Source organism: Carcharhinus amblyrhynchos, chromosome 10, assembly GCF_965287045.1.
Source record: "Carcharhinus amblyrhynchos chromosome 10, sCarAmb.v2.hapA, whole genome shotgun sequence".
NCBI lineage: Eukaryota > Metazoa > Chordata > Chondrichthyes > Carcharhiniformes > Carcharhinidae > Carcharhinus > Carcharhinus amblyrhynchos.
The window spans coordinates 101,015,253-101,159,431 of NC_137333.1; the positions used below are offsets into that span (position 1 = coordinate 101,015,253).

At 45.3% G+C, this 144,179-nt stretch overlaps 2 protein-coding genes across 3 annotated transcripts; one reads left to right on the top strand and one right to left on the bottom strand.

The window, feature by feature from the left end:
- Positions 1–4,880: 4,880 nt before the first annotated feature.
- On the bottom strand, positions 4,881–41,091 carry pudp (pseudouridine 5'-phosphatase). Its single transcript, XM_080197670.1, has 4 exons — positions 41,010–41,091; positions 34,216–34,434; positions 32,202–32,431; positions 4,881–5,690 (listed from the first exon to the last, which is right to left on the bottom strand). Exons 1-4 carry the CDS (start codon positions 41,080–41,082, stop codon positions 5,514–5,516), a joined length of 699 nt encoding a protein of 232 aa, XP_080053796.1. The 5' UTR covers positions 41,083–41,091; the 3' UTR covers positions 4,881–5,513.
- Positions 40,823–120,952, top strand: sts (steroid sulfatase (microsomal), isozyme S). Of its 2 annotated transcripts, none has more exons than XM_080197668.1 (10): positions 40,823–40,925; positions 45,285–45,434; positions 55,370–55,491; positions 59,021–59,143; positions 63,418–63,841; positions 75,690–75,826; positions 98,612–98,749; positions 108,765–108,924; positions 112,699–112,820; positions 120,374–120,952. In XM_080197668.1, the coding sequence occupies exons 1-10, from the start codon at positions 40,873–40,875 to the stop codon at positions 120,757–120,759; spliced, it is 1,815 nt and encodes a 604-aa protein (XP_080053794.1). In that variant the 5' UTR covers positions 40,823–40,872; the 3' UTR covers positions 120,760–120,952. The 2 variants fall into 2 exon arrangements, with proteins under 2 accessions (XP_080053794.1, XP_080053795.1); XM_080197669.1 differs by lacking the exon at positions 40,823–40,925 and adding an exon at positions 41,154–41,257.
- Positions 120,953–144,179: the final 23,227 nt, after the last annotated feature.

Genomic DNA, 144,179 nt, shown 5'->3' on the forward strand with positions numbered 1-144,179 from the left:
CTCCCAGGCTGACTGGTGATCGAGCTGGCCAACTAACAAGAGACTGGCAGTTTGGGGGCCACTGAGCATGTGCATGCCTGCGGATTTCAGCCTCTCCATTGTGAACAGGCCCAGCCCCCCAAAGTCTAACGATATTCACACTGTGGGGCTTCTGCATTGCACAGAAAATGGGATATTCTAGCCTGAACTCCCACTGACGAAAACAGCCTGAATTACTCCAATTTTCCTGCGAATTCAACACTTAGAATTTTTGGGGACAATCGCCCCCACTGTATTTTTTGTTTCTAAAAGTTAGGAATTTATTTTCGTGACCAGATAAGATCATAGACTGGCACAGAAATAGGCTGTTCAGCCCATCATATTTCTACTGGCTCTTTCCAAGAGCAACACATTTGCTTCCACCTCACTCTTCCCTCATATCCCTCTCTACTTTTTTCTCCTTCAAGGATTTATCCAATTCCCTTTTGAAAGCATCTACTATTGAAATTACATCCATCACTCTATCATGCAGTGCATTCCAAATCGAAACCACTTGTAAAATATAAAGAAGTTTTTCCTCATGTCGTCTCTGATTCTTTTGGCCATCATTAAATCATACGGGAGGAGGGGGGCATTTAAGTTAACTTTTTTTTAAATTAGTGTCATAAGTAGGCTTACATTAACACTGCAATCAAGTTACTGTGAAAATCTAGTTGCCACACTCCAGTGCCTGTTCGGGTACACTGAAGGAGAATTTAGCACAGCCAATGCACCCAACCAGCAAGTCTTTCGGACTGTGGGAGGAAACCGGAGCACCTGGAGGAAACCAATGCAGACACGGGAACAGTATGCAGACTCTGCAGCAGTGACCCCAAGCTGGAACCGAACTCTGGCCCCTGGCACTGAGGCAACTGTGCCGACCACTATGCCACCCGACTGGAACATACTGTTAACACCGCTGCTGGAACTATAAACTTCAGCAAAGGTTTTTAAAAGTGGCAAGTAAGCGCATAAAGGGCCAATATCTGCATTCCTATCCACACGATGGGAATTCTGGCACTTTGTAGGAGCCCGGGAACATCACAAAGTCGGCTTCCAGGTTCACAGTCAGGAAATAAAAGCTGGCATTGCAACAAAGGGCGATGCAGGTTGACATGAACAGAACTGTGGAGGGTCACCCCCTGTAAGAGAATTTGATCCGAAACTTGTATTAAAATGTGTGTGATGAAGTAGATTCAAAATGGGAGATGGGATGAGACCAGTATGATTAATCAGCTCAATGTATGTTACTTAATGTAATTAGTATAGTAGTCAGACCAGCATGACTAGATGAAGTGTAACCAATATAATCAATGCATGTGACCCAACGAAGTTAGTATAGTAATCACTCATTAATGAATGTAAACAGTAGCCACTCGGGAGGACAATGGACACTGCCCAGTTGTCCAACTTGATATGTGACAGTAGCAAAAAAGAGAGAATAAAGTAAGCATGTTTTTCTTCACTATTCGGCCTGAGTTAGCTAAACCACGATTATTATGTAAGCAGAATTGTCTAGATAAGGGCAAAGGTCATAACTACCATGGTTTCAAGAAGCAAAGAGATGTAACAATGAATGACCAATCTCAAGCAAGACAGATAAAGGATCAACCCAGAAACAATGGTGGCTAAACAAGGTTGAATCTTGAAAGTAAGATAAGAATCTTGAGATATGGAGCTGTAATGTGCATAAAAAGACTGTAAGCAGATGGTTCATTGGATTGTTCCGGACATCCCGGCTTTATTGTCTTGTGCTGGAAAATAAAGTCTACTGCTTGGAGGACTAAGACTCAGACTCTCTGCTCCAATCGGCTAAAATCAGTTGTTGTCCTGGGGAACCACGACACCTCCCCCACCACCACCACCACCACCTCCCCCACCCCCCCGAAAGAGTCATGGCACGGACTAAATTCATTTCTTCTGTGCACAATGCGCCAAATTACTGTCTGCTGAATAAATTCACAAAGTGTTTCTAACACTGACTGCCTGATTCATCCCGTCTTCATTTTATTAGCGTAAATGGTATTTCTGCTCCTGTGCCCTTAAATGAGATATATTCCAGAGCTCCTTGAAAGCTAGACAACAGTTCCATTTGAAGGGGTGAATTAAGGTCTGCTGCCACATGAATGTTATTCCTTTCAGCTGCAAAGCCAATAAATTGGATTCTTATCCTACGTGGAATTTGGTTATGAAGGCATTTTGTGATCATTACTAACGAGCAAAAATCCATCAATAATTATAACTTCCCCAGGCAATGATAGGATAGGGCAATAAGCAAACATTAACAGAAAATGAGTAAAAATAGCCATCACACAGAGATTTATTCTCAATAAAAGGCCAACTTTGCAAACAATAAAGTTACTGGAACATCAAAATCGAAAACTTAGAAAACGGAAAGACAGTCCCAGCGCATCGATAAAAGACAAACATGGTCATTTTAACAATATAATCCAAGTTATAAATATAAATACAGGATGGTAGGATTTAAATGTTGACGTGCATGCAGCTCTTCTTTGTTTGAATACTTGTGCCCACATGGTGAGGGTATTTGTGCTATCATCACAAACTTTCCACTTCGAGCCCACCCATCACCGGGTTCAGTGCAGTTGGAGACATGCAGAGCAAAGCTCTGTCTATCCATCGCCAACAAGATGCCCAAATATCCCTAACATGACAATTACACATCCTCAGAATTAGTGAAAATATATTTTCTCGCAGTTATAGTCATCTATTCATAATATCTTGATTGTTGGAGAATGAGTGATATGTTCAATATAGCAGCACTGGGCAAAGAATTGGTTACTGGACCCTTTTCTGTTGGGAGTCTGAATGAAAGTGTGCAGGGCCTGAGTCATGTTTCAGTGCAAACCTGTCCATTTTCAGGAACAGGACCAAACAAGAATTTCACTACAGTTATATAAAACCACAGTCCATCTCACATCATCTACAGGAGTGTAGAACATGCTTTGAGGTAATTTTTTTGCCCCACCCAGCGTGACGTGAGTTGACTGCATGGGGTGGACCAGTATCTGTAGTGACGGCAAGATGGACAGAATGGTGGCAGTTGAGATATTCCAGCTGTAAAAATAAATAATCAAATCACAACTTTGCCCAAAGCAGTTTATACAAAGTGCCCCTAGCTGCCCAGCTGTCAAAGTGCAACATAACACGTGGCACAGAGGAAGGATTGGAGGACAGGGTGGGGTGGGAACAAAAATAACTATAAATCTGTTCTCAACAGTTCAGGTACTAAAAAAATCCAATTACAGGATATTAACATTAAAAACACATCTGATTTTGGGATTCAGATACTGTTCAAACTTTGGTGCTGCAGTCATTTAACGGATTTTGGTAATTAAAATTAAAGCTTAAAGTTTTTTTTTAAAGTTTATTATTAGTATCACAAGCGGGCTGACATTAACACCGCAATAAAGTTACTGTGAAAATCCCCTAGTCGCCACAATCCGGCATCTATTCCAAGTACACTGAGGGAGAATCTATCACGGCCAATACACCGAACCAGTATGTCTTTCAGACTGTGGGGGGAAACCGGAGCACCTGGAGGAAACTCATGCAGGCATGGGATGAACGTGCAGACTCCACACGGACAGTGACCCAAGCCAAGAATCGAACCCAGGTCCATGGCGCTGTGAGGCAGTAGTGCTAACCACTAAGCCACTGTGCCATCCATAGTTTCCATACATTACTTTCAGCTGCAGATGAATCCCTTCCTCTCATTTTTTGAGTTGGTCTGTGCTGTGCTGCATATGGTAATGGCTTAGTCTTTGGCCTTTTTTGTTTCAGTCTTATGATGAAATACAGTATCATAAAGAATATTTTTATACTACAATTAAAAATAAGAGCACATTAGCTGACAGGTAATAAGGTGACTCCTTCAATCATAGGGTTTAAGATATGTCGAGAACCGTGGGAGAGCTGTCAAAACAAATGAGAAACCACAAGGGGAGAATTAACTCACTCTTTTTTACTAAAGGATTCGACCAAGAATAGGATAGTCAGCTTGGCACAGTGGAAGGATGGTGAAAGGCACTGCCATGAGATTTTCCTTGCATGGGCAGGATGAATAAAACTAGGCAATGTCAGTGAATGTTACAGTGATTGGCAAATTTGTATTGGCCAATGTGACAAAGCTGAACTCCGCACCTCTCATAACATCCTGGTCCTGAATATTTAAGAGGCCCACCAGGTTGCTAACTGCTTTCCTATTGGTCATCCAGAAGATTGAATCAGAATCTAAGGCACACTATGAAAGGAAGGCAGAATCAGCATGCCATAGATCACTAACCGCTGACTACTCCCAGGTGATCTATCTATTCCCAATAACAAATACAGCTGAAAGTCATCATTCTTCTAGGTCATACCAATAGCGCCAATGTCGCAGTGGGTTTCCCATGATACCGTGAGCGAAATTAGCGGCCCTTAGTTTTGTTTCAACTCAAACTGAAGAAACATCAAAGCAGACCAGCCTATAAAGGTCTGGATGCTAGCGAAGGTGTGGATATGCCGGCGTTGGACTGGGGTAAACACAGTAAAAAGCCTGACAACACCAGGTTTCAGTCCAACCGATTTATTTGATAGTAAACTCACTAGCTTTTGGGTTAGCCCCTTCGTCAGGTGAATGGAGAGTTCTGGCCTCAGACAGAGCATATAAAGCACAGACAGTTTACAGATTACTGATTAGAATGTGAATCTTTACACCGAACCTGCTGTTCAAGTCTTAAAGTGGCTAACAATACAGTAATCTGTAAACTGTCTGTGCTTTATATGTTCTGTCTGAGGCCAGAACTCTCCATTCACCTGACGAAGGGGCTAACCCGAAAGCTAGTGAGTTTACTATCAAATAAATCGGTTGGACTGAAACCTGGTGTTGTCAGACTTTTTGCTAGCGAAGGTGCAAGGTTCAGCTTTTGTCCTATCCTTGGTGGTGTGGGCATTGCTCGAATGGCCCCATTTGATTTGAAACAGTTTGTGCAAATGGAGAAGTTTTAAAAGTTTAAAGTTTTTAAAGTTCAAGTTTATTTATTAGTGTCACAAGTCGGCTTACATTAACACTTCAATGAAGTTGCTATGAAAATCCCTTAGTTGCCACACTTCGGCACTTGTTTTGGTACACTGAGGGAGAATTTAGAACGGCCAATGCACCTAACCAGCATGTCTTTCGGACCGTGGGAGGAAACCGGAGCACCCAGAGGAAACCCATGCAGACACAGGGAGAACGTGCAGACTTCGCGCAAACAGTGACCCAAGCTGGGAGTCGAACCCAGGTCTCTGGTGCTGAGGGGCAGCAGTGCTAATCACTGTGCCACCCCAGAAGTGAAGAAGTGACAGGATTCAGTTAAACAAGAGCTAATGTATTTGTGAGTAGACTTTCTTCATCATATGTTCTGGGCACGGAGCAAATGGACATGAGTTAGAGGGAGAGAGAGAGAGAAAGAAATGAATCCCAGTTTGCGCCGAGAGATGGTCTCGGGCATCTACTCGTACGCAGGCAAACCAAACAATTCTGGTTGGAAATCCTCCATCGACTTAAGTACCAAAGTGGCCGATTTTGTCAGTTCTGGATCAAGCTGCGGATCTGGAATCTGGACGGCCTGCATTCCTGCTGCCAAAGCGGCCAAAACTCCATTTGGGGAATCTTCAAACACAAGGCACTAATGGAGAGAAACAAAGTACATCTTTGAGAAAAAAAAGCAACAAACCATTTCTCTTGCATCCCCCAACCCTTCAGTTTCTCCATGCTCTCATCAAAGTTTTAAGTTTATTTATTAGCGTCGCAAGTAGGGTTACATTAAGATAAATGCAAAATACTATGGATGCTGGAATCTGAAACAAAAACAAAAAATCTCAGCAGGTCTGACAGCATCTATAAGAAATAGAAGAAACCCTACAGTGCAGAAAGAGGCCATTGGGCCCATCGAGTCTGCGCTGACCACAATCCCATCCAGGCCCTACCCCATATCCCTACATATTTATCCGCTAATCCCTCTAACCCACGCATCTCAGGATACTAAGGGGCAATTTTAGCATGGCCTATCAACCTAACCTGCACATCTGTGGAGAGAGAATAGAGCCAATGTTTTGATGACCCTTCGTCAGACTTACATTAACACTGCAATGAAGTTACTATGAAAATCCTCTAGTTGCCACACTCCAGCACCTGTTTGGGTACACTGAGGGAGAATTTAGCATGGCCAAAGCACCTAACAAGCACGTCTTTCAGACTGCAGGAAGAAACCAGAGCACCCAGAAGTAACCCATGCAGACACGGTGAGAATGTGCAGACTCCACATAGACAGTGACCCAAGCCAGGAATTGAACACAGGTCCCTGGCGCTATGAGGCAGCAGTGCTAACCACTTTGCTGCCCTAGACACTAGTCACTGGATTCAGAATGGACACTTGCTGGTAGCCCTCTGGTATTATCCCCGACAGATTACTCTTTATAAGTTAATCCAGGAAGCGAAAGTCAACACGTTATTCAAATGGGAGGAATATCACAACCGAACACACAAAACAGCTTTCAGAAATGGCCAAGCTGTCAAATCTCACCTCCTCTCTCTCTCCCCCCGTCTCTCTTTAGTCTTCAGGCATGTGGTGATGATTGAGGGCCCTGAATCACTGCTCAGGCTAGAATCAGCTCATTCAGCCTAAAGCAAGTGGAAGTTTCTAAAGGGGACAGTTACGACAAAAATCCCACCAAGGCAATTTAATCTACCTTGATTCTGTAAGGTTGAGGAGAGAAATAAACATGGCATGTGGTTTACTGGAATGTGACAAAAAGAAACTGAAATTTGAAGCAAAGCAGGTTCCTCTGGTACTTTTTCAGATATTTTGAAGAGTGCCAGCAAATATCTGACTTTTGAATGGACCTACCTCGAATTAAGTTGATCTTTCTTTACACCCTAGCTATGACAGTAACACTACATTCTGTGCTCTCTCCCTTCCTTCTCTATGAACAGTATACTGTGTCTGTACAGCATGCAAGAAACAATACTTTTCACTGTCTGCTAATACACATGACAATAATAAATCAAATCAATATTCCCTTCCGTCCATCTTTTAAGGAGAAAAGGAACTGATTTGGGCAGATTTGATCAATTAATTAGAAAACTCTAACAATTGCGTTCTGTTTTCTATTTAACTTGCAGTCGTCCTTTTGAAATCTACGTAATGAGATTTGTCTTATAACTTCCTTCCCCTTCCTGGTAACTTTGAAACTTTCTTGTATTCCACTCAGGCTTAACCTCAATGGCTGCAAAGTCCTGCTTTGTGTTGCAAAATGCATCTCAATTATGGGTTTTACATAGGCTAATATTTTGGTGGCAGTAACCTCTCCGTATCAGCCTTTTATCATGCGTTGGACAGTCCATCTCCATTAACGTCTTCAATGCTTCTAACAATATCCACGTCAAGTTAAAAGCAGCCCTTGCCAATTGGCTTTGTTGCTGAGCGTCTCTCCGCTCCACAGCATTAACTCAAAGTCTCTAAAAAGCCCTCAATCTCCCCGCTGAAAGCTCTGGAAGCCACAACTGAGATACGGTCCGACTTTTGTGAGTAAGCTTAAAAGCTACACAAAATAGCATTATCATTCCCTTTCAGAAACCCTTGGTATCGAGACGTTGCATAGAAATGCACTTGACAAGCTTGCACTGAAAGACCTAATTGACTTCAATGATGTCACAGAGCTTGCTGTATGGGAGCGGCCAATTATTACTCCAGTAATCTGCATAATGGAAGGCTTAACTAATTCCCTGAAACTAGCAGCAATTAAAACACTTCATTACCAAAGAAGCCACTCTAATGACCCATAATCATCGCGCTTATTTGTTACAGCAAATATATGCGTCAGGCATCCTGACAACGCTGAAAGACATTAAGCCCCTCGTCAAGCAGGGAGGTGGGCTGCATGACAAATTCGGTGGGAGGGAAGAGGGGGCGATCAGACCTTGCACAGAAAACAGCGCTGAGATCATCGCCGTCACAAGGGGGATCCGGGAAATGGGAGAAAACCTGCTTAAAAGCAGCAGCCAGAAGTTTTCAAATATTTCCTATTGTCGCAGATCAGAAAATGGATGAATGTTTGTGGGCCCCAGCTTAATCTAATAAAGATACGGGAAATAAGATTGTTCATCACTCGCATCCAAGTGTCTGGTAATTCAGATTTCAAAGGACATTTGTGACAAACATTAAACTCTTTCTCCCACTCACGTCAGGCCCATTAATAATCCCATGATGAAGTATTATTAAACTGGCTGTTCAGAATATTGATTGTAGACAATAGAATGCAAGGGCAAACCCCACACTCAGTCTCACAAACCTGAAGGGTATGAAGCACAGTATCAGTTTAATAAAGACCTAGGGCACAAATAGGAGTCGAACTGAAAGACCGTTCAGCCTCCGTTACTACACACAATATTGATTTGATTTATTATTGTCACATGTATTAAGATACAATGAAAAGTATTGCTTCTTGCACACTATACAGACAAAACATACTGTTCATAGAGGAGGAAACAACAGTGTGCAAAATGTAGTGTTACAGTCATAGCTAGGCTGTAGGGAAAGATCAACTCAATGCAAAATAAGTCCATTCAAAAATCTGGCGGTAGCAGGGAAGAAACTGTTCTTGAGTTGGTTGGTACATGGCCTCAGACTTTTGTATCTTTTTCCCGAAAGAAGAAGGTGGAAGAGAGAATGTCCTGGGCACGTGAGGTCCTTATTTATGCTGGATGCTTTGCCGAGGCAGAAGTGTAGACAGAGTCAGAGTTAATGGACCGGAGGCTGTTTGCAAGATTGTTTGGGCTACATTCATGACCTTTTGTAGCTTACAATGTGAGCCTAACACCAGCCCAAAACACAACCTGCCCAGGAGGTCCACAGTGCTAGAGATGTAAGTGATGCTCACAAATATAAAGGGGACTAATTTCAAGATCACATTTCACATCTTCAGAGTTCCGAAGGCCTCTGGTTTTGTCACCGTGCTTTTCGTCCCGTCAGTTTCACAGTGTCTCTCCTGCATGCAGCTTTTTTATGGAAACGGAGACTTAAAGGTGCAACTAATAACCTTAATGTAGCTGTGGCTCAGCTGCTAACCCTGTCACTCCTGAAGCACAAGGTCCAGGTTCAAGTCCCACTTCAACACAAAACCCAAGGCTGATAAGTGCAGTACTGAGGGTGTGCTTTGCTATTGTACATGCTACCTTTTGAATGAGACAATAAATCTAGGCCCCCATTTGTCTACTCTGTTTATAAGTTTAAAGTTTATATATTAGTGTCGCAAGAAGGCTTACATTAACACTGCAATGAAGTTACGTGAAAATCCCCTAGTCGTCACACTCCAGCGCCTGTTTGGGTACACTGAGGGAGATTTTAGCAAGGCCAATGCATCTAACCAGCACGTCTTTCGGACTGTGGGAGGAAACCAGAGCACCCAAATGAAACCCACACCGATGTGGGAAGAACATGCAAACTCCACAAAGACAGAGACCCAAGTGAAGAATCGAACCCAGGTCCCTGGTGCCGTGAAGCAGCAGTACTAACCACTGTGCCATTTTGGTGGATGTAAAAGTTCCCGCGGCGCTATTTCAGAGAACAGGAGAGTTATTGTTGGTGTCCTGGTTAAAATCTTCAACCACAATGACAAGAACACATTATCTGGGAGCTTGATGTTTGTGGGAGCTTGCTGTGTGCAAAACTGCCTACCGCATTTCCACCATTACAACAGTGGTTAGACTACAAAAGAAAAGTGCTTAATTGATTGTAAGTGCTTTGAGATGTATGGCAGCTGTAATAAAGTGCTTTCTAAATGCAAGTCACTTTTCTCGGAGTGATCACTCACAATTGTTCCTTGGTGCTTTGCCCCTTGTTTAAATCTCCCCTTAAGATTCCAGTGTGCCAAGGCTCAGCGAACACTCTGAACCATAAAGAGGGCAGAATGGACACAACAAGCAGCTATTATGGGGAAGGAGCATTCTTTGTGTTCAGTCTAAGACAGAGCCGTGCGGTTCGGAATGACGGGGAAGATTTTCTGCAGTGAATATGCAGGAGTTGTTTGGGGGGGGTGGGCACTTCAGCTTTATTTCCTCACTTGTGTTCCTGTCGGGGATTACAGTATTTCTTTTTCCACACACGTGGGTTGGAGGTGCTCAGTGTGAGCATTCTGCTTCTTCGTTCTGGCACGCTTCCTTGGGGTGGAGTCTGAAAGTGTGTTCTCTGGTTCCTTTTCAGAGAATTGCCCATTTGTGAAATGTGAATAGAGAATAACAAAGGATCCAATGACTCAGCAATGGAGGTTGGGTGGTGGTGTATAGCAGGGAGTGGGAAAGGGCTGAGTAATGGGAAAGGATTAGATAGTGGTGTACGGCAGGATGAGGGAATGAAAGATGAGTGATAGCTACAGAAACCAGGGAAAATTTCTGCTAATAGCTGTCCGCAGAGAGAATAAAAGGGTGTGAATGGCCAAACAGCAGAGAAACTGTAACAGATGAAGATGTTAGGGGAGGTGGTGGCAGGGGGATGGGATTTGCTCTACCTCACCTCATCCCCCTTTATTTTCATTCTATTTTGTTTAATTTTTTTTACTGTTGTCTACCTTCTATTTCTTTACTGTCTTTCTTCATTTTTCTCTCCCCCACAACTCTTTTCCCCTACTTCATTCCCCTTCCCTTGCCTTTTCTCCCCCACTTCCCCTTTTCTATATTATATCTCTGTCCCTCCTACTACCCTAGACCCCACTCTCCTCCTCCCAAACATCTCCATCAGTCACAGTTTACAGTTTCTCTGCCGTTTGGCCCTTTATTCTCTCCGTGGACAGCTATTAGCAGTCTTTTCCCCTGGTTTCTGTGGCTATGACCCATCTTTCATTCCCTCCCCCTGCAGTATAAATATCTCTTTTTTTTATGCCTTCTGACTTTGACAAAGGGTTGTCTGGACTTGAAACATCAGCTCTTCTCTCACCTTACAGAAGCTGCCAGACCTGCTGAGATTTTCTAGCCTTTTCCCTTTTGGTGTATGGAGGGGAAGTAGGTAAGGGTTGGGTGGTGGTGTATGGTTGGCAGGGGGGGAGCGGGGAGTGTAGTTGAGAAAGGCTGCGGGCGTTTTTATGTCTGGTGGCAACTTAGGATCCAAAAGGTTAAATCCTTTTTACGTGGAAAATCGCCATGGTATGCCTAAAAAAGAAAATCCACTCACTAAACTGCACAGGGCCAGTTACTTTCATAGTTCTGGTAAGCTGAAAACCAAAGCAAATTGCTTGTGTGCACTTAACATCTCTCTGATAAAGTGGAACCTTTAATATCCACCGGCACAGAAAGACACCCTAACCCAGGCTGTTTGGCTGATAATTAAAACTGAACCTGTATGCCGAGTCCGATAGATTATAACTGGTCTACTTAAATCCTTAATGTGCAGAGAGGACCCATGTTCATTCATTTGAAAATGATATGCTCTTCAAAAGCTGCTGCCTGCCTGGCTTCATTGCCTGAACCTCTGCCCACTGCCACTCACCTGACCCAAAGATTAAATCCCAAAGCAATATAAAATTAAATCCTACCAGACTCTGAACATCTAGAAAACAACTACTTATTCTGCTCAAAGGCAGTGAAACATTCAATCAAAAAACCCTCAATTGCGTTTTAGCCATTTTATCGAAACTTGACTACATTTCCCTGCACTTGACTCACGTTCCAGCGTAATTCAGTGCACTGATCCCCGATCTCAACGCAGGGAGCTTTACCTTTCATTTAGATAACTCGGTATACTAATACCTCCACAACAGTGAGTTTTCACTCAACCCTTCAGATAATTTGGCACAGTGGTTAGCACTGTTGCCTCACAGTGCCAGGGACACAGGTTCAACTCCCACCTCGGGTCACTGTCTGTGTGGAGTTTGCACGTTCTCCCTGTGTTTGCGTGGAAATGCTCCGGTTTCCACCCACAGTCCAAAGATGTGCAGGCTAGATTGATTGGCCATGCAAAATTGTCTGGGAGATTAGTGGGGTAAATATGTGGGGTTACGGGAATAGGACCTGGGCGGGATTGTGGTCAGTGCAGACTCGATGGGCCAAATGGCCTCTTTCTGCACTGCTCCCTCATCTTTCTGCAACACTTGCATACATCATCCCCATTCTAGACTCTATTGTTTTTCCTGGCCCCCACCTAAGCTATTCTGATGACTGAGCTCTATTGGCGCACAAGTCTTGAGGTGCCAGTGTGATCTCAAATCCATTAAAGGGAAGGGGGTCAGATTGCTCCTGGAAATGATTGGGAGACAATGACCAAAAACTTGACCATTAGTGAAGAATTTTAGCAAGACACTGGAAAAGCAATTGTGCCTACCCTGCAACCAAGAAATCCTCACTAAGGGACACATAATGGTTGCTTTCAATGTGTGGGCGTAGGTGTGAGCGTGTAGGTGTGTGCGTGGACCTTGCATTTTCAGAATAAAATGGCACTCAGGTTCCACTGCAACACAGGGCCTCAGGTGTGGAGGCTGATGGTATGGGTATGCTTTCTAATGAATATTTTGCATATGCATTCACAAAACAGGGGGACAATGCTAACATTTTATTAAAGAAAAATGAAGTATTAGATTAAAATTTTAAAGTTTAATTATTAGTCTCAAAAGGCTGTTTACATAAACACTGTAATGAAGTTACTGTGAAAATCCCCTAGTCGCCACACTCCGGTGCTTGTTCGGGTACATGGAAGGAGGATTTAGCACGGCCAATGCAACTAACCAGTACATCTTTCAGACTGTGGGAAGAAATTAGAGCACCTGGAGAAAACCCACACAGACACATGGAAAACTTGCAGACTCTGCACAGTGACCCAAGCCGTGAATCAAACCCAGATCTCGCACTGTGAGGCATCAGTGCTAACCACTGTGCTGCCCATGGATGTGATAAACATAAGGAGAGAAAAAGTATTAAGGGGATTAGCATCCTTGAAGGTGGATAAATTTCCAGGGTCAGATGAAATGTAATCCCAGGCTGTCAAAAGAAGCCAAAAAGGAAATTGCAGAGGTCAATACTAGGTCATAAATGTAGGGGGACGACCATGAAGGTTGCATACAACACAAAAACTGGCTGCTTGGTTGATATCAGGAAGGATAACTGTATTCTGCAGGAAGACATCAGTGAGAAAGAAAGGCCTAGGGGAAGGAGGATTAGGAAACTCCAGAATGAAGAGCAAACTAACAAAAATAACGGTAATGTGAGGAAAGAATCTATGAAAGTAACTGAAGCACTAAAAAAGATGCAAGACCCCATTGCCATGTATATGTATTGAAACAGCATTCACTTCTGACAACCAAATTAATGCATTTTATGGTCAGAAGACAGATACGTTATGAGAGTGAATAGATACATTCTACAGCTATATTTATTTTTAAATAAGATTACCAGCAATGCACCTGTCACCTTCTGAATTATAATTATTATACACTACGCAAGTTTCAAAAAGATAATAATTCCATGAATTATTTAAATACTGTTGCACTTTCTAAATTTAATCCAGATAAATGCGGCACCATGCTTCTATCTGGTAACATTAAGAAATCCTGAACCGCCAAGTGCAAATAGGAACTGACTAAAACAAATTGTTCCAACTTTTAAGTGGATGAAAATTCATTGAAATAATAAAAAGGGGCTAGTAAAAATGAAGTGTTTAGTGAGAACTGGTTATTTCACTCCCAGATAGAAAAAGGCAGAATACCAATCTGGCACAGGACAACAACTCTGTGAAGTAAGGAGAAAGCAATATTTTAACCGTCATTGTTTTTTGCCTTACAAATTAATTCTAATTCACTTAAGCTATAGTATCGTCGTAAGGATCCAAAGTCTGGGTCAGACTTGGCATTTTCTGCTTCAGAATCACAAGGGGAGTGGACAAGGGTCTGGCAGGTGGAGTACAATGCTGATAAATGTGAGGTTAGCCAATTTGGTAGGAACAATAAAAAGCTGAACTATTATTTAATGGTTAAAACAAATTGCAGCATGCTGCTGTGCAGAGGGACCTGGGTGTTCTTGTGCAAGAATTATAAAATGTTGGTTTGCAGGTAATTAAGGTGGCAAATGGAATTTTGTCCTTCATTGCCAGAGGGATAGAGTTTAAAAACAGGAAGGTTATGTTGCAGCTGTATAAAGGTGTTGGTGAGGCCACATCTGGAGTACTGTGTACAATTTTGATCTCCTTACTTGAGAAAGGGTATACTGGTACTGGGAGGGGTGCAGAGGAGATTTGCTAGGTTGATTCCGGAGTTGAGAGGGTTGGCTTATGAGGAGACACTGAGTAGACTGGGGCTATACTCATTGAAATTCAGAAGAATGAGGGGAAATCTTATAGAAACATACAAGATTATGAAGGGAATAGATAAGATGGAAGCAGGGAAATTGTTTCCATTGGCAGGTGAAACTAGAACCAGGGGGCATGGCCTCAAAATAAGGGGAGCAGATTTAGGAGTGAGTTGAGGAGAAATTTCTTCTCACAAAAGGTTTATGAATCTGTGGAATTCCCTGCCCAGTGAAGCAGTTGAGACTACTTCATTTAATGTTTTTAAGGCAAGGGTAGATATACATTTTTGAAAAGTAAAGAAATTAAGGGTTATGGTGAGCAGGCGGGTAAGTGGAGTTGAGGCCACAAAAAGATCAACCACGTTCTATTGAATGACGGAGCAGGCTCAAGGGGCCAGGTGGCCTACTCCTGCTCCTAGTTCTTACGACCATAACAAATCATCTTCCTGATATAAAGGCAAAACACTGCTGATGCTGGAATCTGAAACAAAAACAGCAAATGCTGAAAAATCTCAGCAGGTCTGACAGCATCTGTGGAGAGAGAATGGAGCCAATGGTTCGAGTCTGGACAACCCTTTGTCAGAGTTCTGACAAAGGGTGATCTGGACTTGAAATGTTGGTTCAAATCATCTCCCTCCCCATCCACCAAATTGGATATTCTGCATTTTCTCCATCAAACATTCACCTTTCCCTTTTGTGTGAACATGATCTTTGAATGTTTTGTTGATGCATTAGGGTAGCAGATCAAAAACCCCAAGGTATATTCTGAAGTTAGACTGGACCCCAACAATTTGCATTAATGTGAGGATAATAATTTTTACTCCAGGTGCAATTTCACTTACAACCGGGAAGCTTTTTATCAAAATAAGCTTTATTTTAACCACACAGTTTAACCAAATAGCTTAACATTTACCAATTGAACAATACTTAAAATGTGACAAAACACAGTTCTTAATTACCAACTTATCCCTACGAGTTCCAATTCAAGCAATATTCTTCTCTTACAGACTTAAAATCCCTCTTCAAAATCTTCAAACCCCCACATTTACATGCTTGTCCTTGTTAACAGTCCTTTTGAACACCTATGGAGAGAGACACCAATCTTTTGACAGCCTCAAACAGCAGCCTCCAGAGAGAGGGAGAGAGAGAGAGAGAGAGGCAGAAGGACACCTCTTGATTCTTTCAGGACCAGCCAGAAAACTGACTGTCTAAAAAAAAACTGCATACCTTCCCTGCAAGCTTATCTCCTCCCATTAACAAATGACTGTCTCTGGTAATCAACCAAATCAAAACCCTACTCTGACACCCGCTTCATATCCTCCTGAGAAAACACAGCCGACCTTTTCTGGAGCCAGACAGCAAGATAATTGGAAGAACACGACACCAGGACAAACTTATTACTCTGTGATTTCACTAGGTTGATTCCGGAGTTGAGAGGGTTGGCTTATGAGGAGAGACTGAGTCAACTGAGGCTATACTCAGTGGAATTCAGAAGAATGAGGGAAGATGTTATAAAAACATATAATCTTATGAAGGGGATAGATAAAAGCTGGGAAGTTGTTTCCACTGGCAGGTGAAACTAGAACTAGGGGCCATGACGTCAAAATAAGGGGAAGCAGATTTAGGACTGAGTAGAGGACGACCTTTTTCACACAAAGGGTTGTGATTCTGTGGAATTCTCTGCCCAGTGCAGTAGTTGAGGCTACCTCATTGAATGTTTTTAAGGCAAGGATAGATAAATTTTTGAACAGTAAAGGAATTAAGGGATATGGTGAGCGGGCGGGTAAGTGGGGCTGAATCCACGAAAAGATCGTCCATGATCTTATTGAATGGCAGAGCAGGCTCGAGGGGCCAATTGGCCTACTCCTGCTCCTAGTTCTTATGTTCTTACATTCTTACATACCTGACAATGAGGAACACCAGATACCATCATGCAAATCACTTGCTGCAGGCCAAACTAAGGGGGAAAGCAAGGCTGATGAGTTTCAAAAAGCTACTAATAAAAATGGCCTGAAGGCTCTACACGAAGGTCTGTGATCAGTTATTGCTCCCAAAACCAACGGTGTGACACCCATTCTCTCAGCAGATGAGAATCAGCTTCTAACACGAGATTCTTTCTGATTTCGTTTGATTTATTATTGTCACATGTATTGGTGTACAGTGAAAAGTATTGTTTCTTGTGCGCTATACAGGCAAAGCATACTGTTCATAGAGAAGTAGACACTGCAGAATGTAGTGCTACAGTCATAGGGAGGGTGTAGGGAAAGATCGACTTAATACGAGATAGGTCCAGTCAAAAGTCTGATGACAGGAAGGAAGCAGCTGTTCTTGAATCGGTTGGTACGTGACCTCAGACTTTTCTACCTTTTTCCCAAAGGAAGAAGGTGGAAGAGGGAAAGTCGGGGGTGCATTGGGTCCTTGATTATGCTGGCTGCTTTGCTGGGGCAGCAGGAAATGTGGACAGAGTCAGTGAATGGGAGGCTGGTGTGTGTGATGGATTGGGCCAAATTCACTACTTTTTGTAGTTCCTTGCAGTCTTGGGTAGAGCAGGAGCCATACCAAGCTGCGATACAAGCAGAAAGAATGCTTTTGATGGTGCATCTGTAAAAATTGGACAGAGTCATAGCTGACATGTCAAATTTCCTTAGTCTTCTAAGAAAGTAGAGGCATTAGTGGGCTTTCTTAATTATAGTGTCGGCATGGGGGGGAGCCAGGATAGGTTGTTGGTGATCTGGACACCTAAAAACCTGAAGCTTTTGACCATTTCTACTTCATCCCCATTGATGCAGATAGGGGTGTGTTCTCCATAAGCTTCCTGAAGTCGATGACAATCTCCTCTGTTTTGTCGACATTGAGAGAGAAATGATTGTCGCCGCACTAGTTCCCAGATTCAACTCCTGTCTACAAGCTCGCGACCATTTTTACTTTGTCCCCGTTGATACAGATAGGGGCGTATTCTCCACTCTGCTTCTCGTCAACAATCTCCTAAACAAACAATCCCTCAAGTACACTGCTGCCATTGAACCACTTCCACAGCGCAACACTCCGGGACAGTTTGTTCTCAATCCTTCTCAAGCTCAAAGGCCATGAAGCTGCTTTCGTTGGCAAGATGCCAGGAGCCAACGATATCCCATCTGAAGTATTGAAGTAAGGGGGTACTCACAGAATTCAGAAACTCACTAATCTTTTCTGCCTAATCTGGCAGCAGGATGATTTCATGACACAAGATGACAAAAATCATTCATTGCCTGACCAAAACAAGCTCAGTGTTTGGCAAAGTCTCGGAACAAAGATCAAAGTCTATCGCGCAAGTTCCTGCATAACTTCTTTGAACACCCTCGTATTGTTATCAAAAAAGCAACTAGCAAATTTCTAACTTTGCTGCCTGAGATTTATTTGTAACATCAGGTCAGCAGGACAAAATCCCCAACACTGAGGCTCTTGTAAATTCCCAGAAATCTTGTCATCAAAAGCATGGTCAACAGAGCTCAGCTTCACTGGGCTGATCATGTGGTTCATAGGAGGGAATCCTGCAAACCAAAGGCAGCTGAGCAGGGGAGGCGGTGGCCTAGTGGTATTGTCCTTAGACTAGTAATCCAGAAACCCATGGTAATCCTCTGGACACCCAGGTTCAAATCCCACCACAGCAGACGATGGAATGGAATTCAACAAAACAAAAATCTGGAATTAAGAATCTACTGATGACCACAAACTATTATTGATTGTCAGAAAAACCCATCTGGTTCACTAATGTCTTTTAGGGGAGGCAATTTGCCGTCCTTACCCAGTCTGGCTTACATGTGACTCCAGACCCACAGCAATATCTTGACTCTTAAATGCCCTCAGGGATGGGCAATAAATGCTGGTCCAGCCAGGGATGCCCACATCTGACAAATGAATTTTTAAAAAACTGCCCTTGTGAAAGTGGTGCTAAAATCCATCTGGTTCAGGTAAACCAACAGCGCCATTAGAGAGGGTGCTCCAGATTTTGACCCAATGACAGTGTAAGAATGGCGAATTTCCAAATCAGGAGAGTGAGTGATTTGGAGGGAAGTGTTCCAAAGCATCTGCTGCCCTTGTCCTTCTAGGTAGTAGAGGTTGCGGCTTTGGAAGGCGCTGTTGAAGAAGGTTTGGTGAGCTCCAGCAGTGCATCTTGCAGTTGGTATACACTGTTCTCACTGCACATTGGTGCTGAAGGGAGTGAAGGCTGAAGGTGGTGGGTGAGGTACCTATCAAGTCGGCTGCTTCTCCCTGAATGGTGTTCAACTTAAGTGCTCTTGGAACTCCACTCATCCAGGCAAGTGGCAAGAACTCCATCATGCTTCTAACCTGTGCCTTGTAGATCCTGAACAGGCTCGGGGTGGGAGTGGGGGTGGGGGCGGGTCAGGATGTCACCTCTGGCATTCAGCTCTTTTGTCCATGTTTGATCCAAGGCTGTAAGAATGACAGGAGTTTGGTAACCCTGGTGGAACCAAAACCTAGCGTCCATGAGCAGGGGCAATCCTAGGCAGAGGTATACTGAAAGGAAAGATTGAAATCCCGGAAATGGATCCTTGATGAAGACATCTGAGAGAAAACATTGTGTGGGAGAAGATTTCTAAGGTGTGTTTTTCAAGAGTGGAGTTTGAAAACCCTTGTATGAAAGTCAGAGTTCCAGTCGGACTAGCTGGCTCATTGAGACAAGCATCTGGAGTGATTTGATGAGAAATCCACAGAAGTTCATATTGGGTGACATCTGCCACTTGGTTTCAGAGTGGGGTGTGTCTGACCACAGTTAGCCTGTTAGTTTACATTGACTGTGTACTTGCTGAGACTATTACAGTACAAGATGTATTTTGTAACTTTTGTTAGTCTTAAAAACCTGTGTACATATATGATGACATTGGTGAGGTGAAGTTGAAATCCTGGAAGTGGATCTTCGACGGAGGCCTCCTGAAGGATTACTGTAATGTAGTTAATCTTTTCATGTTTAATGAATGTTTTATTCCATTGTTAAAGGTTAATTGGCAGTTCCATGTCTCAGTTCATCACGCTTCGGAACAAAAGAATAGAAATTTCAGTCTACTAAGCCAGGGTTCCATTCTGGGGCCTGACTGTCCAGTAGTAACATCAGTTGGCATCATACCACTGAGACAGTTAGCCAGGAATTTGGGCTCAAATCTTGGAAGTTGGACTTGAATACACAACCATCTGCTCAGAAACAAGAGTGCTGTTAACCAAGCCATGGCTGACCATCTGATGCCCCAGCCAATGAAACCACTTTTCTCTTGACCTCCATTGTCTTCCATTTTGCTGGGACTCTTTGGTACAAAGGTTGGTTGAATACTGCCTGATTGTTGAGGGCAGTTTCTATCACCTTTTCTGGCATTCAGCTTACTATATATATATATATTTTATATTTGCACAGAAAACAAAACTGAATTGCAGAATGCACTCCCAAAACAATAATAAAAACCTTGAACTCCAAAGTAATAAAAAATAAATTAACTTACTTAGTCCTCTTGAAGCAGCTATCTGGGCGACTGGCTTTTATTAAGGGTTGTTTTTCAGTTGTACATTATTTCTGGGAGTTGTCACATCTTTCTTGGGACTGTGTTAGTTTTGTTTTGCAAGCTGTTTGTCAGCTTTACTGAGTTACTGGTTTTTGTCGGCTGGCATGTACGCTTTCAATAGTTTGGAAGATCAAGGTGTAATCCAATAGAGGTATTTTAAAATGGTAAAAGGATTCAATAACATAGACACAGAGAAGCTATTTGCTCCGGTAGGACAAGAGTAGACAGTTAGATTGAGGCTATTTAGCAGTGAAATTAAGAAGCACCTTTTCACAGAAAGGGAACTGGAAACCTGAAACACTCCTTCCAAAAGGAGAAATGGATGTCAGGTCAACCAAAATTCTCAAGACTGTTCAATAGATTTTTGATAGAATTATAGATTCCTACAGTGCAGAAGGAGGCCATTTGGCCCATCGAGTCTACACTGACCACAATCCCACCCAGGCCCTATCCCTGTAACCCCATGCATTTACTCTAGTTAGTCCCCCTGACACAAAGTGCAATTTAGCATGGCTAATCCATCTAACCCGCAAACCTTTGGAGCGTGGGAGGAAACCGGAGCACCCGGACAAAACCCACGCAGACAGGGGGTGAACGTGCAGACTCCATACAGACAGTGACCCAAGCCGGGAATTGAACCTGGGTCCTTGGCGCTGTGAGGCAGCAGTGCTAACCACTGTACCACCGTGCTGCCCCTTTTCTTGAAATATTCATCACTAATCCCCAAAAGCCACATGTTGATAGAAAATCAAGAGATTTTTGCTTGAGTAAAGGCAGATAAATGGAGTTGAAATACAGAGCAGCCACGGTCTAACTGAATGATAGAACATGCTCGGGGGGGGGATTGAATGCCCTCCTACTCTTCCTAATGTTCCTATAAAGCCACAAATGAAAGGTGCGAAATGTAACATGCGACCTGTTCAGCATATTTTTGGATTTAAACAAAGCTCATGCACTGCAGCCTCTTACAGCGTCAGGAGAGGTTTAATCTTTCAGTCAGTATACCCCCAGCTCTTTGGAATACTGGTCCAAAATCACCTGACTTCACCACTTGTACCTCTCTATTCTAAAACCGCCTCAAGATTTCAGCTTCCTGGCTTTAGGCCTCTGTTGTTTCTTCAATCCTCCTCCATCCTTGCAATATTCATAGAATCCCTACAGTGCAGAAGGAGGCCATTCAGCCCATCGAGTTTGCACCGACCACAATTCCACCCAGGCCCTATTCCCAGAACCCCACATATTTACCCTGCTAATCCCCTGAAACTAGGATTAATTTAGCATGGCCAATCAATTCTTCCAGATGAAATTGTTGTTTGCCTTGCAAGTAAGTGTCATTTTTAACCACATCTAATTTTTTTTTAGAAGCAATATCCAGCATCATTTTTCACGCTCAGATTAAAGCTCGGCACTCTGAAACAAAAGAGAGAAAGAGATACACAACTGTTTTGTTTTTAATGGTCTGGGCCAAGAAGCAGAACAATAAAGAAGTTGCAGTGTCAACTTCTTGCCACTTGTTGTCATTATTGCACTATCGAATGCTCGACTTCAGGGCAGTGATGCACAACCAACAGTCCAAAGTGCAATCTAAAGTGCACTAGTCTGTCAGGACGTTCAATTATATCAATTATGTTCAATTACTACAGCCTGGTGTGTGCTGCTGTGCCTTGGACAGCAGGGTTTAAGAGGGACTGTAGATAAACACCTCTGACATAACAAGATCACTAAGAGACTCCCAGAGCTGGCATGTAACCTTGGTAAGTGAGAGGGAGAAGGAGAAACAAAGAGGACAAGACAGGAGAGATACAAACAATTAAAAAGCACACATTTCCCATGAGCTCAGTGCAACAATAAGACTACATGCATTTCAGCCAAAATCTCTTAATGCAACATCAATCAATGCAACTCTCTGTGATACTCCTAATTCATTAACAATAATAACTCCCAACAGTTACTATCAATGACGCCTCCGTAACCACCAGTCAGCTGACATCTACAGAGTGTTACTTGTGATGAAAAATCCATCCTTATTCCTTCAGCTGTATAAGGCTTTGGTTAGGCTGCATTTGGGAGTATTGTATACAATTTGGTTTCTTCCCACACTCCAAAGACATGCAGGTTAGGTTGACTGGCCATGCTAAATTGGTGCTAGTGTCTGGGGGATTAGGAAGGCAACTGTGTGGGGTTACAGGAATAGGGCCTGGGTGGGTTGTGGTCAGTGTAAACTCAATGGGCTGAATGGCCTTCTTCACTGTAGGGATTCTATGTATTCTGGTCACCACACTACCGGAAGGATGTTGATGCATTGGAACGGGTGCAGAAGAGATGGAACGGGTGAAGAGATACCGGAAGGATGTTGCCTGGCTTGGAGGATACGGACTATGAAGCAAGGATTGTTTTCATTGGTGCGTCAGAGGCTGAGGAGGAGGTTTACAAGATTATGACAGATTCTTTTTCCCAGGATCAAAGTGTCAATTACTCTGGGGCATAGGTTGAAAATGAGAGGGGGAAAGTTTAAAAGAGATGTAAGGGTAAGTTTTTCACACAGAGGGTGGTGAATGCCTGGAACGTGCTGCTGGGGGAGGCGGTGGAAGCAGATTCTATAAAAATGTTCAAGAGGCATCTGGATAGATACATGAATAGGCGGGGAATAGACAGATATGGACCACATAGAGGCAAGAAAATAATATTAGAGCACAGAGGCATCGGCACAGACTTGGTGGGCCAACGGGCCTGTTCCTGTGCTGTCCTGTTCTTTGTTTTGCCCTAGACTTTTTCCAGTCTTACAGCTCAGAAAGCTCTGTGCAGAAGTAACCCAACTTTAAAAGGACAGAATTTAAGCAGACACAGCGCTAAAATTTAATGCACCTATCCACCACTATGTTGCTTATATCCCAGTACTAACATGGCTTGATATAGCTTTGCTATGTGTTATAAATTGAGCGAGAACATCTAATAAATATATTAGTGTGAGGTTGGTGGGCTGACCTTGTTAATCAGGTTGGAGATCTTGAACCCTTTGATGTCTAATGAAATGCAGCAGCCCTTCAGACTGTTTGGACATCTGTCGTCAGTTCCAACACTGCCGTGGAATATGCCACATTTGCGACCAGTTGCGAATTATATCTGGAGCTGCTAAGCCGGTACTCCACTTTCTCCCCAGGAAGGCAACAAGCCATAGTTCCACAATTTATCTGTGCCTTCGTACATCAGGTTGAAACCAAAGCAGCATGCATTGGTAAGCACTTCCACAAAACAGCAGTATTTCACCTAATATGCATGCACTTCCCAGCAGTGATCACTGGGGCAACAGTAAGGAGTGGGAACCCATGGTTTCCCTATCCTCATTCCCTGGGAACAGTTCATCATTCCGAAACTGAATGAGATTAGCTTGCTCAAGGAATTAAATGTCAGGCCTCCTGATTTGCTTGGCTCAATTATGTGCCTTAATCAACAGGCATGCAGAACTCCTGTTTATGATGCTAATTAGAACATCAGCCATCTATTATATAATTAAGTATAGTCAAATCTAACCCCACCCAGCACTGAGTCATATTTCAGATAATGGCCCGTGATCTCCTGCTTCCCCAGCATTGGATTGTAGCAGACTCACCTCAGGCAAGTTTTAGCTGGAATGGCCTTGATAGAAGGACAAGTGATGACTAGAGCCACACATCGTCCACCTCCCTGTGATACAAGGAACTTGAGTCCAATGCAAGTATATTCCTCACTAAATAAGGATGTGCAGTATTCTAGGGATAGGAGTTTATGCTCCCTAGCCAATGGGTAAGCAGGCAGAGAATCCTTTCCATCACCCTCTTGCCAATCACCAAACCACGCGCAATTTAGCGAGGCCCAGCGTTGTCTGCTGTCTCCCGCTCTAAATGAGATATTTAAATATTGGCCACTAAGGGGCCATGTCCTGCCCAGCCTCAAAATTGATCACCACACCCCACCCTCTGCTGGGCCACATCTCTCTTCCCTGCTGTGAGAACCCTGTACGAACCTGACCCTGGACTCCAGGCCTCAGAATACAGAGACTGCTTGTAGTGCCAGTGCTGGCCAGTGCTGGCGCAGCTGCAACTGAGATCGGCCAATCAGATTGACTGACAACTCCGCCCAACTGAGGCACAAAGTACTGTCACAGAATCACGACAGTGTACAAGGAGTCCGTTCAGCCCATCGAGTCTGCACTGACAACAATCCCACCCAGGCCCTCTCCCCATGACACTATTTATTTATCCTGCCAATCCCCCTCATGTTAAGAAACAATTTAGCATGGCCAACCTAACCCATATATCTTTGGAATGTGGGGATAAACTGGAGCACCTGGAGGAAACCCACACAGACACAGGGAGAATGTGCAGACTCCACACAGAGTGACCCAAGTCAGGAATCTCCCTGGCACTGTGAGACAGCAGTGCCAACCACTGTGCCACCCTAGAGGGTCGTTAATCTTCAGGATCCTCTTCCTTAAAGTTCAGTGGAACCTGGGTCATTAAATATATTCAAGGCTTAATTAGGCTTCTGATCAACAAGAGTGCCTAGGGTTATGGGGAAAGTCAACAAAGTGGAGTTAATGTCACAATCAGATCAGCCGTGATCTTACTGAATGGTAGGATAAGCTTAAGGGCTGAATGGCTTACTCCTGTTCCTATTTCTTGTGATTCCGGGTTGAAATGCATGTATCAATGCTGAAGTAACCTCAAATGATCCTGACTCAACTTTACATTAGGTGAATTTAGCAACCGAGTCTTTCGAGGTGTACGAAATTATGAGAGGCATAGACAGGGTGGATAGTCAGAGGCTTTTTCCCAGGGTGGCGGTGTCGATTACGAGGGGACACAGGTTCAAGGTGAGAGGGAGAAAGTTTAAGAGAGATGTGCAGGGGAGCGATGGGTGTCTGGAATGCGCTGCCAGAGGTAGTGGTGGAAGCAGGCACATTAGCAATGTTTAAGAAACACCTAGATGGGTACATGAATAGGAAGGGAATAGAGGGATACGGACCGAGTAAGGGCAGTTTAGTTCAGGCATCGTGATCGGCAAGGGCTTGGGGGGCTGAAGAGCCCCTTTCTGTGCTGTACTTTTCTTTGTTCTTCGACAGCTGCTCCTAGAAATTCTCTGGTTGTGACTTTATCTCCCCCTGCCTGAAGTAAACTGGTAAGGGGCAAAGCAAAATAAAGGAAATGTCTTCTCCTCATCAGTCCAAGGAGTACCAAAGCAGGACATGCACAGGAAGGCAAGCTTTCCTTTAAAACTGCAATCACTGTATCAATCTCTCCTTCTTAAACCAAACCAGCCTTAGTCTTTACCTAATATTAGAATAGAATCTGGCGACCATTTTTCTTAATGTATGGTGAGAGCTTAGTATTCAAGTTTTATCTGACTTATTGCTCCTGGTATTAGATATTTTATAACTACAGCTTTGGATTTTCTAATAGTTGTAACTTTAGGCCATCAGATTTCAAATTAATTTCATTGTACCTGCATTGGGATGTGGGCCCGAATTTGAGAATTTCCCTCCAGCAGCTTCTAAATTGCACAGACCTGCAAAATATGCTACTTAAACTGTGTTTATTGCACCAGACTTTAATATTTTCTCATTCAGTTCACAAGATTATACATATTGAAAAAGTGTCATCTGTTTTGAATTTCCTGCCTAAACCCTTCTCTCACTTTCTGTCCTCTGTTAAAAAGCCTCCTTGAAGGTCACCACTAACAAAGTTTCTGTCACTCCCTCTCCTTCCCTGAATCAGCATTCCGTTATCTCGCGCCTCTGCAAAGCCGCCTTAGTGCAGTTTCCCTTGCTGCCAATTGCAACTGATTGAGGGAAAATGGATTTCCTCTGTTATCTATTTTCAGCAAAATGTTAAACCTGCCCTTTTAGACCACAAATTTCAAGAAATAATAGCCAGCAGGAATCCTCCGCGTGATGTTTATTGCCAACGTGTCGTGGCCGGAGGAAATTTACTTCGGTTATCTCGCGTCATTGTTTTTTTAGGGCACAATAATAACAAGGGTGGCACAGTGGTTAGCACAGATGCCTCACAGCGTCAGGAACCTGGGTTCGGTTCCCGGATGGGTCAGTCTGTGCAGAGTCTGCACATTCTCCCCATGTCTGCATGAGTTTCCTCCAGGTACTCCAGTTTCCTCCCACAGTCCGAAAGCTGTGCTGGTTAGAGATACGTTGGCCATACTAAGTTCTCCCACCAGTGTACTTGAACAGGCATGGAATGTGGCGGCTGGGAGATTTTCACAGTGACTTCATTGCAGTATCAATGTAAGCCTACATCTGACACTAATAAATACATTTATTTATATAGCCCCTTTACTAAGATGTTCTAAGCTTTTTCAGCATGTGTAACGAGATTGTCTTAAGACCATAAGAACTAGGAGCAGGAGTAAGCCATCTGGCCCCTCGAGCCTGCTCCACCATTCAATAAGATTATGGATGATCATTTCGTGGACTCAGCTCCACTTACCCGCCTGCTCATCACCCTTAATTCCTTTACTGTTCAAAAAATTATCTATCCTTGCCTTAAAAACATTCAATGAGGTAGCCTCAACTGCTTCACTGGGCCGGGAATTCCCCAGATTCACAACCCTTTGTGTGAAGAAGTTCCTCCTCAAGTCACTCCTAAGTCTGCTTCCCCTTATGTTGAGGCTATGCCCCCTTGTTCTAGTTTCACCTGCCAGTGGAAACAACTTCCCTTTCCTTATCTTATCAATTCCTTCATAATCTTATATGTTTCTATAAGATCTCCTCTCATTCTTCTGAATTCCAATGAGTATAGCCTCAGTCTGCTTAGTTTCTCCTCATAAACCAACCCTCTCAACTCCAGAATCAACCTCATGAATCTCCTCTGCACCCCCTCTAGTGCCAGTAAAGCCCTTCTCAAGTAAGGAGCCTTGTCAAGATAAAACTTGGTAGTCATTCTTCATCCTGCAGTATTCAACAAGAATCTACCTGTTTTCTGTCAGAATCTAGAGGAAGCTGAAAGGACTGGGGCTCAACTTGTAATTATTGGCTACAAAGATTGGTCTCAGCATTGCAAGACAGTAAACACATGCTTTGACTGTTCGAACGGCCATCTGAATCAGCACATCAAACCAACTATCAATCACTTGACTTTACTTGAATGATTTGAAACCCACAAGAATTGCTTCTACACTTCATTTAAACTGTTATCAGATTAAAGAGCTATATAGTGTGGTCATAACACCATCAGTCTGTGGGGTTAATGATAAGAGCTGATGTGCCACCCCAGAGTAAGGCATATATAGCAACTGACGTCCTTCACAAATTACAGGTGAAAGTTCTATTTCATCTTCCAAGTTAAATTTAACATCATTCTTTAAAAAGGCAAAACTTGATATAAACAGCAAGTACAAAACAGCTAAAGATATACTGGTACAAAGCTCATCCATTTTGCTGTTAGATGCCGGTTATGGTAGCACTGTGGTTGTATTACTGAAAACAGACAACCTCTCAAAGTTTTTTGTCTTGCACTTATCAAGACAAGAATACCAATGTTGGGGCGGGGGGGTGGTGATGGAGTAGGGGAAACGGCTTTAATCTGTATGAGATGAGGATGCTGATTGGTTGACAAATGGGCTGATTGGTAGACACACTGCACTAGTTGATGATGGCTGGCAGTTAGCTGCCAAGCATTATTTGAAATTTAAACCAGGCAACTTGACTTAGCTTGGTCAAGACATTGCCCTGTGGAATAAATGAACAAACGGTGATGGCCGAGTGGTATTATCGCTAGACTATTAATCCAATTTCTGGATCACTCTGAAAAGGCCTAGCAAGCTACTCATTTCAAGAGTGACTAGGGATGACCAATAAATACAGGCCAGACAGCAATGTCCATGTCCCACAAATGAGTAAATCCGGAGAGTGACATTCAGGGCCCCAGTAAAATTGGAGTCAACGGGAATTATGATGTGGAAGTGCCAGCATTGGGTGGGCACAGTAAGAAATCTCACAACACCAGGTTAAAGTCCAACAGGTTTATTTAGAATCACAAGCTTTCAGAGCACTGCTCCTTCATTAGGTGAGTGGGAATTGACTAGGGAAAGCTCTCCAATGATTGAATTTATATTAAGCAGAAAAGATGAAAGTTGTGGTCGTTGGAGGCAAATCATCTCAAGTCTGAAATCATTGTGATTTTCAAGGTAGTGCCTGTAGGTCAAAGATCTTTAGCTGTTTCAATTGGTGATTGTGCTTCCATTACAAGGTCAGGAGTGAGAATATTTGTTCATGATTGCACACTATTTAGTTCAATTTGCAATTCTTCAGATAATGAAGCAGCCTGCGGCTGCTTACAGCAACACTTGGACAACATTCTATCTTAAGCTGGAAAGATAGGTAGCAGTTGCACCGAACAAATGTCAAATAATGATCACCTCCAACAAGAAAAGTACTTACCTCTCTTTGACATTCAATACAGTTAACATTGCTCAAATCCCCATCATCAACATGCTGAGGTTATACACTGACCAGAACCTTAAACTGGACCAACACATAAATACTGCAGTTATGAGAGGAAGTCAGAAGCTGGATATTCTGCAGTGCATGGCTTACTTCTTGACTCCCCCAGAACCTTCCAGCATTTACAAGGCACAAATGAGGAGTGTGACGAAATAGCTTCAACTTGCCTGGATGACTGCAATTTCAACAACATTTAAATCGCGCTCGTTCTCTGACCTCTCTGTCTGATCTTACTCACTTATATCATACTGAGCAAATGTCTGTGCCTTAAGTTGCCACAGTAAGAAATCCCACAACACCAGGTTAAAGTCCAGCAGGTTTATTTGGCAGCACAAATGTTAGAATCCGTCATTAAGGAGGAAATTGCGAGGCATCTTGAAGGGAATTGCTTGATAGGGCAGACGCAACACGGTTTCATTAAAGGGAAGTCGTGTCTGACAAATTTACTGGAGTTCTATGAGGATGTGTCTAGGGCGGTGGATAGAGGAGAGCCGGTGGATGTGGTCTTTCTGGATTTTCAGAAGGCGTTTGATAAGGTACCTCACAAGAGGTTACTGCAGAAGGTCAGAGGACATGGAGTTGGGGGTAGGGTGTTAGCGTGGATAGAGGATTGGTTGTCAAATAGGAGGCAGAGAGTGGGGGTCAATGGGTGCTATTCGGATTGGCGGTTGGTGACTAGTGGGGTGCCCCAGGGGTCGGTGCTGGGGCCTCAGCTATTTACCATTTATATAGATGATCTGGAGGAGGGAACCGAGTGTAGGGTGTCGAAATTTGCTGATGACACCAAGATTGGGGGAAAGGCAAATTGTGCGGAGGGTGTGGAGAGTCTGCAGAAGGATCTAGATAGGCTGGGCGAATGGGCCAGGAAATGGCAAATGGAATTTAATGTTGGCAAGTGTGAGGTGGTCCACTTTGGTAGGAAGAATGGTAGGAAGGACTATTACTTACGTGGCGAAAAACTGCAGCAGGCGACGGTGCAGAGGGACCTCAGGGTCCTTGTGCATGAGTCGCAAAAACCCAGCCTGCAGGTGCAGCAGGTGGTCAGGAAGGCGAATGGGATGCTGGCCTTCATCGCGAGGGGGATTGAATATAAAAGTAGGGAGGTCTTGCTGCAGCTGTATAGGGCATTGGTGAGGCCGCAGCTGGAGTACTGTGTGCAGTTTTGGGCGCCGCACCTGCGCAAAGATATTTTGGCCTTGGAGGGAGTGCAGAGGAGGTTTACTAGGCTGATACCGGAGTTGAGGGGGTTGAGCTATGAGGAGAGGCTGAATAAACTAGGCTTGTACTCGTTAGAGTTTAGAAGAATGAGGGGAGATCTCATTGAGACGTATAAGATGATGAATGGGATGGATAGGATAGAGGTGGAGAGACTCTTCCCACTCAAAAAAGACAGTAGGACTAGGGGGCACAGCCTCAAGATAAAGGGGGGGGCGGTTTAGAACGGAGTTGAGGAGGAACTTCTTCACTCAAAGGGTGGTGAATATCTGGAATTCTCTGCCCGTTGAAGTGGTGGAGGCTGCCTCGCTAAATATTTTTAAGAAGCGGGTTGATGGGTTTTTGATAAGAGAGGGGATTAAGGGTTATGGGGAGAGGGCGGGAAAGTGGAACTGAGCCACGACAGATCAGCCATGATCTTATTGAATGGCGGGGCAGGCTCGAAGGGCCAGATGGCCTACTCCTGCTCCTATTTCTTATGTTCTTATGTTCTTACAAGCTTTCAGAGTCTCATTCCTTCATCAGGTGAGTGAGGAGTTGTGTTCACAAACAGAGCACATAAAAACACAAACTCAATTTAGAAGATAATAGTTGGAACCCAAGATCCCAGTTGAGGCCGTCCTCATGTGCGCAGACCTGATTATCAGTTTCTGCTCCGTGATTCTGCATTGTCGTGTGCCGTGGGGGCCGCCTTGGACAGCGCTTGCCTGAAGATCAGAGGCTGAATGCCCTTGACTACTGAAGTATTCCCTGACAGGAAATGAATGCTCCTGCTTGGTGATCGTTAAGCAGTGTTCATTCATCTGTTGTCAGAGCGTCTGCAAAGACTCGCATTCCAACCATTATCTTGTAAATTGAGTTTGTGTCTGTATATGGGAGCAGTAGACTCTTCAAGCCTGCTCTCTACAATCATAGCTGATTTTGGGCTTCAACTTTATATTCCCTACCCTCATGTCATATCCTTTGATTTGCTGAGGTGTCAAAAAATTATCTACGTCAGACTTAAATGTAATTAGCTATTCACAATCCTCTGGGGTAGAGAATTCCAATGATTCACATTCCTCTGAACAAAGATTTTTCTCTTCACCTCAGTCTTAAATAATCGGCCCCTCATCCTGAGACCGTGCCCCCTGTGATTTAGATTCCCAACCCAATATTGCAGTTCCTATCCTGAGAAGCTCCTCCAGAATTCTACATGCTTCAATTAAGTCACCTCTCAATCTTCTAAATTCCAGAGAATATAAGCTTAATTTACTCAGTCTATCATCATAGGATAATCCTCGCATCTAAGGCAACTAAAGTGCACAGTGTTTCCATTGTGGTCACACAAAAGCCCTGCACAATTGTAGCACAATTTCTTTACTTTTGGACTCCAATTCCCTTGCAATATAAGGTCAATGTGCCACTTGCCTTCCTAATAGCTTTCTGTACTTGCGTGCAAACTTTCTGAATTCCACGAAGGAGCACAGCTTTCTGAATTCCACGAAGGAGCACAGCTAATATGAATATTAATATCAATATTAATATATTGATACTGAGAACATGAATATTTATAAATCTCACACATTTTTTAAAAAATTCTGCTTTTCCAATCTTACAGCCAGAATGATTAATCTCACTCTTCTCCACATTAGACTGCATCTGCTATCTTGTTGCCCATTCCCTACTCTGTACATATCTCTTTGCAGACATGTGTCCTCCACACAACTTACATTTACACTGAACTTTGTATCGTCAGCAAATGTAAATACATTACTTTTGATCTATTTTTCTAAGTCATGAATGTAGATGGTAAATAGCTGACACTCCAGCACTGATCCTTGCAGCACTCCATTACTCACTGCCTGCCAACTTGAAATAGCCCCGTTTAGTCCATTCTCTGCTCTCTATCCATTAACGAATCTCCTATTCATGATGCCTTATCATTCTTATTAACCTTTTTTGTGACATCTTCTTGAATGCTTTTTGGAAATCCAGGTGTACTACGTCTCCTGGCTCCCCCATATCTATTCTATTAGTTACATCCACAAAAAAAAACTAATAAACTTATCAAACTCAAATTTCCCTTCTGTAAAACCATGTCACCTATGTCAGACTCCTATTTATTGACTACAGCTGAGCCTTCAACACCATTATTCCCAAAAACTCATCTCTAACTCCATGATCTGGCATCTGGCACCTCCCTCTGCATCTAGATCCTGACCTTGCTAACTCACAGACCACAATCAGTAAGGTCAGGCAACACCTCCTCCACGATCATCCTCAACACCAGTGTCCAACAAGGCTGTGTTCTCAGCACCCAGCTATACTCCTTATACACCAATGACCGTGTGGCCAAATTCCCCTGCAATTCGATTTTCAAGTTTGCTGACGACACCACTGTAGTAGGTCAGATCTCAAACAATGATGAGACGGAGTACAGGAATGCGATAAAGAATCTGGTGAACTGGTGTGGCAACAATAATCTTTTCCTCAATGTCAACAAAATGAAGGAGATTGACATTGGCTTCAGAAAGCATAAAGGAGAACATGCCTGTCTATGTCAACAGGGATGAAGATTTTTTTTAAAAAAATTTTTAAAAAGAAGATTTTTTTTAAAAATCTGCCCTACCTTTTCAAGAGGTGGCACAGGTTCAAATCTCCTAGCACAGACCAGGAAACTGTCAGGTGCAGGCTTGCTTTTCTTCACGTCTGGGTCATTGCCGCACACAATGTGGTGGAATAAGCTGAAAAACGTTTTGTGCCTGGTTGTCTTGAGGTCGTACATCTGCTTCGACGAACTGGTAGCAACTGCGATTGGCACCTTGTGTTTGTGGAGATGGGTGACTATCCTCTCTATGCCTACGGCAGGGAAATCGAGCAAAGGAGCAACAATTAACATTTTTTATCCATCTGTTGGTGGCAAACAGCCACTTCCATGTGCGTGAAAAGCCAGTAAGGATCAGCAGGTTCGCAGCCTGCTGGGAGGACGGGGGATGGCACGAGGGAGGGGAGAGACAAATCACAGTAAAATTAAATTCCTTCCTCAGGCACTTCCAGGGTGGTTAATTAATGGTGAACAGTAACTGGGCTGCTGATTGATATTGCCTTCTTAGCTGTCCCAGCCAAGCTGAAGGAATCAGTAGAGTCAGTGTACGCTGGTAGTTTCTCCCTGCTGTCATAGAATCCCTACAGTGCAGAAGGAGGCCATTCAGCCCATCAAGTCTGCACTGACTCTTCAACAGAACATCCCACTCAGGCCATTTCCTGTAATCCCAAATACTGACCCCACTAATCCCCTTAACCAACACACCTTTGGACATTAAGGGAAAATTTAGCATGGTCAATCCACCAAAGTTGCACATCTTTTTACATTGAGGGACAATTTAGCATGGCCAATCCACTTAACCTGCACATCCTGGGCCAGTGGGAGGAAACAAGAGCACCCAGAGGAAAACCATGCAGACACTCAGAGAATGTACAAACTCCACACTGACAGTCACCCAAGGCCAGCATCAAACCAGAGTTCCTAGCACTGAGACACAGCACTGCTAACCATTGTGCTATTGTGCCATGGACAATATCTAATCCCCAAATACGCTACCAAGACATGTTATCTGATTGTTATTTCTTTTCTATTTGGCTGTCATGGTTTCCTACAGGGCAACGATGAGTGCAATAACAGTACTTATTGGCCAAAAACAGGGGTAACCATTCAGCCCCTCGAGCCATATCCCTGGAATCTCTCCTATCAATCTCTGTGATGAAGATATCGATTGACCTGGGGTGCAGCAAAGTAGAAATCTAGATTGTCACCACTCTTGTACAAAACTATGAAGGGTATAGATAGGGTGAACAGTGGGAAGCTTTTTCCCAGGTTGGAGGTGACGATCACGAGGGGTCACAGGCTCAAAGTGAGAGGGACGAGGTTTAACTCAGATATCAGAGGGTTGTTTTTTACAAAGAGGGTGGTGGGGGCCTGGAATGCACTGCCAAGTAGGGTGGTGGAGGCAGACACGCTAGGATCATTTAAGACTTACCTGGATAGTCACATGAGCAGACTGGGAATGGAGGGATACAAACGAATGGTCTAGTTGGACCAATGAGCAGCATAGGTTTGGAGGGCCGAAGGGCCTGTTTCCTGTGCTGTACTGTTCTTTGCTTGACAAAATGCTTTTTAACTTTACTCCTGAATGGGGATACGCTGAGGATGTAAACAGCATCATAGAATCATAGAAGCCATAGTGCAGGAGGAGGCCATTTGGCCCACTGAGTATGGACCAACCAAAATCCCACCCAGACCCTATCCCCATAACCCCATGTATTTACCCTGCTAGTCTCTCTAACACCAAGGGGCAATTTAGCATGGCCAGTCAAACTGGCACATTTTATGGACTGAAGCACCCGGGGAAACCCACGATGACATGGGGAGAATGTGCAAACAGACAGTGACCCAAGGCCAGGAACCGAACCCAGGTCCCTGGCGCTGTGAGGCAGCATTGCTAACCACTGTGCCACCTCTAGCCTCAAGTTCTTTTTCCCACTAGGTCTCTACTGTGCTAACTGCAGATTGCCTGAATGAGGTAAACAATTGGGGTAACTTCTCACTCTGCTGATGGCTAAATCTGTGGGAGACCAACACTTACCTGGCATCAGTTGTGTGGTAAGGAACAGGCGCTTCTGGACAACACTACACTGTGCAATTAATTCCTCTGGAGTAACTGGGAGCTGCAATTTGTCACAAACCATTTTGGCAGCGGATAAGGCCTGCAATCCCATAATTGAGGCCTTCAACTCCCACGTAAACTTCTTATTGTAACTGCCACAGACTTCTTCAAACACAACAGTGTACAGTCTTTCTGTGTCTGCAGTACAAATAGAACATAAGAACATAAGAAATAGGAGCAGGAGTAGGCCATCTAGCCCTTCGCGCCTGCCCCACCATTCAATAAGATCATGGCTGATCTGTCGCTGCTCAGTTCCACTTTCCCGCCCTCTCCCCATAACCCTTAATCCCCTCTCTTATCAAAAACCCAGCAACCTGCGTCTTAAAAATATTTAGCGAGGCAGCCTCCACCACTTCAACGGGCAGAGAATTCCAGAGATTCACCACCCTTTGAGTGAAGAAGTTCCTCCTCAACTCCGTTCTAAACCGCCCCCCTTTTATCTTGAGGCTGTGCCCCCTAGTCTTACTGTCTTTTTTGAGCGGGAAGAGTCTCTCCACCTCTATCCTATCCATCCCATTCATCATCTTATACGTCTCAATGAGATCTCCCCTCATTCTTCTAAACTCTAACGAGTACAAGCCCAGTTTATTCAGCCTCTCCTCATAGCTCAACCCCCTCAACTCCGGTATCAGCCTAGTAAACCTCCTCTGCACTCCCTCAATCAGAGGGGTAAGTGGCACTGCATGCAGACACATTCCACTTCTTATTCACCATCAGAATGTATCATGTTAGTGATCCATAGTGAAAGGAGGTGGTGTTTGCCTGCCTCGCCCTCTTCTCAGCTCGGCAAATTATGTGAAGACACGGGATTGTACTGGATGCAGCCTTCCGACTCAAGAACAGCTTCTTCCCCGCTGTCATTAGACTTTTGAATGGACTTAGCGCGCACTAAAGTTGATCTTTCTCCACACTCTGGCTATGACTGCAACCCCACATTCTGCACTCCCTCATTTACTTCTCTACAAACGGTATGCTTTGTCTGTACAGCACGCAAGAAACAATACTTTTCACTGTATCCTAACACATGTGACAATAACAAATCAAATCAAAACTAAAGGAGGAAAGAAAAATCAAAATGAAAGAAACAAGGTACATCCAGCAATTATAAGGCTTCTTTTCTTCTTGAGTCACAAGATGTCTAAGAGATTCATGCCATTGAAGTACTGGAAAATGTTAGAACACATTGGCCATTTTGTGCATAGCAAGATCCCACAAACTGCAATGTGGGAATGGCCAGCTGATCTTTAGTAAGGGACGTTGATGGGGGGATAAACATTAGCCAGGACACAGGGACTAACCTGCCTGCTCATTACAGAAATAGTGCCACAGGATTTTTGGTCTCCAACTGAGGGGATGACAGGACCTGTTTAAGCAGCTTAGACAAAGGGTCATCTGGACTTGAAACGTCAGCACTTCTCTTTCCTTGCAGATGCTGCCAGACCTGCTGAGATTTTCCAGCATTTTCTCCTTTGTTTGTTTAAAGCCTCCTCTGAAATTCAACACCTCCCCGTGCAGCATTCCCTCACAACTACCCAGTAGAGTCAGCCTTGACTTGCGCTCAAGTCCAGGATGCAACTTAAACCCAGAGTTTTTTTGACTTTGAGGCAAGGGTGGCACAGTGGTTAGCACTACTGCCTCACGACGCCAGGGATTCATGTTCGATTCCCGGCTTGGGTGACTGTCTGTGCGGAGTTTGCACATTCTCCCCGTATCTGTGTGGGTTTCCTCCCACAGTCCGAAAGATGCGCTGGTTAGGTGCATTGGCCATGCTAAGTTCACCCTCAGTATACCCGAACAGGCGCCAGAGTGTGGCGACTAGGGGATTTTCACAGTAACTTCACTGCAATGTTCACGTAAGCCTACTTCTGACAGAATCTTTGGACAGACCGAAGCTAACAGGGCAATCTTAGCAGCTCATCATGCCAGTTAATGATGGGACGAGCTGCTAAAGTGGCGCAAAGGTGAAAAGTCAGGTTCGCACCCGGTTTCTCACCTTTTGCGATCTTACCAGCCCCCGATTTCTGGCATGATCAGCCACATGTTTAGGAAGGGCACAAAAATGATTTTAATACTTAAATAAAATTAGTGAGCCTGGGATGCAATTGTCCAGGCTCACTTGCCTTAACGGCCTTGCTGATGAAGGTCCTCACCGGCAAGGATCACATATGATGCCCATCAACAAGGACTTTACTTGGTGGTCTCGCCGGTCAGATCAGAGTCCATTAAGGCCCCTTGGGTGGTGTCATAAGAACATAAGAAATAGGAGCAGGAGTAGACCATCTAGCCCTTCGAGCCTGCCCCGCCATTCAATAAGATCATGGCTGATCTGTCGTGGCTCAGTTCCACTTTCCCGCCCTCTCCCGATAACCCTTAATCCCCTCTCTCATCAAAAACCCATCAACCCGCGTCTTAAAAATATTTAGCAAGGCAGCCTCCACCACTTCAACGGGCAGAGAATTCCAGAGATTCACCACCCTTTGAGTGAAGAAGTTCCTCCTCAACTCCGTTCTAAACCGCCCCCCCTTTATCTTGAGGCTGTGCCCCCTAGTCCTACTGTCTTTTTTGAGCGGGAAGAGTCTCTCCACCTCTATCCTAGCCATCCCATTCATCATCTTATACGTCTCAATGAGATCTCCCCTCATTCTTCTAAACTCTAACAAGTACAAGCCTAATCTATTCAGCCTCTCCTCATAGCTCAACCCCCTCAACTCCGGCATCAGCCTAGTAAACCTCCTCTGCACTCCCTCCAAGTCTAAAATATCCTTGCGTAAGTACGGCGCCCAAAACTGCACACAGTACTCCAGCGGTCAGCCTGGGACTACCAGCCAAGGAGCCTGGCACTGCCCATGAGGCACCTCGACACTGCCATGATGGGATGGGGTCTAAGGAGAGGCAGGCGGGGAAGGCTGCACACTCTGCAACTAGCAATCGACTGGGTGGGGCAGCAAAAAGACTGTGTACTCTGCAACCGGCAGTTGACCCGGCCAAGGTTACAGACAATCAACCGGGGACAGGCAATATCCAGGGGGTAGAGGGAACAATTGGTCAGGGGGGCCAGAAATTTGGGGGAGAGGGTGCTGGGGGGTCCGGGCTGACAATATCCAGAAGGGGGAGGTGACTTACAGATCTCATTCTGCTCTGTTGCACAGAAAAGAGATTTGCGCAGGCACAATTGCACCCACTGGTGTGAGCAGCCGGCTTTCTGACGAGCTTAGGCCCTGCCTCTCCCCTTGCTGGTGGTAATCAGATTAAGCATCATCATTTTGCACAGAGAGCTACAACTTTCATTTGTGACTTCCCATTTGAAACTCTCCTGTTTTCACGTTCACTCGGCATTTCTTTGGTAAGATCGCACCCAGCACCCCCCGCCAAGAGTTGATTTTTTAAAAATCAGTTTCAGTTCTCAGCTCAGCTGATCTCTTGAATTGCACTGATTTACAGCAAGAGGGGAGCGGGTCAAGTGAGTGACTGACAGCTGGAGGGAGGGGTGGGCCCAGTCAGCGACTGACAGCCAGAGGGGAGGGTGGGCCCAGTCAGCAACTGACAGCCAGGGAGAGACAGGCCCATCTGTAAGTGACAGCCAGAGGGGGCGGGCCCAGTCTGTAAGTGACAGCCAGAGGGGGCGGGCCCAGTCTGTGACAGCCAGAGGGGCGAGCCCAGTCTGTAAGTGACAGCCAGAGGGGGCGGGCCCAGTCTATAACTGACAGTCAGAGGGGGCGGGCCCAGTCTGTGACAGCCAGAGGGGCGAGCCCAGTCTGTAAGTGACAGCCAGAGGGGGCGGGCCCAGTCTGTAAGTGACAGTCAGAGGGGGCGGGCCCAGTCTGTAACTGACAGCCAAGGTAGGCGGGCCCAGTCTGGAAGTGACAGCCAGAGGGGGCGGGCCCAGTCTGTAAGTGACAGCCAGAGGGGACGGGCCCAGTCTGTAAGTGACAGCCAGAGGGGACGGGCCCAGTCTGTAAGTGACAGCCAGAGGGGGCGGGCCCAGTCTGTAAGTGACAGCCAGAGGGGGCGGGCCCAGTCTGTAAGTGACAGCCAGAGGGGGCGGGCCCAGTCTGTAAGTGACAGCCAGAGGGGGCGGGCCCAGTCTGTAAGTGACAGCCAGAGGGGGCGGGCCCAGTCTGTAAGTGACAGCCAGAGGGGGCGGGCCCAGTCTGTAAGTGACAGCCAGAGGGGGCGGGCCCAGTCTGTAAGTGACAGCCAGAGGGGGCGGGCCCAGTCTGTAAGTGACAGCCAGAGGGGGCGGGCCCAGTCTGTAAGTGACAGTCAGAGGGGGCGGGCCCAGTCTGTAAGTGACAGTCAGAGGGGGCGGGCCCAGTCTGTAAGTGACAGTCAGAGGGGGCGGGCCCAGTCTGTAACTGACAGCCAGAGGGGGCGGGCCCAGTCCGTAACTGACAGCCGCAGGGGGCGGGCCCAGTCAGTGAATGACAGACGGAGGGGGCGGCTCCAGTCATAAGAACATAAGAACATAAGAAATAGGTGCAGGAGTAGGCCATCCAGCCCTTCGAGCCTGCCCCGCCATTCAATAAGATCATGGCTGATCTGTCGCTGCTCAGTTCCACTTTCCCGCCCTCTCCCCATAACCCTTAATCCCCTCTCCTATCAAAAACCCATCAACCCGCGTCTTAAAAATATTTAGCGAGGCAGCCTCCACCACTTCAACGGGCAGAGAATTCCAGAGATTCACCACCCTTTGAGTGAAGAAGTTCCTCCTCAACTCCGTTCTAAACCGCCCCCCCTTTTATCTTGAGGCTGTGCCCCCTAGTCCTATTGTCTTTTTTGAGCGGGAAGAGTCTTTCCACCTCTATCCTATCCATCCCATTCATCATCTTATACGTCTCAATGAGATCTCCCCTCATTCTTCTAAACTCTAACGAGTACAAGCCTAGTTTATTCAGCCTCTCCTCATAGCTCAACCCCCTCAACTCCGGTATCAGCCTAGTAAACTTCCCCTGCACTCCCTCCAAGGCCAAAATATCTTTGCGCAGGTGCGGCGCCCAAAAATGCACACAGTACTCCAGTTGCGGCCTCACCAATGCCCTATACAGCTGCAGCAAGACCTCCCTACTTTTATATTCAATCCCCCTCGCTATGAAGGCCAGCATCCCATTCGCCTTCCTGACCACCTGCTGCACCTGCAAGCTGGGTTTTTGCGACTCATGCACAAGGACCCCGAGGTCCCTCTGCACCGTCGCCTGCTGCAGTTTTTCGCCTCGTAAGTAATAGTCCTTCCTACCATTTTTCCTACCAAAGTGGACCACCTCACACTTGCCAACATTAAATTCCATTTGCCATTTCCTGGCCCATTCGCCCAGCCTATCTAGATCCTTCTGCAGACTCTCCACACCCTCCGCACAATTTACCGTTCCCCCAATCTTGATGTCATCAGCAAATTTCGACACTCTACACTCGGTTCCCTCCTCCAGATCATCTATATAAATGGTAAAAAGCTGAGGCCACAGCACCGACCCCTGGGGCACTCCACTAGTCACCATCCGCCAATCCGAATAGCACCCGTTGACCCCCACTCTCTGCCTCCTATTTGACAACCAATCCTCTATCCACGCTAACACCCTACCCCCAACTCCATGTCCCTCGACCTTCTGCAATAACCTCTTGTGAGGCACTTTGTCAAACGCCTTCTGAAAATCTAGAAAGACCACATCCACCGGCTCTCCTCTATCCACCGCCCTAGACACATCCTCATAGAACTCCAGTAAATTTGTCAGACACGACTTCCCTTTCATGAAACCGTGCTGCGTCTGCTCTATCAAGCAATTCCCTTCAAGATGCCTTGCAATTTCCTCCTTAATGACAGATTCTAACATTTTACCTACCACAGACGTTAAACTAACCGGCCTATAATTCCCCGCCTTTTGCCTGGCACCCTACTTAAACAACGGCGTAACATTAGCCGTTTTCCAATCATCCGGCACTTCCCCGGAATCCAGCGACGTTTGGAAAATAACCACCAAGGCATCCACTATCACCTCCGCCATTTCTTTCAGAACCCTCGGATGCATTCCATCCGGTCCTGGGGACTTGTCCACAATCAGCCCCTCCAGTCTGTCGAGCACCGCCTCTCTAGTAACAGTAATGTCATTAAGACCCTCCAGTCCTACCACCTTTCCATCGCTAACACCCGGCAAATTATTCACGTCCTCCTCCGTGAAGACAGAAACAAAAAAGTTATTCAATACCTTAGCCATATCCCCATCCCCTACCACTAGGTCCCCTTTCTCATCCTCTAAAGGACCAACGTTCACCCTAGCCAGCCTCTTCCTTTTTATATATTTATAAAAACTCTTGCTATCCTTTTTTATATTAAGCGCTAGCCCAGCTTCATAGTTTCTCCTACCCTTCTTTATCAACTTCTTTGTCAATCTTTGTTGACATTTAAACCTCTCCCAATCCTTTTCTTGCCCACTGCTCTTAGCTACTCTAAATTCCTCCGCTTTTAGTTTAACACTTTCCTTCACCTCCTTTGTTATCCACGGCTTATTACCTCTCCTCCTACAGTCCTTTAACTGACAGACTGAGGGGGCGGGTCCAGTCAGTGAGTGACAGGATGGAACAGCGATGCGGGAGGCGGCGTACCGCTCAGGGTTACCGAGCGGAATCGACATCCTGAGGTTGTGAAGAGCGGTTCGGGAGAGCAGGGTTGGGGGTGTAGGGTGCCGAGGCCGGGCGCGCGGGGGCTGAGGCGCGGTACTAACCCAGCAGCAGGCCATCCATATCGAAGATGACATGAGTGACGGGTTTGAAGTGGCCGGTGTCGCTAGCCGCCATTTCCAAGAGAGCGGGCCGGCCATCAGCCTCCCGGAGTTGATGTGGGAGCGCGGGGTCGGTCAGAGCGTCAGCTCCGCCTCCCGCAGTCCGGATTCCCTCAGGCACCCTGTCCCACTAGCAACAACCCGCCCGTCAGCGGTGGGAAACTCTGTCTCGGCTTTGCTGACAATCGAAGGTAAATTATCTGCTTTAAAATAAAAGAGAGCCTTTTCCCCTGACGGTTCGGGTCAGCGATCTCCACAACAAACCAGTTCCCGCCATGGCATTCACTCCCTCTTTTGCGGGTTTGGTTTCTGTCGGCCACCCGCTAATGAGCGGAGGGGCGGGGCGAGAGTGGAGGGGGCGGGGCCAAGGGGAAGGGCCGAGACCTGGGTCAGTGGGCGGGGCCAACAGCTTGCGCTGCTCCAGGTGAGTGAGCTGAGGGGCGGGGCGAGAGTGGAGGGGGCGGGGCCAAGGGGAAGGGCCGAGACCTGGGTCAGTGGGCGGGGCCAACAGCTTGCGCTGCTCCAGGTGAGTGAGCTGAGGGGGCGGGGCGAGAGTGGAGGGGGCGGGGCCAAGGGGAAGGGCCGAGACCTGGGTCAGTGGGCGGGGCCAACAGCTAGCGCTGCTCCAGGTGAGTGAGCTGACGGGCATCAGCAGCTACTGCTCCCTTCCAGTCCAGGAAACCTCTTCAACCCATCCAGTTGATTTAACCTGTCTACTTTCTCTTTGATTGCTCCCCACCCCTCAGTTTGTCCCAGCATAGGTAAAATAACAATTAATTCAGGGGTGACAGGTTTGGCTACAAGATTATGGGAGACCTGGGCAGTGGGGCTAAGGAATATCTGTTTATTTACTGTTTATTTACAAATTTACTGGAGTTCTATGAGGATGTGTCTAGGGCGGTGGATAGAGGAGAGCCGGTGGATGTGGTCTTTCTAGATTTTCAGAAGGCGTTTGACAAAGTACCTCACAAGAGGTTATTGCAGAAGGTCGAGGGACATGGAGTTGGGGGTAGGGTGTTAGCGTGGATAGAGGATTGGTTGTCAAATAGGAGGCAGAGAGTGGGGGTCAACGGGTGCTATTCGGATTGGCGGATGGGGACTAGTGGAGTGCCCCAGGGGTCGGTGCTGTGGCCTCAGCTTTTTACCATTTATATAGATGATCTGGAGGAGGGAACCGAGTGTAGAGTGTCGAAATTTGCTGATGACACCAAGATTGGGGGAACGGCAAATTGTGCGGAGGGTGTTGAGAGTCTGCAGAAGGATCTAGATAGGCTGGGCGAATGGGCCAGGAAATGGCAAATGGAATTTAACGTTGGCAAGTGTGAGGTGGTCCACTTTGGTAGGAAAAATGGTAGGAAGGACTATTACTTACGAGGCGAAAAACTGCAGCAGGCGACGGTGCAGAGGGACCTCGGGGTCCTTGTGCATGAGTCGCAAAAACCCAGCTTGCAGGTGCAGCAGGTGGTCAGGAAGGCGAATGGGAGCTGGCCTTCATAGCGAGGGGGATTGAATATAAAAGTAGGGAGGTCTTGCTGCAGCTGTATAGGGCATTGGTGAGGCCGCAACTGGAGTACTGTGTGCATTTTTGGGCGCCGCACCTGCGCAAAGATATTTTGGCCTTGGAGGGAGTGCAGAGGAGGTTTACTAGGCTGATACCGGAGTTGAGGGGGTTGAGCTATGAGGAGAGGCTGAATAAACTGGGCTTGTACTCGTTAGAGTTTAGAAGAATGAGAGGAGATCTCATTGAGACGTATAAGATGATGAATGGGATGGATAGGATAGAGGTGGAAAGACTCTTCCCGCTCAAAAAAGACAATAGGACTAGGGGGCACAGCCTCAAGATAAAAGGGGGGCGGTTTAGAACGGAGTTGAGGAGGAACTTCTTCACTCAAAGGGTGGTGAATCTCTGGAATTCTCTGCCCATTGAAGTGGTGGAGGCTGCCTCGCTAAATATTTTTAAGACGCGGGTTGATGGGTTTTTGATAGGAGAGGGGATTAAGGGTTATGGGGAGAGGGTGGGAAAGTGGAACTGAGCAGCGACAGATCAGCCATGATCTTATTGAATGGCGGGGCAGGCTCGAAGGGCTGGATGGCCTACTCCTGCTCCTATTTCTTATGTTCTTATGTTCTCCTTGGTTGAAAGGAGCAGTCATGAGGGGACGTAGGTTCAAGGTGAGGGACAGGAGGTTCGGGGGGGATGTGAGGAAAATCTTTTTTGCCCCAGAGGGTGGTGACGCTCTGGAATGCGCTGCCTGGGAGGGTGGTAGAGGCAGGATGTCTCACATCTTGGAAGAAGTGTTTGGACGGAGCGCTTGGCATGTCATAACATTCAGGGCTATGGGTCAAGTGCTAGCAGATGGGAGGTCAGGTGTTTCTAATGTGTCTTTGTGGAGATGAAGGGCCTCTTCTGCACCTTATGATGCTATGAAAATAACAACTAATTCCGAGGTAACAAATAAAATAACACTTAATTTGACAGCTAGATAGGGGTGAGTCCAGTGAGTGATTGATAACTGCAGTAGGTGGGTCCAGTGAGTAATTGACAGGAGGGGTGGTAATGGGGGAGGGGATGCAGCTGATTACTGACCTTAATTGAGTATTGTAGGAGGTACTGAATTAGTATTTCAGTTATATCGGGCAGTAGTGAGACCACTTCAATTATATAGGGCAGTGGTAAGACCACATCTGGAGTATTGTGTGTTGTACTCCTTGCTTAAGGAAAGATGTAGTTACCTGAGAAGCAGTTCAGAGAAGGTTTATTAAATGAATACCAAGGATGGGCGGGTTGTCTAATGAGGAAAGCTTTGAGAGCTTAGGTTTGTATATTAGAATTGAGAAGAGTAAGAAGCGACTGGATCAAAACCTTTCAAGAACCTGAGGCATATTGACTGGGTGGACGTTTCCTCTGGTGGGAGAATCTAGAATTGGAATCACTGGTTAAAAATAAAGGACCGCATATTTAAGGCAGATGTTGACAAATATTATCTCTGTGGGTCAAAAGTCTCTGGAATTCTCTTCCTCCAAAGACAGCAGAAGCAGAATCTTTGAATTTTTTTAAGGCAGGGCGAGATAGATTCTTGATTATGAAGGGGGTAAAAGGTTATTGCAGGAATGTGGTGCTGAAGTTACAATCAGATTAGTTGAATGGCGGAGCAGGCTTGAATAGCATATTCCTGTTCCTAATTCATAGGTTCGTGTGGCCATCTGACATTCCTTTTGAGTTTGTATCAAATGTAAATGAGTCACAGTTTCTTTATGGATACCTTTCATAAAGATAACTGCTTCACTTCAACTTGTTTGCATCTATTTTTAACCATGTTGGCTTAAATAGAAGAAGATATATTGATGGCAAAATTTACCACTTTCTTGTTGTGTGATATCTCTTTCAAACTGTTTCTCATTCACTCACACCCTGAAATATAAACATCAGGTGGGTGGATAAAAAAAATGCAGTGGGTAAACTCCATTTGTTCTTTCAAATATACTTCAGTCAAAAGTAGAGAAACAATCAGGTGGATGTGATGCTCATGAAATGTAGAATTGGTGGCTGCAAGCACACATGTAAACTATTTCAGTGAGAAAGGAACATTCAGTGTCTGGGTCGCGAGTTGAAAACATGCCGTTTGTTTAATGGTTGGCACCACATTCAGTCCTTAAATATTTACCGAATTAGCTGAGGTAACAATACAAGCAATGTAATGTGTTTCACCAACTTGGGTGTGGAAACCAGCCATTAAAAAAAATTGCAGATACCGATTGCTATGCAAGTTTGTTTTTATTCGTGGGACATGGGTGACACTGGCTGGCCAGCATTTGTTGCCCATCCCTCGTTGCTCGAGGGCAACTGAGAGTCAACCACATTCCTGTGGCTCTGGAGTTACATGAAGGCCAGGCCAGGTAAGGACAGCAGATTTTCCTCCCTAAAGGACATTAGTACACTGCTCAATGAGAGACACAATGAGATGTCTGTCCTGTATGCCACACCCCCTCCACCCTACAGTAAAAAGAGTAGTGAAAACAGCTAACTGGAATTGAAGGATAGCTTCTTGTGAAAGTTAGCAGGAAACCATGGTTGGAAATTGCAAAAAGCTTGGTTCCACTTTGTTGGAGTAAGACTTCCTTTTTCCTTCTGCTAACATTATTATACATGGTGTGAGGAGTGTGTGATTATACAGCTAATATTTAATCGCACTGACTTTATTTTTCATTTATTTTTAGGAACATGAAGATCTTGCTGGCGTTCCTTCTACTCCACTTGGCAATAGGAAATCTGGGACAAAGTGCAAACACGCAGCCCAGCTATGTTTTTATCATGGCAGATGATCTTGGTATTGGAGACCTGGGATGTTACGGAAACACCACCCTGAGGTTTGATGTTCAACGTACAGTGTTTTTTTCCTATTTTCTTTAAACTCTTGCAATGTGAAAGGCTTGTAAATCAGTATTTTCAGGTTGCATTTCGAAAGTAGCTATTTCCAGTTGCTTCCCTGCGACGGGTCACTCTGTCCATGCTGCCTGAAGAGGGTGATCTGCAAATGCACAAATGATCTGCATTTTTTTAAATTCATTCTTGGGACTTGGGCATCACTGGCTGGCCAGCATTTATTGCCCATACCTAGTTTACCAAGGGCAGTTGAGAGTCAACCACATTGCTATGATTCTGGAATCAGACGTAGGCCAGACCAGGCAAGGATGGCAGATTTCCTTCCCTAAAGGACATCAGTGAACCAGATGGGTTTTTTTGACAATCGACAATGGTTCCATTGTCATCAGTAGATTCTTAATTCCAGATTTCTTCTTAACCAAATTGGAATTGGAATTCCCCCATTTGCCATGGCGAGATTTGAACCCAGCTCCCCAGAACATTACCTGAGTTTCTGGATTAATAGTGCAGCAATAATACCACTAGGTCATTGCCTCCCCTTTACGTATGCATATATGTGCAAACACGTGAATAGGGCATAGAATCATAGAACCCTACAGTGCAGAAAAAGGCCCTTCGGCTCATCGAGAGTCTGCACCAAACACAATCCCACCCAGGCCCTTCTCCCATAGCCCTACAGATTATACCCACTAATCCCTCTAACCTATGCATCCCTGGACACTAAGGGGCAATTTCTTAGTATGGCCAATCAATCTAACCCGCACATCTTTGGACTGTGGGAGGAAACCGGAGCACCCAGAGGAAACCCACACAGACACGAGGAGAATGTGCAAACTCCACACAGACAGTGTCCCGAGCCGGGAATCAAACCCAGGACCCTGGAGCTGTGAAGCAGCAGTGCTAACCACTCTGCTACCGTGCCGGCATAAGAACATAAGAAATAGGAGCAGGAGTAGGCCATCTAGCCCTTCGGGCCTGCCCCGCCATTCAATAAGATCATGGCTGATCTGTCGTGGCTCAGTTCCACTTTCCCGCCCTCTCCCCATAACCCTTAATCCCCTCTCTTATCAAGAACCCATCAACCCGCTTCTTAAAAATATTTAGCGAGGCAGCCTCCACCACTTCAACGGGCAGAGAATTCCAGAGATTCACCACCCTTTGAGTGAAGAAGTTCCTCCTCAACTCCATTCTAAACCGCCTCCCCTTTATCTTGAGGCTGTGCCCCCTAGTCCTACTGTCTTTTTTGAGTGGGAAGAGTCTCTCCACCTCTATCCTATCCATCCCATTCATCATCTTATACGTCTCAATGAGATCTCCCCTCATTCTTCTAAACTCTAATGAGTACAAGCCTAGTTTATTCAGCCTCTCCTCATAGCTCAATCCCCTCAACTCCGGTATCAGCCTAGTAAACCTCCTCTGCACTCCCTCCAGGGCCAAAATATCCTTGCGCAGGTGCGGCGCCCAAAACTGCACACAGTACTCCAGCTGCGGCCTCACCAATGCCCTATACAGGTGCAGCAAGACCTCCCTACTTTTATATTCAATCCCCCTCGCTATGAAGGCCAGCATCCCATTCGCCTTCCTGACCACCTGCTGCACCTGCAAGCTGGGTTTTTGCGACTCATGCACAAGGACCCCGAGGTCCCTCTGCACCGTCGCCTGCTGCAGTTTTTCGCCCCGTAAGTAATAGTCCTTCCTACCATTATTCCTACCAAAGTGGACCACCTCACACTTGCCAACATTAAATTCCATTTGCCATTTCCTGGCCCATTCGCCCAGCCTATCTAGATCCTTCTGCAGACTCTCCACACCCTCCGCACAATTTGCCTTTCCCCCAATCTTGGTGTCATCAACAAATTTCGACACCCTGCACTCGGTTCCCTCCTCCAGATCATCTATATAAATGGTAAATAGCTGAGGCCCCAGCACCGACCCCTGGGGCACCCCACTAGTCACCAACTGCCAATCCGAATAGCACCCATTGACCCCCACTCTCTGCCTCCTATTTGACAACCAATCCTCTATCCACGCTAACACCCTACCCCCAACTCCATGTCCCCTGACCTTCTGCAATAACCTCTTGTGAGGTACCTTGTCAAACACCTTCTGAAAATCCAGAAAGACCACATCCACCGGCTCTCCTCTATCCACTGCCCTAGACACATCCTCATAGAACTCCAGTAAATTTGTCATCTCTCGGCATCTAATAATTGAAGGGCTCCAAACCTCCAGTGAACACTCAATACGTTTTAAACTTAAAAGCTTAAAATATGCCCACGTGCACTAGTAAAAAGGGAAAGAAATATACTGACAGTCAGGATCGGACATTCATCAATAAGGAGCAGGAGTGGGCCATCGGACATTCATCACAAGGGGCAGGAGTGGGCCATCGGACATTCATCATAAGGGGCAGGAGTGGGCCATTTGTTCCTTTGGACTTGCTCCACAATTCAGTGAGGTCATGGGCAATCCAATTGTGGCTGCAATTACATCAAACCAAATGCCTACCTCCAAACCTTTAACTCCTTAACTTGTCAATTTAAAAAAAAATCCATTAAAATGCTTTTGAACCATTGACGTTCTTTTTGAAGAGTAGTTCCTGTTGTGTTCAGCATGAATTGTCTCTGTAACAGAAAACAGAGTAATTGTTGCCATTGGAAGGCTATTTTCAAGGGATTCTACAGGGTTGTATACTAGATTTCCTACTTTTCATGATGTGTATTAATAATTTGGACATAAAGGTAGAGGGAATGATCATGATGTTTGCAGTAGATACCAAAACTGGCCGCATGGTTAATTTTTTTTTGTTTTGATTTATTATTGCCACGTATTGGTATACAGTGAAAAGTGTTGTTTCTTGCGCACTATACAGGCAAAGCATACTGTTCATAGAGTACATAGGGGAGAAGGAAAGGAAAGGGTGCAGAATATAATGTTGGAATTACAGATGGGGGGGGAGAAAGATGAGTTTAATAAATGCTAGGTCCATTCAAAAATCTGATGGCAGCAGGGAAGAAGCTGTTCTTGAGTGGGTTGGTCCGTGACCTCAGACTTTTGTATCTCCTTCTTGACACAAGAAGGTGGAAAGGAGTATGTCTGGGGTGCATGAGATCCTTGATGATGCTGGCTGCTTTTCCAAGGCAGCGGGAAGTGTAGACAGACTCAATGGGTGGGAAGCTGGTTTGCTTTGTGGACTGAGCTTCGTTCACAACCTTTTGTAGTTTCTTGTGGTCTTGGGCAGAGCAGGAGCAGGTCGTGATACATCCAGAATGGATGCTTTCTATGGTGCACCCATAAAAATTGGTGAAAGTCAGAACGAACATGCCGAATTTCCTCAGCTTATTGAGAAAATAGAGGAGGTGGTGGGCTTTCTTAACTACAGTGTCAGCGTGGAGGGACCAGAAAAGATTGGTTATCTGATCACCGAGAAACTTGAAGCTCTTGACCATTTCCACTTCATCTCTCGATAATGAGAAGGATAGCTCTAAACCACATTAAGATATCAATGGACTGGTCAGTTGGGAATAAAAGTGGCAAATGGAATTCATGATGTGGAGATGCCGGCATTGGACTGGGGCAAACACAGTAAGAAGTCTCACAACACCAGGTTAAAGTCCGACCAATTTATTGGATAGTAAACCCACAAACTTTTGGAAACGCTGTTCCTTTGTCAGGTGTGTGGAAAGTTCTTTCCACGTTTTCCACACACCTGATGAAGGAACAGCGTTTCCAAAAGCTTGTGGGTTGACTATCAAATAAACTAAATGGAATTCAACCCAGGGAAGCGTGAGGTGATGCATTTGGGGAGGACAAACAAGGTGGAGAATGGGAGGAAGTGAGGGATCTTGGAGTGAATGTCCACAGATTGATGAGGTGGTTAAGAAAGCACGTGCAATTCTTTCCTCTGTTAGTCATAGCATAGTTTATAAGGGCAAGGAGGTTATGCTGGTACTGCATAAAACATTAGTTAGTTCATAACTCAAGGGCCTTGTGTCTCTCTGATCATCTCATTAAGGAAAGGAAGTAATTGTACACAAGAGAGTGCAGAGGAGGTTTAAAGGAAGTTGCCAGGACTGAAAAATTGAGGAAAGATTGGACGGACTGGAAATAATGTCCTTGGAGCAAGGGGAGTCTGAAGGGAGGTTTGTTGGAGATGTACAACATTGTGGGGGGCTGGGACAGAGTGGATAGGAAGGATCCATTTGCTTTGGCAGAGGGGTCAGCAACCAGGCATTTGAAGTGTTTGTCAGAAGGATTAGTGCGGAGGAAGAGGTTTGGGGTGGGGTGGCGGGCATTGTGGAATGAGGAAAAAATATTTTTATCCAGAGGGCTGTCGGGGTCTGCCTGAGAGAATTCAGAAGCAGAAGCCCTCATCTTATTTAAAAGTTGTCTGGATATGCACCTGAAGTGGCGTTACCTGCAGGACCACGGACCAAGAGCTGGAGAATAGGATGGGGGTGGTCGTCTTGGTTAGTGCAGACACAATCAGCCAAGTGGCCTCTTCCTGTGCAATAGACTTTCTGTGACTGATTCAGCACAGATCAAGATCCCAAAAGCTTTGGGATTGTTTGCATTAGAATGCACCCTTAAGAGGTTTTTGGTGGGGGGGAGGTTTCAAGGTAATGGTTGAAATTTGACACAGGTATTGAAGAGGTGAGCTCCAGGGGTGCAATCTGTTCATGAGTGCGTGAAGTACAACCATGTCGCCGGAGGGCCATTGGCACCAATGAAGGCACTGCGTGCCAGGAGCCTAGCACCTTCAGGAGAACAGCATCCAAAGTTGGCAAGAGGCTGGGCAGAAATGAGAAGCACTTGCATTCAATGCAACAAAGTTGTTGAAGAGTCTGTGCAATCTTATCGCACGTTCTTTTGGATTGCAGTTCAAAAGCAAAACGTACAGACATGCACAAATAGCTGTGGGGGAGTGGGTAAGATTGAATTGTGGTATCAGTGCTGTTTGAAGCATCAGTTTCAGTTATCAGCATATTGTGAGTGGGAGGAAGTTACTATATTGGCAAGACTCTCTCTCACTGTGTTACTAAACACAGCTACTGACAAGTCCGACAGGAATCTTCCTTCCTCCCTGATTCCAGCGAGTGTTTTTGTGATTAATCACCGTTAAGCAAATGGAATTGTGTTTATGCAACTCCTTTCACAACCGCGGCATTTTCCAAAATACCTTACAGCCGATGTCACAATCAGTTAACAAATGATTAGTTCAAGACGTCGAACTGACGCCCATGGCTCTGGGCTTGTAACTTTTGTTCCCAGGTGCAGTTGTAATACAGGAGATGTGGCAGTCAATTTACACTTAGAAAATTCCCCCCCCACCTCCGCCACCCACCCACAGCTATGTCTTAAGGACCATATAATCTGTTTGAGTGATATTGAGGGATGAACATTGGCCAGGACAATGGAGGGAACTCTGCTACTCTTCTTTGAGTAGGGTCGTGGGATCTATGAAGACAGACAGGCTGTTTTACATCTCATCCCGGTCTCATGCATCAGTCTACTGCCACTCAACAGTGATGTCCACCTTGGTGGCTGGGATATCTCCACAAGCTTCTCCATGGCACTCTAATGCTTGAACAGTGCACAAAGAGAACAGTGCCCCTGCAGGATAGGAGGAGGAGACAATACCGAGACCATGTTGGATCAGCTCTGATTAACATGGTTCCGATCCCAGCACCATGGTTTGCTGGCTGATCCTTTTGACAGAGCGATGGCCGCAGAGGTGAAAAAGTTTATCAACACCTTCACTGATGTAAATGTGCCAAAGTGGCTCACAGGAGTGACAATCAAACAGAATTTAACAAGGAGCCAAACAAAATTGAATGAGCAACGTAAAACTCAGAGCGGTGGGTTTTAAGGGAAGTCTGAAAGAAATAGACAGTGTGTGATGAGGCTTGAACATAGGAGCATAGGAACATAAAAATTAGGAGAGTCGTCAAAGAAATTCAGCCCTTCGAGCCTGCTCCGCCATTCAATCAGATCATAGCAGATCTCTCCCTGGTCTCAAATCCAACTCCCCATCTGTTCTCCATATCCCTTTATCTCTTATTGTATTAGAAATATATCTATCTGGGAGGGGCAATTGCAGAGCTTGGGCGGAAGTAGCTGAAGATACTTGCCTCAGTGGGAATTTTCAAACCTTATTTATTCGTCACAAGTAAGGCTTACGTTAACACTGCAATGAAGTTGCTGTGAAATTGCCCTAGTTTCTATAGTTCGGTACTTGTTCAGGTCAATGCACCTAACCAGCACACCTTTCGGACTGTGGGAGGAAACTGGAGCACCCAGAGGAAACCCACGCAGACACAGGGAGAACATGCAAACTCCACACCGACAGTAAACCAAGCCAGAAATCGAACCCAGATCCCCAGCGCTGTGAATTTGGCTCTTAAGATTTAGATTCGTAATGCAGAAGATCAAGGAACGATCTAATGTGGGGTGTCTAAATTGAAAGAGTGCTAAAATCAATGGAGAGAGAGAGGGGATGTAGCCCAAGGTAATGGAGATTGGCATGAAAAACTGTAACTGAATAGTGAGTGCTCTTTTAAGGAGGAGGTGTAGCTTTGGTACATTCCAACTGGGATTAAAAATAGGGCAAGCAAAGCCATGCCTTTGATGAGATCCTTTGATGAAGAGGGAGATGGAGAGTAAAATGAATCAAAAAATAGGATGTATGATACATGTCAGGTGAATTCTTCAAGCAAGAACCAGATCAAATGCAATTGCTGAAGAGAGGAAGTGAAGAGGAAAATCATACTGGCACAGTGGTTAGCACTGCTGCCTCATAGCGCCAGGACTCGGGTTCAATTCCAGCCTTGGGTCACTGTCTGTGCAGAGTTTGCACGTTCTCCCCGTGTCTGCATGGGTTTCTTCCATGTGCTCTGGTTTGCTCTCACAGATCAAAGATACACAGGTTCGGTGGATTGGTCATGCTAAATTATGTCTTGCTGTCCCAAGATGTGTAGGTTAGGGGAATTAGAGGGGTAAATACGTAGGGTTACAGAGATAGGGCAGGGGAGTAGGCCTGGATGTGATGAGTCGGTGCAGACTCGATGGACGAATGGCGGTCTTCTGCATTGAAGTGATTCTTTGATTCTTCCCTATTTGAAGAGTGAATGAGAATAGAATGGCAGTCACCTTCAAAGGCAAACCAAAGATCTTCTCTGGGCATGTAAATAGAATGTGGGCAGTAAGATGTGGAATGGGTCCAATCAGCAACGAGAAAGATGAAAGATGCTTAGAGGCACAGGGCAAGCCTTACTCAGTGCTTTGTATTGGTATTTACTCAAGAAGAGGGAGCTGACAAAATATTGGTGGAAGCGGAGATCATAGAGGTAATGGACGGGATGAAAATTGAAAAGCAGGCTGTTAAGAAAGCCCACCAATGTCTCTACTTTCTCAGGAGACTTAGGAAATTCAGCATGTCTGCTACAACTATCACCAACTTCCACGGATGCACCACGGAAAGCATTCTTTCGGGTTAGGGTCATAGGTTTAAGGTGCGAGGGGCAAGGTTTAAAGGAAATGTACGAGGCAGATTTTTTACATAAGAATAGTGGGTGCCTGAAACTCATTGCTGGGGGAGATATTGGAAGCAGATATGGTAGTGACTTTTAAAGGGGGGTGGGGGTGGCCTTGACAAGTACGTGAATTGGATGGGAATAGAGGAATATGGTCCCCGGAAGGATAAAGGGTTTTAGTTAAGTTGGGCAGCATGGTCGGTGCAGGTTTGGAGGGCCGAAGGGCCTGTTCCTGTGCTGTAATTTTCTGTTCTTTGTTCTTTGTATCACAGCTTGGTATGGCTCCTGCTCTGTCCAAGACTGTAAGAAACTATGAAGGTCGTGAATGAGGCCCAGTCCATCATGCAAACCAGCCTCCCATCCGTGATATTGTCTACACTTCCCGCTGCCTCAGAAAAGCAGCCAAAAGCATCAAGGACCTTACACACCCTGGACATTCTCTCTTCCACCTTCTTCTGTCGGGAAAAATATATAAAAGTCTGAGATCACATAGCAACCATCTCAAGAACAGCTTTTTCCCTGCTGCCATCAGACCCTTGAATGGACCTACCTCGCATTAAGTTGATCTTTCTCTAAACCCTAGCTATGACTGTACATACATGCTGCACCCTCTCCTTTCCTTCTCTTTGGACAGGAGGCTTTGTCTGTATAGGGTGCAAGAACAATACTTTTCACTGCATACTCATACATGTGACAATAATAAATCAAATCAAATCAAAATCTATGCCTAGAGTGGATAAGTCACCTGGTCTGGATGACTTGCATCCCGGGTTACTAAGTGACGCAGGAGTGGAGTTAGTGGAAGGGTTTGCCATCATTTTTCAATCCCCCCATTTGCCAAAGGATTGGAGAGTGACAAATGTGATACCTTTGTGAAGAAATGGTCCAAGCACAATCTAAATCATTATAGGCCAGTTAGTTTAAAGTCAGTGGTGGGCAATCTTTTAGAGTCAATAATTAGGAAAGAACATCAACAGGCACCTGGAGAGGTTTGAGTTCATTAAGGAGCACCAGCACCAATCTGTAAAAGGGAGAAAAGCGGAGAATCTGAGTATTCAATGCGCAGTTAACCACAATCAAATAATTCGCTGGGCCTGATTTATCAGATAACGGAGTTTCTCATCCACCGCCCGGAGAGTTGACAGGGAATATCCCACGTTAATTGCCAAAGTTTGAGGTGCCTGACCCCATCTGGGGAGGAAGTTTTTCCCTAAAGAGCTGCCAACCAATCCAATTGGCCAGCAACTCTGTAGTCCCAGCGGTGCCAGGCTTGTGCCAGGGCCCACTGCCAGAATTACAGGCAGTCAACAAACAATGGAAGCTTGTGCGTGGCACAGTGGTTAGCACTACTGCCTCACAGTACCAGGGCCCCGGGTTCAATTCCCGGCTTGGGACACCGTCTGTGTGGATCTGCACATTCTCCCAGCATCTGCGTGGGTTTCTTCCGAGTGCTCCAGTTTCCTCCCACAGTCCAAAGATGTGTGGGTTAGGTGGATTGGCCATGCTAAATTGCCCCTTAGTGTCAGGGGGATTAACGGGGTAAATATGTTGGATTACAGAGATGGGGCTTGGGTGGAATTGTTGCCGGTGAAGTTTCAATGGGCCGAACATCCTCCTTTTGCGCTGTAGGGTTTCTATGATTCTTATGGATGCTGAACTTAAGGCAGGCCCCACCGAGGGGGCTGAGGTGGCCAAATTTAAGAGGCCAGAGGGGGTTAAAAGAGCAATATGGGAAGGGGTGCCTCCAGAGGGCAGAAGGGACCCCCCTTACCAAAGACCAGCTTGTGCCGTAAAATGTGAAAAACTAACAATTGGCCACTTAAGAGTCTCAATGTTCACGGGATACGTGGATAAGGAGAAGTGGGTAATCAGAGACAGCAAAGGACAGACTGAATGTGGAGATTTGGAGAACGGGATCAAAACTGAAATAGTACATCAGGGACATTTATAATCTGGGAAAATGAAAGGAGAAGGAAGGACTGAGTGACCCATTCATTTTCTCTAGCCTCTTGCTCACAAACAGAGGTCGGACAGTTTTCTCTCACATTGCATAATTCCAAATTATGACCAATAGTTCAGATAAAGTCAGAGGACGGGAAAACATTTCCATAGTAAGTGTCATTTATACCAAAATAGGGAAATGGCTGTATAGCGCACAATGATGTTGCATTGTTGTCGTGATATAGAGGTACTAAACACTGCATTGCTACTGGCTTACTAGATTTCATTTGCACCTCCCAAGACATAATACCACACAAAGTTGCATATTTTTTTTTGTCCAAGCAGCTTAAATACTTAACATTCCTGTCACTGAATTGAATTTAGTGAGCTTTCTTTCTCATCTTTGTACTTTTCAAAATCTTTCTCCTCTGTGCGCATTGTTCCAGGACACCCCATATAGACAGCCTGGCAAAGGATGGAATAACATTGACACAGCATATCGCTGCAGCCGCGCTCTGCACCCCAAGCAGAGCTGCTGTTCTGACGGGCAGGTACCCCATCAGATCAGGTAGGTGCACTTGTATCTAAAGCAATATCAACAAAGGAATCACACTGCTGCGTTTACGCAAAACTTACGCAAAAAGAAGTGAGGCGTTTTTGTGTGGTGCGTGCCCAGAGTTAGACATTTTCCTGCTGCCACAACCCCAATCCCACCCTTCCCCATGGAGAGACTCAAAAACCAGGATGCAGGTTTCAAAACTGGAGCCAGTAAAGGTCAGCGAGCTCAAGGGTGATGGGTGAATAGAACTTTGACCTCTTCTCAAATATATCTTAGCGCTGGTCTTCATCTCAGTAACATCACCAGTCTCTGCCCCTGCTCCACCCATCTCCTTCTGAAGCACTCACTCTTACCTGTGTCAATTCCATTCTTGACAACTCCAATGCTATGTTGGTTGGTCTCCCATTCTCTGCAATGATCACTTTATCTAAAACATTGCTACCTATATCCTCTCTCTCTCTCTCATCAAATCCCACTCACTCTTACCCTTGTTTCTTAGAACTCCTACAGTGTAGAAAGAGGCCATTTGGCCCATCGAGTCTGCACCGACAACAATCCCACCCAGACCCTATCTCTATCACCTCACATATTTACCCTGCTAAGCCCTCTAACCTATGTATCCCGGGACATTAAGGGGCAATTAAGCATCTTTTGGACTGTGGAAGGAAACCAGAGCACCTGGAGGAAACCCACGCAGACACGGGGAGAACGTGCAAACTCCACACACAGTGACCCAAGCTGGGAATCGAACCCAGGCCCCTGGAGCTGTGAGGCAGCAGTGCTGACCACTGTGCCACGTTAATGGTGGGCATCATCGTGGGTGGGCTGGAAAGGACTTTTGGCCACTCTTCAAATGTTTTTGTACTGCCTTCACCGATAAAACTTCCGCCCTAATTTCCTCTGCTTACACCTCTCTAACGTGCCTTTGGCATGCCTTTTTGTATTAAGGATGTTATTTGGATGTAGATTGTTGTTGGCAGTTGTGCTGGGGATACATGTTGTGCAGTTGCACCCTGCCGCCCTTGTCACTAGTATGGATGCTACACTGAGCAAGCTGTGGGCTGATGGTACTGCAGGATTTGCTTGGATCATTTGGCTGCTACACATTCACTCACCAGCTAACACATTTTGTGACAATTGTCCAACGGTGCAGTTTGATTGTCAGCGATAGCTTGGAACGCATCGTGTTTAATGGGTCCAAGGATCTGCTTCATGTGCAGCTTTTGTGATTTTATTCTGCACCTGACAGCTCCATGCAAGGTAGTGATTAAGTCAGTTGCTTGGATCAAAATCGAACCCAAGGGTGTTTTGCATTGTCTGACTGGCAGGAGACTGTTGGCAATGATTAATGGTCAAGTCCAATTTCCATAACTGCATTCTGCCAGGAGTATCCAAATAGCAATGAGAATCCTGGCCAACGTTTCTTCTCTCTTAGTCTCTCTGTCTCTGTAATACCATAAGACACAGGAGCAGAATTAGGCCACTCGGCCCATCGAGTCTGACTGCCATTCAATCATGGCTGATATTTTTTTCATCCCCGTTCTCCTGCCTTTTCCCCATAATCCCGACCCCCTTATTAATCAAGAAGCTATCTTTGTCTTAAAGACACTCAATGACCTGGCCTCCACAGCCTTCTGTGGCAAAAGTTCCACAGATTCACCACTCTGATGAAGAACTTCCTCCTCATCTCTGTTTTAAAGGATCGTCCCTTTAGCCTGAGGTTGTGTCCTGTGGTTCTAGCTTTTCCTACTAGTGGAAACACCCTCTCCACATCCACTCTATCCAGGTCTTGCAGTATCCTGTAAGTTTCAATAAGATTCCTCCTCATCCTCCTAAACTCCAACGAGTACAGACCCAGAGCCCTGTCTCTCCTTCCTCCTCTCAAAATGCTGAGGCCAATTTGTTGTGATGGCATGGTGGCACAGTGTTTAGTGCTGCTGCTCCACAATGCCAGGGGGCCCAGTTGGGTCACTGTCTATGTGAAGTCTGCAGTTCTCCCCATGTCTGGGTCGGTTTCCTCCGGGTGCTCTGGTTTCCTCCCCCTGTCCGAAAGATGTTCCGGTTAGGTGCATTGCCCGTGCTAAATTCTCTGTGTGGCGGCTAGGGGATTTTCACAGTAACTTTGTTGTAGTGTTAATGTAAGCCATACTTGTGACACTAATAAATAAACAAAAACATTTTGAGTTTCTCCAACTTGGCACTGACCAGAGATTGAGTGTTATATGCATTGACTCAGTTTCTTGCCGGAGAAACTTACTGATCTGCTGGGCAGCTGAGATTAGTCTATCCTCAGTTGTGTCCGTCCTCGCTTGCTCGCACACTGAATTGGCAAGCATTTTGTTCAGCTGTTTTGAGAACTTGTCCATCTATAACACACCATTTGTGGTGTTCATTTGTATTCAGTGCCCTAAGTGAATGCGCTATACCATCAATTATCATTAGCCTTTACTGGGTTGGCAATTTTCACCTTAGTCAAGTTCAGTCATTGGACCATTACTTTAAATGGAACTTTTTATTTCCATCCTATAATTATCATTAACAGCTGTTTTCTTTTTCTGAACACTTATCGTTTTCCAAGGAAATGCTATGTAATGCAAACTCCACTAATGTGTAGCCATAGATTTTATTACCTCTAACCTATAATCCTTTGCGCTCCTCCCAAAAAGAGAAACAGCACAGAGCTTGATTTATATCACACCTTATTGTTGCTCTCAAAGATCAAACATGTAACAGGATAGGTTTAGACTTTGCACAATAAAGTAAAGCAGTTAATAGCGTGCCAGCACCTGTTACACAAAGGACCCTTCATCTGTAATGATCTTGGGAATCACTGAAGTGAGCTTAATGAGTTGAACAGACCTTGGTTTAAGATTTCCAATTAATACACCTTGAGTAATGCAGTGCTGCACATGAGCATTATCCTAAATGATCTTTTCAAGCCACAAGATGAGTACTTGAAATCGAAATGAGGAAATGGGCATCCCTGGGATTTAATAGGATTAATTAACACTCTGGTAAAAACATGGCTCAGCAGGTGAAAAGAGAAAGGGGAAGAATGATCAAGCTTCTCAAGCGCACCACTGCGTAATGTAGCAGTCTGCTGAGATGAGGTGGACAAATATTCTGGGAAATGCTTCCCTGACTTCTGAACACACGTAGGCGATGGTCCAAGACACTATCAGATGCTTAATTTTCCATGACCCGCAAACCAATCCTCCAAATGGAAAAGACCTCCTCATCAAGAACTTTTCTGTCTGCCCTTTGAAAGGTTGTGCAAGGACTCAGTGACCACTCTGTAGTCAAAAGCGCTTGAACGTGACCACTTGGAATAGGGTACTTGGAAGTCTCCAACTGTTGTTGCTGCAACATTGTGACCTAAATTGGGACAAGGTGGTTGGACCACTTTACCATACATCGTATTTAATGCTCTTGTCACCCAGTCTACTGTGAACAATGACTTGAAAGATGCACAAAGTTAAATGTTCAGTGTGCACACATCGTTAAAACTGATGGGCAAAGTCTGTTTTCTTCCCTTTAGGAATGACCAGCTTCCAAAAAATAGGTGTCTACATTTTTGCAGCTGGGTCAGGTGGACTTCCCACAAATGAGACAACCTTCGTCAAGCTGTTACAAGAGCAAGGCTATTCCACTGGCCTCATTGGTAAGACAAAGCAGCCATTGGTAACCATGCCTTCAACTATCTAGGCCCTAAGCTTTGAAATGTCTCCTTTTTAAGACGATCAAAAAATTGAAATCATAGAATCCCCACAATGCAGAAGGAGGCCATTCAGCCCATCGAGCCTACACCGACGACAATCCCACCCAGGTCCTATCCCCTTAACCATATTTAGTTACCCCGATAATCACTCTGATACTAACGGACAATTTAACATGGTCAATGAACCTAACTCCCCAACTTTGGAGTGGGAGGAAACCGGAGCACCCAGAAGAAACACACGCAGACATGGGGAGAACGTGCAGACTCTGCACAGACCGTGACCCAAGTCAGGAATCTGGATCCCTGGTGCCATGAGGCAGCAGTGCTTGCCACTATGCCACCCCACGGAAAAGCCTCTCTATTTTGGTCATCTGTCCTAATATTTTCTTTGCTCAGCTTGATAACCCTCTGTGAAGTACCTTAGCTGATCGTCCAGCTCAATAGCCTGATCCTGCTTTCTTCCCATAACCTTTGATCCCATTCACCCTAAGTGCTATATCCAGCCACCTCTTGAATACATTCGATGTTTTGACATCAACTACTTCCCGTGGTTATGAATTCCACAGGCTTACCACTCTTTGGGTGAAGAAATGTCTCCTCATCCCCGTCCTAAGTGATCTACCCTGAATTCTCAGACTGTGACCCCTAGTTCTGGACCTCCCCACCATCGGGAACACCCTTCCTGCATCTACCCTGTCTGGTCCTGTTAGAATTTTATAAGTTTCTATGAGATTTCCCCTCCCCCACCAATCTGAACTCCAGCAAAAACAATCCTAACCTAGTCAATCCCTCCTCATACATCAGTCCCATCATCCCCAGGATCGGCCTGGTAAACCTTCACTGCACTCCCTCGAGAGCAAGAACATCCTTCCTCAGAAAAGGAGACCAAAATTGCACACAATGCTCTAGGTTTGGCCTCATCAAGGCCCTTCTGTAAGTAAGGTTTGCTTATTAGTCACAAGTAAGGCTTACATTAACACTACAACAAAGTTACTGTGAAATTCCCCTAGGTGCCACAATCTGGCGCCTGTTTGGATCAGTGCACCGAATGAGCACATCTTTCAGAATGTGGGAGGAAACCAGAGCACTCGGGGGAAACCCATGCAAACTCCACACAGAAAGTGACCCAAGCTGGGTAGCGAACCCACGTCCCTGGTGTTGTGAAGCAGCAGTGCTAACCACTATGCCACCGTTCTGCATTGTTCCACTAGGTTTTCCCACCACAGTTCAGCCAAACTTTGCGTGAAAGATCACAGAATTGTAAGCGCAATCTGTATTTTTCACAAGTTGAGTTTTTGACCAGGTTTTAGAAACATTGAGTAGAATTTAGTGCCCTGCCCCATGGCAGGCTTGATGGTGAGGTGGCATTTAGTCAGTGAGTAGCAACAGGAACCCAGCTGGCCTCCAGCCTCCACTCAGACTAAGTCTGTGACAGGGAAGTTTGTGAATGGTGATCCTACCCCACCAACCATTGAGGCTCTTAAAAAGGACAATCAATGACCTCATAAGAGCCTCATTCTGCATCCACCGGACAAGGGTCTCATCACACAGGAAGCTGTAGGGATTGATTATAGACTGTCAGTGGAGACAGAGTGGGGGGGAAATCACTGCTTGATTGAGGGATCCAGCACCAGGAAGTGAGGGTCTGCTGAGAACCACCAATCCTAGCCATTTCCCCCGTTCCTCCCTCCCGACACAAACTTGCAACCCCAACCCTGTGACCTTCCTCCTGCCATCTCTCACTCATGCCTGACTCCAGGGCAAACGTAGGCTCCTTTTGGATCCATTACCAGCAGCTCCCCGATGGCTCAGCCAATCAATGAAGATGGGTTGGCAACTCTGTGAGACCTCTGCCCCTGACCGCCACTTATTGCAGCGGACCTTCCCGAAAGGGGCCCTTGCCAGATCTTCATTTAAATACTTGCTATAGTGCCAGAAACAGGCCTCATCCATAGAATTGACCATGACCCCAGGGTGACTGTGCTTCAAAAGTATTTTGACAGCTGTAGAGTATTGGGAACAACCGGTAACCTTGGAAGCAACTATATAAATTCAATGTCTCTCAACGTAATGTGGCACAGTGGTCAGCACAGCTGCCTCACAGCACCAGGAACCCAGATTCAATTCTGGCCTGAGGTAGCTGTCTGTGTAGAGTTTGTACATTCTCCCAGTGTCTGCGTAGGTTTCCTCCCACGGTCCAAAGATATACAGGTAAGGTGGATTGGCCATGCTAAGTTGCCACTAAGGTGTGTTGTTTTGGGGGGTCAGCAGGGTAAACAGGTGGGGTTACAGGATACGGCCTAGGTAAGGTGCTCTGTTGAAGAGTCAGTGCAGACTCGATGCGCGCTGTCAGGATTCTATGAGAAGTGAGATGTTCACTGATAATTGCACAGTGTTCAGTTTCACTTGAGACGCCTGAGGTGAAATAGACCTTGTACACCTATCGGAAGACCTGGGCAACATTCATGTTTGATCTGCTAAGTGGCAAGTGCCAGGCAATCTCCAAAGAGAGAGATTCTAATCACCTTCCTTTGTCATTCAGTAGCTTAACCAGCACTGAATCAGCGGATATTACTGTGTCTACAAGAGCAGGTTAGACGCTGGGTCATAAGTAGCGAGTAACTAACCTCCTAACTCCCAAAATGTTTCCACTATCCACAAAGCCCAGGACAGGAGTGTGATGGAATACTCCCCACTTGCCTGGATCAGTGCAGCTCCAACAACACTGGAGAAGCTCGACAGCATCCAGGATTAAGTAGTCCACTTGATTGGCACCCCATCCACAAACATTCACTCCCTCCACCACTCACGCACAGTGGCAGTAATGTGTACCATCTACAAGATGCACTGCAACAACTCACCAAGGCTCCTTTGACAGTACCTCCCAAACTTACGACATCTGCCTTCTCAAAAAAACAAGGACCGTCAGTGAATGCGCACATCACCATCCTCGCGTTCCACTCCCAAGTCTCAAACCATCCTAACACAGAAATATACTGTTGATCCTTCATCATCACTAGGTCAATATCCTGGGTCTTTCTACCAAACGGCACTGTGACTGTACCGTCACCATGTGGACTGTGGCACTGCAAGAGGATGGTTCACACCGCATTCTCCAGGGAAAAAATGCAGACCATACCATTAACAACTGTATCCCCTGAATAAATTTTAAAAGTAACATTAGATTGCACTTTGTACTTTGTCACCTCCTTGCTAACTTCTTTGTCCTGGAGTCTTTCTTCTCCGCACGACTCTGCCACTGCACAGATCTCCTTGTTCCTCCCATCTTCAGAATTCTCATTCCTCCTGCAGCTCTCCCTCTGGCCCCATCATCCGGAACTTAAATCGGTATGTTCCTGCTAGGTAAGGAAATCGAGGATTGTGTGGCAAAGAGGGAAATGGATTTCAGGTTCAAATTTGCCATGGTCCCATTGAATGGTGGAGCAGACTTAAGGGGCTGAATGGCCGACTCCTGTTCCTTCCGTGTCAGCTGTAGTTCACCTGGTAAGGTTTTCACCTCCCAGACAGAAGGCCATAGAGAGTTGAACCCTTAATTCACCTGGATACGAAAGTACATATTGAGGGAGTGCTAGGCTTCTTCTGAATGAGGTGTTGAAACAATTCCCCACTCGCCCCCAGAGGTGAACAAGGAAGAGTCCATGGCATTATTTCACACAGGATCATGTCCAGTGTCCTGACCAATATTTAGCCATCATAGAATCCCTCAGTGCAGAAGGAGGCCATTCGGCCCATCGAGTCTTCACCGACCACAATCCCACCCAGGCCCTATCTTCATAACCACATGCATTCACCAAAGCTAGTCCGTCTGACACTAAGGGGTAGTTTAGCAAGGCCAATCCACCCAAACGGACACATGGTTGGACTGTGGGAGGAAACCGGAACACCCGGAAGAAACCCAAGCAGACACAGGCAGAATGTGCAGATCCACACAGACAGTGACCCAAGCCAGGAATGGAACCTGGGTCCCTGGTGCTGTGAGGCAGCCATGCCACCCCATCATCTCATTGCTGTTTGCAGAAAGAGGGGAAAAAGGATTGTGCAGATTGCCTGCTGGGTTTTCCAACATTACGACAGTGACTGCATTTCAAAAATCGATCATTAGCTGTGACATATTTTGGGATGTCCTGAGAGTGCGAAAGATGCAATGGAAACACATGTTTGTTCCTCCTTACATTCCTCTGTTCTTGTTTTCTTAGGGAAATGGCACCTTGGTTTAAACTGTGAATCGAGTGAGGATCACTGTCACCATCCCTTCCGGCACGGCTTTGACTACTTTTACGGCCTTCCACTGACCAACCTGCGCAACTGCAAGCCCGGTGCAGGCGACGTCATCGTGGTGGGAGCTCGGAGTAGAGTACGCATCACCGTTCAGATTGCGATTCTTGCCCTATTCACAGCGCTGCTGCTAGACTTTCTAGGCCTCGTGAGGGTGCCATGGAGAGCCCTGGGCTTCATCTTTCTGGTTGGCACCCTACTGCTCATCGTCCTGTTGCTCTTCTTCTCCCAGTTTCGCAACCTCAACTGCATCCTGATGAGAAACAGGAGGGTCATTCAGCAGCCCTTCTCGTGTGAGAACCTGACACAGAGGATGACCAGCGAGGCGATAGCTTTCATGGAACGGTAGGAATTGTGACTCCACCCTGTGTCATTATGCTTGACATATTGTCCAATTCTAGTTTGCATTTTGCACCAAAATTGGCATGATCGTTGATGCCCATTGACCTTAGTGCAGATTTGCCAGAATGATTCTGGGTTTTGAGGGAAGCACATTAAGCAGCCTTACAACACCAGGTTAAAGTCCACCAGGTTTATTTGGTAGCACGAGCTTTTGGAGGGCTGCTCCTTCATCAGGTGAGTGAGGACAACTCCTCATTCACCTGAAGAAGGAATGACACTCCGAGACTTCTTACTGTGCTTACCCCAGTCCAATGCTGGCATATCCACACTTTGAGGGACGAGCAGTGGCATAGTGATATTGTCACTGGACTAATAACCCAGAAACCAGGGGAAATCTCTGGGGACCCGGGTTCTAATCCTACCACGGCAGATGGTGAAATCTGAATTCGATAAAAATCTGAAATTAAAAATTCATAATGATGAACGTGAAACCATTGTCGTTGTTGGAAAAACCCATCTGGTTCATTAATGTCCTTTAGGGAAAGAAATCTGCCATCTTTACCTGGTCTGGCCTACATGTGACTCCAGAGCCACAGCAATGTGGTTGATTCTTAACTGCCCTCTGAAATGGCCAAGCAAGCCATTTACTTGGAGCACAATTAGGGATGGGCAATAAGTGCTGGCTCAGCCAGCGAAGCCCACAACCCAAGAAGAATAGAGAATAAAACTTGTTTTGTGCTTCCTTTTCAGTTTAGCGGTTTGAGGGGTGATTAAATTGAGTCATAGATATTTATAGCATGGAAACAAGCCCTTATCAATGTTTTGTACAACTTCAACAAGATGTTCCAACTCCTGTATTCAATGTTCTGACCGATGAAACCAAGCGTGCCCAATGCCTTCTTCACCACTCTGTCCACCTGTGACTCCACTTTCAAGAAGCTATGAACATGTCCGCCTAGATCTCTTTCATCTGTAACTCTCCCGAACGCCCTACCATTAACTGAATAAATCGTGCCCTGGTTCAACCTACCAAAATGCATCACCCCACATTTGTCTAAATTAAACTCCATCTACCATTTGTCAGCCCACTGGCCTAATTGATCAAGATCCCGTTGCAATTGGAGGTAACTTTCTTCACTGTCCACTATGCCACCAATCTTGGTGTCATCTGCAAACTTATTAACCATGCCTCCTATATTCTCATCCAAATCATTAACATAAATGACAAATAACAGTGGACCCAGCATTGATCCCTGAGGCACACCACCGGTCACAGGCTCCTTCAGACTTTCTGTAAAACCTACCTCCATGATCAAACCTTTGGTCACCTATCATAATATCTTTGTGTGGCTCTGTGACATTTTTTCTTGATGAATTGGCATGTATTAAAGTAAAGGGACTATGTAAGTGAAGTTGTTATTTGTTGTGTGTGTGTGTTTTTTCTTTCTGCTCCATAGCTGGAGATTAATTTCTGCAATGACTGAAGCCCAATCCTGTGTGAATGGCACCAGATCCCATAGGATATACAGCACTGAAACAGGCCATTTGGCACATTCCATTCCAATGATTATGCTCCACTAGAGCCTCCTCCCACCTTTCCTCATCTAAATCTATCATCATCACCCTTTATTCCCCTTTCCATCTTGGGCTTATCCAACTTCCCTTTAAATGTACCAATGCTATTCGCTTCAACCGCTCCCGACAGGGACACAGAGTTGCTAACTCTATAGAATATAGAGTCCTACAGTGCAGAAGGAGGCCATTCGGCCCTTTGAGCCTGCACCGACATGGGAGAAACACCTGACCTCCTGCCTAATCCCATTTACTAGCACTTGGCCCGTAGCCTTGAATGTCATGATGTGCCAAGTGCTCATCCAGATACTTTTTAAAGGGTGTGAGGCAACTTGCTTCTACCACCCTCCCAAGCAGCGCGTTGCAGAGGATGAACAGATTCCCATTTGTTCTGTACTTTAGCTCTACTCCAGTTGGGAGATGGCTGTGAATGAGATGGACTCATAGACTCATAGAATCTACAGTGCAGAAGGAGGCTGTTCAGCCCATCAGCCTGCACCAACAACACTACCACCCAGATCTTATCCCCATAATCCCACATATTTACCCTCCTAATCACCCTGACATTAAGTGTCGATTTAACATGGCCAATCTACCTAACCTACACATCTTTGGAGCATGGGAAAAAACCAGAACCCATGCAACCACAAAGAACGTGTAAACTCCATACAGACAGTGACCCGAGGCCAGGAGTCGAACCTTGGTTCTTGGTGCTGTGAGGCAGCAGTGCTAGCCGCTGTGCCACCATGCCATTCATGGTCCATGGAGAATTATAGCAAGAAATATCAAGAAGAGCTTTGGTGAGATGACCCCAGTCTGAACATGAATTGCATCTGTTGTTGACCCGTTGGTCAGGATCACGGCTTGTTTATCATTGTTGGAGCAGGCGGAGGATGTGGGGTGGCCGCTACACACCAGCTACCACACAGGCTTGACAGAGCAAAGCCTTGATCCAGTGGCAAAGGGGTCCAAAACGATTGGGGACCAGGCTCTGCTCTATGGGTCCATGACATGCAAGTGCACATACTGCATTCTCCTTCCCACAGAATCTCTGTCCCTGCCATTGGTAAAAGTGCAGTGGTAACCTGAGGAGCTCATGAGGCTGACACTGGCTCTCACTTGCTCCTCTCTCTCTCCATTAATGATCCCATTGCTCCTGTCTCACCGTGAACTGCTCCATTACTTCACTCTGTGAATGGCCCCACTGCTCCTCTCTCATTGTGAATGTGAGTTCTTCCTTTTTAACTTGTAACCTATTTGACAACTTTGGTTGTCAATTAGGAGGCAGAGAGTGGGGGTCAACGGGTGCTATTCGGATTGGCGGATGGTGACTAGTGGAGTGCCCCAGGAGTCGGTGCTGGGGCTTCAGCTTTTTACCATTTATATAGATGATCTGGAGGAGGGAACCGAGTGTAGGGTGTCGAAATTTGCTGATGACACCAAGATTGGGGGAACGGCAAATTGTGCGGAGGGTGTGGAGAGTCTGCAGAAGGATCTAGATAGGCTGGGCGAATGGGCCAGGAAATGGCAAATGGAATTTAATGTTGGCAAGTGTGAGGTGGTCCACTTTGGTAGGAAGAATGGTAGGAAGGACTATTACTTACGGGGCGAAAAACTGCAGCAGGCGACGGTGCAGAGGGACCTCGGGGTCCTTGTGCATGAGTCGCAAAAACCCAGCTTGCAGGTGCAGCAGGTGGTCAGGAAGGCAAATGGGATGCTGGCCTTCATAGTGAGGGGGATTGAATATAAAAGTAGGGAGGTCTTGCTGCAGCTGTATAGGGCATTGGTGAGGCCGCAGCTGGAGTACTGTGTGCAGTTTTGGGCGCCGCACCTGCGCAAAGATATTTTGGCCTTGGAGGGAGTGCAGAGGAGGTTTACTAGGCTGATACCGGAGTTGAGGGGGTTGAGCTATGAGGAGAGGCTGAATAAACTAGGCTTGTACTCGTTAGAGTTTAGAAGAATGAGGGGAGATCTCATTGAGACGTATAAGATTATTGATGGGATGGATAGGATAGAGGTGGAGAGACTCTTCCCGCTCAAAAAAAACAGTAGGACTAGGGGGCACAGCCTCAAGATAAAAGGGGGGCGGTTTAGAACGGAGTTGAGGAGGAACTTCTTCACTCAAAGGGTGGTGAATCTCTGGAATTCTCTGCCTGTTGAAGTGGTGGAGGCTGCCTCGCTAAATATTTTTAAGACGCAGGTTGATGGGTTTTTGATAAGAGAGGGGATTAAGGGTTATGGGGAGAGGGCGGGAAAGTGGAACTGAGCCACGACAGATCAGCCATGATCTTATTGAATGGCGGGGCAGGCTCGAAGGGCTAGATGGCCTACTCCTGCTCCTATTTCTTATGTTCGTATGTTCTTAACCCTTGCCAATTGTAGCCGGGATAGTTGAGTTTTGGTAATATTGGACAGACAAGGCCTTGAAGCTGAGAATATTTATTTTCTGTTAAGTGAATAAGTTGTAGCCATTTGGGGGAAAAAAAATGTGAATGATTATTCCTGTTGAATATTTTATAATTGCCAGCATGTAATTTCCTGGTTCCCCTAGTGTCAGATTTGGAGGGTGCCCAATGCACAAAGGAATCACTCTCAGAAGTTTCTGGCAATTGTCCAGAAAGATTCACTTCCCCGGGATGCCTAGGGATGCGCCTGACAAAGCAATTTAAATCGTGAACTTCATATATTCATAGAATCCCTACAGTGCAGAAGGAGGCCATTCGGCCCATTGAGTCTGTATTCCCGTAACCCCACATATTTACCCTGCTTATCCCCTTGACACTAAAGTCAATTTCACACAGCCAGTGCACCTAACCAGCATGTACTTCAGACTGTGGGAGGAAATGGGAGCACCCGGAGGAAACCCACGCAGACATGGGGAGAACATGCAAATTCACACAGTCAGTCACCCAAAGCCAAAATTGAACCCGGGTTCCTGACGCTGTGAGGTAGCTGTGCTAACCACTGTGCCACCGTGCCGCCCTAACTTCAGATGGTTCTGCCAGCTTTACACTCATAGTTACCCTGGTAGAGCTAGAAGGAAAACAATCACTTATAACTTCAGCATAACTATTTTTTATTTTAAAGACACAGTCTTAGCCCTGCAGAGTACACCTCCCCCCTGCCCCCCCGACTCCGATATCCAAACCCCCATCGCTCCCATTCTACAAATTCATTAGTGACCTTCATGTATATTTACAGACCCTAGTTCTGGCCTCCTTATCGGGTGAAAACATCACTATATTTACCCTGTCAAACTGCTTCAACATGCTGAAACTCTTATCTGGCCACCTTGTGCTTTCTTTAAGAGTCTTGTTTTACCCCTTGAACAGATTCAGATGCAGTGGGGAGACGCATAAAATCGTAGAATCCCCATAGTGCAAAAGGAAGCTATTGAGCCCGTGGAGCCTGCACCAACAGCTATCCCACCCAGGCCCTATCTCTGTAACCGCACATATTTATCCTGCTAATCCCCCTGACGCTAAGAGGCGATTTAGCAATCAATCTTTGGACTATGAGAGGAATCCAGAGCACCTGGAGGAAATCCACGCAGTCATGGGGGGAACGTGCAAACTCCACACGGACAGTGACCCGAGGCTGGAATTGAACCCGGGTCCCTGGCACTGAGAGGCAGCAGTGCTAACCACTGTGCCACCATCTTATCTCCAGGCATTGGAGGCAATGGCAGTCTCGTCTGCCAGCTGGAGATAAAGTGAGAGTCCCAAATCAGCTCTATTCGGAAAAGCCCCACCAAATTAAGTGCCATTTAAGGCATTGTCAGGCCAGTGGCGGGTGGGTCCCAGGATCGAGGGCCCTGGAGGTGGATGTCTACCTGCTAAGAGCTGCTGGCCAATCAGTGGCCAATTACCCTTCCAAGCAAGATCCTCTCCAAGCCACAAGCCATCCTGACCTGGAACAGTATTGTCATTTTCTCACTGGCATGGAGTCAAAACTCACAGAATTCTCCAGTTCCTAACTGGGCTATGAGTGTTCCTACGCCAAATGGAGTGACCCAAGAAGGTGGCTCACCATTGCCATCTGAAGGGCTGTTCGGGTTGGGCAACAAATGCTGGCCTTGCCAGCATGTTAATATCCCATGAAAAGAACAAATAACATTATAGCACAGGAACAGGCCCTTCAGCCCTCCAAGACTGCACCAACCATGCTGCCTATCTGAACTAAAACCCCTTATATCCTTCCAGGGACCGTATCCCTCTATTCCCATCCTATTCATAGTAAGAAGTCTCATAACACCAGGTTAAAGTCCAACAGGTTTATTTGGTAGCATGAGCTTTCAGAGCACTGCCCCTTCATCAGGTGAGAGGAAGGGGCAGCGCTCTGAAGGTTTGTGCTATCAAATAAACCTGTTGAACTTAACCTGGTGTTGTGAGATTTCTTACTATGCCTACCCCAGTCCAACACCAGCATCTCCACTTCAAGGCCATTGTATTCATGTATTTGTCCAGATGCCCCTTAAAAATCACTATCATATCTGCTTCCACAATCTTCCCCAGCAGTGAGTTCCAGGCAATTACCAACCCCTGTGTAAAAAGAAAACTTGCGTCATACATCTCCTTTAGACCTTGCTCCTCACACTTTAAACCCATGCCCCCTAATAACTAACTCTTCCATACTGGGAAAAAGCTTCTGACAATCCACTATATTTAAAGTAAAATTTATTTATTAGTCACAAGTAAGGTTTAACATTGCAATGAAATTACTGTGAAATTCCCCTAGTGGCTATACTCTGGCACCTGTTCGGGTCAGTGCACCTAACCAGCGTGTCTTAAAAATATGGGTAAAAGAGCTATATGGTGTGACATTAGAGATCATCCAGTTTCTCAGTGTATCATAGAAAACGCTCAAGGGACTGAATGGTCTTCTGTCCCTATGTTGTGCAGCTGTCGTAGAGTAATCTGGAAGAATTTCTTCTATTCATGGAAGAGTTCATCTCCTGTCTCCCCTCCCGAAGAACAAACAAACTTTTATTTCATGGCATTGCAACACACTTTGCGGCTGTTGATATTTTTCCTGACGTGATAGTCACTATGATAAGGTAGGCAAACAGAGCATTTCAATCTGCGCGCAGTAATTGCCTACGGTAATGAGTTACTGACCAGATTATCCACTTAGTGGTCAAGTGAAAACCTCCATTTGACATCTCACCTGAATCCATGTGGTGTCTCTGTTTCTCGTTCTCTTTCTCTCTCTCTCTCTCTCTCTCTCTCCCTTTCTCTCCCAACACCATCCTTTTCTCCTTTTTCCTGATCCGTGCACCTGCTGCCTTTGTCCTTCTTGTTGATAGATGCCGTGGATTTAGAAGGTGTTGTTGAAAGAAGCTTTGTGGATTACTGCAGCGCACCTTGTAGATGGTACACACTGCTGCCGCTAAGTATCGGTGATGGAGGGAGTGAATGTTGAAGGTAGTGGGTGGGTTGCCAAACAAGCGGACCGCTTTGTCCTAGATGGTATCAAGCTTCTTGAATGTTGTCGGAACTGTACTCATCCAGGCAAATGGAAAGTATTGCATCACACTCCTGACTTGTGCCTTGTAGATGGTGGCCAGGCATTGGAGAGTCAGCAGGGTGAGTTATTCGCTGCAGAATTTTCCAGAACTCTACCTCTGACTTGCTCTTGTTACCACAGTGTATATATGATTGGTCCAGTTCAGTTTCTGGTCAATGATAACTCATAGGAAATGGGGGATTCAACAATGGTAAGGCCATTGAAACCAAAGGGAGATGGTTGGATTCCCTCTTCTTGAAGATGGTCATTGCCTAGAAAATTTGTAACATGAGCATTACTTGATTTTTTGATGGCAAAAGTCTTAACATCCTAGATTTAAAATTAACATCAGTTGCCATTTCCAGAATGGGTTCTACTACTTTTTGTGTAAAGAGTATTAGCAAACTTCACAGGTTGGTTCTAACTTTTAGACTATGCGTCCGCTTGCTTGACTCCTGAACAAACTGGTAGATGGAGAGAAATTATTAGTTCCCCTTAATATCTTGAAAACTTTGATGAAATAACTCCCTTTCAAAATTCTAGGAAATGCAATCTTATTTTGTGCAATCTCTCTTTATAGTTTAACAAAGACTTAAACTTGCAGTCCCGTATCGTCCAGGTGAATTTACATTGCACTCCTTCCAAGGTCAATATATCAGCCCTAAGGCATAGTGCCCAGAACTGCTGATTGTTCTGCCGGTGTTATCCAACTCTCTCTCTCTCTCTTCACACATTGGTGACTTCCATGTTTTGGTCAATGGTTAGGCTTGGCAAGGTACCGTTGTGGTTTGCCATGGACGTCTGCAAGTTCTAGCCGACAAGGAGATTCGCCCAATCTTGCCACCAGCCATAGGTATATTGGAAGCGTTTATAAGTTGATAATCAACCTGCTTGTCCACATTATGAACATACCTTCCATGTGGCCAAGTCTAGCAATGGGATTCAAACTCACAACTTCTGGTTCAGAGGTTAGGATGCTACCGCTGCATCGTAAGGTGATGTAACTATTAGAGTCGTAGAGGTTTACAGCATGGAAACAGGCCCTTCGGCCCAACTTGCCCATGCCGCTTTTTTTTACTTCTAACCTAATCCCATTTGGCCCATATTCCGCATTTGGCCCAAGTCCCTCTTTACCCATCATACCCATGTAACTGTCTAAATTTTTTTTAAAAAACAAAATTGTACCTGCCTCTACTACTACCTCTGGCAACTTGTTCCAGAGACTCGCCACTCTCAGTGAAAACAATTTCCCCCCTGGACATTTTTGTATCTCTCACCTTAAAGCCACGCCCTCTAGTTTTAAACTCCCCTACTTTTGGGAAAAGATATTGACTATCTAGCTGATCTGTGCTCCTTATTATTTTATAGACCTCTATAAGATCACTCCTCAGCCTCCTACACTCCAGAGAAAAAGGCCCCAGTCTATCCAGCCTCTCCTTGTAACTCAAACTATTGAATTGTATAGCTTAAGCATAATACTACATCAGCTATTTAAAAGTCAAATATGATAAAAATGTACTGGTACACATGCAAAAGAGGAAATGCCCAGAACCTTTGCCACTCCTTTCAATTACACAAATTTTTGAAAATTTAGTATAGCTGTCACTTTTTATTTCTAAAGCTTTTCTTCGAAGGCTAAAAGATCAGTTTTTATTAGTTTCCTAGACTACTATGAATTAAAAAGCACCAGAGGATCTTAGGTTGGCTGATTAGGTGGCACCATGGCACAGTGGTTAGCACTTGTGCCTCACGGCGCCAGGGACCGGGGTTCCATTTCCAGCTTGGGTCACCATCTATGCGGAGTCTGCACATTCTCCCCATGTCTGCATGGGTTTCCTTATGTGCTCCCACAATCTGAATGACGCGTTGGTTAGATGCATTGGCCATGCTAAATTCTCCCTCGGTGTTCCCGAAAAACTGCTGGACTGTGGCAACCAGGGGACTTTCACAGTAACTTCATTGCATTGTTAATGTAAGCCTACTTGTGACACTAATAAATAAACTTACAAATTTTAGTTTAATTAGTTCACTGCACACCTCTGTCCAAAAGGAAAGGCATTAGAAGAGAAGAGAGAGAGATTCAGTTTCAGCTGTGGTGCAAAGTGGCCACTAGTGGATCAACTGCCAATTATATACCTGCCACTCCCCAGTAGTCCTTTGGAAAGCCAAAGAAAAGAATTGTTCCAATGAACCAATGCTATTGGATAGATTGTCACCATTTTCTGACTCTAATGGCTCAATCCCTTCTCTGTTCTGAAACACATTGCATCTGTTTGTACTGTCTGCTCCTATTACACTCCTCAATAAAGCGCCTTGAAAGATTATAGCCAAAGAATAACTCATTCAAGTGGTAGCTAATTGGTTTCAGTATTTTAAAATATATAATTTGCATATTTAGCGTTGGTTAATTCAGATGGTTAGAGCCTGGAGCGAATACTGCCAAGGTCATGGGTTCGATCCTAGTATCACTCAAATTGAATTGCCTATCCCTGTGCCATCCTGTCTGATATGTTATTCAATGAAGATCCCTTCGTTGGCACAGTGCAGACTCTTCTGGATGGCGTGGTGACACTGAGGTTAGAACTGCTGCCTCACAGTGTGAAGGCTCCAGGTTCAATTCCAGGCTTTGCTAGTTGCCTGTGTGGAGTTCGCACGTTCTCCCCGTGCCTGCGTGGGTTTCCTCCGGGTGTTCCGGTTTCTTCCCACACTCCAAAGATGTGCGAGTTAGGTTGATTGGTCGTGCTAAATTGTCCCTTAGTATCAGGGGGATTAGCAGGGTAAATATGTGGGATTATATGGATGGTTCCTGGGTGCCATTGTTGTCGATGCAGTCTTGATGGGCTGAATGGCACTGTAGGGACTCTGTGATATGTCTGGCATTTTATGACTGTAGGATTTCTATGATTCTGTTTGAACCTTTCATTTCCCCCTTCCACTGGTATCCGTGATTACTTTCCTTCTACTTTTGATCTAAACCATTCCCAAATAGAATTAATACTTCACATTTAAAATGAACATGGATATAGACTAGGTGTATTTATTTCCTGGAATAGATTCAATTGCCTGAGGAGATCTACCATGGCAAGGTTTCAGAAACATTTCGAGCTGCTGAACCTCTGGTGAACTCCCAGGTGCAATCAGGGAACCAACCCAAAGCATTCTCATAATGTTGATGCCTTTTTTTAATCACGAAATAGATGCAATCCCAGAAACCAAATGTAAACATGTCTTTCTGGCTATAGTCAGGAAAGGAGTGGTGGGGGAGAGGAGGGTTCAGGTCGTGGGAAGAAGTGAACTAATCAGCATTCAGTGCTCCAAGAAGTTTTTCATAGTTCATAGAACCCTACAGTGTGGAAGGAGGCCGTTCGGCCCACAGAGCCTGCACCAAACTACAGTCCCATCCAAGCCCTATCCCCATAACCCTGTGTATTTACCCTCGCTAGTGCCCCTGACACTTAGCATTGTGGGTTGGCCATGCTAAATGGCCCGCGCGTCTTTCGGATGTTGGGAGTAAACCAGAGCACCCCTAAGGAAACCCACCCAGACACAGGGAGAATGTGCAAACTCCACACATTCTTGCTCTGGTGCAATTGATTCCTCTAATTCTTTTTAAACTTTGTGTGTTTGAACCAGCTTTTGCCAGTCACATGGCAAATGCCAGCTTCACAGACCACTGGACGCCCTTCACAGGCCCCTGGGGACTCGAGGACCCCAGTTTGGGAACCCTTATTTTATAGACTTTGGATTTTTCTCTTCTATTTGTTTGGTCTCTTCCTTGAGATTTTTGGGCAGGATAGCAAGTGTCTGGTCAGGATGTTCCAGGGTTGAGTAGACTTGATGAACCAGTTCTTACCTGTTGGCTAGTTACATACATTTGTAATGTACAGAACGCTTGCGTTTCCATCATTGCCATGGGAGAACTGAGCCAGGGAAATCATAAATGGGATGCTTGCTTCATGCATGCGGTCATCGTGTCTGGTGCGAAATTGCAAACTGTTTAAAAAGTCACTTGCAGTGTGTCTGGTGCACTTCTCCAAAATGCCTCTGCCCTATTCTCTAAATCCTGACTAAATTCATAATTGTTGGGTGGGGACAGGTGGTCGGGAGGTGGCATCCTACCTGAAAACAGGATGGGCTGTCTTTTGATTTGTAGTCAATCCAAGGCAGCATGCATTGGTGGGACATGTGCCAACTCATACTCCTCCCCCTCAAATAATTTGGCTTAATAAGCATTTATTTATACGTTTTTACACAAGACGCCCTTATTTTAAGAACATAAGAAATAGGAGCAGGAGTAGGCCATCTAGCCCTTCGAGCCTGCCCCGCCATTCAATAAGATCATGGCTGATCTGTCGTGGCTCAGTTCCACTTTCCCGCCCTCTCCCCATAACCCTTAATCCCCTCACTTATCAAAAACCCATCAACCCGCATCTTAAAAATATTTAGCGAGGCAGCCTCCACCACTTCAACGGGCAGAGAATTCCAGAGATTCACCACCCTTTGAGTGAAGAAGTTCCTCCTCAACTCTGTTCTAAACTGCCCCCCCTTTATCTTGAGGCTGTGCCCTCTAGTCCTACTGTCCTTTCTGAGCGGGAAGAGTCTCTCCACCTCTATCCTATCCATCCCATTCATCATCTTATATGTCTCAATGAGATCTCCCCTCATTCTTCTAAACTCTAACGAGTACAAGCCTAGTTTATTCAGCCTCTCCTCATAGCTCAACCCCCTCAACTCCGTCCTGATGAGTTTTTTTTTGTCTGTTCTTGCTCCGCAGAAACTCAGACCGTCCGTTCCTGCTCTTTATGTCCTTCATACCCGTTCACACGGCACTTTATGCTTCTCCAGACTTTATAGGAAAAAGCAAGCACGGCCTGTACGGCGACAGTGTGGAGGAGATGGACTGGAGTGTAGGTAGGTGTCTGCCAGGTCACGGTTTTATTGCCCAAAGCAATAAAACTCATGTCTGCTACAGGAAGTAAACTTTAGCTTTGGTAAGTAATTGAACTGCTCTTAAGCCATATGTAAAATATTAAAGTTTAAATCTGTGTTAATAGAATCCATACTAGTTGCTGGAGTCAAAACTAAGACACAGAGCCCTTCTTTACTGAGAGATTATTGACCTTGTTCAGTGTTAACAGTCCTCACCTACACCCAGTGTCCCAGCTAACCTCTGTTTATGTATGTTCAAATATCCATCACCTCATAGAATCCAACGTGCAGAAGGAGGCCGTTCAGCCCATCAAGCCTGCACCAACCGCAATCCCATGCAGGCCCTATGCCCATTACCCCATGCATTTACCCTAGCTAGTACCCCTGACACTAAGGGGCAATTTAGCATGACCAATCCACCTAACCCGCACATCTTTGGACTGTGGGAGGAAACCGGAGCACCCGGAGGAAACCCACACAGACATGGGGAGAACATGCAAACTCCACACAGGCAGTGACCCAAGTCAGAAATGGAGCCCAAGTCCCTATCACTGTGAGGCAGCAGTGCGAACAACTGTGCCACCGTGCCACCTATTTGCCTTAGCAATGTAATTGATAAAACGTTGACAATTTCGAGCATCTGCTGATATTTTATCAAAATAAAAAAGGAGGCCGTTCCAATGAAATAAATTAAGGTTGTTGCCTCCTATAGCACAAACAGAAGACATTTCGTGACATGAAGACCACCTTGATGACATCTGTTCCAAAGTAAACTTTGAATATGACTCCATGGCCCCTTGTACGCTTTTTGTTGATAGTGGGGGATTGAGTGATGGGAATGCCATTGCAGTAAGTGGTGCACGGGAAGTGGGAGAGGCCTCATCCTGAGTGAGTCCAAGTGAGGACATTTAGGAACTTGGAACAAATTTGGCATGTCAGCTACAACTCTCACCATAGAAAGCATTCTTTCTGGTTGTACCACAGTTTGGTATGGCTCCTTCTCTGCCCAAGACTGCAAGGAACTACAAAAAGTTGTAAATGTAGCCCATCCATCAAGCAAACCAGCCTCCCATCCATTGACTGTTTACACTTCCCGCTTTCTCAGCAAACCAACCAGCATAATTAAGGACCCCACACACCTGGAGACATTCTCTCTCCCACCTTCTTCCGTTGGGAAAAAATACAAAAGTCTGAGGTCACATACCAACCGACTCAAGAACAGCTTCTTCCCTCCTGCTGTCAGACTTTTGAATGGACTTACCTTGCATTAAGTTGACCTTTCTCTACATCCTACCTATGACTGTAACACTACATTCTGCAGCCTCTCATTTCCTTCTCTACAAACAGTATGTTTTGTCTATATAGTGCACAAGAAACAATACTTTTCACTGTATGTTAGTACACGTGACAGTAATAAATCAAAATCGAAGTGGGAATTCAGACAGGAAAGAGGTGCTCTTTTGCTTTCTAACATTTTTATTCTTCAGAAAATAGCCTTGCCCTGCTGCAGGAGTAGCTAGCTATTTGATGTGTATCTGGTGAATATCCAGTCAGCGTTTTAAGGTTTATTCCATTCCTAAGGTTTAAAATCATACAGGAACTTTTCTTTTGTAACTTGACAATGTATAAAAAGCACCATAAATAAATAATTAATTAGCCAAAACACGTTAAGGCTGGCAGGACAGGTGACGTGTCAACGTTGCAGCATGTGGGCGTTCCTGGTTATCCAGGGCAAGCACATTTGCAGTAAATGTCCACAGCTTAAGGACCTTCAGCTCAAAGCCATTGAGCTGGATACTGAACTGCAGACAGTGCAACACATCAAGGAAGGAGAAAGTTACCTGACGCTTTGTTTAGGAGGCGGTCATACCCCATAGGATAGAATCTTCTGAGCCGGGTTCATGTCACACTACTTGTAACCTCCACCATACTGTCTGGGTTTGCAAAGTCCTACTAACTGTCCTGGCTTGAGACAATTCATACCCCTTTAACCTGTGATTACTTGTCTCTGCACTGTTTGTACATGTAAAGACTTGATTACTTTTAAAGACTCGGGAGCCCAACCATTCTTCACATTTTAATCCGTAACTATCTTGCAATTGTGTCTTTGCCGATGCTGTGTTTATGAACCTACCTCTCCACTTACCTGATGAAGGAGCAGCGCTCTGAAAGCTCGCGATTTCAAATAAACTTGTTGGACTTAACCTGTCGTTGTTGCGAGGTTTGGAAAGTGTCAGGGACAGGAGAGTGTGACTGCAGCTGAGGCAGGAAAGGGTACACAGAGCACAGGACTGCAGGAATGTCAGCCTCTGCAATTGTCCAACAGGTTTGAGGTTCTTCCAGCTTGATTGGATGAGAATGGGGGTAGATGAGCTGACTGACCATAGTACTTAGTACAGGAAGCCACTCGAGTGGGGGAAGTACATAACAATGTAGTGATGGTAGAGAACTGTATAATGAGGGGGCTTAACACTGTTCCCTGTTGTGCTGCCTGCCTGGTTCAAGACATCTGCTCTAATCAGAACTTGTAATGGAAGGAAAAAGACCTTGTTGTTGTGGTTCCTGTCAGTACCAATGACATAGGTAAAATGAGGAAAGAGGTTCTGCATAGAGTTTGAGGGGTTATGCACTAAATTCAATGACAGAACTTTCAAGATTATTATCTCTGGATTACCTGAGCCGTGTGCATATTGGCACAGCATACATAAAATTAGAGACCTGAATTCGTAGCATAAAGACTGATGTGGAAGAAGTGGTTTCAGTGTGTTGGATATTGGAGTCGGTACTGGGGAAAATAGAGGCTACACCATTGGAATGGCCGACCTCTGAACCATTCTGACCAGCATTCTTGGAAGCCATGCAACTAGGGAAATAGAGAAGGCTTTAAACTCAATAGCGGGGGCAAAGGTGGTGGTTCAGGAGAGAGAACATGTAGGCTTACAAAGCAAAAGGATATGGCAGGATAGATAAAGGGGAGTCAGTGGATGTAATATATTTGGATTTTGAAACAGCATTTGATAAGGTACCACACAAAATCCCATGGTGTTGGGAGTAGTACATTAGCATGCATAGAGAACTGGAATAAGAGGGGCATTTTCAGGATGGCGCCCTGTATTGAGTGGATTATTGGGGCCATGATTATTTATAATATATTAGAGATTTGAATGAGGGAAGTTATTTTACTGTTGCCAAGTTTGCAGATGACATGAAAATAGGTGGGAAGGTAAATTGTGAGGATGGCACAAAGATCCAGATTAAGTGAGTCAGCAAAAACTTGGCAGATGGAAAATGTGAAGTTATGTCTTTTGGTGGGAAGAATAAAGGAGCTGAGTATTATTCTAGTGGAGAAAGACTGCAGAAAACTGCAGCGCAGAGGGATTTGGGGTTCCTCGTACAGAAACCACAAAAAGCTAGTACACATTCATTGGGTATTGGGGATGGCTAATGGAATGTTGACCTTTATTTCAAAGAGAATAAGGAAGTCATGCTAAATCTATACAAGGTACTAGTTAGACCACATCTGGAAAACTCTGAACAGTTTTGGTTCCCTTTCTATAGAATCCACACAGTGCAGGAGGAGGCCATTTAGCCCATCAAGTCTGCACCGATTGTCCGGAAGATTATCTTATCCTGGCCCACCAACCCACTTTATCCCCATACACTGCGTACTTGCCATTGCTCATGCGCCTCACCCACACATCCCTGGACACTCGGGGACAATTTAGCATGGCTAATCCACCTGACCTGCACATCTTTGGGGTGTGGGAAAAAGCTGGAGCACCCAGACGAAACCGATGCTGTCACAGGGAGAGCATTCAAACTCTACACAATCAGAGTCAAATCCGGGGTCCTGAAGCTGTGAGACAGCAGTGCTAACCATTGTTTTGATTTGGTTTATTATTGTCACATGTATTAGTATACAGTGAAAAGTAGTGTTTCTTGTGCGCTAAACAGACAAAGCACACCATTCACAGAGAATGAAAGAAGATCGTGCAGAATGTAGTGTTACAGTCATAGGTAGGATGTAGAAAAAGATCAACTTAATGCAAGGTAGGTCCATTTAAAGTCTGATGGCAGCAGGGAAGAAACCATTCTTCAGTCAATTGGTACGTGACCTCAGACTTCTGTATCTTTTTTCCGACAGGCGAAGGTGGAAGAGAGAATGTTCGAGGTGCGTGGGGCCCTTACTTATGCTGGCTGCTTTTCCAAGGTAGTGGGAAGTGTAGACAGAGTCAATGGTTGGGAGGCTGGTTGCCAACGTGCTGCCTTTTCTTTTTTTCTTAAGGAAAGATATCCTGCTATTGGAGCCAGTTCAGAGAAGGTTCACTAGGTTGATCTCGGGCGTGGAGGGATTTTCTAATGAAGGCTCTGAAGAAGGGTTGTCTAGATTTGAAACATTGGCTCTACTCTTTCTCCACAGATGCTGTCAGACCTGTTGAGGTTTTCCAACATTTTCTGTTTTTGCATCAGGTTGTTGTCTGGTTAGTCTGCTGTGGGTGTGCCTTCAGCAGATGTACTGCAGCGGTTCGCCACCACTTGTGTACCAGTCATCCCAAGCTGGTCCCAAAAAGACTTTTCGATTTTTTTTTGTTATGTTCGAATAGAATCCCTACAGCGCAGAAGAAGGCCATTCAGCCCATCGAGCCTTCACTGACAACAAACCCACCCAGGCCCTATCCCTGTAACTCCACATATTTACCCTGCTAATTCCCCTGACACTAAGGGGCAATTTAGCGTGACCAATTAACTTAACCTGCACATCTTTGGACTCTGGGACGGAGCCAGAACACCCATAGGAAACCCACACAGAAAAGGGGAGAATGTGCAAACTCCACAAAGACAGTCAACAAGGTTAGAATTGAACCTGTGTCCCTGGCGCTGTAAGGCAGCAGTGTTAACCACTGTGCTGTCCTTGTTAGCCACTAATCTATTCTCATGTGTTTCTGTGTTCATACTCTCCCTTAGTTCCTCTTATTTCACATTTATTGGACATAGCTCGGCACAACATTGAGGGCCGAAGGGCTTGTACTGTGCTGTTATGTTCTATGTTCTAAGTCTGTTTTTCTGTTTCTTTTCTTTCACTACCCAGAGGGCTCTAGCTTTGGATGTCCTTCCTCCCTCCTCCCCTATGGAACCAGCAGCCCCTCTGTATTACTGCTCACTCCCTCAACTAAATAATGTCTGCCAGATACTTCTGTTGTGAAGAGAATGAAAATGCAAGTTTACAATAGACGTGAGTCAAAGACTGTTGCTTCTAATCAGGGCAATTTAGAAACACCTAAAGCTGCAAAGAAAAACAATAAGTGGTGTTTTTTTAACAATTGGCTCAAAGCGTCCACTCTGCACGCGGATGATCTCAAACTCAATTCTTCTAAGAATCACAAACAGCAATAAAGCACATCTAGAACATACTCACCTCTGCTTAAAGCAGCTTTTGTACCAGCTATCCCTTTTCGTCTAAATCAGATCAAGACTGGGACAAAACTTAAACATGCTTCCTAAAGAGAAAGTAAATGCCCTTTGCGAGATGGTCACTTTTCTGATGGCTTTTATTTGAAAGGTTAAAAACACTGGAAGCAATTACAAATGTGATATTAATTCAGCTAATGTTCTGGGGACCCGGTTCAAATCCTGCCAGGGTAGGTGATGGAATTTGAATTCAATAAAAAAAAATCTGGAATTAAGAATCTACTGATGACCATGGAACCAATTGTCGATTGTCGGAAAAACCCATCTGATTCACTCATGTCCTTTAAGGAAAGAAATCTGCCATCCTTATCTAGTCTGGTTCATATGCGATGTGGAGATGCCAGCGTTGGACTAGGGTGGGCGCAGTAATAAGACTCACAACACCAGGTAAAAGGACAATAAGTTTATTTGGAATTACAAGCTTTTGGAACACTGCTCCTTCACCTGATGAAGCTCTGGAAGCTCTTGATTTCAAATAAACCTGTTGGACTTGAACCCAGTGTTGTGAGACTTCTTACTAGTCTATATGTGACTCCAGACCCACAGCAATGTTGGTGACTCTCAGCTTCCTTCTAAACTGGCCTAGCAAGCTACTCAGTTCAAGAGCAACAAGAGATGGGCAACAAATGCTGACCAGTCAGCAATGCCCAAGACCCAGGAATGAACTTGGAGACATTATTGGTAACATGAAATAATTAGACTGTTAACGTCAAGTATCTATACTTGAATTCCAAAATAATTTCAGCAATGCAAAAACTTGTTGACAAATTAAGAGTTAATTTGATGTGGAATTTGGAATTTATGTTCATGACTAGGCATGGTGGTCTACAAGATTATGAGGGGCATGGACAAAGTGGATAGTCAGAAGCTTTTTCGCAGGGCAGAAGAGTCAATTACTAGGAGGCACAGGTTTAAAGTGCAAGGAGCAATGTTTAAAGAAGATGCACGAGGCAAGTTTTTTACACAGAGGGTAGTGGGTGCCTGGAACTCGCTGACGGGGAAGTAATGGAAGCGGATACAATAATGACTTTTAAGAGGCGTCTTGATAAATACATGAATAGGATGGGAATAGAGGGATATGGTCCCCAGAAGGGCAGAGGGTTTTAGTTCAGGCAAGCAGCGTGGTCGGTGCAGACTTGGAGGGCCAAAGGGCCTGTTCCTGTGCTGTAGTTTTCTTTGTTCTCTGTTCTTTGAGTTTTTAAGATGGCTGCCACACATTCCTGTCCACTCTGGCTGGCCCACTGCAAATTTAAACTCTAACGAGCATTGATTGGCATTAAGGGACTTTATGCCCCTCTGTTGGAAGAGAATCCTGCCTTGGAGAGGTGGCAGCCAGGTCTGCTTTGCTCTCTGGCCCCTGCAGTGGCCAGAAGAGGAATTGCGCAAAGCTGCCTGAGGCTAAGACCTGGGAAACAGAGATCTGAGTAAGTTTAAGAGATGGAGGCCTGGTAGGGGGGAGGCGGGGGGGCAGCGAGAGGGTCTTACAGGATAGGCCTGAGAGACAAAGGGAGGTCTGGAGGTCACCAGGCTTAACAGGAAGCCCCCAACCCTACCCTTCCTGCTGAAGATCTCAGTTTACCCATTGCAGAGGGGATTTCCCCCTGCAGAGCTTCAATCCACCTGCCAGCCAAAGAAATTGAGGTTGGGTGGCAAATGGCACTTGAATGGCCTCAGCTGGGGCATGGATAGGCTTCCCGTCCAAGGCCTTGCCCATCCCCCCATTAAATCGCTGCGAATTCAGGGCGGACAGGAGTCCAGAGGTAATTCCGTCCCTGTAATTTTGTGCTGCCCCCTCCCACTGCCCACGAACCTACTGGGTATGGGGGGAGGCGGGGAGTGAAGGGGTTTGGGGGGAGGGAGTGTAAAACTTTGGTCTTGGTTTCTGTTGTCCCTGTACCACTTCATTGAAAACACTAATCAATTATTCCCGCTACTCATTGTGATTTGTCCGACACCATTGTGTTCAGAGGCGGTGTGAACAGGTGAGCTACAGGTGACAGGGGCAGGTGAGTGGACTTTACTGTGGACCTCCAGTGGTATCTCCAGTGGAGAGGTACCTGTGCCTGGCATATTAACCCAAGAGCAAAGACGTGACAATGGGGCTTCGTTCCTTGTGCTGATGGGGGGGCGTTTTCAGCACTTGCCGTCCCTTACACTTCTCTGGCTTTCAAGCGGGTGAAGGCGCCCTCAATTCCATGTCCCCAGCGTATGGCATAAAAACTGGTTTACATGACCGGGCTCAAGAGAGAGGGAGGTAGTTATGGCACAGTCGCAAAAATTAAACATGATGACAGAATCTTCGGGTGAGACGAGGTCAAAGCAAGAGCTGCGTCTAATCCAGCCCATAACAGCAGTAACCATTAAAACATAGAATATAGAAGCAGAAGTAGGCCATTCAGCCCTTCAAGCCTGCTCCGCCATTCACTTTGATCATCATAATCCTGCCTTCTCCCCTTATCCCTTTAACTCAAGAGCTTTATTTAATTTCTTCTTTAAAACATACAATGTTTTGGCCTCAACTGCTTTCTGTGGTAGTGAATTCTACAGGCTGACCACTTACTGGGTGAAGAAACTTTTCCCTGTATCCATCCTAAGAGGTTTACCCTTTATCCTTAAACTATGACCCCTAGTTCTGGAGTCCGCCACCATTGGGAACATTCTTTCTGAATCTGGCCTGTCTAATTCTGTTCGAATTTTGTAAATTTCTATGAGGGGGGCGACACGGTGGCACTGTGGTTAGCGCTGTTGTCTTACAGCTCTCGTACATTTCCCCATGTCTGCGTGGGTTTCCTCTGGATACTCCAGTTTCCTCCCACAATCTGAAAGATATGCTGTTAGATGCGTAGGCCATGCTAAATTCTCCCTCTGAACCTGAATCGGCGCCGGAATGTGGCAACTAGGGGATTTTCACAGTAACTTCATAGCAGTGTTAATGTAAGCCTAGTTGTGACACTAGTGAGTACCTTTGAACATACTCCGGCACCTGTTCAGATTAACTGAGGGAGAATTTAGCATGGCTTATGCATCTAACAGCACGTCTTTCAGGTTGTGGGAGGAAACTGGAGCATCAGGAGGAAACCCACCTAGACATGGGGAAAATGTACGTTCTTCTAAATTCCAATTAATATAATACTAACCAACTATGTTTCTGCTCAGAAGACAGACCTGCCATCCTAGGAATCTATCTGGTAAATCTTAATTATAGGAGAGGTTCCATTTCATTCTCCCGGTTGTGGCAAAATTAAACCAGAGGTTGGAAGAGGCGGACTGGAGATTCCTGGCCACCCAGCAGTCAGTCAGGCTCCTTAATGATTGGCCAGCAGTTGTTGGCTGCCAAGATTTGCACCATTTGAGTCCTCAGTCACCAGGAAGAGCAAACGGTGGCCAGTTAAATTCCCGAGGGGCATTTGAAACAGTCAGGCATCCACCACGGAACTAACGGTTTCCAGCCGGTCCTCCAAACGGTGTTTGAGACTTTTGGCTGGCAAAATCCCGGCCAGAATTGTTGCCACTGTTTTCAGGTATTTTAAAGGAATTGAGTGACCAGAACTGGCCCTACAGTACACAGGGTAGTCACTAATGTTTCGGGTAAAGGTCATTCTGGTGGATCCATGCCATCAAGACTGTGATGAGCAGAGCTGAGGACGTCCTGGAGAAGTGGGGCCAATCTGACGATGACCATGGGCTGAATAATAATATTGGGGGGGGTGGGGGTTGAAGTGTGGTTGGTTAGTTGAGCCCTCCCAGAAGCCAAGTTGGCCCAGATCGCCTCATCATAGCCATAGGAGGTCCTATGAGGAGAGACTGAGGGATTTGGGGTTGTTTTCACTGGAAAGAAGGCGGCTAAGAGGGGATCTTATAGAAACATATAAGATGATTAGAGGTTTAGATAGGGTGGATGGTGATAGCCTGTTTCCTCGGATGGAGAAATCTAGCACGAGGGGGCATGGCTTTAAATTAAGGGGGGGTAGTTATAGGACGGATGTCAGGGGCAGGTTCTTTACCCAGAGGGTGGTGAGGGATTGGAATGCCCTGCCTGCTGCAGTTGTAAATGCGCCTAGTTTGGGGGCGTTTAAGAGATTGGTGGATAGGTTTATGGACGAAAAAGGAGTGGTTTAGATTAGTGGGTCAATGTTTTTTTTTTAAAAAATAAGACTGGTCGGCGCAACATTGTGGGCCGAAGGGCCTGTTCCGCGCTGTAATGTTCTATGTTCTATGTTCTATGTTCTATAACACACTGCCATTTACAATGACAATAAATCTGATAGGTTTACCCTTGATGCATCTAAAGTGCAATAGTTTATGTTGACTGTGATCTGATTGTTACTTCATGCTCAAGTGATGCTGATTTTGGATTGATTGTTAAAAGTAAAAGTTATAAAAAGGTGAAATTTTGTCCATTGGCTTCCTCACTGGGGGTAGTGTGGTAAATTTGGCTGTGTGGTTTCTCAGAGCCTACGAAGATCATAATACTGTGCAATTTTATTTGCCAGGCTAAATGGAATTCTCATGGCACCAGGAAGAATGTCTGGAATGTACTGCCTGGGAGGGTGGTGGATGCCTCACAGCCAATAAAAAGTATCTAGATGAATACTTGGCATGCCATAACATTTCAAGGCTATGGGCCAAGTGCTGGAAAGTAGGATTAAGTGGGCGGGTCAGGACATTTCATGCATCGGTACAGACTCAATGGGCCAGAGGGCCTCTTCTGCACTGTAGGATTCTGTGAAATGGTCACAAGTGTTTAAGGAAATTGAGAAGAGAACCAGAAGAGAGATGAGAATTTCTTCATGGGGAAAGAGCAGGACTAGGCTATTGAGTTGGATGATCAACTATGATTGTAATGAATGGCGAAGCAGTCTCAAAGGGCCAAATGGCTGCCTCCTGCTCCTATCTTCTATGTTTCTATGTTCATGCAGCATGACATTCTGAGCTGGAATGCGCTGCCTGGAAGGAAAGTGGGAGGAGATAAAGACCATGTGGATTAGGCCACTCATGGAAACACAGAAAATAGGAGCAGGAGGAGGCCATTCAGACCTTGAAGCCTTCTCCACCATTCATTATGATCATGGCTGGTCATCCGGCTTAATGGCCTGATCCCGCCTTCCCCCATATCCTTTGATCTCCTTCGCCCCAAGAGTTATACCTAACTGCTTCTTGAAAGCATTTAATCTTTTGGCCTCAACCCCTTTCTGTGGTACCGAATTCCACAGGCTGACCACTCTCTAGGTGAAGAAATTTCCCCTCATCTCTGTCCTAAACCATCCACCCTGTGCCCTCAGACTGTGACCCCTGGTTCTGGACATCCCCACCATTGGGAACATGCCCCTTGCATCCACCCATGTCTAGTCCTATTAGAATTTTATAGTTTTCTATGAGATCTCCCCACTCATTCCACTGAGCTCCAGCAAATATAATTCTAACCTACTCAATCTCTCCTTACACATCAGTCCTGCCATCCCAGGAATCAGTCTGGTAAACCTTCACTGCACTCCTGCTGGAGCAAGAACATTCTTCCTCAGATAAGGAGACCAAAGCCACACATAATATTCCTGGTGTGGCCTCACCAAGACCTTATATAAGACATCCCTGCTGCTCTACTTGAATCCTTTCATTATGAAGGCCAACATACTCACTCAACAACTTTGATCATGCTCCGCTATTCAGTAAGATCATGGCTGATCTGATTGTGATCTCAACCCCAAGTAACCACACCATCTCACCCCCCACCCCGATAGCCTTTCACCCCCTTGTTAATCAAATATCTATTTAGATCTGCCTTAAAAGTAATTAAAGGCTCTCTTCCTCGTAAGGGAAGCAGAAACAGAGTTCCATCGACTCACAACCCTCTGGAATGAAAACATTTCTCCTCATCAGTGTCTTAAATCTAGAATGACACCCTCATTTTAGATTCTTCCACATGAGGAAACATCCTTCCCACATCCACCCTGTCAATAGCAACTTTCAAAAGGGAATTGGATATGTACTTGAAGGGGGGGAGGGGGAATAAAATTGCAGAGAAGCGGGAAAGAGAAAGGAATTAGGAATGATTGATCAGTTTTGTCGGAGCGTTGACATACGCAAGGCCAATGGGCTGAATGGGCTCTTTCTGTGCTATAGGATTCTGCGAGTAAAGATGGGTACTAATGGAATGTGTGGGAAGTTGGGTAGAGAGATTGTAGACTGGGAGGTAGGAAGTTAGAATTTGGTGTTTATAAAATTGTAAAATGCTTCAGGAGGGAGAAAGCATTGCATGGTTCCATTAAAAGGTGATGCTTTTTCAATGCTTAGAAATCTAAAATGCAAGTACACAGAGAGCCCAGACTGAAACATTTGTATTGAAATACCAAGATATACATATGCATACATTATATTTGGCTCTCCTACAGTGTTTCCTCAATTGGGACACATTCCATTCCATTTGTTATAAAGCAGAGGTTGACTTCCACCCATCTCAGCAATGGCCTAGAATAGAGAGGGGGAACAGTGAGCACCAACCGACTGAGTTTTAAAAAAATTGTCCATTTTGAATTTGGCTTTTGAATTTGGCCAATCAATTTGAATCAGGCACTTGGATGCCAAAAACCTATTAAATTTAAATCTGATGGTTTTGATAACCTAGAACCCATCCTGTTGTGGGAAATATTGATATGTCATCATAGGTATAAAAGAAGGGGGCAGTGGGACAAAGGGGCGAGAGCAACTGCCACCAGCCAGAGTTAACAGCTCTCAGCTCTCAACTGTCTCTTGAGAAAGAGAATTACTGGCTCTCATAGCTTCATCTATATCTTAGAGAAAGCACCATCTAGATAGCAAAAGTACGAAGGAAGAATGAAGTTCCAGGCAGAAAAATTAGCGGAGAAAGCCCAGAATATTCCAGAAGGCACAAAACATGGTTGTAATTTAGAGAGTGACTAAATTTATTTTTGTTTATGAATGGGAATTGTATTTATTAGAACAGCATACCATTAGAATCTTGTTTGATTCAGAAATAGTTAATAGAAGGGATTTATTGGGTTTGTTAATAATTTAGTTAATTTGCTCACTGTTGCTTAGATAAATAAACTGTTACGTGTTGATTTGAGAGTGTGTGTCAGGAATTAATTTTGTATTTAATCACTGGGGGGTGCTGAAGAGCAGGCTGCACTACTTCACACACACGCTTTACAGATTATAGGGCGAGGTATTCCTCTTTGGGTGTTTTGGTGTTAGTCCTTAGATGGGGGGAAGTCAACCTTTGCTTTATAACAAATGGAATGTAATGTGTCCCAACTGAGGAAACACAGTAAGAGAGCCAAATATAATGTGTGCATATGTATGCGTAAAAGGTCCACCAACTATTGCGTCCAGTGAAGTTTTGTGCTTGACTAGGTTTTGATGAGTTCCTTGGCTGAGAGTCAACTCCCGGCATCGCCAATCAAATGATCCACTTGAAAATCGAATAGGTCTGACAAAATTGTGCTTGGTATGTTTTTGTAAATGTAATTTTTTTTTTATGTTCAGCATTCCGTCAAGTTGCCATGATTTCAGTTGGTTGGCATTAATAATTTAGGATATAGATTGACTTCAACTATGCTGAGTAAGTTCTGAGGGGAAATAAAAGCTGAAATATTGATGCAGTCAAATGAAGACTGTTGCCCCTGCCATGCAGCAGTTTTGATTACATCTTCTTTTATAGATGTTCTTTTGCTAGTGAACCTCTTGCTGGAGGTTTTGTCATATGATTTTTTGATTGTGGGGATTGCTGCTGGAATGCTTAAATTAAGACACAGTGATTAGGTTATGTTACAGTCCTACTCGTGAGTGTAAGATCTCTATTCCACTGCGAGGCACCGTAGGTTGTCAGTCATTTTCACTAAACATCCTCGTTTAACAGAACATGGGTGGGACTTTTTTTGGCCGTGCTTGCCCCAAGACTGGAAAATCCTGCCCGAGGGTCAACGGATCTTTGCGTGATCCGTGTCCCGCCCACTACGATTCCTGAGGGAAAATTCCATAGCTTGTCTGTTAAGAAAGCCTTCACGGCCTCCTGCATGTTAGCAGCAAGTGTTTATTAACTACTTGCAGTTACGTACGTAATATCATGAGAATCATAATAACTAAGAGCAGGAGTAGGCAACTCAGCTCCTCGAGCCTGCATCGCCATTCAATATGGTTGATCCAGTCTTGGTCTCAATTCCATTTATCTGCCCGTTCTCCATAGCACTTCAAACCTTTACTAATTAAAAATCTGTCCACCTCTTCATTAAATTTATTTGTAACTACAATGAAGCGATCAGGCTTGGAGCTATCTCTGTATCCAAGTCTTAACGCATCTCTGCCAACACCCCAGTGACCCTGACTCTGGGTCATGTGCTTTCTTTTATCTTTGTGTCAGTGGTACTGTCCTCAGTCCCACACTAACCCTGCGTACACCAGACCTTTATACCACAGAAGCAGTGACTGGAATTCAATGGTCGTTCATGCAGCGGGAGTCCTGCTGGCATCGAACCCCCACCCATGGGTTTCCTGCCAGCATGGGGCGATATCAGTGGGAAGTCAGGCAGGACCAGAGAATCCCACCGCTAGCAAACACACGCCACCTCCTGGCGGGAAACACACGGCTGGGAGGCCAGAGAATTTTGCCCAAGAACTATATTCCATTGCTAGGCATATTCATAGAACTGTAGAATCCTACAGTGTAGGAGGAGGCCATTTAGCCCATCGATTCGGCACCAGCCACAATCCCACCCAGGCCCAATCCCCATAACCCCATGCATTTACCCCAGCTAGTTCCCCTGACACTAAGGGGCAATTTAACATGGCCAATCCACCTAATCTGCACATCTTTGGAGTGTGGGAGGAAACCCACACACACACACAGGGAGAATGTGCAACATCCACACAGACAGTGACCCAAAGGGGGAATCGAACCTGGGTCCCTGGCAGTGTGTGGCAGCAGTGCTAACCACTGTGCCACCCCTTAGGTTACAAGTTAACTGCGTTACTCATCCTAGATGTAACTATAACTGGGCGGATCTCCAGCACTGCCCAGTGTCTATTTAATGAAGACAGACTCATCTGATCGTATGGATTCCCCTAGTGGGGTGATTCAGAGCATGTTCCAGATGTCCACTTGATGTCTGGTGATATTAACACAAAATGTGGAAATACTCAGCAGCTTTGAATTTGTTCTCCCTGGAAAGGCAGAGACTGAGGGGTGACCTGATAGAAGCCTATTAAATTATGAGGGGTATAGATGGGGTGAACAATTGGAAGCTTTTTCCCAGGGCAGAAATGACAAGGGAGCACAGGTTCAAGATAACGGGGGGAAAGATTCAGTGGAGATGTGTGGTGTAAGTTTTTTTACACAGACTGTTGTGAGGGCCTGAATACACTGCCAGGTGAGGTGGCTGAGGCAGACACATTAGAACATAGAACATAGAACATTACAGCGCAGAACAGGCCCTTCGGCTCACGATGTTGCGCCGACCAGTTACAAAACAATGACCCACTAACCTAAACCAATCCCTTCTCGTCCATAAACCTATCCACGGATCTCTTAAACACCCCCAAACTAGGCGCATTTACAACTGCAGCAGGCAGGGCATTCCAATCCCTCACCACCCTCTGGGTAAAGAACCTACCCCTGACATCCGTCCTATAACTACCACCCCTTAATTTAAAGCCATGCCCCCTCGTGCTAGATTTCTCCATCAGAGGAAAAAGGCTATTACTATCCACCCTATCTAAACCTCTAATCATCTTATATGTTTCAATAAGATCCCCTCTTAGCCACCTTCTTTCCAGCGAAAACAACCCCAAATCCCTCAGCCTCTCCTCATAGGACCTCCCCTCCATACCAGGCAACATCCTGGTAAACCTCCTCTGCACCCTCTCCAAAGCCTCCACATCCTTCCTATAATGTGGGGACCAGAACTGCACACAGTACTCCAAGTGCGGCCGCACCAGAGTTGTGTACAGTTGCAACATGACGCTGCGACTCCTAAATTCAATCCCCCTACCAATAAACGCCAAGACACCGTATGCCTTCTTAACAACCTTATCTACTTGACTCCCAACTTTCAGGGATCTATGTACACATACACCTAGATCCCTCTGCTCATCCACACTATTCAAAGTCCTCCCGTTAGCCCTATACTCAACACATCTGTTATTCCTACCAAAGTGAATTACCTCACACTTCTCCGCATTAAACTCCATCCGCCAGCTCTCGGCCCAGCTCTGCAACCTGTCTAAGTCTTCCTGCAAACTATGACACCCTTCATCACTATCTACCACACCTCCGACTTTGGTGTCATCAGCAAACTTACTAATCCACCCAACTATACCCTCATCCAGATCATTAATAAAAATTACAAACAGCAGTGGCCCCAAAACAGATCCCGGAGGCGCACCACTCGAAACCGAACTCCATGATGAATATTTACCAGCAACCACCACCCTCTGTCTCCTATCCGCTAGCCAATTCCTGATCCAATTCCCTAGATCACCCCCAATCCCATACATCTGCATTTTCTGCAGAAGCCTACCATGGTGAACCTCATCAAACGCCTTACTAAAATCCATATACACCACGTCCACTGCCTTACCCCCATCCACCTCTTTGGTCACTTTCTCAAAAAACTCAATAAGGTTAGTAAGGCACGACCTACCCGCCACAAAACCATGCTGACTATCTCCAATCAATTCTTTACTCTCCAAATAACTATAAATCCTATCCCGAATAATTTTTTCTAAAACCTTGCCCACAACAGAAGTGAGACTCACCGGTCTATAATTCCCGGGGAAGTCTCTGTTCCCCTTCTTAAACAATGGGACAACATTCGCTAACCTCCAATCTTCCGGTACTATACCAGAGGCCAACGACGACCTGAAGGTCAGAGCCAGAGGCTCTGCAATCACTTCTCTTGCCTCCCAGAGAATCCTGGGGTAAATCCCATCCGGACCAGGGGACTTATCTATTTTCAGACCCTCCAGAATATCTAGCACATCCTCCTTATCAACTGCAACACTGTCAATTCTACTCCCCTGCAATCCAGTGTCCTCCTCAGCTATATCCATGTCCCCTTGCGTGAACACCGAAGAGAAATATTGGTTCAATGCCTCTCCAATCTCCTCCGGTTCCACACATAACTTCCCTCTGCTGTCTATAACTGGCCCTAATCTTGCTCTAACCAACCTTCTGTTCTTAACATACCTATAGAACGCCTTAGGATTCTCCTTAACCCTATCAGCCAAAGTCTTCTCATGTCCTCTTTTAGCCCTTCTTAGCTCACTCTTCAACTCCCTCCTAGCCAATCTAAAGTTTTCTAGTGCACTACCCGAGCCCTCACATCTCATCCGAACATAAGCCTTCTTTTTCCTCTTAACCAACGAAAAAACTTTTTTGGTGCACCACGGTTCCCTAGCCCTACCAATTCCTCCTTGCCTGACAGGGACATACCTATCACGGACTCGCAGTAGCTGTTCCTTGAAAAAACTCCACATTTCAGACGTTCCCAATCCCTGTAATCTCCTAGTCCAACCTATGCTTCCTAATTCTCTCCTAATAGCCTCATAATTACCCTTCCCCCAGCTAAAACCACTAGCCCGAGGTTCATTCCTATCCCTTTCCATCACTAAGGTGAACGTAACCGAATTGTGGTCACTATCACCAAAATGCACACCAACTTCCAAGTCTAGCACCTGGTCTGGCTCATTTCCCAGCACCAAATCCAATATAGCCTCACCTCTAGTTGGCCTATCTACATACTGAGTCAAAAAACCTTCCTGCACGCTTTGTACAAAAACTGACCCCTCTAACGAGCTAGAGCTATAACAATTCCAATCAATATTAGTAAAGTTAAAATCCCCCATAACAATTACCCTATTACTTTCACTCCTAACCAGGATCGTCTCCGCAATCCTTTCCTCAACCTCTCTAGAACTTTTAGGAGGTCTATAAAAGACTCCCAACAGGGTGACCTCTCCTCTCCTATTTCTAATCTCCGCCCATACTACCTCAACAGACAAGTCCTCATCAAACTTCCTCTCTGACACTGTGATACAATCCCTGACCAATAAAGCTACCCCTCCCCCCCTCCTACCTCCTTCTCTACTCCGACTAAAACATTTGAACCCCGGGACCTGCAGCAACCATTCCTGCCCCTGCTCTATCCATGTCTCTGAAATGGCCACAACATCGAAGTCCCAGGTACTGATCCACGCTGCAAGTTCATCCACTTTATTGCGAATACTCCTCGCATTAAAGTATACAGATTTCAAACCCTGCTCCATCCCACCCCTGCGATGCTGTGCATTGCAGTCCCCATCTATGCCCCCCTCACTTTCAACCCCTCTACTCAGGATCCCACCCCCCCTCCGAATCAGTTTAAACCTCCCTGCATAGCCTTAGCAAATTTACCCCCCAGGATATTGGTCCCCCTCTGATTCAGGTGCAGACCATCCCTCATATAGAGGTCCCTCCTTCCCCAGAATGATCCCCAATTGCTCAAGTACCTGAACCCCTCCCTCCTGCACCAACCCCTCAGCCACGAGTTCAAACTTTCCCTCTCCCTATTCCTCTCTAAACTATCCCGTGGCACAGGCAAGAGTCTGGAGATAACCACTCTTTCTGACTTGGCCTTCAGTTTCCACCCCAACTCCATAAATCTCTGCTTAATATCCCCTTCCCTTAACCTCCCTATGTCATGTGTCCCCACATGAACTATAACTTGGGGTTGATCTCCCTCTCCCTTAAGAGTCGTGAATATCCTTTCTGATACATCCCGGACCCCAGCCCCTGGTAGGCAACACACCAGCCCTGAGTCCCTACCTTTACTTCCAACTCTCTTATCTCTCCCTTTAACTGTGGAGTCCCCAATCACGAGGCCCAATCTTTTACAGCCCCTAACCACCTGAGCTTTCACACTAGGCTCTCCCCCAGCAGCCTGCTCCCTTTGGCTATCCCCAGTTGATTCCTCCTCAACTGTAGCCTCCAGGACCGAAAACCTATTTTGGAGGGGAACAGCCCCAGGGGACTGTCCCCCCACCTGCTTCTTTCCCCTCTTCCTGGCAGTGACCCAAGACTTATTTCTAGGAGTGACAATCTCCTTATAACTCCTATCAATGTCCTCCTCTGCCTCCCGAATTATGCGGAGTTCCTCTAACTCCACCTCCAGCTCCTTTACACGCTCCTCCAGAAGCTGCAATCGAACACACTTCTTACAAGTAAAATCACCTGAAACACTACTAGATTCCCTCACCACATACATCCCACAGGAGATGCAGCACACTGCCTGAACTGCCATCCCTGAAACAATTACCAGCAGAAAAATAAAAAAAATAAAAAAAAATTCCCCCACACTTATGATTAGGTTAGAGGAGGTGGGAGGGTGGGATTCTCTACCAGTGTAGAGGATCGGGTATCCTCTCTACACTAATTTATAGGGTTAGGGGCCCTATAAGTTAGCCACATTTAAATCTTATCTAGATAGACACATGAACAAACGGGGACTAGAGGGATGCAAGTGGTTCATCTAGATAGGAAAACGTGAGCAGCACGTGTTTGGAGGGCCGAAGGGCCTGTTCCTGTGCTGTATTGTTCTTTGTTGTCTGGCAGCATGTGGGGAGTGAGAAACAAAGTTCATGTTTCAGGTCTGTGGCCTTTCACCAGACGTGTTCTGATGAAATGTTACGGGCCTGTAGTATTGACCCTGTTTCCCTCACCACTGACACTGCAGACCCTCTGAGTATTTGCAGCTTTTTCCTTTCTATTTTCGATACCGGCTACCATTTTATCTTGGTATATCTGATGACTGAGAAACTTATGTCCAGATAAGAGAATAACTTGCATTTATATAGCATGTTTGACATTGGAAAATGCACGGGAGCAGACTGGAACAAAATCCAACACCAAATATGAACCAAGTTGCCTAGACTTCTTGGGTGCCGTTGCCATCATTTAATCAATAGGCCTACTTGGAGAACTCCAGGTCAGTGGGAACTGGATAAAGGGAACAACAGATGACCCTTTGTCAAAGGGTCATCTGGACTCGAAACTTCAGCTCTTTTCTCTCCTTACAGATGCTGCCAGACCTGCTGAGATTTTCCAGCATTTTCTCTTTTGGTTCCAGATTCCAGCATCCGCAGTAATTTGCTTTTAACAGCAGATGAATTATGCCTGAGGGACATAGGACTATTACAGGGTAGAAAACCCAGTAGCCAAAGTGTGTAAAGCAAACTCCTACAACCAGTAAAGTGACAATGACCAGAAAATCTCTTTTTGCCATGATTGGCTAGGACATTGGACAGAGCTTGTCTGCTCTTCTTCAAAATAGTGCCTTGGGATTTTTATTTTGATTCGTTTACAGGATGTGAGCTTCGCTGGCTGGGTCAGCATGTATTGTCCATCCCAAGTTGTCCTTATGATGTGCACATGATGGGGCTGTGTTTAATATCCCATCTGATAAACAGCACCTCAAACAGTGCAGCACTCCTTCCTACTCCATTGGTGTGTCCGCCTTGATTTTTTTGCTTCAGTACAATGCAGGACAGCACAGTGGTCAGCACTGCTGCCTCACAGCCTTAGGGCCTGGATTCGATTCTGGCCTTGGGTGACTGTGTGGAGTTTGCACGTTCTCCCATGTCTGCGTGCGTTTCCTCCGGGTGCTCTGATTTCCTCCCACACTCTAAAAATGGACATATTAGGTTGATTGGCCATGCTAAATTGTTCCTTAGGGATTTGGCAGGATAAATACATGTTGTTACAGGGATAGAGCCTGGGTGGGATTGTTGCCAGTACAGGCTCAATGGACCAAATGGCGTCTTTCTGTGCTGAAAGGATTCTGTGATTCAAGAACTTCTAAATGGGAGTTGTGTAGACCATTTTGTCCCTTGAACCTGCTCCACCGTTTAATTAGATCAGGATTTCCCAAACTTCCAAGGTCAACTTTATTGACCTTCCAGGAGTGTTGAAGGAATCCCTGAGAAACATTCTTGTTGCACTGAAGAGCCAAACCACAAAAAAAAGTGCCATGGGTGCAAATATAATTGATCAAAGCCTTATACGTATACATTTACTATAACAAAAGAGTTATCTTATTTAAAGGTGTACTTGGGTCTTGTCTTTTGGTCATTTTTAATGAGCGGAGTGTTGCTGGAATGCTTGATACACACTCATTCTCACACTCACTCACACCCGCACCCTCCCTCACTCACACTCATCTCACACTCTTTCTCCTCACATTCGTTCACACTCTCTCACGCGCTAACTCACTCTTGTCTCTCTCACACCCACTCGCTCATTCGCTCATTCACTCGCTCGCTCACATTCTCACTCACTCGCTCACATTCTCACTCACATGCTCACCCACTCGCTCACTCACTCACTTGCTTCACTCTCACGCTCACTTACCCGCTCCTCTCTCACTCTCACTCACTCACTCATTCACTCACTCTCATCTCTTTCTCTCCCACGCATACACACGCTCTCATCTCTTTCCCACATACATTCATTCACTCACCCTCATCATATGCACACTAACTTCTCTCGCTATTCCTTCTCTGAAGACTGGGTCACTCTCACCTCCTCCCTCGCGCAGGCCCCGCTCTCACTGACACTCCATCTCACAGGCCCCATTCTTTTCCACTGCCCCCTCTTGCAAACCCTCCTGTCACTATCATTCCAATGTCTTGGCTCACCCTCATCTCAAAGTTTGACTTTCCTACTGTCTCCAGCTCATCTCATCAGAAGTTGGATTCTGGAGAAAGCAGCCTCTTTGGGATGAGCTGGTAACAGCACAAAAGCCGAATTGTATAGATCAGGCTGGCCTGCAGAAGCCCTGAGTTAGATTGTGGCTGAATTTCAGCTTCATTTGTTTCAATTTCATATTTTTTAAGTGACGTACCTGACATATTTGTGCTGGTCACCAGACTACCAGAAGGATGTGTAGGCTTTGGAGAGAGCGCAAAGAAGGTTCACCAGAGTGTTGCCTGGTCTCAAGGGCATTGGCTATGAAGAGAAGTTGAATCAACTAGGATTGTTTTCACTGGAAAGACAGAGGCTGAGGGGAGACCTGATAGAGGTCTACTAAATTATGAGAGGCATAAAGGAGGCAGGGATTTTTTCTAAGGGTGGAAGTGTCAATTACAAGGCGAGAGGGGGAAAGTTTTTAAGGGAGATGTGCAGGGGACGTTTTTCAGGCAGAAACTGGAGAGTGTCTGGAACGCACTGCCAGAGGTGATAGTGGAAGCAGGCACATTAACAACATTTCAGAGGCATCTGGATGGGTACATGAATAGGGAGGGAATAGAAGGATACAGACCAAGTAAGGGCAGAAAGTTTTTTATTTAGTTTAGTTAGGGCATCACGATCAGCACAAACTTTAAGTACAGAAGGGTCTGTTCCTGTGCTGAACTTTCCTTAGTTCTAATTATATTCCAATTTCAGTCATGAAAGCTCCGAATGTGCCCCAGCATCCACACACCTCCGTGGGAGAAGGAAATTCTAGATTATGAATACCCTTCGATTGAGAAAAGTGCTTCCTGATTTTCCTCTAACTTTGAGATTACGTTCCCACCTTTTTGATTTCTCCCAATAGAAGAATTAGTTTCTCTAATATCTCTGCTTTAAACATGCAGTCCGTTTATTAAGCCTTGAACGTTGGGGGCAAGGGAGAGACGAGCAAAGGAATTTAAAATGTCAGGTTCTGTTCCACAGTTGGTAACGGAGGTATGTTATAGAGTCACAGCGATATACAGCACAGAAACAGGCCCTTCGTCCCAACTCGTCCATGCCAACGAGGTTTCCTAAACTGAGCTAGTCCCATTTGCCTGCATTTGGCACACATCCCTCTAAACCTTTGCCATCCATGTACCTGCCCAAATGTCTTTTAAATGTTGTAATTGTACCCGCCTCTACCACCTCCTCTGGCAGCTCATTCCATATACACAATACCCTCTGTGTGAAAAAGTTCCCCTTGAAATCTTTCCCCTCTCACCTTAAACCAATGCCCTCTAGTTTTGGATTCCCCTACCCAGGGGAAAAGACCTTGGCTATTCAACTTATCTATATCCCTCATGGTTTTATAAACCTCAATAAGGTCACCCCTTACCCTCCTACAATCCAGGGGAATAAGCCTGAGCCTATCCAGCCTCTCCTTATAACATTCCAGTCCCGGTAACATTCTTGGAAATCATTTTTGCACCCTTTCCAGTTTAATAACATGCTTGCTATACCAGGGCGACCAGAGTTGTACGCAGTGCTCCAAATGTGGTCTTGCCAATGTTGAATGCACTTACATTTTGAAATTTCAGGACAAATCTTGGCTTCGTTGGACAGGCTCAATCTCAGCAGCAGGACCCTGGTTTACTTCACCTCAGACCAAGGCGCCCATGTTGAGGAGATCTCCGACTCCGGTGAGGTCCACGGAGGATGGAATGGCATCTACAAGGGTAAGTAGGCATCGCCATAATGGGACCGGATTAATCTGCCATTGAGAATTGCAGCAGGTGTGGCAGTGCAATGGGTTATTTATTCCCAGTTACTATCCCAGGAGTAAGACTGTATGACTGGCACATATTCCTTCCCAAGAGTCGACTCTACTCTCCAGAAGATGAGAATGCATGCCGGTAGCTTCCAGCATCTCGCCTAAATGGCCACCCCATTGTCAGCCTGTAACATGGCAGCTGGGAGGCCTTTGTGGCAGCAGCCAATTATTTTTCCCATTGATGGGGAAGAGTTTTCCTCCCTGGCTCTACTCAGCCTCCAGCAGGACATCAATGGAAACAAAAAAAGTAGAATTTCTTGTCACTCTCAAAATATAATCAGGTTTGTCGTCTTCTGGGACCTTCTGTCTTCTTTGCTGACTTTCTTCTGGCTTCAGTAGGTAAAATGTTAAAATCTGTCATTAAGGAGGAAATTGCGAGGCATCATGAAGGGAATTGCTTGATAGAGCAGACGCAGCACGGTTTCATTAAAGGGAAGTCATGTCTGACAAATTTACTGGAGTTCTATGAGGATGTGTCTAGGGCAGTGGATAGAGGAGAGCCGGTGGATGTGGTCTTTCTGGATTTTCAGAAGGCGTTTGACAAAGTACCTCACAAGAGGTTATTGCAGAAGGTCGGGGGACATGGAGTTGGGGGTAGGGTGTTGGCATGGATAGAGGATTGGTTGTCAAATAGGAGGCAGAGAGTGGGGGTCAACGGGTGCTATTCAGATTGGCGGATGGTGACTAGTGGAGTGCCCCAGGGGTCGGTGCTGGGGCCTCAGCTTTTTACCATTTATATAGATGATCTGGAGAAGGGAACCAAGTGTAGGGTGTCAAAATTTGCTGATGACACCAAGATTGGGGGAACGGCAAATTGTGCGGAGGGTGTGGAGAGTCTGCAGAAGGATCTAGATAGGCTGGGCGAATGGGCCAGGAAATGGCAAGTGTGAGGTGGTCCACTTTGGTAGGAAGAATGGTAGGAAGGACTATTACTTACGGGGCGAAAAACTGCAGCAGGCGACGGTGCAAAGGGACCTCGGGGTCCTTGTGCATGAGTCGCAAAAACCCAGCTTGCAGGTGCAGCAGGTGGTCAGGAAGGCAAATGGGATGCTGGCCTTCATAGCGAGGGAGATTGAATATAAAAGTAGGGAGGTCTTGCTGCAGCTGTATAGGGCATTGGTGAGGCCGCAGCTGGAGTACTGTGTGCATTTTTGGGCGCCGCACCTGCGCAAAGATATTTTGGCCTTGGAGGGAGTGCAGAGGAGGTTTACTAGGCTGATACCGGAGTTGAGGGGGTTGAGCTATGAGGAGAAACTGAATAAACTGGGCTTGTACTCGTTAGAGTTTAGAAGAATGAGGGGAGATCTCATTGAGACGTATAAGATGATGAATGGGATGGATAGGATAGAGGTGGAGAGACTCTTCCCACTCAAAAAAGACAGTAGGACTAGGGGGCACAGCCTCAAGATAAAGGGGGGGGGCGGTTTAGAACAGAGTTGAGGAGGAACTTCTTCACTCAAAGGGTGGTGAATCTCTGGAATTCTCTGCCCGTTGAAGTGGTGGAGGCTGCCTCGCTAAATATTTTTAAGACGCAGGTTGATGGGTTTTTGATAAGAGAGGGAATTAAGAATTATGGGGAGAGGGCGGGAAAGTGGAACTGAGCCACGACAGATCAGCCATGATCTTATTGAATGGCGGGGCAGGCTCGAAGGGCTAGATGGCCTACTCCTGCTCCTATTTCTTATGTTCTTATGTTCATATTATCTTATATTGGTACCTTTACGATTGAAATGAGGCTTTCTTTTAAGACATAAATACAGCTGTTACACTATTAGACAGTTGTTCGTTATGTCTCTCAAGCTGTGAACTGTGGCACAGGCTGGCTAATAGAGGCAGTGGCTGTCTTCTGACTCTCTGGAGCTGGGAACTGGTTCTGATACCCTTAATGACATGCCAAAAAATCCCCACAATAGGATTGGTTTACAGGCTATGAAAACATCAAATTCAAATCTACTAGGCTGCTGCTATTCAAATGCCTATTTTAAATTGATTGGGCAAACTTCAAAAACAACATGTTGTCTTGGTAGCACCACTGCCTAGGCTTGCGATATAATGTTACAGTCTGTGTACAGGATGTACCTCCTTCTTTCCAGTATGGAAAAAACTACCTTTTCTAATAGAACCAAGAAATTTTTCAACTCTTAGCATTTTAGAACTTTTTTTTTTATAATTTTACAAACACTTAGTTCACAACAGTAGAAAGAAGATCTTTTGCGCCTACAACGAATGGACCCAGAAAATCCATAAGACATAGGAGCAGAATTAGGTCACTCAGGCCTATCAGCCCAATCACACTCCTTGTCTTCTCTCGCATCAAGTTATAACTTCTCCAAACCCAAGCTTTGGATTGATCTTTTACAGATAGGTGGTGATGTTGCATTGTGTGGTATTCATCACACCCGCTATCCCACAATCGACGCTCAAGGTGGAAGCAAAATGATTGTGAGGTGGCTGCATCGAAATGCAATTGTGCAGCAACATTTGACCAATTCCAGAGGTGAGTGGGACACTCTGCCTGTGAAGAGCCTGCCGCCTCCTTCATGAAATTTCCAATGACAGCCCTTGAATGAGAAACCTCAAAACAAAGGACTAAAGTTTTCTCAGCATGAAATTCCAGTAATCTGGCTATTGACACAGGATTAAAAGTGCTGCAGTGATAATGGAGAATTCAACAGCCACTAATCAGGATTTTCATTACAAAGAGGGCTCGAGAAAGATTTGTTCCACAATGCACAACTAAATAAATTTTAAAAATTAAAAACGTAAGAACTAGGAGCAGGAGCGGGCTGTCTGGCCCCTCGAGCCTGCTCCACCATTCAATAAGATCATGGCTGATCTTTTCGTGGACTCAGCTCCACTTACCCACCCACTCACCGTAACCCTTAATTCCTTTACTGTTCAAAAATCCATCTCTCCTTACCTTAAAAACATTCAGTGGGGTAGCCTCAACTGCTTCACTGGACAGGGAATTCCAGATTCACAACCCTTTAGGTGAAGAAGTTCCTCCTCAACTCAGTCCTAAATCTGCTCCCCCTTATTTTGAGACCATGTCTCCTAGTTCTAGTTTCGCCGCCAGTGGAAACAATTTCCCTGCTTCTATGAATCTCCTCTGCACCCCCTCCAGTGCCAGTATATCCTATACCGAATGGCAGAGTGGTCTCGACGGACTATATCGGCCACTGCTGCTCCCTTGTGGAGTTAAAAAGACCCCTCACCTTTAGCCCCATGAAGTAGGCATCTCTTCTTCCAATCAGTTCTTTTTCCTACAGCTCTGGCAGTCTCAGTGCCATGCCGTTTGCATTATGTTCTTCCATTGCTAGCTGTAGTGACATTGAGGAGAGGCAATTAGTTGTGCAAAAAGAAAACTGGAGCCGGGCTTCGCCGATGGTGCCGTCGGGGCTTTTCCTTGCGAGCAAAAGTGAGATTTCGGAGCTTCAGCACCCTGTTAACAAGAGGCGTGAGAGAAAGCCAGCAAATGTCGCTGACGTTCGGAGGGCTCTGAAACTCCAAATCAACAATGTCGCAGAATCCTTCCACTCTGTTTGGATGGTGTAGATATGGAACTCTTTGTAATTTTTTTCAGTGATTCAATGGGGGCAGGCTGCCAGCAGCAGTCCGTACAGTGATGTGGACAATGTGTCCTGCACACCCCGCTTGAGTTATATTATATTTTAGGGATTGCTTTGTTGAGCCTGCAGGTGACATTTCTTTCCCTGATCTGCTCTCTTCCGCCTTCCCCCAGGTTTGTGTTGTCCCGATTGCTTTTTTCCTTCAAGTTGGACTTCCCGAAGGGCCTGTATCTGGAAAAATATTGTAGAACAGAGGCAAGCTCTAATCTCTTCATAGAACCATAGAATCCTACAGTGTAGAAGGAGGCCATTTGGCCCATTGATTCTGCACTGACCATAGTCCCACCTAGGCCCCATTCCCATAACCCTACATATTTATCCTGCTGATCTCCCAACACTAGGGTCAATTTAGTATTTACTTTTTACTTCCACTCTCCTCTTGGATGGGGGAGAGTGATGGGCACTGCATGTACTGCAAGCCAACATTCTCAGTTAGTCGTGGTGGAAGAGCTGAGATGGTGGCACAATGGTTAGCACTGCTGCCTTACAGTGTCAGAGACCCAGGTTCAATTCCTGGCTTGAGTGGTTTTCAGTGTGAAGTTTGCACTTTCTCCCCGTGTCTGCATGCGTTTCCTCCGGGTGCTTCGGTTTTATCCAAAGATATGTTGGTTAGGTGCATTGGCCATGCTGAATTGCCCCTTAATGTCAGGGAGATTGGCAGGGTAAATACATAGAGTTATGAGAATAGAGCCTGGGTGGGAATGTTGTTGGCTTAGGCTCGATGGACCAGATAATCTCCTTCAGCACTGAAGGGATTCTATGACTCTATAAAGAACTGTATTCAAAAGAAAATGCACAAATTGTGGGTTGAATCTAGAAGCACTAGCGCTGCAAATTGTTTGAAGAGATTCACTAAGAGTGGATTTAACAATCCTGCAACTGAAGGTATATCTGCACACCTTCTCGCAAAACCCAACCGCAGCTTTCGGGCAGTGGACCATAAGTCTGCATTAATCAAGAGCTGCGTGATGGAAAAGGTTCTGCTGTGCTGGTACACAGACCAAAGCTTTTGTCACAAATGCATTAGTGTCTTCAGCAATGGATGACCTGAAGAGTGATATGAGCAACATTGATTATATGTCTGTTCCAACTGATGTTTCCAATGGGAAAGCTGTGAAGTTGATACCTCCCAGCCTTTCATTGTCAGTTGTCATTATTCGGCCTGGTGACAATTGAGCAAAAGGCTAAGTCAATTTGGAAGATATGCTGGATTTCTCTTGTATTGTAGATAACTTCTGAAACAGTCTAGGGTGACAATTGGTTAGGTGTATTGGCCGTGTTAAATTCTCCCTCAGTGTACCCGGACAGGCACCGGACTCGGGGATTTTCTCATTGCAGTGTTAATGTAAGCCTACTTGTGACACTAATAAATAAACTTTAACCTAATTGACTGTGGAGTTGCCTCGTCTGGATTGTCTAGGAGCTTTCTTTCTTGTGGATTACAAATAACTGCTGGAACAGTATCCATTCCTAAGGGGAATTTGGAGGTCAATGCAGCCACAGTTGAGATCTCCATCTCTCCTGTGTAATCTCAGACAGCAGCCAACTACAGAATCAGTAGGATCAGTCTTTGTTGTTACAAGTACCTAGAGATCCCAGAATTGTTACAGCACAGGAAGCCATTCGGCACATTGTGTCTGCACTGGCTCTCCAAATAAGTAATTTACCTTGTGTCATTCTCTTGCTTTCACCTTGTAACGCTGCATGTTCTTCAAAGAACAGTGCAGGCCCTTCAGCCCTCCAAGCCTGCATTGATCACATTGTCCTGTCTAGACCAGCCATCCCTCCATTTCCCATCTCGTCATATGTCTATCCAGATAAGTCTGAAATGTGGCCAATGTATCTGCCTCACCCACCTCATTTGGCAATGCATTCCAGGCCCCAGCACACTCTGTACAAAACTTCCCCTGCATATCTCCACTGCACCTTCTCCCCTTATCTTGAATTTGTGCCCCCTTGTAATTGTCATTTCCGCCCTGAGAAAAAGCTTCCAACTGTTCACCTATCCAGATCTCTCATAATTTTATAAACTTCTATCAGGTCACCCATCTTTCCAGGGAGAACAATCCCAGTTTATTCAATTTCTCCTCATAGCTAATACCCTCCATACCAGGCAACATCCTGGTAAATCTTTTCTGTAGTCTGTCCAAAGCCTCCGCACCCTTCTGGCAGTGTGGTGACCAGAATTGGACACAACAGTCCAAATGTGGCCTAACTAATGTTTTATATAACTAACACAATTTGCCAACTTTTATACTCGATGCCCCATCCGATGAAGGCAAGCATGCCATACACTTTCTTCACCACCTTTTCCACCTGTGCTTTCACTTTTAAGGATCTGTGGACCTGTGCTCCCAGATCTCTGTGTGTCTATGCTCTTGATGGTTCTGCCATTTATTTTGTAGCTCCCACCTGAATTGGATCTACCAAAATGCATCACCTCACATTTGTCTGGATTAAATTCCATCAGCCATTTCTCTGCCCAATTTTCCAGCCTATCTGTACCCTGTTGTATTCTCTGACAACCTGCATCACTATCCTTTTCAGGGTACCCACTACCCACGCAATTTGCTCCAGTTTCCACTCACGGACGGAAAAATGTGCTGGTTAGGTGCATTGGCTGTGCTAAATTCTGCCTCAGTGTACCTCAAAGGAACCCAAAACACCTCTTAGCGGGGTGAATATGTGGGTTTGCGGGAATAGGGTCTGGGTGGGATTGTGACCGATGCAGACTCAATGGGTCGAATGGCACTGTAGGGATTCTATGATTTCTCAGTTACCAGCTGGACTGTCACCACAGAGCATAGCAGGAGTTGTAGTTTTATCAAAGTTGCTCATTGCAAGAGTTTCTTTAGGGCCCAGTTCCAATGGCCGCTGCTGCCTTTCAGGACGGGCAGGAGCTCAAGATCCAATTGCTTGTACTATCTTGATTTGGGAGCTCCTGCATTAGATGGTCTGATCAAGGATCATTGACCTGGAATGTTGCCTGGGATTTTCAGCTCCTGGCCATGAACAGAACCAGAATTTCCTGCCGAAAGTCAGCGGATATTTTGCTGGTCATCAGATTTTCCGTCCTACCCGTCACGGGTGCGGCCGGCATGGACAGGACCGACAAACCCCAACCGTTGGGTGGGCTTGACATCTACCAGCGTCAAAACTGGTGGGAACTCGGTGTCAAACATTTACGGAGGTCTGGTGATATCTAAAGGCAATCCAACACCCATCCGGCCTCCCATTGACTTAAGGTGGAAATCCCAACCCCAAGAACTGTCTGCCGTTGTTAGTGTTGCTCTGGGACCTTCACCAGGGAACAGCGTGGGATCCTTTAGAGAGAGCTAGGTGTAATGATTTCAATCAGGCCATTGAGGTTGGCCTATTGGAATATGAACTCCCTTATTAAGGGGTCAACTGGTCCAATCAGGGAGTCTTTTCGTTATATTTAACCGGGAGTTTCAATTCCTCTAGCACTCCCCAAGATAGACTGCTGACTGATAGCATTCTGTGTACAATATTTGGAATTGTAAATAAAGCGATTTTGGTTAAGGGGCTTCTACCTCCTAGGACTTATTATACTAGGAAGGGCAGCAATGGGGATGCCGGGGAGGACTAGTGAGGAGGGTGGTTGGGGAAGACGGGTTGACCGTAAGGGCAGGTGGGTGTGCCTTCCTGCAGGACTACTGCTTTCCAATGCCTGGTTCCCCAATCAGTCTGTGAATGGAAGGGACCCCTCCCCAGTAGACCACAAGCAAACCCACCCAGCTGCTGGTATTCTAGGGGGGCTACTTAAAGGCTTCTGTTAGCCTTGGGGCAGGAAGGCTGCCCAGCAGCCTGTGCCCTCCGTCCTGGTCAAACAGCCCACCCTAAGTCTGTTTCTCTCTGCAGAATCTGCCCGACCTGGTGGGTATTTCCAGTAATGTATTTTTTTTTTCAGATTTCTGACATTCTACAGTAACTCGTTATTGTATCAGTGTCTGATGCAGAGATCCCCTGAGTGAGACCACTGAGCAGATGCAGCTAGGAATTCTGATCCTTGATAAAACATTGATGGAAGTACAGACCCAGACTTTCAGCTTCATCAGTACATTACTGCATCTCCTTCACAAGGCCCCTGTAAAAAGACTCGTATGTTCCTGTCTGATGTTATACATTCAGAATGCGACCTCTTATCAAATTAAAATGTTTCAAAGTTCATGTGGAATCTTACAGAACTGAAGGATACCATTTACCAATGGGTCCAAAATGCCTGTGCAGTCGTTTTAAAAGATCCATTAGTCCAATTTCCTTGCTCTTTCCACATAATGCTGCAGATGTTTCCCTTTCATGGTATAGTGGTATTGTATAGCACTGAACTAGTCATCCAGAGACTGGGTTATGGTTCTGAATGCACAGGATCAGGTCCCACAACGACAGCTGGGGAATTTAAATGAAATGAATTGATCAATTTGGAATTAAATGATCATCTCATCAGTAACGATCATGCTAATAGCAGATTGTTGTTAAAAATACATCAGGTTCCCCCGTTGCCCTTCAGGGGAGGCAGTCTCCCATCTCCACCAGCTTTGGCCCACACACACGCCTGCCGGCCCGCAGCCATCGTGGTTGGGCCATAACATACGCTCTGAAACAGCCCAGCAAGTCATCCAGTCAGATCAAACGTAGGAGGATACAGAAACTGTGGGTTGGCCACACCACGCCAACTGCAGGAAGGCAGCTCACTATCACCTTAGAGTCATAGAGGCTTAAAACATGGAAACAGGCCCTTCAGCCCAACTTCTCCATGCCACTCCTTTTTATTAACCACAAAGTTAGTCCCAGTTGCCTGCGTTTGACCCATATCCCTCTACACTCATTTTAACCATGTAACTGTCTAAACGCTTTTTAAAACACAACATTGTACCTGCCTCTACTACTACCTCTGGCAACTTGTTCCAGACACTCACCACCCTCTGTGAAAAAATTGCCCCTCTGGACTCTTTTGTATCTCTTCCCTCTCACCTTAAACCTATGCCCTCTAGTTTTAGACTCTCCTACCTTTGTGAAAAGATGTTAACTATCTAGCTGATTGATGCCCCTCATTACTTTATAGACCTCGATAAGATCACCCCTAAGTCTCCTACGCTCCAGAGAGAAACTTCCCAGCCTATCCAGCTTCTCCTTATAACTCAAGTCCCAGTAGCATCCTAGTAAATCTTTTCTGCACTCTTTCCAGTTGAATAATATCTTTTCTATAATAGGGTGACCAGTACTGTACATAGTATTCTAAGTGTGGCCTTACGAATGTCTTGTACAACCTTCTTTGGGACAATTAGGGATGCTCAATTCCAAAGAACAAATAAAATGGAAGTATTTATCTGATGCTCTTTTGAAGGTTACCTCCAAACCTGTCGCTCTTTCAGATAGTGCATTCCTAATCACAGTAGAAATAAATACAAGATTAAAAAACAGTTCTGCTTGGTGCACCTTTGATTCTTTTTTCCAATAATCATAAATCTGTGTCCTCTGGTTACTGACCTTTCTGCTAGTGGAAATAGTTTCTTCTTCGCTTTGTCAGAACCTTTCAAAATTTTGATCATTTTTGATAAACCTCACCTTCATCAAGGCTGGTTTGAAGAGAACAATTGTAGTTTGCCCAATCGCAAATATATGACCATCATTATGCAATAACCGTTTATATCCACACCATGTCCACTACGATCCTCACCAACTTGTACAGATACACCACTTGTTGGATCACAGCTTGGTATGGCTTCTGCTCTGCCCAGAACCGCAGGAGACCACAAAGGGCCGTGAATGTGGCCCAATCCATCACGCAAACCAACCTCCCATCCATTGACTCTGTTTACACTTCCCACTGCCTCGGCAAAGCAGCCAGCATAATTAAGGACCGCCAAACTCTGGCCGTTTCCTCTTCCACCTTCTTCTGTCGGGAAAAAGATACAAAAGTCTAAGTCATGTACTGACCGAGTCAAGAACAGCTTCTTCCCTACTGCCATCAGACTTTTGAATGGACCTACCTCACATTAAGTTGATCTTTCTCTACAACCTAGCTATGACCGCAACATTACATTCTGCACTCTCTCCTCTACTTCTCTATGAGCAGTATGCTTTGTCTGTATAGCACACAAGAAACAATACTTTTCACTTTATACTAATACGTGTGACAATACTAAATTAAGTCAAATCAAGAACCCCTAATGGGGTATGTGACCAATAGTGTTTCCATTAATTCAGCTTTCTGTCCACGTTTAATCTTCTTCATGGCCTTTTGGGTTTTTTTTCTTAAATATTTAGGTGGAAAATCAACAAACTGGGAGGGTGGCATCCGGGTGCCGGGTCTCCTCCGATGGCCTGGAGTGTTAGCAGCGGGCAAGTCTGTGGACGAGCTGACCAGCAACATGGACCTCTTCCCAACAATCGTCAAACTGTCAAACGCCACCATGCCAACAGACAGGTAAGCATCCGGGACGGAGAGAACCGCAGCCAGGGCAGTAGATCAGTGTGAAGTTTGGATGCCAGCTTTAACTCACCGTAAGCGCTGACTTAGAAAATTGTGTGTTCCAAATCCCACTCCACAGAATCGGTACATAATCCAGATCAACACTCCAGTGCTGTAGTGAGTGCTGCACTGTCAGGTGTGCATCTTTTCAATGAGATGTTAAATCAAGGCCCTGCTGCCCATTCAGGTTATGTATGGCGCTATTCAAATAGGAGCAGCACAGTTCTACTTGGTGTTCTGGCCAACATTTCTACTCAACCAGTGTCACCAACTAGTTTAACTTTATTTATTAAATTTAACAAGTACCCCTGCCAGGGTGGCACAGTGGTTAGCACTGCTGCCTCACCGCCATTCCCAGCTAGGGTCACTGTCTGTGCAGGGCTTGCACGTTCTCCCCGTGTCTGTGTGGGTTTCCTCCAGGTGCTCCAGTTTCCTCCTGCAGTCCGAAAAACATGCTGGTTAGGTGCGTTGGCCGTGCTAAATACTCCCTCAGTGTACCCGAACAGGCACCGGAGTGCAGAGACTAGGGGATTTTCTCAGCAACTTTGTCATGGTGTTAATGTAAGCCTAGTGACACTAATTTAAAAACAGTTTAGTTATTAGTCACAAGTAGACTTACATTAACACTGCAATGAAGTTATTGTGAAAATCCCCTAGCCGCCACACTCCGGCGCCTGTTCAGATACACTGAAGGAGAATTCAGCATGGCCAACACACCTAACCAGCACGTTATGATCTGGCCATTGCTCTTTGTTAGGAGCTTGCTGTGTGCAAATTGGTTGCCATTCTTTCCTCCATTGCAGCAATGGCTAAAGTTCAAAAGCACTTCATTGGTCTTGATGTATCCTGTGATGGTAAAAAGTGTTAAATTAATGCAAGTTATTTTTAGGAACATTTCGTCATGATTCAATTCCTTGAAGGCTGTCCTTGTTTAGTCCTTCAATAAGCTACACCATTTCAGGAATGATGTAGCTCTTATCCTCTCCTCCACAAAGCCCCACTATCTGACAACTCACTCAGTGCCAATAGCTTCCTCTACCTCAAATCTTTGACTATAGCACACCTTTCGTCCCCTTCTATGCACATTTTGAGCAAGAAGTCAGCGTGAGCATGCCCTCCACCCCACTAGCCTCGGACGAACCTTTACCTGAGGTCACCGTTGCAGACGTCAGAGCAGCTTTCTCAAAGGTCAACTCACAGGAAGCGACTAGCCCGGATGGGGTACCCGGACAAGCACTCACATCCTGCACAGACCAGCTGGCAGGGGCATTAACAGATATCTTCAACCTCTCTTTACAACAACCTGAGGTCCCTATCTGTTTCAAGAAAATGACCACCGTCCCAGTACCTAAGAAAAGCCAAGCAGTGTGCCTTAATGACTATTGGCTGGTGGCTCTGACATCCATCATTATGAAGTGCTTTGAAAGGTTAGTCATGGCACAAATCAATTCCGGTCTCACAGATTGCCTGGATCCACTACAGTTTGCCTGCCTCCGCAATAGGTCCGCAGCAGACGACATCTCCCTGGCCCTGCACTCAACCCTGGAACACCTAGACAACAAAGACACCTATATCGGACTCCTATTTATTGACGACAGCTCAGCCTTCAACACCATTATTTCTACGAAACACATCTCCAAATTCCGAGACCTGGAGCTCAGCTCCTCCCTCTGTGACTGGATCTTGAACTTCCTAACCCACAGACCCCAGTCAGTGAGGATAGGCAACAACACCTCCTCCACGATCATCCTCAGCACCAGTGCCCCACAAGGCTTTGTCCTCAGTCCCCTACTATCCTCCTTATACGTGTATGTTTATGTGGTCAAATTCCCTTCCAATTCAATTTTCAAGTTTGCTGATGACAGTGGGTCAGACCTCAAACAATAATGAGAGGATGTACAGGAAAGAGACAGGGAATCTGGTGAATTAGTGCAACGACAATTATCTCTCCCTCAATGTCCACAAAATGAAGGAGATAGTCATCAACTTCAGGAAGCGTAGTGGAGAACATACCCCTGTCTACATCCATGAGAACAAAACAGAAATGGTCGAGAGCTTCAGGTTTTTAGGTGTTCAGGTCACTAACAACCTGTCCTGATCCCCTCCATGTCAACGTTATCATTAAGAAAGCCCACCAATGCTTCTACTTTCTCAGAAGACTAAGGAAATTTGGCGTGTCAGCTGCGACTCTCACCAACTTTTACAGATGCACCGTAAAAAGCATTCTTTCTGGTTGTATCACAGCTTTGCATGACTTCTGCTCTGTCCAAGACTACAAGAAACTACAAAGGGTTGTGAACGAAGCCCAGGCCATCACTCAAACTAGCCTCCCACCCATTAACTCCATCCACACTTCCCGCTGACTCAGAAAAGCAGCCAGCATAACCTAGGACCTCACGCACCCAGGACACACTCTCTTCCACCTTCTTCTATCAGGAAAAAGATACAAAAGTCTAAGATCACGCACCAACCAACTCAAGAACAGCTTCTTCCCTGCTGTCATCAAACTTTTGAATGGACCCACCTCACACTAAGTTGATCTTTCTCTACACCCTAACTATGACTGTAACACTACATTCTGCATTTTCTCATTTTCCTCTCTATAAACAGTATGCTTTGTCTGTATAGCATGCAAGAAACAATACTTTTCACTGTATATTGATACATGAGACAATAAATTAAACCAAATGTCCCTGTGGTCTTGCCCCACCCTACCCCTGTGATCTCTTCCCTCTATCCCACCCTCCGCCCCACAGGAACAATTCTGTTGATCATGACCCCTTGCCCCGCACCAGGACCAACAGCCTCTTCCACCTTAAGCCGTCTCTCCAACTTTGTTCTTTCACCCTTTGTCCAATTCCCATTCCTAAGCCTGTTCTTCCAACCATGCCCTCACGCCCAGCCTGTTCACTGTCTCTGTTTCCATGAAGTCCATTGAGGCATTCCTTTCTACACGTAGAGTGCTAGCTCTTTTCCTATTGACCTTCAATCACAGGCATCCTTCAGTTCAGATCACTTATACTCTTCCCTTTTCTGTCTCACCCGACCATCGCTCACTTACTGTCATAATCTCGTCGAGGCCAACCTCCGTCACCCACACTCTTCCGTTACATAGTGAATAATGTTACATAGAGAAGTGGCATGGTGGCACAGTGGTTAGCACTGCTGCATTATAGTGCCAGGGACCTGGGTTCAATTCCTGGCTTGGTGACTGTCTGTGCAGAATCTGCACATTCTCCCCATGTCTGCGTGGGTTTCCTCCGGGTGCTCCAGTTTCTTCCCACAGTCCAAAAGACGTGCTGATTAGGCACATTGGGCCATGCTGAATCCTCCTTCGGTGCATGCAAACAGGCACCTGAGGACTAGGGGACAACTAGGAGATTTTCACAGTAACTACATGGCAATGCTAATGTAAGCCTATGTGTGACACCAGTGCAATTTAAATTCAAAGCACCGCTCCTGCAGTTAGAGTACACGGGTCAAGCCCAGAAGTCCCTTGACTGTTAGCCCAAGTTGAGATCGTTGATTTTAAACCCCCACTGCTTCTTTTCCATTGGGGAAGCTTTCACTCATTAGGGGAGCTCAAACTCTACAAGGCCCAAAGGCAGATCTGTTGATGATCCCCCAGGCCATTACCACACCTACCCTCTGATATCAGTTGACAATTGATCTTGTGTTTTTCTTGAGTAACAGAAATACTAAGCCTGCCTTTACCCTCCCCTCCCCCAGGATCATCGATGGCCACGACCTCATGCCTTTGCTCCTCGGTGAGACGCAGCAGTCGGAGCACGAGTTTCTCTTCCACTACTGTAACAGTTACTTAAGTGCAGTTCGCTGGCATCCAAGGCACAGTAAGTCTCTTCCTTTCTGGTATAGTCATGTGATCTAATCACGGATGTTACTAGGTTATAGAAGTTGGTATATTAAGATATTCAATTGCAAGACATTCCAGTGGATTCTGCAGTAGACACACATTTGTGCTTTGGTGTTGCCTAGTTTTGCTGTCTCACCTCTCCAAGGTCATTGCTCCAGGAGTCTCCATTGAGGTACTAGTTTAAATAGTTAAAGGAGGGTTTTTGGAGGGTGACCAAAGAATAGTTATGAGCGCTGGTGAATTTCAGGTTCAGCTCAACAAGTGTACTTTTTAAAATCTTTGACATAATGACATGAGAAGGCAAATATTTCCTGTGCACAAATGTGCATACACATCCACAGAAAATTACATTGTCAGTGCTGGTTAGTTTACAGTGCAGCCCTGATAGGAAATAATTTTCTTTAAAAAAGCCTGGCAGAGTATAGCTCTTATAATGTTTAGTTTATTATATTTGTAAAAAAATGAGTTTGTCCCCTCCAATCTCAGCATTTTAGCATAAACTGTTAGCATAAGTGTGAGGAAGGAATGCTTCTCTGCTGAAGTAATTTCACTGACAAATTAGGGATCTTTTATCAAAACAAACTTTATTCATAGCACAGTTTTAAGTGCTTAAAATGGTTAAGTGAGACAGTTTAACACTTAACCGTTGATCAATCTTTAAACATGAAAAGAAGCAACTCTTAATTTCTAACTTTCCACTATTTCATTTCCAATTAAGCAATATTTCTCATATAGACTTAAACCCCACTTCAAATATAGTTAGCAAATTCAGGCTTACTTGCTCTGATTTAGATAACAGCCAAGAAGGTTCCAAAGAGATTTTTGAGAGCCAGCGAAACCTTCTTGTAGGTTTCTGTCTTTACTCCCCAATCAACTGAAAATCAAGCTGTTTTTCTCTGCTACAAAGCTTGCTCCTCACACCTAAAGTATCATGTGACCCTATGACCCTGAATACCAAACTCACTTTCCAAGGGACTTTAATCAAAAATAAAACTCTCGAGGTATCCTTCTCTTTTGTAAACAAAAGCTTATTACTCCTCCTGCTAAGTAAACACTTGCATGGCTGAAGTGAGTAATTATCCTGCATTCCAGCATCTGCTGCGTTCCTTCCAAACAAATCAACTCCCTGTAGCAAAACACTGAATCTTAAGTCAGCCCTCTTAAACATAAAATATATTAATAGGACTCTGTTTTATTCAATCCTTCCTGCTCTTTTATTTTAAATGTCCTTATCTCATAATTCATCTCATCATTCAATGTCATGTCCATCTGTTGTATCACCCTGAGCAAAATAATTATATATTTCTGACATCTTTCTATTGTTGGCTGTGCTGTTATCCTGTCTTTCCTTTAATGGTTCTCATCTCATCACATTCCTTTTTTAATTGATGTTGTTCTACTATTTTTATATTCCTTGATAATTTACTTTTATAATTCCCCTTTGCCTTCTTCATTTTTTTTTGACTCCTTCTAATCTCTTCACATTCTCTCTTACCATGCCCCCCATCACTACCAATGTACTTAATCGACTCTTCCCTAACCCTCATAGGTTCCATTATGTCTTCATTCATTCATGGAGCCCCACTAGTATTTAAACAGCATCCTGTAGCATCTACACATCCCAAAACAAGCATTTGAAGTTACTTGCAATGTAGCAAAATGCAGTTGACAATTTTCACACAGCAAGATCCCACACGTAACAACAAGATATATCCAAAATATTGGTCTCTTTTGTAGTGATACTGGTTGAAGGATAAATATTGACGAATGTCCTGGAATTTTTTATTTGCCTTTGAGAGGGTAGTCAAGATTACAGTATACATCACATCAGCCTGGGATAGCACAGTGGCAGTAATTAGCGCTGCTGCCTCACAGTACCAGGGACCCGGTTTCAATTCCAGCCTCAGGTGACTGTGTGGAGTCTGTGTGTTCTCCCCGTGTCTGCGTGGGTTTCCTCTGGATGCTCCAGGTTCCTCCCACAGTCCAAAGATGTGCAGGTTAGGTTGATTGGTCATGCTAAGTTGCCCCTTAGTGCCCCAAAATAACTAGGTTTGGAGGTTCAGTGGGGGGGTATACATGGAGTTTTGGGTAAGATCCTCTGTCAGTGAGTGGATGTAGACTGGATGGGCCAAATGGTCTACTTCTGCACTGTAGGGATTCAATGATTATGTGCTCAAGGCTATGAGGTGGAAGCTTGAACTTACAATCTCCTGAGGCAAGCGTGGGACCTGCTGAACCACAGTTGACAATAAGCCTAAAACAAAACAGTAATAAGTCATGTTGAAGAGATAAGGGAGCATCGGAATCGACAGTGAGAAAAGTGGCTCAGAAAACCAAGGGCCTGGCAGCAGATTGTTAACAATTATAACCCCTGATTCACTGAACAAGATACCAAGAAACAGAACGAACAGGGAACTCATTTTGAGTTCTGGATTGTACTGTAGGGAGTATCTTCCATGAGCATTTTACCTATTCTAATCACACTGGTGAGTTGCATAACCTACCTGCATATCTAGTCCACAAACTTATGCAACATGCCTTCTTAGTACACAGATGTAATTATATTGGGGCTACATTTCATACATTCACATGAGACTGACTGATTTATAATACAGCAGCACTCGAATGATTGCATAACTGGAACAGGGCTGCACTCAAGTAGGATATTTAAAAAGAAACCATTTTTGAGATGTACATGTTTTAAATTTCTATACACTTCCCATCATCATAACCAAATTAGACATTTATTTTCAATCCATAATGCTATTGACTCTTAGGGCACGATCTTACCAGCCGTTCACGTCACGCTCCCGCTGCAACGAGGTCAGAGAATTTAATGCCCAGCCAAATCTCCATTCACTGCAGTGGAATGGGAAACTCCCACCAGTGTGAACAATGGTAACATCCCAGCCTTAAAGTCGTACGTGAAGAAAATGACAATCGGCTCATCGGGTCCTTGTGCACGAATCGCAAAAACCCAGTCTGCAGGTGCAGCAGGTGATCAAGAAGGCGAATGGAATGTTGGCCTTTATCACGAGGGGGATAGAATATAAAAGCAGGGAGGTCTTGCTGCAACTGTACAAGGCACTGGTGAGGCCGCAACTAGAGTACTGTGTGCAATTTTGGTCCCCTTATTTGCGAAAGGATATATTGGCCTTGGAGGGAGTACAGAGAAGGTTCACCAGGTTGATACCGGAGATGAGGGGGTTAGCTTATGAGAAGAGATTGAGTAGATTGGGCCTGTACTCGTTGGAGTTTAGAATGCTGAGGGGGGATCTTATAGAGACATATAAGATAATGAAAGGGCTAGATAGGGTAGAGGTAGAGAGATTCTTTCCAATTAGAAAGGAAACCAGAACTAGAGGGCACAGCCTCAAAATAAGGGGGGGTCAGTTTAAAACTTCTTCTCTCAGATGGTAGTGAACCTCTGGAATTCTCTGCCCATTGAAGTGGTGGAGGCTACCAAGTTGACTATGTTTAAGTCACAGGTAGATAGATTTCTGATCAATAAGGGAATGAAGGGTTATAGGGAGCAGGCAGGAAAGTGGAACTGATCCACTTCAGATCAGCCATGATCTTATTGAATGGCGGGGCAGGCTCGAAGGGCTAGATGGCCTACTCCTGCTCCTATTTCTTATGTTCTTATGTCTGCACTGACAATATCTGCCACTAAAGTTGCACTGATCCCATTTTCCTGCACTCGACCCATATCCTTGAATGTTTTGATATTTCACAAGCTTCTCCAAATATTTTTTAAAGGTTGAAAGGTTTCCAGCCTCTGCCGTCTTTCCAGGCAGTGCATTGCAGATTCCCACCACCCTCTGAGTGAAAAAGATTTTTCTCAAATCTCCTCTGAATCCCCTGCCTGTTATAACGGATACAGATCATGTAAATTGTCAGGTTGCTGTTAAACTCCCCACGCCGTCGCAGGGGATAGTTTCAGTGTGCCAAGTTTGCCTGGACTGTTTCCATTCTAAATATGAACACAGGATCGGAAGCATATAGCATCGGGGAATTTCACAGTAACTTCATTGCAGTGTTAATGTAAGCCTACTTGTGACTAATAAATAAACTTTTATATAAAAATGGGAACTGAGTTCCATCTGAAATAGCCTTGTCCAATTAGCCCTCAGTCTCTAATCCCACCTTAATCATAGATAGAAACATAGAAACGAGAAGCAGGAGCAGACCATTCACCCCTTCAAGCCTGCTCTGCCATTTATTTTGATCATGGCTGATCATCAAATTCAATATCCTGATTCTCCCTTCCCCCCTCCTTATCCCTTGATCCCTTTAGCCCCAAGAGTTATATTTATTTTTTTCTTGAAATCAGGCAATGTTTTGGCCTCAATTACTTTCTGTGGTAATGAATTCCAAACATTCACCACTCTGAGTGAAGAAATTTCTCCTCACCTCGGTTCCAAAAGGTTTACCCCTTACTCTCAAACTATGACTCCTAGTTCTGGGCTCCCCCACTATTGGGAACATTCTATCTGAATCTACCCTGTCTAACCCTGTTAGAATTTTATACATTTCTATGAGATGTCTCATTCTTCTAAACTCCAGTGAACATAATCCTAACTGACTTAGTTTCTCCTCAAATGACAGACTTGTAATCCCAGGAATCAGCCTGGTAAACCTTCACTGCACTACCTCCATAGCAAAAAATTCTTTCTCAGATAAGGGCAGCAAAACTGCACACTGTACTCTAGGTGTGTCCTCACCAACACCCTATCACATTTCAGCAAATCATCTGTTTCCCTATACTCAAATTCTTTCGCTATGAAGGCCAATGTACCATTTCCTTCTTTATTGCTTGCTGTACTTGCGTGCTTACTTTCAATGACTGGTGCAAGGTGACTCCAAGATCTCATTGCATATCCACCTCTCTCAATTTACACCCATTCAAGTAATAATCTGTCTTCCTATTATTGCTACCAAAGTGGATATCCTCACATTTATCCACATTATACTGCATCTGCCATGCAGATGCCCACACACACAGCCTGTCCAAAACACGTTGAAGCATCTCTGCATTTTCCTCACCCAATTTTGTATCATCTACAGAGTTGGAGATAATACATCCAGTTCCCTCTTCAAAATCATTAATATATAATGTGAACAGTTGTGGTCCTAGCACACACCCCTGCGGACCCCTTTAGTCACTAACTGCCAATCAGAAAAAGGCCCAATTATGCCAACTCTTTGTTTCCTATCTGCTAGCCAGCATTCTATCCATCTCAAGACATTACACGCAATCTAATGTGCTCTAATTTTACATAGTAGTCTGTAATATGAGCCCTTGTTGAAAGCCTTCTGAAAGTCTCAATAAATCACATCCACTGGTCCTCCACATCAACTCTACGAGTTACTTCCTCAAAAAATACCAATAGATTCACCAAGCATGATTTCCCTTTTGTAAATCCATACTGACTTTGTCTGATTATACCACCTTCACCTGGCCTTGATTCCCATTTTGCCGTGTTTGGAGGTTGGGTAGTGGATAATGTAGCAAATGTGTGGAGCTAGATTTTCTGTCCCTCCATGGCAGCGGAGATGGCCTAACGTTGGCTGGCAGGGGAATCTTCCAGTCCCGCCACTGTCAATGGGGTTTCCCGTGGTTCACACCTTCCACCGCCGGAGAACCCATGACGGGGAGGGTTGCCTTCGCCAGGACTGGGTGAGCCTGCCATCAGAAAGGGCCAGAAAATCCCATCCAAAATATTAGAAATATGCCTGTGCACTTTGCCATGTGCAGATTTACAATGGATGCTGCCATGGTAAAATTCCCATACCAATTTTATCTTCACAACTGGGTTAGGGTTGTTTTCGCTGGAGTTCAGGCAAATGAGGGGGGGGATCTTATAGAGACTTACAAAATTTTAACAGGACTGGACAGGATAAATGGAGGATGTTCCCGATGGGGTGAGTCCAGAACCAGGGGCCTCAGTCTGAGGATTTGGGGCAGACCATTTAGGACGGAGATGAGGAGACATTTCTTCATCCAAAAAGTGATGAGCCTGTGAAATTCATTACCTCATGAAGTAGTTGATGCCAAACCATTGAATGTATTCAAGAGGCCACTGGACATAGCACTTGGGGGAAATGGGATCAAAAGTTATGGGAAGAAAGCAGGATTAGACTTTGAGTTGGACAATCAGCCATTCATTGTGATGAATGGCGGAGCAGGCTCGAAGGGCCAAATAGCCTCCTCCTGCTCCTATCTTCTACGTTTCTATGTCTATGCAACAGACAACTACCAGTATCCATGAGACCATATTGATTCAAAAGACAGCAGAAAAATAGATGGAGGTGTAAAAAAGGGGTTTTATATCAGCAGAATTTCTCATTGCTTCTGATTTGTGTTGTATATTTTTTCACACCTACAATGCTATTCACTAGGCCACATATATTTATGACATTATCCACTAATCAACCTCTAAACATTGTAAAATCGGAAGCAAGACCAATTGAAGGTGTGGATTAGGTATAATTCAGATTGAATAATATGTTGTTTGAGGATTAGAACTTTTTTATTTACTCACCCTTGGGATGGGAGCATCATTGTCAAAGCCAGCATTTATTGCCCATCCCTAATTATAGGATCCCTACAGTGGAGAAGGAGGCCATTAATTTCTGAGTCCGCACCAACCCAAATCCACCCAGGCTCTATTCCTGTAACCCCAAGTATTTATCCTGCTAAACCCTCTGACACTAGGGTCAATTTTAGCATGACCAATCCATCTAACCGACCCGGAGGAAACCCACACAGAAACGGGGAGAACTCCAAACAAACAATGACCTGAGGCCAGAATCGAACCCTTGCGCTGTGAGGCAGCAGTACTAACCACTGTGCTACCGTGCCTCCCTAAGTGCTCTTGAGAAGGTGTGGATTTCTAGTGAGGCTTGCCTTGTCATGGTAGGGGTGACTTGCCAAGCGCTTGCGACGCAGGCCTGCAACTGAGAAATGCCAACTGGCATTCGAGCTAATAAGAGGGTGTCCCATAGCAGTCAGTAACTTCAGCAGAGGTGAATGCTCTTGGGAGGGAGGGCTGGGTGGAGAAATAAAATCAAAACTATCTCGGTAAAAAGTATTTCACCACATTCTGTTCCACTTGGCTGAATGGAATGAATTTCAGGCATTGCATTTTGCTTGGCTGGTGCTTTCACAGTATACGGTCCATAATTGGACAGTGTGATGGACGTTCTGTACATACTACTCCAACGATGTGCGGGTTAGGGGGATTGACTATGCTAAATTGATCCTAGTGTCAGAGCATTAGCAGGGTTATTATGTGGGGTTATGGGAATAGGGCCGGGTGGGATTATGGTCAGTGCAGACTCAATGGGCCGAATGGCCTCCTTCGGCACTGTAGGGATTCTATGACTCTAGTGGCTTCTGGATTAGCCTGGTTTCTGCTGTTAGATGGTCATTGTACCCAAGTGAATTGTCACAGCTTTCAATAGGAATGGTTTCTTCAATATTCCCATGGCCTCATGTGCTTTCTACCCTGTTACAATTTAACCTAGGCTCCTCCACCTGGAAAGCCCACTTCTTCACACCAATCTTCAATCCAGAAGGGGCGCAGGGTTGCTTCGACACGCACGTCTGCATGTGCTACGGGAACTTCATCAGTTGGCACGACCCGCCTTTGCTCTACGACCTTTCAAGAGACCCGACAGAGTCGTTGCCTTTGACACCCGCCTCAGAGCCTCAGTACCACCAGATTCTGCAGGCGATGAGGGGGGCGGTGGAGAGGCACCGGGGGAATCTGGCACCCGTGCCCGATCAGCTGTCAGTCGGCAATGTGATTTGGAAACCCTGGCTCCAGCCATGCTGCAGCACTGCGTGGGAGCAATGTCACTGTGACAGTGACGGAAACAGGAGCACAGAGCTGAATGGGACCACGGATTAGAACCATTTCCTACAGCTGAGTGTGAACCCAGCCCAAACTGAAAGGGAGAAGTGTGTGTGTGTGTGTGTGTGTGTGGGGACAGCCATACTTGTCTCTCTCTTTGCTTGTTGATACCCTTCCTCTTTCCTTTCCCTGCCTTTTTTTTCCCCGCTTCGCCTTTCCTTATCTCTCTCGCATACACTGGACAGGAATTTTCCAGCCCTTCCGATTGGTGGAATCTTCCAGTGCCACCGAAGCTGACCACCTCCCACCGCAGCCCCCTCCCCCCCCCCCCCCCCCTCCGCACCCCCACCCCCTGGTGGGTTCTCCAGCGGCACGGCCAGCGAGCAAGGCAAATAGATACTGACTTCGGTGGGACCGGAAGATCCGGCTGGCGGCCAATGAGGAGCCGCCTCCGCTGTGGGAAAACACCCGGCAGGGTGGGCCAGAACATCCCACCCTCTTGCCTTTCACACCCTGGGACCAATTTTACTATCGCATCGCACCCGTTTTCGGGCACGGAAACTCGGTGAGGCGAGTGTTGCGATCCGCGTCCACCTCCGCTCCGGGTAAAATGGCCAGGACCTGGACCGTGCTTGAAACAGGCACGGGGGCCGTTTAAATTCATTCACAGCATTCTGGGTTTTTTTTTTCCTGCGCGCGCGCGCAGTTGGAGGGGCCGGGTTTTCGGAGCTGCGGGGTTTCGGGCGCGTTAAGCCCCACCCACGGGCTTGTGCAGTGCGATTCGGACTCGCTGATATTTTTTCAGGCAGTGAGCGTATGGGGGCGCCTGAGAACAGCTCCAAAAGTCGGATCTGAAACACTCCCAGACTCAAGTCTGCCCAGCACTTAGAATCAAAATGGTAAAATAGGACCCACTATCTCTCGCACTCTCCCGTAATGAAAATTGGAGTGAAATTATACCGACAGTCTTGCTCAAGCTAAATGACTTCCTGGTTTTTGAATTGGGAATGATACACCTCTGCATTACTGAGCATTCTATTATAAGGCACAGCTGAGGGTAACTGGCTCCACATCTAATGGTTCCCCCAGATCTGATCCAGAGGTATTTAACGTCTGGCGAAAGGTAAACTGCTCAGTCCCCAGACTGATCTCTGCCTTCAAATCCCTCCATGACTTTGCCCCCTAACCACCCACCCTTTCTCCAGCCCTGTACAGCACGGTGGTGGCACAATGGTCAGCACTGCTGCCTCACCGCGCCAGGGACCCGGGTTCAGTTCCCGACTTAGGTCACTGTCTGCGTGCAGTCTGCCCGTGTTCTCCACGTGCCTGTGTGGGTTTCCTCCGGGTGCTCCGGTTTCCTCCCACAGTCCAAAAGGCGTGCTGGTTAGGTGCGTTGGCCACGCTAAATTCTCCCTCCGTGTACCCGAACAGGCACCAGAGCGCAATGACTAGGAGATTCTCACAGTAGAGCATAGAGGTTTACAGCATGGAAACAGGCCCTTCAGCCCAACTTGTCCATGCCGCCATTTTTATTAAACCCCTAAGCTAATCCCAATTGCCTGCATTTGGCCTATATCCCTCTATACCCATCTTACCCATGTAACTATGTAAACGCTTTTTAAAAGACAAAATTGTACCTGCCTCTACTACTACCTCTGGCAGCTTGTTCCAGACACTCACCACCCTGTCTGAAAAAATTGCCTCTCTGGACACTTTTGTATCTTTCCCCTCTCACCTTAAACCTATGCCCTCTAGACATAGAGTCATAGAGATTTACAGCATGGAAACAGGCCCTTCGGCCCAACTTGTCTATGCAGCCCTCTTTTGCTTAAACCCCGAAGCTAATCCCAGTTGCCTGCATTTGGCCCATATCCCTCTATACTCATTTTATCCATGTAACTGTCTAAATGCTTTTTAAAAGACAAAATTATACCCGCCTCTGTTACTACCTCTGGCAGCTTGTTCCAGACACTCACCACCCTCTGTGTGAAAAAATTGCCCCTCTGGACACTTTTGTATCTCTCCCCTCTCACCTTTAACCTATAACTCTAGTTTTAGACTCCTCTACTTTTGGGAAAAGATATCGACTAGCTAGCTGATCTGAGCCCCTCATTAATTTATAGACCTCAATAAGATCCCCCCTCAGCCTTCTACACTCCAGAGGAAAAATGTCCCAGTCTATGCAGCCTCTCCTTATAATTCAAACCATCAAGTCCCAGTAGCATCTTAGTAAATCTCCTCTGCACTCTTTCTAGTTTAATAATATCCTCTCGATAGTAGGGTGACCAGAACCGTACAAAGTATTCTAGTATTTCATTGTGATGTTACTGTAAGTCTACTTGTGACACTAATTATAAAAAAAAGGTACAGCCCCCACATTCCAGAGTGTAATTGCATCCACCAACGAGGATGGAGCCTCCAATTCCTGAATCCTCCTCTCCAGAGTTCCCTCACCAAACCACGCAGCCTCTGTACTTTTCTCTTTACTTTTGGAAAGCTTCCTCAGCGCTGAATGCTTTGACCGAGCACTCCTTCACTCTTCCTGATGCATCCTATCCTAATTCAGTATCTGTTTCCGATCTGTTGTCTGCAAAGCCACCTCGGGACGATTTCCATGATGGAACGCAGTATATAGATGCAGGTTGCTGTTGATATTCTTTTATTAATGAGCGCCAAATGTATAATAGATATAGGAAGTGGCCAAATTCCAGTTTGGACTCAAGCTGCCAAGTACGGTTGGGATAATAATTGCTCCATCTGATCTAAATTAAGGTATGTCCATGACAATTCAGCTATGGCACCTAGCCGGATATGTGTCATCCCTTCATTGCACAGAAAAGAAAATGAAACAGGAAAGAAAGCCAGTCCATTCCTAATGCTTTAACCTGACCTTGGGGCAGAGCAAGTCCTTGCCCAATCAGCAAGAGAAAATGTCAATCTTGTACTGACGTCCGCATCCACAGAAGAACCCACAAAGCTTCCCATTGAGATCAGGATTTTTTTAAAATTCATTTGTGGAACACGGGCGTCACTGGCTGGCCAGCATTTATTGCCCATCCCTAGTTGCAAGAGGGCAGTTTGAGAGTCAACCACATTGCTGTGGGTCTAGAATCACATGTAGGCCAGACCAGGTAAGGACGGCAGATTTCCTTCCCTAAAGGGCATTAGTGAACCAGGTGGGTTTTTCCGACAATCGACAATGGCCATCAGTAGCTTCTTAATTCCAGACATATTTTATTGAATTCAAATTCCACTGTCTGCCATGGTGGGATTCGAACCCGGGTCCCAGAACATTTGTTGAGTTTCTGGATTAATAATCTAGCAATAATATCACGAGGCCATCGCCTCCATAATTGCAGCAAGCTGTATCTCGTGGCCTGAAAGAGACAGAATATGTTACACAAAGCAGCTCAGCAAACTCTCTGTGACTCAATAGCAGACCAATAGCTCATACATTCACATGGTGTAGCAGCATGTCCTCTGAAGCAATGGCCACAAAAACCACAGGAGGAGTATAGATTTAGCATATGCGTGGCACCCTATAGGAAAGATTGGATCAACAACTCGAAAATATTTCCCAGACTTGCATTTATATAGCGTGTTTCATGACCTTGGGTCGTCTCAACGTGCTTCACAGCCACTGGAATACTCTTAATGTGCAGGCACCGTTTTAATGTAGGAAATCAACGGGGTTACATTAAAGGATTATCGCAAAAATCATAGCCACTTTGAACCCATTCCACTCTAAAGGAGTTATTTTTGACAAGCAAATAGCTACAGATCTGCTCAGTCCTTTCCAAACCTCCAAACGTGACCTGGTTATGGTGTTCTTTTTTAAATAAACTATGTTCTCAGATATAAAGTTTGTTTGCTAAATTTGGAATTTTAGATATTTTGTGAAAGGATTTTCAAATTAAAAACATACACAACATATTAAACCCTGTGATTTTTCTTCAGTTTCAGAGATTACCTGAAACTTGATTCTCATTTGGAGCCGTGCGTTAAAGTTTATTTATTAGTGTCACAAGTAGACCTGCATTAATATCGCAATGAAGTTACTGTGAAAATCCCCTAGTCGCCACACTCGGGCCCCTGTTCAGGTACACTGAGGGAGAATTTAGCATGGCCAATGCACCTAACAAGCACGTCCTTCGGAATGTGGGAGGAAATTGGAGCACCGGGAGGAAACCCACACAGACACAGGGAGAACGTGCAAACTCTACGTAGACAGTGATCTGAGACCGGAATTGAACCCAGGTCCCTGACGCTGTGGGGCAACAGTGCTAACCACTGTGCCACCATGTGAGTATACCCCATGCAAATCTATGGTGTTGTTTGAATTCCTGCAGTTTGCTGGACCCACCCACTTTGCAGAGTAAGAAGCTGTCAGGACCAGTTAACCATAGAAAAGTTACATCTATGCTGGCTGGAGGACATCCAGCTCCCTTTTGAATCCCACCTTCCTGCACCCAGCCCTTTAGCCCTGTAGCTTACAACACTTAAGTTGCAGATCCAGGTACTTTTTAAAAGAGCTTAGGGTCTCTGCCTCGACTACCAATTCAGGCAATGAACAAAGAACAACCCGGCACGGGAAACAGGCCCTTCGGCCCAATGAGCCCGCGCCGCCATTTTAACAAAGCATTTTCCTACACCTACCTTGCCCCATGTGTGAATTCCAGATACCCACCACCCTCTGCTTAGAAAGTTCTTCCTCATGTTCCTTTTACACCTTCTACCGCTTACCATGAATCTATGTTCCCTGGTGCTAGAATTGTCTACCAAGAGAAACAAAATTATCCTGTCCACTCCTGCCATGGTAGTGGTTGTGTTTACTGTGGAGGGAAAGCAGGAGTATCCAGAGCTGGAACTTCCTGAATTTAAAGGAATACAGACCCAACCTGTTTAATCTTTCCTCACTGTGTGGCCCTGCCATCCTGTAGGTGACATGTGACTCCAAACCAAAGCAATGCAGTTGAACTTTAAATATCCTGTGAAATGTTCAGAAGAGTTTTATGCTGGTGAATGCAGGCCCAATGTACTTCCCAGGGGCACATCACCTGGATGAAGGGATCAGCTTAAGACCGGGATGAGGAGATATGTCTTCACTCAAGAGTTATGAACCTTTGGAATTCTCTAACCCAGAGGTGATGGACTCTCCATTTCTGTGTGCTGAAGACTGAGGCTGATGGATTTTTGATCTGCAGGAATCAAGTGCTATGGGCAAGCCGGGAAGAAAGTTGAATCGAATGTCAGAGCACACTTGATGGGCTGAATGGTCCACCCTTGCTATGTAATGAAGAATAATCACTTAACTGAGGCCCAACAGCGCCTTGGATAGTTTTGGTGTCAGATCCTGAATTATGCCATTCATACTTTTGTCATCACCATTAGCTCTGGTGACAAGCAAGGTGGCACAGAGGTGCAAGCGATGACCTCCTGTGATTCAAACAGACTTCGATAACCAAAAACACAAGTCTGCTGGGGGAGGGATGTCAGAGAAAGGCTGTATAAGTCTCTGGTCAGACCCCATTTGGAATACTGTGAGCAGTTTTGGGCCCCATACCTGAGGAAGGATGTGCTGGCCTTGGAGGGGATCCAGAGGATGTTCATAAGAATGATCCCAGGGATGAAGGGTTTGTCATTTGAAGAGTGATTGAGAAATCTGGGTCTATACTCGATGGAGTTGAGAAGGATGAGGGGGGATTTAATTGAAACTTACAGAATAATGAGAGGTTGAGATAGAGTGGACACGGAGAGGATTTTTCCACTGGTGGGAGAGACTAGAACTCGGGGCAGTACCTCAGAGTGAAGGGACACTCCTTTAAAACTGAGATGAGGAGGAATTTCTTTAGCCAGAGGGTGGTGAATCTGTGGAACTCATTGCCACAGAGGGTTGTGGAGGCCAGGTCACTGAACAAAGACCAAAGAAAATTATAGTACAAGAAACAGGTCCTTCCATCCTCCAAGCCTGCATCGACCTTGCTGCCCGACTGAATTAAAACCCCCTACTTTTCTGGGGACCATTCCCATCCTATTCATGTATTTGTCAAGGTATCCTAAAAACTCACTATCATATTTGCTTCCACTACCTCCCCCGGCAGCGAGTTCCAGGCACCCACCATCTTCTGTGTAAAAAATCTTGCCTCATACATCTCCTTGCATCTTAAACCTGCGCCCCCTAGTAACTGACTCTTCTGAGTGTATTTAAGACGGTGATAGATAAGTTCTTGATCAATGAAGCGATCAAGGATTAGAATCATAGAACCCTACAGTGCAGAAAGAGGCCCTTTGGCCCATCGAGTCTGCACCGAACACAATCCCACCCAGGCCCTACCCCCATATCCCTACATATTATACCCACTAATCCCTCTAACCTACGCATCCCTGGACACTAAGGGGCAATTTCTTAGCACGGCCAATCAACCTAACCCGCTCATCTTTGGACTGTGGGAGGAAACCGGAGTACCCGGAGGAAACCCACGCAGACACGAGGAGAATGTGCAAACTCCACACAGACAGTGACCCGAGCCGGGAATCGAACCCAGGAGCTGTGAAGCAGCAGTGCTAACCACTGTGCTACTGTGCCGGTTACAGGGAGAAGAATGCTGGTGAGAATCATACCAGCCATGATTGAGTGACGGAGCAGACTTGATGGGCCGAACGGCCTAGCTCTGCTCCCATATTTTATGGCCTTTATTAGAAAGGAAAATGTGATTAAAGGAAGCATTTTGGAATTAACACGTCAAGAATAGAGGTTAACACCATCAGCAAGCAGTCATCCTAATGAGGTGATGGTCTTTGATGCAAGGAGCTAAAATCATCAGTAATAAAACAGTACGCCAGAGACCAGTGTGATTAATGTCTGAGCCTTGAGTATTTCAAAACCGTGAAGAAGATTGTTAATGGACAGGAATACCAGGGACCAGCACCACCCTTTGGTGCACACACAGATCATAATGACTCAGCGACATCTCATCACTCACAGGCCACGTGTGCTTTAAAAATTCATTACTCCCCTCGACAAAATCCTCGTTGAGGTCCTCTCCTCTCATCGCGAATTGCCAGCAATAACAGAGCCAGTCCGCTAAGGCCACGCAGATGAAATTGAAGCCATTGAAGACACCAGTCTTTCCTTTGTGTTTTTTGGTTATCTAAGTCTGTTTGAATCACAGGAGGTCATCACTTGCAGCTCTGTGCCACTTTGCTTGTCACCAGAATTAATGATGACGCCAAAAGTATTTGCATGGGCCATTGTATTAACATGCACTACTTGTAGTTGCAATGAATCGATTTTCCTAGCTTTCGAAAATGCCACTGGCATAAGAATGAATAGAAATGAGGAGACCTTTCAGCCCCTCAAGCCTAGCCCACCATTCAATTATTTCATGGCTGATATGTCTCTGAATTCCAACTTACTCAACTTCATAGAATTCCTACAATGCCGAAGGAGGCTATTCAGCCCATTGAGTCTGCACCGAGCACACTGTCCTCGACAGACCATCCCACCCAGGCCCCGCAGCCTCACACACTCGCTCTTCTAATTTCCACAACCCACACACCCTGGGACTCTAAGGGCCAATTTAGCCTGGCCAAAAACCTAACTTGTACACCTTTGCGCTGTGGGGGGAAACCGGAGCACCCGGAGGAAACCCACCCAGGCATGGGGAGAATATGCAAACTCCACACAGACAGTCACCCGAGACCGGAATCGAACCCGGGTCCCTGGCATTGTGAGACAGCAGCGCTAACCACTGTGCCACCTTGACCGGGATTTTTCAGCCCCGTCGCCACGGGAGGCCAGGCCGAAAGTCTTTCAGGTGGGTCTGGATGAGCCCAGCAGTGGACAAGGTCAGAAAACCCCTGTGACTGTCCCAGAATTTGTTTCCAAATGAGGGCATATATAAGCAGCAGAGATTAATACAGCAAGTGTTTTAATTCAAAGTGAAATAAAACAATTTCAGCGGACAGGCCATTCAAAAGTCAGTTTAGCTGACCCAGGATCATGACTTCACGAAAAGACAAAAGCAGGATTTGAAGATTCTTGCGAATTGGCAGCCCATAAATTCTTCTAATTACCTTCCTGCAATAGTCACTACTAAATAGAGTAAAAAAAATCTACAGATAACAAGCAAAGAACAAAATAAGCAAACTTCCTAACCTTTGATGTTTAAGATATCACCATTTGGAATAGCGGTTATTTGGACATTGATATATTTGAGAATCCTGACACATTAAAAATAGACAAAAGTAGAGATGTCTCAAACAAACTCCCTGTCTGACTGTATCTCTTAGACCCTGACATTCAAGCAGACTCTAAGAACATTAAATCATATGCTTGGTGATAAATGCATTTTGCCATAAGTACTTGACTTAATGGTTTGGGTTATAAGGAGAGGCTGGATAGACTGGGACTTTTTTCTCTGGAGCGTAGGAGGCTACAGAGTGATCTTATAGAGATCTACAAAATAATGAGGGACATTGATCAGCTGGATAGTCAATATCTTTTCCCAAAGGTAGGGGAATCTAAAGCTAGAGGGCATAGGTTTAAGGTGAGAGAGGAGAGATACAAAAGGGTCCAGAGGGGCAACTTTTTCACACAGAGGGTGGTGAATGTCTGGAACAAGCTGCCAGAGGTAGTAGTAGAGGTGGGTACAATTTTGCCTTTTAAAAAGCGTTTAGGCAGTTACGTGGGTAAAATGAGTACAGAGGGATAAGGGCCAAACACAGGCAACTGGGACTAACTTAGGGGTTTATAAAAAAGGGATGGCATGGACAAGTTGAGCCAAAGGGCCTGTTTCCATTGCTGCAAACCTTTATGAACATTACTCAACACAAAAGATAAACAACAAAGGGACATGTAGTACCAAATGAGTAAGAAATGTGTGTATAAACAGGCAGAATCTACAGATTTGTCACTCACTCTATCTCCTGCTAAGAGTTCAGTCAAACGAATTCTGTTCTGCTAACCTGCTTTGTCAACAAAGACCTTCTTGGTTTTTGTAAGTATATTTCCATTAAACTTCTTAGAAATGTATAAGAAAGAGACGGATCTGAATTACTTCAGGATTTTCCATATTTAGATTGTATCCTCTTAGAGAAGTTAGTTTGTTAGCAGATAACAAAGGATTGTTAATCAATTTATAGTTCTAATTCTGCAATTCTGTATGTGTCAATTCAGAGTATTTTATAATAAAAATGCTACTAGGAATAAACAGTGTAGTCTTAATCTCACAAGTCCTAGCTCCTAGACACTCATTTAGGAAGTCTTAAATGACAAGGACCCATGACGTATAGAGGTCGAGGGTTTAATCATGAGTGATGAATCCAATATCGTCCATTAGAAAGTAACTGAAATCCTGTTTGACTGTTAGAGACACAGAAGAGTAATCTCCCCTCATGAGAGCTATTCCGAGTCTTAGCAGAGAAACAGACTTCCCTCTTTTGGTGGCTTAGCCTGATATAAGCTTGTAAGATAGCGCCTTCGGATCCAAATACATAATCCACTCACACCCTACCCTTTATTCCATAATGAAGGGCGGCACGATGGCACAGTGGTTAGCACTGCTGCTTCACAGCGCCAGGGATCCAGGTTCAATTCCGGCCTTGGGTCACTATCTGTGTGGAGTTTGTATGTTCTCCCTGTATCTGCGTGGGTTTCCTCTGGGTGCTCCAGTTTCCACCTACACTCCAAAACTATGCAGGTTAGGTGGATTGGCCATGCTAAATTAGTGGCCCGGTCAGGGGGGATTAACCATGGTAAATGCACGGGGAATAGGGCAGAGGGGAGGGCCTGGGCGGGATGCTGTTTCAAAGTGTCGGTGCAGAATTGATGGGCCGAATGGCCTCTTTCTACACTGTAGACATTCTGTGTGAGATAATGTCCTTGCTTAATGAAAATGTCCAAGCTTCAATGGCATCACCCCAATATCTGCACCAAGAGCTTTTCTGAAAGGGTGGGTTCCAGATTCCCACTAATTGGAGTTCCTGGACACCACTCCTAACCAATCTAGCTCTAACTTTATAGTTACACTCTCTCTTCTGGGCACCCCACCCCGTAAGAAGGCTCACAACACCAGGTTTAAGTCCAACCAATTGGTTGGACTTAAACCTGGTGTTGTGAGCCTTCTTACTGTGTTTACCCCAGTCCAACGCCGGCATCTCCACATCACCCCACCCCGACCAGAGAAAATCATTTCTCTCCCCCCTAAAAGATCAATAAATCAATTTAAACACTTCAGTTAGATTGCCCCTTAATTTACTAAACTGAGAATACAAATTGTTTCTATATCTTTGTCACAGGGTGTGGGCATCACTGTTAAAGTCAGCTATTGTCAATTTCTTAATGCCTTTGAATTGAACTTCTTTCTGGGCCATTTCAGAGTCACCCACATTGTTGTGGGTTTGGAGTCGCACGTCAATAAGGGGGTTACATCATGGGATAAGGGCGTCAGTGACCAGGTGAACATTTATTGCCTGTCCCTAGTTGCTCTTGACAAGGTGGCGGTGAGCTGACTTCTTGAACCACTGCAATCCATGTGGGGTAGGTACACCTACAGTGCTGGCAGTGTTGGCGATATTGGTCAAAGGATAATCATTGATCGCAACACTGACTTTTCTTCAAAAGTGGTACCCTGAGAGTTTCTTAGTGCCCTGCTGAGGTGGGAGGCAGGGCTTTATTCATTCATTCAATTCATTAAAACATGACACCTCCTGGTCCTTTATAGCACATCATTGCGGGGTGTGGGGGAGAATCAACTCTGATCATATTAACTGACGGAACAGGCTCGAAGGGCTACTCCCGCTCTTATTTTCTCCCACTCCTTGTGTTTCCCCATGCCCTCCACTATTAAACCAATGGAAAAAGCTCCTATTAATTCTTTTCGTAATCCTGAATATCTCAAATCAACTCTCAACCTTCTTTAATCCAAGAAATACAAGTTTATGTCATCTCCCCCCTCCCCCCGCCAATTAATAGTTTCCCCCCATTCACCCCATTCTACTGTGACAGGTTTAGATAAGATAAATGAAGGTGTGGCACAGTAGTTAGCACTGCTGCCTCACAGCTCTGGGGAGTCTGGTTCGATTCCCGACTTGGGTCATTGTCCGTATGGAGTCTGCACGTTCTCCCCGTGTCCACGTGGGTTTTCTCCAGGTACTCCGGTTCCCTCCCACAGTCTGAAGATGTGCTGGTTAAATGCATTGACCATGCTGAGTTCTCCCTCAGTGTTACCCAAAAAGGTGCCAGAGTGTGGCGACCAGGAGATTTTCACAGTAACTTCATTGCAGTGTTAATATAAGCCTGCTTGTGACACTAATAAATAAACTTTAAAAAATAAGCTATTCCCATTGGTTGAAGGTACAAGGATCGTGTGACACAGATTTTAGGTGTTGGAAAAAAAAACGAAAGAGGTTTATTTTAGTCACAAGTAAGGTTTACATTAACCCTGCAATGAAGTTACTGTGAAATTCCCCCAGCCACCACAGTCCGGTGCCTATTCAGGTCAATGCACCTAACCAACATGTCTTTCAGAATGTGGGAGGAAACTGGAGCATCCAGAGGAAACCCACAGACAGTGACCCAAGCCAGGAATCCAACTTGGGTCCCAGGCACTGTGAAGCGACAGTGCTAACCACTGTACACCACACAGTGCCCTCTGGGTCCCTGGCACTGCCAACAAGAGATGCTGGGAAATTGTCTGACCTGGCAGCTGGTAATGGTCTGGAACCCACTGCCCATGAAGGCAGTGGCAGAAGCAGAGATCAATGATTAGTAAATTGGATGGGTGCATGAGGGATATAGACTTGCTGGGCAGGAAGTCCTGCAATGCGATGGATAATGTCCCTAACTCTGAACCAGAAGGGACAGGTTCGAGTCTCATCCCAAGATTTGACGGCATAGAAGGTGCGTTTGTAACGCAACTAAACAGGTTGGGTATCAACCTGTAAATCTTCCCACTATACCTACGTTGGGTAGTAAGAATGAGAGAGGTTCCTTGTCAGCCACAATCTGTCTGCTAGCCGCAGCACAAGAGTCTTCCCGCATTACCAGCCTCATAGAATTCATAAAATACAGAAGGAGGCCATTCGGCCCATCAAGTCTGCACTGACCACAATCCCACACAGGCTCTAACCCTGTAACTCCACACATTTATCCTGCTGATCCCCCTGACATTAGGGTCAATTTAGCATGACCAATCCACTTAACCCGCATATCTGTGGGAGGAACCTGGAACACACGGAGGAAACCCACGCAGACATGAGGAGAATGTGTAAACTCCGCACAGACAGTGACCCAAGGCTGGAATTGAACCCAGGTCCCTGGCGCAGTGAGGCAGCAGTGCTAACCACTGTGCCATCCCACGCACAAGTTCCCATCACAAGCTGTGTGGCAAGTGTCCTCCTTACTTTGTGAGACTGCTTGAGAGACACAAACTTTCAGGGATAAAGGAATCGAATCAAACCCCCTCACAGCTTGTATCTTGATCGCTATCACTCCATCAATCTTGTTTCTCAAAGAAAAATTGATTTGGAAAAGTGATAATACATTTAACATTCTTATGTTGTGTCTATGTAGATGTTTGGTTGCCTCAGATGGTTAGAGCTTGATGTTAACCTCCAAGGTCGCAGGTTCAATCCCAGTACTGGCCAATGATACTAACCTGTCTTTAAACACCAATGGTTTTGGAGCGGCACTCTGGCACAGTGGTTAGCACTGCTGCCTCAGAGCACCAGGGACGTGGGTTTGATTCCCAGTTTGGGTCACTGTCCGTGTGGAGTTTGTACCTTCTCCCCATGTCTGCATGGGTTTCCTCTGGGTGCTCCAGTTTCTTCCCACAATCCAAAAATGGATGGGTTAGGTTGATTGGCCATGCTAAATTGCCCCTTCATGTCTAAAGATGTGTAGGTTAGGTGGATTAGCCATGGTAAATGTGTGGGGTTATGGGGATAGGGCAGGGGGAGAGAGTCTGGCTAAATTACTCTATCAGAGAGTAGGTGCAGACTTGATGGGCTGAATGGCCTCTCTTGCACTATAGGAGTACTATGATACTGCTTGATCTATAGCCAATCGAAGCATTTTCACATTGACTCTTTCTCCCTCTCTAATTATTACTTTCCCACGTGGATAGGTCCCTTTGGATCACAGAGTAAACATGTGACCTGATGGGCAGAATCTACTGACTTTTAATCAGCTACTGTTGAGATGATCAGAAAGAGCTCTTATTAAGCTCTTGATATTGAACCATTACCACCCATTGAGAAGTGAGCTGCTTTGTCCGAGGCTGTGCTGCATCTGAGTCAGATGCTAGGGGGATCTATAAATTTATACTGAAATAATAGCAAAATACTGTGGATGCTGCCACTCTGAAATAAAAACAGAGAATGCTGGATAAATGTAATGTCCTAACTGTGTTTGGAGTTGCGGGTTTTCACTAACAGAAAAGAATGTGGGGTTTGCCCATGTAGATTCAGACTAACACAGGTTTTACTGAAATAGACATTCTTTGCCCTGCACAGATTACAAATGGAAAGTAAAACATCAGCCTCTGCCAATACCAACAAGTCATATGATCAACTCTTAAAGCAACCTACAACCCTTTTAAATATATAAAAATAAAAAGTCTCATAATACCAGGTTAAAGTCCAACAGGTTTATTTGGAATCACTTGCTTTCACAGTGAGTGAGTCACCTGATGAAGGAGCAGCGCTCCAGTAGCTTGTGATTCCAAATAAACCTGTTGGACTTTAACCTGGTGTTGTGAGACTCCTTTCTGTGCCCACCCCAGTCCAAAGCCAGCATCTCCACATTATAAAAATAAACTCAGCGGGTCTGGGAGCCCCTGTAGAGAAACACAGTTAACACAGTTTCGAATCCAAATGACCCGCCTACAGGCCTGTTTGACAACTGGCTCTGCAAAATGCCCTCGAACATTTTAGCCCATTAAAGGTGCTATGTAAATGCAAACCGTTATTGTTGTCGTTCAGTCCCATTCTGTATAATTTCAATGGCTCAAATCCTTTCCCTCCACACCCGTGTTACAGCAATTCCTGAGAATAGTATCAAGCATTCTTCGATTATCAATATCTTAATAGTTCATCCCACACGATTCATCAACTGGCAGTCAAACTTCACCGGGGGGGGTGCATTGAAATATTTCTGAAGTGTAATCAACTGCGTGTGTACAATATGTTTAATGTTAGCTCATTCGTGCTTTGATCGAGTGGTTCCACGAATGATTAAATGTGAGCTACGATATTAAAATTTGGAAATTGATCATTCACATCCCCTATCTTATATGGATACACTTGCTGTGAAGAAGATTGTTCCTGCTGGGGGGGGAATATCTATAACTTGGCTCCATGAATATAAGATAGTCACTAATAAATTCAAAGAGGAACCTTCTTTACCCAGAGAGTGGAACTCACTGCCACAGGGAATAGTTGAAATAAATAGCATAGTTGCACTTATCTCCACACACGCACTGTTTTTCCTTTTAAGTAAGCGTAGGAAGGATTCCCAAGCCCTTTATCAGACTGTTGAACCACATGACACACACTTCCTCTGTGGCCAACAAGTCCTGAAGTTGGACTTGAACCCAGAGCTTCTGAGGCAGATTTGGGCAGTGCTACCACTATGTTTTTTTTATTCACTCATGGATGTCACTGGCTGGCCAGCATTTATTGCCCATCCCTACTTGCCTGAGGGCGATTGAGAGTCAACCACATTGCCATGGCTCTGGAGTCACATGTAGGCCAGACTAGATAAGGACAGAAGACTCCTTCCCTATAGGACACTGGTGAACCAGATGAGTTTTTCTGACAATCCGCAATGGTTTCAGGGGCATCGGTAGATTCTTAATTCCAGGTATTTTTTACTGAATTCAAATTCCACCATCTGCCATAGCGGGATTTGAACCCAGAACATTAGCTGAGTTTCTGGATTAATAGTCTAGCAATAATACCACAAGGCCACAAGATCTCCTATGATAAGTAAATGAGAAAGGAATAAAGGGTGGCATGGTGGCACATTCGTTAGCGTTGCTGCCTCACAGTGCCAGGGACCCGAATTCAATTCCGGCCTTGGGTGACTACCTGTCTGGGGTTTGCACGTGCTCTCTATGCCTGCATGGGTTTCACCTCCAGGCGCTCCAGTTTCCTCCTACGCTCCAAAGATGTGCAAGTTAGGTGGATTGGCCATGCTTAGTTGCCCCTTAGTGTCTATAAATGTGTAGGTGAGGTGGATTGGCCATGTTAAATTGTTCCTTAGTGTCCCTAGATGTGTAGGTTAGGTGGATTGGCCATACTAAATTGCCCCTTAGTGTCCATAGATGTGTAAGTTAGGTGGATTGGCCATGCTAGATTGCCCCTTAGTGTCCATAGATGTGTAAGTTAGATGGATTGGCCATGCTAAGTTGTCCCTTAGTGTCCATAGATGTGTAGGTTAGGTGGATTGGCCATACGAAATTGCCTCTTAGTGTCCATAGATGTGTAAGTTAGATGGATAAGCCATAGTAAATGCATAGGGTTATGGGGATAAGGCCAAGAGTCGGTGCAGGTTTGATGGGCCAGATATCCTCTTTCTGCACTGTAGGGATTCTATGGCTCTGTGGAAGTGCTGATAGGATTAGATGAAGAGAGGTGGGAGGAGGTTTGACTGGGACATCGACCCACTGGGCTGTTTGTTCTATTTCTGTTCCGTGCACCCTACACAGATCAACGTAGAGCTAGTCCACGCGTGGCATTCTTTGCAATGTCAGAAATTAGTCTATCCTTCCTCACGCAGATGAGTCATTTTGTCCTCCCACAGCCAGTAAAAAAAAACTGACACTGTTTTGTGCTGTTGGCAGTTTTATTTAACTAGTCTAGCGGCATGTATTATCTGTGGCTGAAACCAGGCTGTGTAAATAAAAAGGGACGGCCTTGGCAAAAGAAATATTTCAAGGTATGCGACTTGGACGGCAGAATGTCCTGAGGTAACATTATATAGAACTCAACTACATTTTTCAACTCAAGTCTCCTCATAAAACACTTCCTTATCAATTGAAACGGCAAATTAAAGTAATTTATCATAAATGCTGGTGTGTAAAACTTTTCTTCTCATTAATTTCTTCCAAGGATTTATTTTTGTCTCCACCTATGTTTCCGCTTTCCTCTCATTAAGGGGCTGTTTCACGCTGAGGTGTAAGAGGAACGTTGACCGGGATGTTGCCTGGTCTGGAGGGTGTTGGCTATGAGGAGAGGTCGAATGAACTAGGATTGTTTTCACTGGAATGACGGAGGCTGAGGGGAGACCTGATAGAGGTCTACAAAATGATGAGAGGGATAGACCGGATGGATAGTCAGAGGCTTTTTCCCAGGATGGAAGTGTCAGTTATAAGTGGGCACAGGTTCAAGGTGAGAGGGGGAAAGTTTAAGGGAAAGTTTAAGGGAGAGAGAACGTTTAAGAAACTAGGGATGTGCGAGGGATGTTTTTCACGCAGAGAATGGTGGGTATCCGGAACGCGCTGCCAGAGGAGGTGGTGGAAGCAGGCACATTAGTAATATTTAAGGGGCATCTTGATGGATACATAAATAGGGAGGGATTAGAGGGTACAGACCAAGTAAGGGTAGAGGGTTTTTTTTTAGTTTAGTTAGGGCATCATGATCAGTATGGGCTTGGAGGGCCGAAGGGCCTGTTCCTGTGCGGTACTTTTCGTTATTCTTTATTAAGATCTGGCGACCCTCAAGTACTTCATCATCTTGTAGATGTCAAGAGCTTCAAGGTTCTAGATGTCCAGATCACCAACAACCTGTCCTGGCCCCTCCACGCTGACACTATAGTTAATATAAATATAAAAAAGCCCACCTACACCTCGACTTTTTCAGGAGATTAAGGAAATTTGTCCTGTACGACCCATCAACTTTTACAGCCACACCATAGAAAGCATTCTTTCTGGTTGCATCGCAGCTTGGTGTGCCTCCTGCTCTGCCCAAGACCACAAGAAACTACAAAGGGTTGTGAATGAAGCCCAGTCCATCATGCAAACCAGCCTCCCATCCATCGACTCCATCTATACTTCCCACTGCCTCGGAAAAGCAGCCAGCATAATCAAGGACCCCATTCACGCTAAACGTACTCTCTCGCACCTTCTTCCATCGGGAGAAAGATGACGAAAGTCTGAGGTCACGCACCAACCGACTAAAGAACAGCTTCTTCCCTGCTGCCATCAGACTTTTGAATGGGCCCACCTCACATTAAGTTGATCTTTCTCTTCACCCTAGCTATGACTGTAACATTACATTCTGCACTCTCTGTTCTACTACTGTACGTAGGGTGTGCTTTGTCCATATGGTGCAAAGAAACATTTTTTTCACTGTGTGCTAATACATGTGACAATAATAAATCAAATCAAACGTGGTACACATTGCTGCCCACTGTGTGTCAGTGGGTGGAGGGAGAGAATGTTTTTGGAAGAAGGAGCAATCAAACATGCTGCTTTGTTCCTGATGGAGTCAAGTTTCTTGAGTGTCGTTGGAGCTGCGTTCACCAACCAAGGGGAGAGTATTCTATCGCTCTGCTGACTTGTGCCTTGTAAATGGTGAATAAGCTTTGGGGAATCGGGAGGTGAGTTATTCACCATTGGATTCAAAGCCTCTGACCTGCTCGAGTAACCATTGTATTTATAGGTAGACACAGTAAGAAGACTGACAACACCAGGTTTAAGTCCAACTTATTTATTTGATAGTAAACTCACACGATTTCGGGGTTTGTCCCTTCGTCAGGTGAATGGAGAGTTCTGGTCTCAGACAGAGCATATAACAGCACAGACAGTTTATAGATTACTGATTAGAATGTGAATCTTTGCACCTAACCTGCTGTTCAAGTCTTAAAGTGGCCGACAATGTGAGTGGAAGGAGCTTTAAGCACGGGTTAAAGAGTTGTGTATTGTCTCCAGACAGTACAGTAAGTGAGGTTTTGCAAATCATTTATAGATAGTCCAGTGGGAGATAGAGCAATGGTAATGCCATTGAATGGCAAGGAGCAATGGTTAGCTCTTTTGTTCCTGTTTGGACCAGGCTGTATTGAGGTCAGGAACTGAGTGACCCTGGCATAACACAAACTGAGTATCCATGAGCACTTTATTGCAAGTGCTACTTGGTAGCACAGTTGATAACTCCTTCTATCACTTCACTGATGATCAAGAGTAGACTAATGCAGCAGTAATTTGCCAGGTTGGATTTGTCCTTCTCTTTGTGTACAGGATATACCTGGGCAATTTTCCACATTGCCTGCTAGATGCCAGTGATGTAACTATATTGGAAGGGCCAAATAACCTCTTCAGCACTGCAGGGATTCTATGATTTATGGGAGGTGATGGCCGAGTGGTATTATCGTTAGATTACTAATCCAGAAACTCAGCTAATGTTCTGGCGACCCACGTTCAAATCCCATGGCAGATGGTGGAATTTGAATTCAGTAAAAAAATCTGGAATTAAAAATCTACTGATGAACATGAAATCCATTGTCGATCACCAGAAAAGTCCATCTGGTTCACTCATGTCCCTTAGAGAAGGAAATCTGCTGTCCTTACCTGGTCTGGCCTACGTGTGACTTCAGAGCCACAGCAATGTGGTTGACTCTCAACTGCCCTCCAAGGGCAACTAGAAATGGGCAATAAATGCTGGCCAGCCAGCATCACCCATGTTCCATAAACGAATTCTAAAAATTCTACAATTGATGCGTATCCTTTCACACTCCATTTCTTTTCGCTTCCCTTGCAATGCACATTGTAATGACTAATTAGGCTGAGTTTTGCAGGGTGGTGTCAGAGGAAATCCAATACAGATATTGGGAGAAAATGAATGTCAAGTTGGGGGATGGATATTGAACTTGTCACCCAGCTGTTAAGCTCAAGTTACTGAGCAGCCACCTGCAATAAAAACCATTCATTTTCATTCCCAATGCAACCAAAGGGTTTGAAATCAATAGGTCTATAATGGGTGAGCAATTTACCTCTCCAGTCCATCTCTCAGCTGGCAAGTTGAAAGTATACATCAACAACTTGCAATTAAACAGCGCTTTTAACATTGTAAAAGATCCTAAGGCATTTCATAGGAGTAGGCTCAGACAGAAATTGACATCGAGCCAGAGCAGCTGACATTAGTATGAGTGATGACTGGTGCTACAAAAACTAATGATGACATTGATTGGCTATTAATAAGCTGAAATCGCCTTCATTTTTACCCATAAGTAGTTCAAGCCCATTTACGGAACACCTACACTGTTCATTTATTTATTTCCTCTGTCGCTCCCCCTCTCTCTCTGTCTTCCTGTCTCCTTCTCTCACCTCCACTCTCCTTCCCTCTTTCCCTGCTTTTTCTCCTCCTCCCAACTAACTCTCTATCTCCTCTCCTCCCTCTTCGTCCCTCTCTTTCTCTCCTCTTCCTCCCTCTCTGCCCCACTCTTTTCCATCCCTCTGTCTCACTTCCATTTTTTTCTCTCTTTCTTGCACGCTCTCTCTCTTCCTCCCTTTGATCCTTTTCCGCTCCCTCTCCTCTCCTCCCTGTTCCCGCTCCCTCATTCTCTCTTTCCCCTTTTTTGACCACCCGCTCCCTCCTCAATCACTTTTATTTCCCTGTATTAGGTTTCACCTGCAACAACTTTTTTAATATATTTATTTATACACTTTATTTTGTAGTTTCCTGCTTACCTTCTCGTATCCAACTGCAACCTCTCTTCTGACTGCTACAGCAAGTGGCTGTATGGTAGAAGTGGCAGGTTTTTTGCCTGGAAATTGACCCCTGCAAATGACATTGGGCGGCACAGTAGCACAGTGGTTAGCACCGCTGCCTCACAATGCCAGGGACCCAGGTTCAATTCCGGCCTCAGGTCGCTGTCTGTGTGGAGTTTGCACATTCTCCCCATGTCTGCGTGGGTTTCCTCCGGGTGCTCCGGTTTCCTCCCACAGTCCAAGATGTGCAGGTTAGCTAGATTGACCATGCTAAATCGCTCCTTAGGGTCCAAAACAGTGCAGGTTAGGTGAATTAGTCATGGTAAATGGGTAGGATTATAGTGGATGGGGGAAGGATGAGAGGGATCCCTATTGAAACTTACAGGATACTGCGAGGTCCGGGTAGAGTGGACACGGAGAGGATGTTTCCACCAGTAGGAAAAACTAGAACCAGAGGCACAATCTCAGGCTAAATGGACAGTCCTTTAAAACAGAGATGATAGGATAATTGACCTTTCCAGCCTGGGAAAAATCCTCTGACTATCCACGCTGTCTATGAGTCTCAGGATTTTGTAGATCTCTATCAGGTCGTTCCCCAGTCTCCATCAATATCACTATGCTACATATCTGGTTAACACTGCTGCCTCAAAGTACCTGGGACCCGAGTTTGATTCCCAGCTTGACAGCCTGTGTGGAGTTTGCATGTCCTCACCGTGTCCATGCGGGTTTCCTCCAGGTATTCCAGTTTCCTCCCACAGTTCAAATGACGTACTGGTTACGTGAAGTGGCCATGCTAAATTCTCCCTCAGTGTACCCAAACAGGTGCCGGAGTACGGCAACTAGGGGATTTCCACAGTGATTTCATTGCAGTGTTAATGTAAGCCTACTTTTGATGCTGATAAATGAACTTATAAAGTTTATACATATTCCTGGCCAAGGTTTAATTGTGACTTCATTTCACTTATTTTGTGATATGTATTAGCATAAAGTGAAAAGTATTGCTTCTTGCATGGTATACGGAAAAAGCATACATTTCATGGGGAAGGAAAGAAGAGAGTGCAGAATGTAATGTTACAGCCATAGCAAGGGTGTAGAGAAAGATCAGCTTAATGCAAGGTAGTCTGATGGCAACAGGGAAGAAGCTGCTTTTGAGTCAAAACATTGAATACAGGAGTTGGGACGTCTTGTTGGAGTTGTACAAGACATTGGTAAGGCCACACTTGTACAGTTCTGGTCATCCTATTATAGAAAAGATATTACTAAACTAGAAAAAGTGCAGAAAAGATTTACTAGGCTGGTACCAGGACTTGACGGTTTGATAGATTGGGACTTTTTTCTCTGGAGCGTGGAAGGCTGAGGGGTGATCTTATAGAGGTCTATAAAATAATGAATGGCACAGATCAGCTAGATAATCAATATCTTTTCCCAAAGGTAGGAGAGTTTAAAACTAGAGACCATAGATTTAAGGTGCAAACGGAGAGAAACAAACATGTCCAGAGGGGCAATTTTTTCACACAGAGGGTGGTGAGTGTCTGGAACAAGCTGCCAGAGGTAGTAGTAGAGGCAGGTACAATTTTGTCATTTGAAAAGCATTTAGATAGTTACATGGGTACGATGGGTATAGAGGGATATGAGCCAAATGTGGGCAATTTATGGGTTTAAGAAAAAAAGGATAAATTGGGCCGAAGGGCATGTTTCCATGCTGTAAACCTCTATGACTCTTTGACTCTTAGACTCTATGAATCAGTTGGTACTTGACCTCAGACTTTTGTATATTTTCCCGACGGTAGAAGGCGGAAGAGAGAATGCCCGGAGCTGGGCTCCATTCATGACTTTTTGTAGTTCCTTGTGGTCTTGGGCAGAATAGGAGCCAGAATGAGCTGTGATACAACCAGAAAGAACGCTTTCTCTGATGCATCTGTAAAAGAAGGAGCTGCTGATGAGAATTTGCCAAAGGACTTGTCACCAGCCCTTACAAAATTCATGACTCACTAATAAAGTGTTGTGAGTTCTTAATGGAAACCAACCTAGTATAAGGATAAAATGTATTTGATTCTTTCCATTATTTGCAAAGGCAGCTATTGCTGTATGGGGTTGTGAGAAGGGTGAAATCATGAAAGGTGGCAAGGGTGGGGCAGGGGGTGTGAAATGCAACCCTCAGCAAATCACAGAGCAGTTCCAATACCCAAAGCCTCTACCCGATGGCCATCGTGGGTAAGATACTAGTGAATGAGAGGGATGTGAAGACAGTCACTCAGTTTGGTGCCTTCCATTGTATACAGCAACACAATATAGAATCGTTGAATCCCTACAGTGCAGAAAGAGGCCATTTGGCCCATCAAGCCTGCACTCAAAATAATCCCATCCAGGCCCCATGCCAAAGCTCTGTGCTGTTTTCATAAATGCAGGAGGAAGATGTCTCTGTAAAGTTGTCCAAGTTGCTCAGGGTATTAAGACTGCTGTCAACCCATTCTGTGTTGGCAGCTCTCTCTGGCCTCGCTGGCCTTTTTTTTTGGTTATCATCCAGTTGGGCGCATATTCAAGTTGGCATTTGCAATCGAAAGTTTCCCTTCACTCAGCTCTCCAACACACAAAAGTCATTACAACTCAGCCCAGCTCAATGAGAAGAGAAAGTAGAAGCAGGAGGAGGACATTTGGCCTTCAACTTTGTTCTGCCATTCATTGCGATCATGGCTGATCATCCGACTCAATAGCCCGATCCCGCCTTCCCCCCATACCTTTTGATCCCCTTCACCCCAAGAGCTGTATCTAACTGCTTCTTGAATACATACAATGTTTTGGCCTCAGCTACTTCCTGTGTAGTGAATTCCACAGGCTGACCACTCTCTGGGTGAAGATATTTCTACTCTGCTCAGTCCTAAAAGGTTTATCCCCTATCCTTAGACTGTGATCCCTGCTTCTGGACACCTCCACCATCAGGAATATATTTCCTGCATCTAGCCTTTCTAGTCCTGTTAGAATGTTATAATTTTCTATCAGATTCTTCCCTCATTCTTCTGAAATCTATTGATAATGGAGGGGGGCAGATTGGAACGGAGTTGAGGAGGAACTTCTTCACTCAAAGTCTCTGGAATTCTCTGCCCGTTGAAGTGGTGGAGGCTACCTCGTTGAATATATTTAAGACACGGGTAAATAGATTTCTGATCGACAAGGGAATTAAGGGTTATGGGGAGAAAGCGGGAAAGTGGAACTGATCCACTGCAGATCAGCCATGATCTTATTGAATGGCGGGGCAGGCTCGAAGGGCTAGATGGCCTACTCCTGCTCCTAGTTCTTACGTTCTTATTTTCTCGTGTTCTTATGAATGCAACCCTAACTGATTCGATCTCTCTTCATGCATCAGTCCTGCCATCCCCGCAATCAACCTGGTAAACCTTGACTGTATTCCCTCTGTAGCAAGAACATCCTTTCTCAGACAAGGAGACCCAAACTGCACTCAATACTCCAGGTGTGGCCTCACCATTGCCCTATATAATTGCAATAAAACATCCCTATTCCTATACTCCAATCCCCTTGCTATGAAGGCCAACGTACCATTTGCTTTCTTTACTGCCTGCTGTACCTGCACACTCTCCTTCAGCAATTGGTGTACGAGGACGCCCAGACTTCACTGCACATTCCTCTCTCCCAACAGTCATTCAGACAAGAATCTGCCTTCCAGTTTTTGCTACCAAAGCGAATAACCTCACATTTATCCACATTATACTGTGCTAGAGCACTCACTTTACCTACACTTTTCCTGTTTAA

What these genes read in the sequence shown, in the direction of transcription:
- pudp (XM_080197670.1), bottom strand. Translation starts at nt 41,082, where the DNA reads ATGGCGGCTAGCGACACCGGCCACTTCAAACCCGTCACTCATGTCATC. An exon ending in TATGGATGGCCTGCTGCTGG is followed by an intron (nt 34,435 to 41,009) that starts GTTAGTACCGCG and finishes TTTGTACTGCAG; the next exon opens with ACACAGAAAGACTGTACACT. An exon ending in CTGTGCCACCTCTTGAAAAG is followed by an intron (nt 5,691 to 32,201) that starts GTAGGGCAGATT and finishes TCTCTCCATTAG; the next exon opens with TGCCTTGTGTTTGAAGATTC.
- sts (XM_080197668.1), top strand. Translation starts at nt 40,873, where the DNA reads ATGCGGGAGGCGGCGTACCGCTCAGGGTTACCGAGCGGAATCGACATC. An exon ending in CAGGTACCCCATCAGATCAG is followed by an intron (nt 55,492 to 59,020) that starts GTAGGTGCACTT and finishes TCTTCCCTTTAG; the next exon opens with GAATGACCAGCTTCCAAAAA. An exon ending in CTATTCCACTGGCCTCATTG is followed by an intron (nt 59,144 to 63,417) that starts GTAAGACAAAGC and finishes TTGTTTTCTTAG; the next exon opens with GGAAATGGCACCTTGGTTTA.